Raw genomic sequence first — 140443 nt, 5'->3', positions numbered from 1 at the left:
CGGCCGACCCAGGTTTGATTCCCAGCATCCCATATGGTCTCCCGAGCACTGCCAGGAGTAATTCCTGAGTACACAAGCCAGGAGTAACCCCTGTGCATCACCAGGTGTGACCCAAAAAGCAAATAAAAATTTTTAAAAATTAAAATAAAAAATAAAGAAAACATTAAATATATACAGGACCATTTTATATTATGCTTTTGAATAGAAAAGCAACATTAGTCAAATGTTAGTGCTCAATTAATCTGTGAATCCTAGGTGGGCTTTTTTTTTTGCTTTTTGGGTTACACCCGGCAATGCTCAGGGCTTACTCCTGACTCTGCACTCAAGAATTACTCCTGGCAGTGCTTGGGGGACTATATGGGATGCTAGGAGTCAAATCTGAGTCGGTCACGTGCAAGGCAAACGCCCTATCCACTGTGCTATCACTCCAGCCCCCAAGGTGGGCTTTTTTCAATTTTTTTGTTTTTGGTTTTTGGTTTCATGAACCATATCCTGAGTTGCTCAGAAGTTATGCCTGGCTCTTTACTCAGGAGGGACCCCTGATGGTGCTCAGAGGACCATATGGGGTGTCAGGGATTCGAACTGGGGTCAGGTGAGATACAAGGCAAGCTCTCCAACCTCTGTGCTGTCTCTCCACTCTGAAGCCAGTGTGATTTTAATGAAAGTACTCTGGTTTGACTTCTGTTTGTCAGAAGGGGAACTTGTCAAAAAGAAAAAAATCAAATGAGGAAATAAGTGAGTCAGAAAAACCCTGAAAAAGGAAAAAGGAAAGTAAAAGGTTGGAACTAGACTGATTGGGCGTTTAGAAAAGATTACAAATTTGTCATCTGTGAAGGAGTTTGGTACTTAAAGATAAAACAAACAGCTCCGTGGACCAGAATATAGACAATCAGAAACATACTTCAGTACATATGAGCATGAAATTTCTGTGTAAAGGGGACACAAAATTAGTAGAGAAAGAGATACAGGGAAATTAGCTAATCATTGAATGTGTGTGTGTGTGTATTGGGGGTGGGGGGATGACAAACAAGGAATCCTGTTTTAGTCCTTAACTGAAAATAAATTCCAAATGGATATAGGATGCAATAATTAAAAATAAAACAAGAGCTGGGGCTGGAATAATAGCACAGCGGGTAGGGCATTTGCCTTGCATGCGGCTGACCCGGGTTCAGTTCCCAGCATCGCATCCCATATGGTCCCCTGAGCATTGCCAGGAATAATTCCTGAGTGCAGAGCCAAGAGTAACCCCTGTGCTTCGCCAGGTGTGACCCAAAGAGCAATAAATAAATAAATGAATAAATAAAAATAAACAAGAGCAATAGTACAATGGGTAGGGTGCTTGCCTTGAATGTGGTCAACTCCGATATCCCATACGATCCCCTGAGCCCCACCAGGGGTAAAACAAATCTTAAAACTAATGAAAATAATATATGGGGCCAGGGAGAAGGATCTGTGGTAAAGGACGTCCTTGCATGCATAAGGAGCTGGGTTTGAGACCAGCTCTGAGAAACAAAAAAGCTTAAAAACTATGCGAATTTCCCATTCTTCTCTCCTCTCTGCCTTGGTAACCACCATCAACAAAAATAATTGGTGAATTTGTTTTTATTCTGGTAGGGAATTCTGGCAGCACACAAAACTCAGGTTCCTGATGGTAAATTGTTTTTATTTGGGAACCACACCCAGGAGTACTCAAGAACACTGCTGGTGCCAGAGACTGGACCCATATGCAAAATGTTCCAGTCCTCTGAGCTATCCCCCGGGTCCCCAAAAGCAACTATTTAAGGAATTTCTCCACAGAGGCTATTTAAACTTCGGCAGGGAAAAACAAGGAATAAACTGAGGTAAAACCAAACTGGGAATGGGGGGTCTGGAGAAATAGTAGCCCAGGCAGGGTGTTTGCCTTGCATATGGCCGAGCCTGATTTAATCCCCAGTATTCCAAGCGGTTCCCTGAGGCTACCAGGAGTAATTTGTGACTTCAGAGCTTGAAGTAAACCCTGAGCACAGCTGGGTGTGGCCCCCAAACAAAAACAAAACAGGGAATAAATGTAACATGTGTCATAGAGAAGTCACTTTTTTTTCCGTTCTACTGGAGTGATAGCACAGCAGGTAGGGCGTTTGCCTTGCACGAGGCCAACCCGGATTCGGTTTCTCCGTCCCTCACGGAGAGCCCGGCAAGCTACCGAGAATATCCCACCCGCATGGCAGAGCCTGGCAAGCTACCCATGGCATGTTCGATATGCAAAAACAGTAACAAGTCTCATAATAGAGACGTTACTGGTGCCCACTTGAGCAAATCAATGAACAATAGGACGACAGTGCTACAGTGCAATCCTCAGAGAACTAGAGTAACTTAAAATAAGTAAAGAATATTGGGACTGTAAAGACACTCCAGTGGGTAGGGTACTTGTCTTGCATGCAGCTGACCCAGGTTTAATCCCTGGCATTCCATATGGTCCCCCGAGCCCTTCAGGAGTAATCCCTGAGCACAGAGCCAGGAGTAAGCCCTGAGTACAGCCACGTGTGTCCCCCCTCCACACCCCCAAATGAAGAATATAAGCCAAGGCACATTTCATTTTGTAATTGCTAGCATCTCAACTTGTAGTTTATCTTTTCTTTCTTTTACTTTGTGGGGTTCTCTGCTCTCTCTCTCGCTCTCTCTCTCTCTCTCTCTCTCTCTCTCTCTCTCTTTCTCTCTATTTCCTAAATAAAACTATTTCACTTCACAAAGAAAAATTTGTGCATATATGTATATATAATTTTGCTACATATAAGCACATTTATATAAACCTATAAATTTAGAGACATAGAAATAACTTAGGAAAGTCTCAACTTCACTCATAATTAGACAACTGCCAAATAAAACAGCAAGATGATTTCTTTGTCTTATCAGATTGGCCAAAATGAACACAGTTGATGACGCCCAACACCCAGGAAAATATTGGGAAACAGGAACGCTCATACACTATTGGCTGAATGAAATTTTGGTGCAACTTTGGGGGAGGCTATTTGGCAACATCTGTCAAAATCCTTTGACCCAGAATTCAACTGTGCGGATCATTAGTTCGTGGAGTTATACTCCACTTTTCTCATTTAGAAAAACAGGCACATGCATAAAATGGACTTTGAGGCAGCCCCTGGTCCTGCTTTTCTTTTTCTAAGGCCTGAATTGGGCGGGTCTCAAACATTTGTGTGCACCCAGTCAACTCAGGGGCCGGTTATAGCCCAAGTTGCTGGGTCCTGCTCCCAGAGTTTGGGGACTCCATGGGTTTGGGGAAGACCCCAGAATCTACCTTGCTGATAAGTTCTCCCTCAGTGCTGTCGCATGGAAAGCCCCGTCTTTAGCCTGCTGTGGGGCCTGGGGTGGGGTGCAGGCGGGGCGCCTGCAGCAAGGAGTTCCTTTGAAGCAAAGGAGAGACAGGTGTGCTAAAGAAAAGGAGAGAGAGAGGGAGAGAGAGGAGAGGAGAGAGAAAGGAGAGTAAGAGGAGAGAGATTGGGGGAAGAGAGAGAAGAGGGAGAGACTGAGAGACAGAGAGAGACAGAGAGAGGAGAGGAGAGAGAAAGGAGAGTAAGAGGAGAGAGGGGGAAAGAGAGAGAAGAGAGAGGAGAGAAAGAGAGAGGAGAGGAGAGAGATTGGGGAAGAGAGAGAAGAGAGACTGAGAGAGAGACAGAGAGAGGAGAGGAGAGAGAAAGGAGAGTAAGAGGAGAGAGGGGGAAAGAGAGAGAAGAGAGAGGAAAGAAAGAGAGAGAGGACAGGAGAGAGAAAGGGGGAAGAGAGGAGAGAGGGGAGAGAGAGAGAGGTGGTCTCATGACTGTCAGATGCACAGAGACATTTGAGCCTCTTCAGGAAGTAGCACCACGATTCCTCTTCCCCTGTAGGAGGGGCTTTACCTCTGTTTATTGTTAACGTTAATGTTCAACCATACCTATGTGTACCCCCACCCTTCATGATTTCTATACAACTACTCTGTATGAGAAAAAGGGGGGAGAAAGGAGAAATAACTACGCTGTAAGAGAGGAGGAGGAGAGGAAAGAGAAATAAATGGTGACTGACTACCAACCAGCCTGTGGCCCCTGTTCCTCCGTTTCCCCTCCCCCCACTCAATTTCTCTGTCCTCCGTTGTTTGGCTGTCACTTTCATGCTGGGTTTCTCACTGTTGGTCCGCCTGGGGAGGTGACTCGGACACTGAACACATGCATTGCGTGCGTCCATGCTTTTTGAACTCACACCTATTCAACTTCTGCCCAGATTAACATACTGAACATCTCCAGCACCCGAGAACTCTCTCGCGGTCCCTTGTAGTCCAAAGTGATCTGTCCATCCAGTTTCCATTCTACCTGCTTGTAAACGTCTCAACTGGAATCATAATCACTCCACCTTATTGCTTGACTTCTTTTATTCAGGATGGTTTTTAAGATTCAGGTCTGCCATTCTAGGAAGCCATTATTCCCTTTTTTCATTGCCACGTAATATTTCATTGTAGGGCAAAGCATTTATTTCTACTCACCAATTGGCAAAACTGAGTTGTTCCCAGTTTTAGACTGCCATGGATAAAGCTACTGTAGCAATTTTATTCTTGTCTCTTCCTGAACGCAAGCTCCTGGTTTCTCTCCGGTAGAAGCTGAGGAGTAAAATTACAAGATCATAGCGCTTACCTATGTCTGGTCTTTTGTAGTTTCGGCCAAGTTACTTTCCAAGTCCTATAAATTTGCTCTCTCACCAGCGATGTATGAGCTTTGGCTATTTCGCAAGTTTGTTACTTTTGGCAGTCCTTTTAATTCTAGTCTTTCTGATGGGAATGGATTATTGATTTGTTTGTTTTGGGGCCATACCCAGCTGTACTCGGGGCTGACTGATGGCTCTACACTCAGAGGGCCATCTGGGATGCCCGGGACCAGACCCAAGTCTGCTGCGGGCAAAGCAAGCGCCTTACCCCTGTACTAATTCTCCAGTCCCAGGTCATTGATTTTGAATTGAAAAATATTTTTAAACTCACATTTAACAAATATTTGCCTTAAATGGGTGGTTCATGGCTGCTGGGACTTTGAAGACTCGTCGGACTCTTATAAGTACTCGAATTCTCGGAGGGGGTGAGGGGGTGTTTCTGCCTATGCATGGGCCCGAGTCCCCCCAGATGGCTGCTGCTCCATACCCCACCCACCTTGCCGTGGAACATGCCCTTTATTTCCCCAGGAACAGGAAGAGCTCTGCTGGGATCCCACAGGGAGATGTTTCCCATCACCGACAACATCTGGGGAACATCTGGTAAGCCCATCCCAGGACAGTGAGAAGGTTTACTGGGGAAAACATTGACTTGACTCTTTTTCCAATTCCCCTCTCTTTTCCCTTATTCTTCCACCGTCCTGCTCCCCTCCCAACCCATCACCCGTTCAGCTCTCTGTTCCCAGCTTACATTTCGGACCTTGCTGACTCCCTGTCCTGGTCTCAGAGCTGTAAAGCTGTCAAGCTTCCCCAGCAGGACACAAACCAAGGTTGCCTGGGAGACCCTCCATCCTGAGCCACAGAAGTGCAGCACATTTTTTTTTTTTTAGTGAATTAAAAAAAATTTTATTAGTGAATCACTGTGAGGTACAGTTATAAACTTATGAACGTTTGTGTTTGCATTTCAGTCATACGGTGATTGTTTACCCATCCCTCCACCATTGCCCATTCACCTCCACCAATGATCCCAGTATCCCTCCCACCACCCCCCACCCCATCCCCCACCACCACACCCTGCCTCTGCGGCAGGGCATTCCCTTTTGTTCTGTCTCCTTTTGGGTGCTGTAGTTTGCAATGGAGGTATTGAGTGGCCTTCGTGTTCGGTCTATGGTCTACTTTCAGCACGCATCTTTCAACCTAAATGGGTCCTCCCAACATCCTCTACTTGGTGTTCTCTTCTCTATCCCAGCTGCCTTTTCCCCCAGCACGTGAGGCCAGTTTCTAAGCTATGGGGCAGACCATCTGGTCCTTATCTCTACTACTCTTGGGTGTTAGTCTCCCATTCTGTTACTTTATATTCCACAGATTAGTGCGATCTTTCTATGTCTGTCTCTCTCTTTCTGACTCATTTCACTTAATATGATATTTTCCATGTTAATCACATATATGCAAATTTCATGACTTCATCTTTTCTAATAGCTGCATAGTATTCCATTGTGCAAATGTACCAAAGTCATCTGTTTTTGGGCACTTCAGTTTTTTCCATATTTTGCTATTGTAAATAGTGCTGCAATGAACATATAAGTGCAGATGTCACTTCTACTATACCTTTTTTGCCTCTCCGGGATATATTCCCAGGTGTGGTATTGCTGGGTCAAATGGGAGCTCAATTTCTAATTTTTTGAGAATCGTCCATATTGTTTTCCAAAAGGGCTGAACCAGTTGGCATTCCCACCAACAGTGAAGGAGAGTCCCTTTCTCCCCACATCCACGCCAACACCGGTTGCTTTTGTTCTTTTGGATGTGGGGTGCAGCACATTCTTGCAAACTGACACAAGAATGGTAAAAGTGATCAACTTTTCTGGTCTGGCCTATCTTCTGCAAACTGGAAGCTTGAATTTGAGAGACTCCATTGGAGAAGACAAGGACAGAGAACTTGAACTCCACTGAAAGTCATAGGCATCCCATGTTTCCTGAGGACCTGGCCGGGGCATTCGAGGCAGCCAGGAAGAAGTGGGCAATGAAAGGATTTCCTAGGGTCCAGCCAGCAGTCTGGACCCAGCAGCTAGAGGGAGAGTGGGGGGGAGGGGTCCCTGAGGAGGTGGGGGTGGGGCACGTAGAGGCAGAGTCAGTTCTGCAGCCTTTAATCTCCCTCCTGAGCTCAGCCACGCCATGGCCTCCATGGCCTGGCTGTAGGTACTGACCCTTCCAGTTCCTGCTCCCCCATCTCTTCAACTCCAGCTCTCTGTATCTACATGCGTGTTCTGGTATGCCTATTCCATAGGTATAGCATCCACAGGCACACAGCCCCTCTGCCTTGCCACTGCTCACAGTGGCTGGAGGCCAGCATCCTGGGAAGTCAGATGCACAGGCCCCACCGGACCATGGCTGACAGCCCAGGGAGAGCACACACACACACACACACACACACACACACACACACACACACACACACACAGCACCCAGTGGAGACAGAGGTGCAGGAGAGTTGGAGCTGGGGCTGGGTGAGAGCTTGGTCAGACATGGAAGGGAAGACAGAGGCCCCCAGCTCTGAAGGTCCCCTGAGTTGAGACTCCATCCTGAGGGACCCCCCAGCTGGCCCTCCTCCTACACACCCGGCTGCCTCTGAGGCCTCCTGGAAGGAGCTGCTGGGGCTCCCCACAACCTTCTCTTCCTGCCCGAGCCCCTCTACACACACCTGGGACCCAAGGGGGCCCTTTTCACCAGCTGCTCCAGCCCAAGGCCATCTGAGGCAAGAGTCTCCCAATCCGCACCTGGAAGAAGGAAGGGCCAAGAAGCCTGTGCGGGCCAGGCCAGTCCTATGGCCTCCAACTAGGACCTGCAAGGAAGGACCCAGAATGTAGCCAGAGCTGGGGGGAGGGTCAGCGCTCTGCTGGAGGCGGTGCATGCAGTCCCTGCAGCCCTAGGACTGCGCTAGGGAGGGGCAGAAAGGCATTTCAGGCGGGGAGCTGCAGGGCCAGGTGTGGGGGTAGTGGAGGCTGGGGAGAGGGGGAAGGTGGGTGGGTTACTACAGAGCACGGAGACACTGAGGCCTTGACCCCAAGTCCCGTAAGGTCTGGTGGGCGCGAAGGCAGTAGTGGGCTTTTCCTGTCTTTGTTTGTTTGGTTTTGGGTCACACCTAGTGATGCTCAGGGGTCACTTCTGGCTCATGCACTCAGGAATTACTCCTGGCGGTGCTTGGGGGAACATATGGGATGCTGGGAATCAAACCGGGTGGGCCGCGTGCAAGGCAAACGCCCTACCCGCTGTGCTATTGCTGCAGCCCCTTTCCTGAGAACTTTTACATTGCTTATACTCTTTATTTTTGGGTTTGGGGGCCACACCCAGCAGCGCTCAGGGCTTACTCCTGGCTGGGCACTCCTGGCAGGCTCGGGGAATCCAACCGGGGCGGTCTCGCGCGCAAGGCAAGCTCCCTGTCCGCCGAACTATCGCTTACATTCCCAATATTTCAAACGTAATTTTCATAATTTTTTTTTTTTTTTTTTTTTTTGCTTTTTGGGTCTCACCCGGCGATGCACAGGGTTTACTCCTGGCTTTGCACTCAGGAGTTACTCCTGGCGGTGCTCAGGGGACCATATGGGATGCTGGGGATCGAACCCGGGTCGGCCGCGTGCAAGGCAAACGCCCTACCCGCTGTGCTATCGCTCCAGCCCCAATTTTCATAATTTTATATTTAAGGAAGGGGCGTGTGGGAGGCAGGCTGGGGCTAGCTGAGGTCTCAGACCCGTGGTCGTGGGCTTCTGCCGTCTCTGGCCCATGGGCAAGAGATGCGGGCTGGGCCCCCTAGGACCTCTTTGCCCTCTCCCAACGCGACCACCCCCAACCCCAGGCTCGTCTCGGTCTTCAGTAGATTTTGCGATGGGGAGGGGAGGGCTCAGGGAGGGGGTCAGGGCGGGCAGGTTCAGATCCGATTACGGTAGAGTGCAGCGGGTGGGGCAGTGGGGGCGAGCGAGGCGTGTCCCCCGCCCCGCTCCGCCACTTTCTCGGCCGCCCGCTGGCCTTCGGGGAGGCTGCGCGCCATTCCGGGCCTCAGTTTGCCCATCCGTAAGCCGGGGCTGCCGGGTGTCTGTGGGGGTGTGTGCGTAGGCAGCGACTTTGGGACCCCGCGTCCGGAGCGCGAGAGGGCGCCGGACAGCCGGGCGCGGAGGGCGGAGTGCGACCGCGGGGGTCAGAGTCCAGCAAGAGGCGCCGCCGCCGCCGCCGCCGCCGCCGCGCCAGCTCCCGGCTGCCGCGGGGGAGCGCGCCAGAGACGGGGCGGGACCTCCTCCCGGGGGCGTGGCCTGTGAGCGGCCCGGCCTACGTCAGCGCCGCGAGTCCCGGAGTTTTCCACTGCCGGGGGGCGGGGCGCGGCCGCAGGAGGGGCGGGGCCTCCGCACCGGGGCGTGGCCGGAGTGGGCGTGGCCGGAGGGGGCCCGGCCGACGTCAGCGCCGCGAGTCCCGGAGTTTTCTGCTGCCGGGGGCGGGGCGGGGAGGGCCGGGGCTGAGGGGCGGGGCCTCAGTGCCGGGGGCGGGGCCGGCGAGGGCCCGGCCGACGTCGGCGCCGCGAGTCCCGGAGTTTTCCACTGCCGGGGGGCGGGGCGGTGGGCGGGGCCGCGCGCAGCCAGTCTCCCGCCGCCGCCGCTGCCGGACGCGCAGAGCGTGGGGTGGCAGGGCCCGCGGCGGCCGGCCGAGTGAGCGCAGGGTCGCGGTGCGGGGGCCCGTGCCCCGCCACGACGCGGCTCGTGTTTGCTGCCCTTTCTGAGCGCCCGGATCGCAGGTGAGCGCCGTGGGCCGCCGGGCCCCGCCGGACAGTCGCGACTTTGGGGAGGGGGCGTGCGGCGCGGGCGGTGGTCCTTGCCCCCTGCGGACCCTACCGTTTGGCCCCCGCTCTGCCAAGCCCGAGCGGACGCCGTGTGGGTGCGCAGCGCCTCGGGAGCCCGGACTCTGCGTCTCCACGGTGGGACGAAGGGGTTGGGGGCGACGACGGGTCCAGGAGCCGCTCCGGTTTCGCGCTCTGGTGCCCGCGACCCCCCTCCCCGAAGTTCCCCCGGGAAGTGGCGGCGACCCCCACTCCGAGCCCCGTGGCGGGCGGCAGCCGAGCCCCGTGTGCGTGCTCGGGCTGGGGGGCGACGCGGGCACGGGCGCGCATCCGCGGGGCGAGTTTCCTTTTGACCCAGTTGCCGGAGAACTTTTGAGAAGTTCCTCGCGTGGCCGGGGCAGGTGACATTTGTCGCCTTCCTCGCCGGGCGCCCTGCCGGCGAGCGGGGAGCGGGCCCGCGGCGCGTGCCGGGCGCCCCCACTGGGCGGGGGTCGGGGCGGCAGGGGAGGCCCGGCCGGGAGTCGCCGACCCCGGGAGCGGGGTGGGTGGGGGGAGGGAGGGATTGTGTCGTGCGCTCGCTCACCTGTTTGTCAGACACCGTCACACGCGGAGGCCACCGCCGTGAGTCACGGGGGCCAGCGGCGCGGGCCACCCGCGGGCACTCGTAGGCCCTGTGTCCCACGCGCGCGCTTCCTCCGGGTCCTCAGTTTCCCCTCCCCGGGGGCCTCTCCGCCGGCCCACGTCGCGGCAGCAGTCACACACTTAGTCACTCCTCTGCGCTGGCACAGTCACAGCCAGAGCCCACATTCCTGACACACAGGGTCCCCACCCCTCCCCGGCTCCGCTGCCCACCCACCCACACCTCCACCGCCGGGCCTCGCAGCTCATCACCTCGCCCCCGAAGCCGTGACCTCACGGCCCTCCCGGGGAGGTCACCGAGGCCGGCCCCCTTCCTCCGGGGGCCCTGCTGCTGTCACTGTCAGCTCTCACCTAGCCCGTCACACCCCCTCCACTCCCGGTGCTGAGCCATCTTTTTAAAATGCAAATCTGGCCCTGCCCCTCCCTCCTTACACCCGCGGCGGCTTCCTGTGCCCTCCGGCTAGCGCCTGCCTCCCCGCCCGGCCCCGGCCGCCCCGGTCCGGCCGCCCCTCCCCCCTCCGCTCCGGCTCTGCCGGCTCCCGGGAACTCCTCCTCCTCCTCCATCCCTTCCTGGGAGAGACCTGCCCGCTGCCCGCGCCTCCCCGCCTCTAACTGTACTCTCCTCCTCCCCGCCCCGGTCCCCAGCTGCCTGGCTCGCGCCCTGCACTCTCCCGGGCAGGGCGCAGCGCTGGGCCTGTCATCGACCTAATAAGCGCTCGTTGAAGGAATGAATGAATGACCCCGAAGGGGAGGCCTCTCAGGTGGAGGAAGCTGTTGCCGTCAGGTGCGATTTCCCTTCTGCTGGAACAAATGCTCCCTGGACCAGCGGGCCTTTGGCACCCACCCAGGCCCTGGCCCCTGGGGGCCAAGTCAGGGGAGCCGGCCCCCTCCCCCGAGATCCCTGGTGGCGTCAGCGCAGGGCGTTGGGTGTTCCGCGGCTTTCTGTGTGCCCTCTCTGGCCTGTCCAGGCTCTCTCGGCAGCCAGTCCCATTTGAGGATGGTGGGAGAACTTAGGGCTCGCCTCTCCTGGGGGGTCACGTGACCCCAAGTATTGGGGAGAGCTGACCTCCGCCTGGCCACAGCCTGGGGCTCTGAGGCTAAAGGACACATTCTCCAGATTCCAGGAGGAGGGTGGAGGCAGCTGAGGGTGCCCCCTCCCCAGTACCAGCTTGGGCTGGGGGCTGGGGGCACTGAGAATGGGGGGGGGGGCTTGCATAGGGGGTGGGAAAGAGCCCGCTGCTGCCCAGCAAGTCTGTGTGTGTCCGGTGTCAGAGTGAGGTGGTCCTCCCCATGTCCAATTGGTGGTGGGGAGCGGCCCCCTGGCCCTGAGCTGTCCTGGCTGGAGTGTGGCCCGATTCTCCAGGGCCCAGGCAGATCCCGGAAGAAGCCCGGTGCTCTGACTCAGGGCCTGTCTCCAGGGCTCCTTGGGGGTGTGGTATTTCTGTCTGAGCCAGCTCCTGGGAATTGCTTTTCCTTCCTCCAGGACCCCGGGAGGGGGGCTGTGCTCACCCTGGGAACGGAGCCACGGCCCGGATCCTGATTCCTGGGGAGCTGCTGAGGGCCCCTCCCCCACCCTCTGACTCACTGTCTGACGCTTTTCTTGGCCGCTTTCGCGATCTTTCATTCCCTTTTTCTGACTTGGCCTCTTCTGGCTGCATCTTTTGGTCTCATCTTCTGCCTCAGCCTCTGGATTCCTAGGTGGGACGGATGGACGGTCAGTCGGTCAGTGGGATATGAGGTCTTGAGGTTCTTTCTCCTGCCCCCCCCCCCCACGCCTTGGAATGGAGTTTCTCATTTCATTCCAGATCTGCACACCCCTCGTGGGTCCGTGCAGCCTGGCAGGCCTCCAGGGGTCCCTATCTGCCCCCCACCCCCTCAGCTCTCGTTCTGCAGGCCTGTCCGAGGCACAGCGGGGGTGGGGGGAGAAGGGGGTCTGGCATGCCACTGCTTCTCTGCAGCGGTGCACTCTGGGGCAACAGGGAGCCTTCCGAGGTGCCACCTGCCCACTGCCTCAGCTTCCCCCTCCTGCCGCAGACACCCTCTTCTGGGTCCCCTTCCTTTCCCAACTTCTGGTGCAAGGGCAGAAATAGAGCTTGGTGGGTCGGGTGCTGGCCTTGCACCAGTCCCATCCTCTGTATCACATGTGGCCCTCCTTGCCCCTCCTGGAGTAGTCCCTGAGCATCCCCAGGTGTGAATCCCAAACCAAAACCAGTTTGGGATTCAGCCCTCTGGTGCGGAATGGGGGTGGGGGTGGGGTGCAGTGGTCACACCCCTACTTTCTCAGTAACTGGCAGAGACCCTCAGCTGGACTTGAGGGAGCTGCTCCCAGGAAGCCCAGGCAGGACCAGGATTTGTTTGTTTGTTTATTGGCTCTGGGGCTCACTCTTGGCTCTTCATTCAGGGATCACTCCGGGGAGTATACTGGCAAGGCAACCGCGTCCCCACTGTACTGTCGCTTCAGTCCCAAGATCAGGATTTTTTCTTTTCTTTTTTTTTTTTTTTAAGATCAAGAATTGTGATGGGGAAGTCAAGGTGAGGGGTTGCGGGTGGGGCGGGCATCCATAGGGAAGGTGGGCTGGGTTCCAGCTTGTTCAAAGGTGAGCAGGTCAGGGCCGGCGAGGGAACTGCAAGTTCAGCTGGAGGATAGGCAGAGGGCGGGTGGGGAGAGAGTGGAGGGGAGACAGTGAGTGGCCAGGCCTGCTTTAGCCGCTCCTGGAATTCTGGACTTGATCCTAAGGGCAAGCTTCCCTGTGCTGTGCTCGGCTGGGGAGTGATTCTGAGCCTGGGTGTGGCAGGTGACTTGGTTTAATAAGATCACACCTGCTGCCCAGTAAAGATTGGGTGTGGGGAAGGGCAGAGCAGATGGGCCGGGCCAGGGGTCCTCGCAGGTGAAAGGTAATGAGCTTGAGCCTGAAGCCACACTGAGGGCCTAGAGCATTCGAACCTCACACCTATCCCGTGGCGAATTTGTGCAGTTGGAGACACCCAAGGCTCAGCTTAAAGGATTTCCAGATCCTGCATCTTGGGCCCCCCACCCCCACCCCACCAGACTTTCCGGTCCCTCCCCCTTCCATAGCCGCTCCTCCGACTAGTCCATGGTTGATAGGGGCCTGCCTCGCCCCAGCTGCAGTCAAGACAAGAGTGTGTGGGGGCTGGAGCGATAGCACAGCCGGTAGGTAGGGTGTTGGCCTTGCACGTGGCCAACACGGGTTCAAATCCCAGCATCCCATATGGTCCCCTGAGCACCGCCAGGAGTAATTCCTCAGTGCAGAGCCAGGAATGACCCCTGTGCATCACCGGGTGTGACCCAAAAAGAAAAAAAAAATAAAAAAGACGAGTGTGTGTCTTTGCATGCCGGTTGGGAGCATGTGCCCCTGAGTGTGTCCTTTCCACAAGGCAAATAACGCTCACTCACTAAGTGCTTATCACCATTCTAAGAATGGGACCAGCCAGTATCAACTCCTGTGAGCTTCCGCAGAGGTTTTTCAGACAGATCTCTGGAGAAACAGAGAGGGGAAGGAACTTTCTGAGGGTCACTCAGCACCCCCCCCACCCCCCCCCCACCCGCCAGTGGCCAATCTAGGTTTCACATGTGGTGGGCCATCTGGGTCCGCAGTGGAGTCTCTGAGTTCTGCTGGGGCACCCCCTCACCGTCCCCCAAGACTCTGCCTGGCCTTGTGTGCATGGCCTGAGTCAGGGTGAATTCCCGGGGCCAGGACAGGGCGCCAGGCTGTGGCTGGAGGGCGCGGGAGGGAGGAGTGGACCCGCCTGCAGATTTTCTGGCCAGTGGAGCTGGGTGGGTGGCATGCTGTTACTAAGATAGGGAACACAGGAAGGGGAACAGATGGCATGGGGTGGGGGTGGGGGACAGGCAGGGGTTCAGTTTGGGGGCCTGTGGAATTTGGTTTCTAGGGGACAGCTTGGGAGCACCTCCCAGCAGGCACGAGAGTGGGGGGGGGGCTGTATCACAGACTCACGGGCAGGCAAGTAGGGGAGCATCCTGTAAGTTGTGTCTCGAATTTGGGAAAGGATGGGGCTCTCCCAGCAGGCCTGCGCTGGTGACGAGATTCGGGGCTTGGGACTGTACGGGTGTGTCTGGGAGTCTCCATGTATGCACCCCACTTGCTGGGTCATGAGCCCCCCATCTCTGGAGACAGCCTGCAGGTCAGCTGGAAGCTGGCTTGTTTTTGTTTGTGGTTTGACCCTGGGAAGGGGGTGCTAAGCCTAGAAACTACCCGCTCAGAAGCCCCCGGAAACACCTGTGCCTGCTCTTCCCCACACCCCTCCCCCCTCCACCGGACCTGCCTGCAGCCTGTGCGCAAGGAGGGGGTGACAGGGAAGGAGGGGTTCTCCCCCCCCTCCCCCTCCCTCCCCCCGCCCAGTGGCCACCCGAGAGGGGCTGTGCTGGGCCCCCTTTCACCCTGCTAGTCTCTCAGGGACCTGGGGGTCCCAGCGCACCCTGGAGGACTCCAGCTTGCATGAGGGGCCTGGGGGGGTTGGAAAGGACACCTGAGCAGAGGAGACCCAGAGCCTTCTGGTTCGTTTTTCCTGTTCTCTCTCGTTTCCTGTGATGGCCTGAGGTGGGGGAGGGGCTCCCTGCACCGGGCCTCTGCACCGGTTCCCCTTCCTTCTGGGGGCCCGGCCGCAGGACAGGGCAGAGACCAGAGGAGGCAGAGGTAGTGCACTCAGCCTTTAGGATGGGGGCCAGAGCAGTGGGGGGGCTGTTCTTTTTTTTTTCCCAAAGCATTTACCGGAAGGGGCCCGAGTCCCCTAACTTGGATGTGCCCCCCCAGCCTGTAGGGATCTGGTTGCATCTTTGGGGTTGTGGGAGGTGGGAGCTTAGCCCCTCCAGGGGGGAGACTGTGGCATATCCCGGGCACTCTGCCGCCCACGTGTCGGTGGGGCTGTTTCACTGGAAACCATTTATTTCCATTTGAAGTTCTTTTGGACAGACAGGGTCAGCCGAGGCTGGGATTTTTAAGATCAGGCAACTGAGAGCCTGGATGGCCTTGGTTTCCCCCTTTCACCCCGCCCCCCTCCCTCGCCCCGGGGATTTCTGCGGGTGGGGGGTTTCTGAGGGAAAGTCTGATGCTCCCTCGCAGGGAGGGGCTGGGACTCTGGAATGAGGGTGGGGGCCAAGTCAAGGCCAGGCCCTTCCCCCACCCGCCGAGAGGGGCCCCGTGTGGGGGTGTGCAGGGAGGGGGTGGTGGTGGCGGTGTGGTGTGGTGTGGTGCGGGGCTGTGCGGTCGACTCTGCACAGGCAGACGCACAGATGCGAGCAGTGTGAATCATCCAGCCTGTGAGTCAGCCCAGGATTCCTGCCGGGGAGTGACATGGGCCGGGAGGTCTGGCAGCCCATCTGGCAGTCTGGGGCGTGCGGGTGTGGAGGTGGCTTGGAGGAGTCGCCGGGAAGGTGCCCTGCTCTGTCTTGGGAAGGAGTTGGGGGCCAGGGGAGGGGGTGGTTTCTGCACGTGCTAAGAGGTCGGGCCTGGGTAGAAGCCTGGGGAGAAGCCTGGGGAGAAGGGGGGGGGTAGGGGGGTGGGGGTTCGGAGGTGGGGTGGGCGAGGCCTGGGAGGCCCAGGCCTGGGAGGCCCAGGCCTGGGAGGCCCAGGCCTGGGAGGCCCTGGAGGCCCGGGAGGCCGTGCCTGCAAGCCCACCTTGGTGCGGGCGGGGGGGCGGGGCTGCCTGGGAGGGCGGGTGGAGGAAGATGGGAGCTCGATGCTGAGCACCCCTCTCCCTGCTGCAGGTACAGGCCCAAGGTCGTCTGCGGCCCCCACTGCGTCCCCGCGCCATGGCCGGGCTCCTGAAGAGGAAGTTTGACCAGCTGGACGAGGATTCCTCTTCACTGTGCTCGTCGTCCTCCTCACTGTGCTCCTCTGGTGGACACTCTCGCTCCTGCTCCCCGACCTCCTCCGTCCCCCTGGCCTGGGACTCGGACCAGGAGAGCCCCTGGGATCAAGTGCCCCTGCCTGTCCGTGACTTCTGCAGCTCCCCAAGTTTTACCCGTGAGTAGCCCTCTCGCCCAGGGACCCCCCACCCACCCCTCCTTTCTTCCTGAAGGTGACTTGAGGAGGTCCCCGGAGGTCGAGTCCCCGTAGCTTTAGCACTCGCACTGGTTCCCTCCTTGGCCACTTCCCCTAATACAGCGGTCACCAAGCAATGGCAACCTGCACTTGCCCGTGACCCAGGGATGCCCCGGCATACAGGACCTATGTCCAAGACGGCCCTGGGAGAGGTCTTTCCATCCTGGCCACGATGTTCCACTCCACGTTCCTTTCTCAGCTGGCTCTGGACTCCTGGGGGCCTGGCCCGCCGGCCAGTTTGGCTTGGCTGTGTCGGGATGGCCTGAACAGGTCTTTGCCCAGTGCGCCAGACCGTGTGACCCCAGACTGGCCGGAGGTGGAGCACACTGCTTCTCAGCCTCGTTTTATCAGCACGCCCTTCCCGCCAGCCCCAACCAACTTTGTGAGCTGTTTCTCTCCCTGATCTTCCCCTCACAACATACTAGTGTCCCAGATAGTGTTTGTGTATGTATGTATATTTCCATGTAGCACTGTCATCCCATTGTTCATCAGTTTGCTCGAGCGGGCACCAGTAACCTCTCCATTGTGAGACTTGTTACTATTTTTTGGCATATCGAATGCGCCACAGGTAGCTTGCCAGGCTCTGCCGTGCGGGCAGGATACTCTCGGTAGCTTGCCGGGCTCTCCGGGAGGGATGGAGGAATCGAACCCGAGTTGGCTGCATGCAAGTACTGTGCATAGAAAAAAAAAGCGATATTGGATTTCATTATCGAGGTTTTACTCTGCAAATACAAGAATGGCTTAATATAACATCCAATCAGGGTAATTTATCAAATCCTATGTCAGAAGGGGGGGGTATGTCTGCCCACTGTAGATGCTGAAAGAATATTTGATCAAATGTAACTTTCTAGATAAGCCCCTAGATAAAGAGAGGAATAAGTGAATTCTACCTTGAAGTGGTTTAAAAAAAAAAAATAAGTCCCCACCTCAAGCCAAGTGAGCGTTCTGTTTCATGAGAAAAATGCTAGAATCTTGACCACCAAGTCAAGCGCGGGATGGGGATGCCGTGTGTCCCCACAGCTGGTTAACATCACTCAAGGAGCACGAGCCACATGAGTTGGCAAAGAGGACAAACTGTTCCGTGCGGGAGACTGTGATCGGCAAATGGCCATTATTTACAGAGGGGCTGCCCCAGTCGGGTGTGAGTGGGAAACCCGCTGGAAGGGAATTCCTCCCGGGAGAGCGGCGGACCGGATGAGCACGCTAAGTGGAAATAGCTGGAATTGTCAGTATCCCACTGTTTTTCTGCTGGTTTCTTATGGTTCAGTCGTAAGCAAAGGCCGTCGAGGGAGGCCTGTTGCATGGTGCGGAAGCTCTCGAGTGGGAAGATGGGTATATCTTCGATTACATAAACCTGAGAAGCTGTTTAGTAAAATGCCATGAGCAAGAACAAAAGGCTGACATGTTTGCACAGAGAGGTGAGACAGACAGTCTGTGGCTCTCCAACAGAGAGCACGCCTACCCATCAATTGTGAAAAGGCTAGAAAACTATCCAGAGGCCCTGCAGTGCCTAATAAAGATGAGCAAGATGTTTAATCTTACCAGTGTGCTCCTTTCCGCGGGTAAATAACAATTAGCCCGTGTTGACATAGGTGTGGTGTTGGGTTTTACCAGCCCCTGATCCGGAGCTAGTCTGGCTCCTGAAAGGAACAGCCAGAGTTTCTTTCTGGCGAGGGGGGCGGGGGTGGAGGGGGCCGGGAAGAAGTGGAGTGAGGAGAGAGGCATTGGCTCCTTGCGCATTCCGCTGTGTCCCCAGAGAAGTGACGCGCTGTGTCCCCTCGCCCCCTCCAGCTCCGTCCATCCTGAGGCGGGCTTCTCGCAAGCGCCCCGGCCGAGTCGCCTTCGACGGCATCACCGTCTTCTACTTCGCCCGCTGCCAGGGCTTCACCAGTGTGCCCAGCCGCGGGGGCTGCACCCTGGGTATGGCCCCTCGCCACAGTGCCTGCCGCCACTTCTCCATGGCCGAGTTCACGCAGGAGCAAGCCCAGGCCCGGCAGGAGAAGCTCCGCCTCCGCTTGAAGGAGGAGAAGCTGGAGGTGCTGAGGTGGCAGGTAGGGACCCTGGTCTGCGCCTGCCAGCAGCTGCTCCGCCCTGGGGGGTGGGAGGGGTGGTGCACGGGCAGCGACGGCGGGCACAGCTTTGCCCCTTCTGTCGGGGGAGAAAGAGGCCCAAGGGGACGTGGGTGTGGGGTCGGGGGGCTGCCTTCTTGGTTACCCGCAGGGCAGGGCTGCTTGGGGGCGCTGTGGAAGGGCAGCCTCACAGGGGAGGGGGAGGGGCTCCAGAACTGGGAGGGACAGGGTTAGGAAATCCCTTTGCAAATGCCCCGAGGACAATGTCCTTGGCCGTGGCCGGGACTGTGGTATGCGCGGGGCCCAGCCCAGCGCCCGCTCACCGGGGGCGGTCCAGCTACAAGCTGACTGGGCACTCAGATCCTCACACCTGCTCTCGTCCCCTGCCCACCTGCCCCGCAGCAGCCCGACGCCGGGACGCCTCTGACGGTGGAGGCCATTGACGACGCCTCCGTGGAGGAGGACTTGGCCGTGGCCATGGCCGGTGGCCGGCTGGAGGAGATGACCTGCCTGAAGCCCTACCCGGCCCGGAAGCGGCGGGCCCTGCTGCGGGCCGCCGGGGTGCGGTGGATCGACCGGGAGGAGAAGCACGAGCTGCAGGCGCTGCGCCAGTCCCGGGAGGACTGCGGCTGCCGCTGCGACCGGGTCTGTGACCCCCAGACCTGCAGCTGCAGCCTGGCCGGCATCAAGTGCCAGGTGGGGGGCCCGCCCGGGCCGGCGGGGTGCGGGGCGGGGAGTCTGGGCTGGTGAACGCGGGGCGGCATTGCAGGTTGGGACTGCTGGCGACCCTCACGCCCGCCTCCCTCTCTCCCCCTGCAGATGGACCACACGGCCTTCCCCTGCGGCTGCTGCAAGGAGGGCTGCGAGAACCCCGAGGGCCGGGTGGAGTTCAACCAGGCGCGGGTGCAGACCCACTTCATCCACACCCTCACCCGCCTGCAGCTGGAGCAGGGGGCCGAGGGCGCCCAGGAGCAGGACGCCCCCGCCCAGGGCGCCCCGGCCAGCCCCGGGGAGCAGGCGCTGGCTCCCCCCACGTTCTCGCTGGCCAAGCCGCCGGGGGGCGGCGAGCTGGGCGACAGCAGCTGCAGCAGTGACATGACGGCCTCGTCCGCAGCGTCCGGCTCGAGCGAGGCCCTCGGCGGCCCCGGGCACCCGGCCCTGCCCGGCCCTGGCCTCCAGCCCGGCATGGATGATGACAGCCTGGCGCGCATCCTGAGCTTCAGTGACTCGGACCTGGGTGGGGAGGAGGATGACGAGGAGGACGACGGGGGAGTGGGGAACCTCGACAACCTCAGCTGCTTCCACCCCGCCGATTTCTTCGGCACTGGCGACCCCGGGGGCCTGGCCAGCTGGACCCACAGCTACTCGGGCCTTCCCGCGGGCCTCCTGGACGAAAACGCCAACCTCGATGCCAGCAGTTTCCTCAACAGTGGCCTGGCGTGCTCGGGAGGAGGCGGCCTCCCCGGCCCCTTGGGGCCGCCGGGCACGGACGCCGGCCACAGTAGCTCCGTGGACCTCAGCTTGTCCTCCTGCGACTCCTTGGAGCTGCTGCAGGCCCTGCCGGACTACAGCCTGGGCCCCCACCCCACCGCGCGGAAGGTGACCGACAGCCCTGACCACCTGGAGGCCCACCTCTTCCCCTTGCCCGCCTTCTCCCCGCCCAGCGACACCAGCACCTGCTTCCTGGAGTCCATCCTGGGCCTGTCGGAGCCGCCGGCCGACACCCTGGCCCCCCTCACGGACAGCCCGCTGCTGGAGGACCCCACCCTTGCACCACTGGTGGAGCCCGTGCCCGTGTGAGATCAGGGCCCTGTTGCTGTTTTGTTACTTGGGGGGGGGGGGGGCGGTTATCCCCTCTCTGAAGCCCTTGTGTAAAATTGGCTTCCCTCTCCTGGCTGATACGTTTTCATGCAACACTCGGGATTGATAGGATTTTTTTTTTTTTGTAACTGTACTGCCAGAGGGCGGGGGACTTCCCCTGGTAGCCCCTTACTCCCTCCATCCCCCCAGCCCGATCTCTTCCACGCCTATGGCACCTGCTCCCCTTGCTTCCCTGTGCCCTCCCCCGCCTCCCCCAGCCCCAGACCCCTGGGCGGTGGAATCCTCTGGACTGTGAAGACTATAATTTATTTCCATAATTTATTTGGAGACTAGGCAGATTAGCCTCCTCCCCTCCAGCTGGTGGGTAGTGTTGGGGTCAGGGTGGGGCAGAGGTCTCAGAGGCACCTCTCCCTGCAGCCCCTGTGGCTCCTGGCGGGGGGCTTCGGGGATATCCGTCATAGGACGGCTGAGCAGGGCTGAGCCGGCAGGTGGGGCCCCATGGTGGCAGGGCAGGGACTGGGCCATCGGGGCCCCTCCTATGGAGGGCTGCAGGCCCCCCAACCCTGCCCTGTCTGCTCCTGCGGCTCTGGAGCACTGAGCCCCGCCAGGACCCCACCCGGGTCCTTCCTTTGCTGAGACAGGCGTTCTGTGCCCCGACTCCAACCCCGCCCGCTCCCCGGTGCTGGATGGCTAATTTATTTGTGTTTCTGTGTCTGTGCCAAGAAGCCCAGCTCCGGGTCTGCCCCGCCCAGGAGGCTGACCAGGGCCCGGCTGCCTGTGGGCCCACCTGTACCCGAGCTTCCAGGTACCAATAAAGAGGCTCTTGTGAATGGTGTGGTCTGCTGTGGGGGCATCCGGCGGGCGACAGGGAGTCCACGAGGAGGGGTGGCCCTTCGCCCTCTGCAGGAAACGCCCCGGGTGAAGTGGGGTCAGGCATTGGGGGTCTTCTAAGACAAGGTGGTCAGCGGGGGTGGGACTCAGGTTCCCACTCCCCAGACTGATGTGGGTGGGCCCAGAGGCCACCTTAGGGGCGGTGGTGGGAGGCGGCAGGGGGTGCCCAGTGTGGGGCCCAGCCCGAGTCCCTGGGACCTCAGCACCTCAGCCACCTGCACCCCGCCAGACCTGTCTAACCCGTCCCTGCATCCTGGGCCACTGGCCAGAGGAGCCCAGAGGCTGTACCCTGCCCTAGGGGCCCCAGTTTGGGGGCCAAGGGAGGATGGTTGACCTAACCTTGAGGAATAATGAATCACACGTGTCCTGGGAGGAGGGACCCAAACAGAGACTTGATTTGGGTCTCCTTGCTCTGGTATTCCTGCGTGGGGGCCCCCTGACCTCGTCTAGATGGCAGCAATGCCACTGTCACCTCAGAATCTGGCTCATGGGGCCAGAGAGAGAGTACTAGGGGTAAGTGTTTGTCTTGCATGCGGCCGACCCATGTTCGATATCCGGCATCCCATTTGGTCCTCCGAGCACTGCCAGGAGTAACCCCTGAGCATTGCGAGGTTATCACCCCCCGACCGAAAAAAATCTGATTCTCGTGTCTGTACCACCTTCAGAAGACCTGTTCCTCAGTGTTGCAACTTCTGCTCTGTCCTGAAGTGGCTGTCACCCTTTACCTCTGGGTTTCTTAGCCAGTGACAGCCTGGCGCCGTAGGGTGGGTTTCTAGGGTCCTTCGCTATTGGGAAGTCCCCTCTCATTGGGACTTTGTAGAAATGCTTCAGCAGGGCTGGAGCGATAGCACAGCTGGTAGGGCGTTTGCCTTACACGGACTGACCCGGGTTCGATTCCCAGCATCCCATATGGTCCCCTGAGCACTGCCAGGGGTAATTCCTGAGTGCAGAGCCAGGAGTGACCCAAAAAGCAAAAAAAAAAAAGAAAAGAAAAGAAAAGAAATGCTTCAGCAAACACTGTTCCCAGTCCGAGTCTCACTGGACCCGGTCCGCCTGCCCTGGCAGGGCCACAGGCTCGTTTGACCTTTTAGGTGGGTTTTTTCTTTTCTTTGTGTTTTTCATCATTTTTAAATTAATGAAGACAAGTTAGGCAACAGATGTGTGACTAAGGCCCTGTCCTTGACAGCGTTGGTCTCCAGATAGCGAACTGTCCCTTGAAACAAACTTTGCCAGCACACACTGTCAGGGAGGTCCCAGAGAGGGGCAGTAACCTGGACACAGTGCCAGACCCTTGACTCATCCCTAGAAGCCCCCTCCCCACCCCACGACTGGCAGCAGGTCACACAAACCAGACTCCAGCAAGGAGGCAGCTCTCGAGGGCAGCCGGGGCCCTCGTCTGAGGTTGCCCACGGCGTCTCCGAACGTGCCATCATCTTGGCCTTCTGCTCGTGCTGTTTTTTCACTTGATACCCGTGTGCCTCACAGCGAGAGCCAGTCTGTGCCACGGGGCCCACACATTCGTGAGATTTTGATGTGCTCTCTTGCCTCCACGCTTAAAAATACTCAACTTCCGGGGCTGGATCGATAGCACAGCGGGTAGGGCGTTTGCCTTGCACGCTGCCAACCTGAGTTCGATTCCCAGCATCCCACATGGTCCCCTGAGCACCGCCAGGAGTAATTCTTGAGTGCAGAGCCAGGAGTAACCCCTGTGCATTGCTAGGTATGACCCAAAAATGAAAAAAAAACAAACCTCCACTTCCAAGCGTTTGTCTGGGTATCACTAGTAAGGATCGTACTGAGATGTGGGGGGAGGGCGTAGACCCTGCCTGATTTCCTGCGGCGATTGAGAGGACCAGCTGGGAGGGGCGAGGGTCTTGGGGAAGGTCACTCAGATTTGAAACCTCCTGACTCCCCGAGTTCCTCCCTCTGGGCCTCCACAGGCCCATTCCTGCCATCCTGAAAAACAGGAAGAGAGGTGCTGGGAGAGCGGCAAAGGTGACCTCCGCCCCCCTCCCGCCAGTCAGACCATTATTCATCTAAGTAGGGAGGAACTCATCAGTCAGCATTTTTCACAAAGGCTGAGGTAGTAACTCTTTCTCCTGTCCTGTGGAAGGGTGACCAGTTGTCCCAAACCTTCAGAGCCGCTGGTGACCTGGAGGGGTGAGGCGGGTGGGAGGTTGCTGGGGGGGGAGGGGGCAGAGGGTGAGGGGGCTGCCTGCGGGATGCTGGTCTCACATGACACTTCAGACAAAGATGCTTCCACACGGCGCCTGTCTGGACGCCAGATGGCCCAGAGGCGGGCAGTGGGCACCACGGCAGGGAGCAGTCGTGCTGCTTTAGCTCCAGGGTTCAGGAGCCGAGGACAGGCCTGAGAGCGAAGGCCTTTGTGAGCCAAAAAACTCTCAGGTGTGTTTGTTTTCAATTTCTTTGGGGCTGGAGCAATAGCACAGCAGGTAGGGCGTTTGCCTTGCATGCAGCCACCCAGGTTCGATTCCCAGCATCCCATATGGTCCCCTGAGCACCGCCAGGGGTAATTCCTGAGTGCAAAGCCAGGAGTAACCCCTGTGCATTGCCAGGTGTGACCGAAAAAGGAAAAAAAAAACTATAACCTTTCAATTTCTTTATTCTCCCTCTGGCCTCCCCTGGGCCCCCGAAATACAAAGTCAAAGGCTGCCACTCTGGTCCCTGACCTCACTCCCACGTGCCATCCCAGCACTGCCATGTGGGGATGCTGGTGTCCCAGAAGGGGTGTGAGCACAGCCAAAGTGCCGGGGCCCCGAGTGCGAGTGAGCACAGCCACCCAGTGTGGCCCCTCTACCCCTTTGCACGGCACGGTGCCCACTCCTTTTGTTGTGGGTCTCTTGGGGGCCGCACCCTCTAGGAGCCGTGCTCCTGTGGAGTGCCCATGGCGGCTCACGCACGCTTTCGGGGGCCACACGCTGGGACTTGGTGCTCGCACACGTCCGGGCTGGGTGTGCCCAGAACTGTGTTGTGCTAGCGGGCATCGGTGGAGCTGCCAGGATTACACGTGGCACGTGCAGTGCTGGAACTCGGTCTCCGGCACGAAAGGCAGGTGCTTCGGTCACGAGCCACCCCCAGCCCCCGGAACACACACACATAGAAGCAGCACAGATGCGGTGAGGGGAGGAGAATGTCATGTGCTTTAAATAATTTTTTTTATTTGCGTTGCTTTGGGAGCCACATCTGGCATGCTCAGGGCTTACTCCTGGCTCTGTGCTCAGGGATCACTCTTGGTGGGCCCACGTCGGCTGTGTGTAAGGCACTACTGTTTCGCTGGGCCCCCCGATGTCATTCTGAATCTCCTCCACCGACCCTCTTCCCAGCCTCTGGGTGGAAGCTTCCGCCCCATGGCTTCTCCCAACAGCACTAGGGCTTCAGAGCGCTTTGGGCCTTGTGCAAGATTTCTTCTCTGATTTTCGGGTAGTTGGGGTATTCCTTGAGGACCTGGGACAAAGAGGAGGGGGTGTAGCATCTGGGGGGGCCACGGCCCCGGGGCCCTCGAGCCCCACCCTCTGTCCCCGGCCGGGCTTACGCTGTGGCAGACTTCGACGGCCTCCACGAATCGCTTGTCCTTCAAGTAGTTGAAAGCGAGTTTAAAGCCTGCCCAGGGGGAGGGGGAAGAGCCTGTATCACCGCCAGGAACCCAGGCCTGGAGCTGGAGGGGGCAGTGGGCCTCGCCCCCCCCCCCGCCCCCCAGGCCCCCCTCCCTCACCAATGGCGGGGCTGGCACAGCAGCTGTACTTCCAGGCCAGCTCGTAGTTGGCGGCCGCGTCCTTGTAGGACTGCTCCTTCTCCATGATCAGGCCCATGTACTCGTAGGCCTTCCAGCAGGACTGCGGCGGGGCGGGGGTTGGGGGGGCGCAGCTGGTCAGAGGCCCAAGGGAGGAGACCAAACCCATCCCATCTCCTCTCCCTCCCTCCCCCTCTCGCTCCCTCTCCCTTTCTCCTCTCTCTCCTCTTCTCTTCTCTGTCTCTGTCTCTGTCTCTCTGTCTCTGTCTCTCTCTCACACACATACCCTACTTTTTTGTTTACATACCCTATTTTTTGTTTGTTTGTTTTGGTTTTGGGGCCCCACCCAGCAATGCTCAGTGCTTATTCCTGGCTCCGTGCTTAGGAACGAATGACTCCTGGTGGTGCCCAAGGGACCGTGGGGGATGCCAGGGATCCAACCCCGGGTGGGCCGCGTGCCAGGCAAAACACCCTGCCCGCTCTGCTATGGCTCCAGCCCCATGGAACCTGAGAAGTGAACTGTGACCCCTCCTTAGCTGCCTGGGCTCTGGCTAGCCCTGCTTTATGCTGGCCGCCACCACCTTCCTCTCCTGCGTGCCCTTCCGTCCTGGGACCCCTTTCTAATGTCCCCCCACTCCTGGCCGTCAGACCCTGTGTGCCTCCCCGTAACTTACCCTACCCCACAACCCCCACCAGGCTGCACACTCCCATCCAATTCACTGACCCTGTGTCCCTCCTCTTATCCCACCCAGCATCTGCCTGGCCTCCATTTCCTGTCCCCCCCCCCCCCCCGCCTCCGTCCCATCTTCCAGCAGGAGCCCCGCACACCCGCTTGCCTTGTTGTACTGCACGCAGCGCCGGAGCAGCTCCGAGGAGAGGTCGTACTTGCCGCTCTGGCAGTAGATGTCCGCCAGCAGGAGCCAGCTCTTCTCCAGGTCGTCGGCCTCGGCCGGCGTCCACGGGGCCTTGGCCAGACGCTTCAGCTGCGTGCGCGCCTTGGGGACCTGCTTCAGCAGCATGTACGCCTGGGACATGGCCAGCAGGACGGAGACGCTGTCCCTCTGGGCAAGGGGTGGGAGACAGGTTTGGGTGTGGGCGCTCCCCACTGGCGGACCCTCCCGCCTGCCGAGCCCTCCCCCCGCCCCCAATGCCCCCACCGCCGGCGCACCTCAGACTGCGCCATCTCGATGAAGGTGCTCAGGGCTATCTCCACGTTCGTCTTGTCCTTGGTGGCCAGCAGCCAGAGGCCTTTGAGCAGCAGCAGCTGGCTCTGGGCCCCGGCTGCGTGCCGGTAGAGTTCACGCAGCAGCTTCTCGGCTGTGCACAAGCCCTGCTCCTCTGCCTGCTTCCGGTCCGAGGGGCTGCGGCGGCACCCGGGATAGCTGGAGGCCGCCGCTCCAGCCAGGACCCCACCAGGCTCCCCCCATTCCCCCCCCGCCGGTGAATAATGCTCCTGGGCCCGCCGGGGCAGCCCTTACTTGCTCTCGACGGCAATGTTCTGGAAGGACTCCCCGCCCACGATCTCGTTGTCGGGGTTCAGGCAGATCTGGACCATGTAGGAGACGGCGCTCTGCCCCCACGTGCTGTCCTTGCGCGCTTTGTTGAGGAACTTCAGGGCTTCGTTGGGCTGCCCCAGGTACCTGCAGTACGGAGGAGCAGCACCAAGAAATCAGACAGGGAAACTGAGGCCCAGAGCACAGGGACTCCAGCCACCCTGAGGCTGCACAAGCAGCAGCGTGTGGCCACCCCCTGGCTGTGTCCCCAGCGGGCCGCGTCCCCAGCGGGCCCGGGGCCCTGCCCCTCTCACCAACAGTAGATGCCTCTGCAGTAGTTGAACCCCGGCTCCAAAGGCACGCGGCTGGACTTCTTCTTGGCCAGCTCAAAGAAGGCGGGGGCGTCCTCCAGCTGCCCACACCTCCGCAGCAGACCCATCATCTTATTCAGGAGTGAGAAGTTGTCTGGAAGAGAGAGTGTGGGCACGGGCCGGGGGAGAAACCAGTGTCTGGGTCAGGTGGGGTGGGGGGCTGGCAGGGCAGAGCCCGGAGGCAGCTGGGCACTGCCCAGCAGGGGCTCAAGGGCCGGCCTTCCGGGCCCACTGGGTGCACGACCCTCAGAGCAGAGGGGCAGACGACGACGAGGCTGAAGGGAAGGCATGAGGACCAGACCTGAGCCAGGGAGTCCCTTGTCCCCATTTCCAGAGGAGGAGACTGAGGCACACAGCTACTAGCTGGGTGCTGGCCCGAGGTTATAAGCTGGTGGGGGAGGGGCGGATTTGCAACTGTGGCTGGTTCGAGGGTCAGGGTGTATCCCCTCAGAACTGACCCTCAGTACTGTCCCGCTCCTCCCCCTCCCTGGCCAGCACAGAGGGGTGCGTGGGCAGGAGCCCCATCCCCCCGGAGACCGTGTCGCCATCGACAGGGGGGGCGACACCCCCTAAGGGCACTCTGCCGCTGTGGTGGCCCTGAGGTGGGGAACCACGGGCCGTCCCGGGCCCGGGCCCAGCACTGTCCTTCCTGCCCCCAGGAACGGGCTGGGCCCAAGGGCCAGCACGTCCCGCCGGGCTGTCCGCTTCCTGCCTGTGTGGGAACAATCAAAGAGGAAGGGGCTTCCGCCGCCCGGGCAGGAAGGAGGGGAGAGGCCTGGGCTGGGGGGGCACAGCCCGTGCCGGGGGAAAGGGGTGCGGGAGGCCCACGGGGGCCACGGGCGGGCTCGTACCTGGGGCCCTCTGCAGGACCTGGTGGTAGAGGTCCACGGCGGCTTGGTACTTCTGCTTCCGAAACAGCAAGTCGGCCATCATCTGTGAGGGGACAAGCCAGCTCCAGCCCAGAGGCGGGGCAGACTCTGGGCCCGGCGAGTCGCCCAGTGGAGGGGTGCCCTTGGGGACCCTTTGCTCTGGGATGGCCCCGGGAGCCACCTGGGCAGGATGCCCCTTGCCCCCCCACCCCCCTGCCCACGCCGGCCCTGGCAGTGTGTGCCCCCAGGAAGCAGCACTGGGGGGTCTTCACTGTCCTAGCTGCCAGCACCCCCCTTCCCGGGAGGCCGGTTCCCCTCACCTCCAGGGCGGCCTCGTGGTCCTTGTCGGTCTGCAGCAGGACAGCGCAGTGCTGCTCGCACAGGTCCAGGTGTCCCTGCAGCAGGTAGAGCTGCGCCAGCGCCAGCACCACCTGGCGGGGCAGACAGGACGCTGGGGCTACGGGGGCGAGGGGCCTCCTGGGGTCTGACCCTGGGGGTGGGGGGCAGCACATCCTCCACGGTCCACGCCCAGCCTGTCCCTCTCTCCCCCGCAACACTTCCTGCCCGCACGCCCCGCACCCTTCTTTCTTTCACCCCTCACCCCACCTCCAGGGGCCCCCAGCAAACCAAGGTCTAAATCGAAGCTGGGATTTCAGCTCTGCTTCCTGGCCCCCCACCCCAATACTGGTCCCCCCGCACCGATTCCAGGACTGGCCCAGGGTGGTCCCGGGGAGCCAGAGCAGGGGCCCACATTGGGGGCCTCTCCCCCACCCCGGGGGTAGCTGGGGCGGGCGCCGAGGCCCACCTTGTTGTCTGTGGGCACATAGGACAGGGCGTCCTTGTACGCCCGCTCGGCCTTGGCGTAGTCCCTCTCTGCCATGTGGTGGTCTCCGCACTGGACGCAGATGGCCCCCGCCAGCTGCTTCTGGGACGGGATCATTTCCGGTTGCTCCAGGGGGACACGTTTCAGGATGCGACACTGGAGGTCCAAGGCCTGGGGACCCAGCCCTGGCCTCAGAACCCAGAGCGGGGCACCCCAGAGCGGGGCACCCCAGAGCACCCGGCCGCCAGGTCCTGCCTTGGAGCCAAGCAGGTGGCCTGGTCAAGCCTGGCCCCGCCACCCCCACCCCCACCCCCAGCAGGAGCCCCGTGGACAAGCTGGAGATGAGCCCAGGCTGGGGCACCACAGGTGGCATCGTCCCCGGGCACCGCCTTGTGTGCCGCCCCTCCCCCCCCACCCGCCCGCCGTGCGCCAGGCTGGAGCCGCCCTGTGTTGCTCTGGGTGAGCTCGACACTTCTGTTGTGAATGCGGCCCTGCTGGCCTCTGGGCCCCCCAGCACTGGCCGCTGGAAAACACTGGGAACCAGCCACTCCCAATTATTAGAGAAGGCCCCCCGCTGCCAGCTCAGACCATGGGGAACAGGGCCCAGGCGGCCGGCCCTTGGAGAGGACAGCAGGGGTAGGAAGGGCCAGGTCAGAGGGACACACAGGCTCAGATCCGAGTGCCACAGAGGGCCTGGGTCTTAATTTCTCTGAACCGAATCAGGGCTGTTTGTGCAGTGCTGACGGGGGAAGGCAGGGCTCTCACGCCAAAGCCTGGGGTCTAGCCCTGGACCCCCGATTCAGCATCTCTTAGATGACAAGGGCCCAGTGCTGCTCGCAGGGGGCTCCCGGGAGAATCTGCCCAGAAAGCAGGAAGGGGCGCCGAGCGGGGGCTCGGGGGGTGAGCACGTGCTGCCTCCCATCGCCCGCACCGCAGAGATGGGGCACGCCCAGTGTCCAGCCCGGCAGGCTCCTGGCAGGGCCCCGATCCGGCTGCCACTGCCAGCAGCCTCCCCAGGACACTGGCCCTGCCCAGCCCAGAGCCCCGGGAGCTGCGCCAAGGAGAGAGAAGTCTGGAGGGGACAAGTAAGCGGAGGCCAGGGCTGACACTATGAGGCCCAGGGCCTGGAGCCTTCCCGACGTGCTGTCCCCTCCTTTCTTCTCCAGCTCCCCCACCCCCAACCCAGCCCCAAAAACAGGCACGAGAGCGTCGGCCCATCACCTTGTTCAGAGTCTCAATCACGTCCTCTTTCCTATGGCTGCTGTAAACCTTGGCCAGCAAGAGCCAGCACTTGACATCGTTCATCAGGGAGGGGACATCTTTATCTGCAAGCAGAGGTGGACATGGGCCTTCCCCGGCCTCCGAGAAGTCAGGGGGCTTGGAGGGTGGGGTGGTGGTGGGGGGGGACCGGGGCAGGACGCGAGGGGGCCGCCTCACCCGAGTCCCGTTCCAGCGCAAGCTTCAGCACTTTTTCCGCTTTGCTGAACTTCTTCAACTTGAGCAGCAGCTCCGCCAGGTCACAGCACAGAGAGTCGGACCCGCTCATCTTCTGGGCCGCCTCGTAGTAGCTGATGGCCTGAGGGAGAGCAGGAGGGGCAGGCGCCAGGTGACGGCCACGGGCCGCACGGGGCCACGCCGGTGGTGTTCCTCCCCAGCACAGAGACCACTCCCCTCCCCCCCAGCCTCACGAGGTTTCCTCCCTGCTGGCACAGGGCTCGGGCCGAGCTGGAGGGCGGGGGAGGTTCCCTTGGTGCCCCTTCCCCGCCCACAGAGCCCCCTTCCATCTCCCCTCTCCCTCACCCCCCAAGCCTCGCCTTGTTGTACTCATGGGCCTTCACGCACGCCTTCCCGATTCTGCTGACCAGGGAGGCATCGTGTGGGTTCTTCCTGTAGGCTTCGTCATAGACCTCCAGGGCCTTCTCAGGCTGTGGGGAAGAGTCCAGAATCTCTCTCTCCTCGCCCACTGGGGAAGTGAGATGGGAGTGGGGGGGGGAACCCCTCGGAAAGGCCATTTCTCACCTCCAGAATATTCATGAAAGCATCACCCAGCAGCAGGCTGGTATGGGGGCCAGGCAGATGTTCGCAGAGCTCCCTGCAAGAGTCACCACAAACTTCTGATTCCATTTCCTTCTCTTACTGATTCTTGTAGCCCTGCACTCTACATCCTTGCAGTCTCTGATGCATCCACGCATGCATCCATGCATCCATCCATGAACCCATCCATCCATCCATGCACCCATCCATCCATGCATCCATCCATGCATCCATGCATGCATGCATGCATCCATCCATCCATGAACCCAATCATGAACCCATCCATCCATCCATCCATCCATCCATCCATCCATCCATCCATCCATCCATCCATCCATCCATCCATCCATCCATCCATCCATCCATCCATCCATCCAACCAACCCACCCATCCATCCATCCATCCATGCACCCATCCATGCACCCATCCATCCATCCGTCCATCCATCCATCCATCCATCCATCCATGCACCCATCCAGGCTCTGTCCATGCACCCATGTGTCCATCCCTCCACCCTTCCTTTCCTTGTGGGTGAGACTTGATGCGGGTCTCACAAGACAGGGGCTCCAGCTGCCCACTGGGGCCTCTCACTATTGGGTGGGCCATCCTGCTTTCTCATACTCCGCCATGACTGTGTCATTCCAGTTCGCTGGCTTTCTGCTCTCTCAGAACAGAGTGCCCTAGCCCTGGCCAGCGCTCCTTTGACCCATATTGCTGACAAGGGGCTTCTGTCCCTCCCTCACCTATCAGATGGCGACGGCCCCTCTCTGGGCCTCAGCCACCCACTCCATCTCCACCTCACACCAGTTCCCTTGGGTGCTGCGGGCAGGCCGTTTCACTTCCTCAGCCCAGCCTAAGTAGTAACCCATTCTCCGTTGCTCCGCTCAGCGTGGGAGCCCCAAGGGGGCCTGGGGGTGCGGGAGGCCAGCAAAGCAGGGCTTGGGCCGGGTCTGGTGCTGTAACCGCAGAACTTGGCAACGAGCTAGTCTGGCTGCCCCCACCAGGCTCCTAGTCGAACCCACTAGGGTTAAGTGCAAACGCTGGTCACACATCCGGGAACTGGCTTGGGGGAAGAGCTGGCTTGGGGGAAGGCTGCGGGCCGAGGCGCCCGGGCTCACCGGTAGCAGCCGATGTAGAGCCGGACGTCTTTGCGGCTCCGCAGGTAGATGTCGGCCATCTTCTCCTTGGCCTCCGTGTAGCAGGGCTGCTTGGGCGAGACGTCCCTCAGCATGCTCAGCGCCAGGTCCACGCTGCCTTTGCTCAGCATCAGGTCCACGTTGGCGATGGTGATGCGGCTCTCCTCGGGCGTGCCACTGAACTCCTTGATGGCGTCCTGCATGACCCTGGTGGCCTCATGCTAGACGAGGGGGGAGCCCAGCAGACTCGCCTCAGGGGGGGCCTGCCCAGGCTGAGGGCCCACCCGAGCGCCAGCGCCCCTTGCCCTGGGCTGGGGGAGGAGGAGTACCAGGGCTATCTGCTTGGAGTGAAAAAAGTCTCCCGGCAGTGAGAACTTCAAAAGCGGAATACTTGTTATTTCCAAGGATTTAAATGCCCAACACGGATGCCCTCCTAAATGCCAGCTGTTTTCACATAATAGCTCCAGCAGATTGAGTGCTTTTGAGGGAGAGGCCTCATGGAACTAGAGAAAGATCTTTAAGCTAAGAATAGTCATAAAATTGGGTTTGTGATTCCACTTCAGATGTGTCCAAATTGTCTCCCCTTTGTGCCTCCACCAGATTTCCAGGGGCACTCACAGAAAATGGTCCCAATTATTCTATATATAAAATGTATCAAGCAAACATTAAATTTCGGGGATTTGTTTTTGGCTTTTTTGGGGAGAGGGGGGTCACATCCGGCGATGCACAGGGATTACTCCTGGCTCTGCACTCAGGAATCACTCCTGGCAGTGCTGACGGACCATATGGGATGCTGGGAATCCAACTTGGGTTAACAGCATGCGAGGCATATGCCCTACCCACTGTGCTATTGCTTCGGCCCCTCTGGGATATAAGAAAAGAAAGAGAAAGAAAGAAAAAGAAAGAAAGAAAGATAGAAAGGAGGAAGAAAAAAGAAAGAAAGAAGGAAGGAAGGAAGGAAGGAAGAAAGGAAGAAAGGAAGAAAGAAAGAAAGAAAGAAAGGAAAGAAAGAAAGAAAGAAAGAAAGAAAGAAAGAAAGAAAGAAAGAAAGAAAGAAAGAAAGAAAGAAAGAAAGAAAGAAAGAAAGAGAGAAAGAAAGAAAGAAAGAAAGAGGGGCTGGAGCAATAGCACAGCGGGTAGGGCGTTTGCCTTGCACGTGGCCAACCCGGGTTAGAATCCCAGCATCCCATATGGTCCCCCGAGCACAGCCAGGAGTAATTCCTGAGTGCAGAGCCAGGAGTAACCCCTGTGCATTGCCGGGTGTGACCCCCCAAAAAAACCAAAAAAAAAAAAAGAAAGAAAGGAAGGAAGGAAGGAAGGAAGGAAGGAAGGAAGGAAGGAAGGAAGGAAGGAAGGAAGGAAGGAAGGAAGGAAGGAAGGAAGGAAGGAAGGAAGGAGACTTGAGCCTATGGGGAGCATCTCCCAGCAGAGTGGCCCGCGTGGCAGGTAGAGAGCCCAGCCCTCCCGGTCCCTGTCCTGCATCATCAACACGGTGCCTGGGGCCGGGTCGAGGTACCCTGCAGCAGGGATTGCAGAAACCACCTGGCCCCAAGTTGGCGAGTCTTTGGGGGAGGGGGGTGTGCAGGGATGCAGCTCTCCAGCTGGTACTCAGAGGCATAAGACCTAGTCACTGGAGTTGCACCCTGGGTGATTTTGACCCTAACTCTACACCCTGATGCTTCGGACCCTGCATCAGGCCTTCCCGGGCATCCCTCGCCATGCCCTGCCTCCATGCACCCTTCCTGGCTTTTTCTGTGCCTGGCCATGGCTTTTGCATCCTCTCCCTTTACTTTCTGGGCCCTTTGCAGTAGAGAAGTTTCATTGTTGTTTGCTTGAACCACTATCATTTAAGAAAAAATAATTTAGGTACGTTCACTTAAAAAAAAAACAACAAACCACCACCATTTTTATGGTCACAGATCTGTGTTCTTTGACTATTTGGGCGGGGGTGGGGAGGGGGTGGCGTTGCACACCCAGCTATGCTCAGGAATTACTCCTGCTGGACCACATGGGATGCCTGGGGTCCAACTTGGGTCTGCAGCATGCAAGGCAAGTGCCCTACCTGCTGTCCTGGCTCTCTGGCCCCTCTCTCAGTGATTCTCTTTCTCGCCTTGCAGCCGTGCAGCCATGCATCTGCATGCACCCCTCGGGTCCTTCCTGCTCTCCCCTCGGCTGCACCACCCCCGCCTGACCCTTCCCGCAGACCCAGGAACCCCAGCACCCACCCGCTGCACTTCTCCTCCCGCTCTCCTCCCAGGGGAACTGCAGGCGGGACAAGGCCTCCATCTGGCCTGCAGCTCTGTGTCCCGCATGGAGGCGGAGGAAATACCAGCTAGTGGGCTACTCTGTGGATCAGCTACGCTTCGAGGCAGCTGCTCCTTCCTCTTGTTGCGGATGAAGACTCTTTCTCTGCTTTTAGTTCTTTTTTTGTTCCTTGTTTGGCAAATTTAAGGGAAGTACAAAGGTTTTTGTTTGGTTTTGACCTGGCAGTGCGCAGTGCTTACTCCTGGCTCTGTGCTCAGGGATCACTCCTGGCAGTGCTGGGAGACCATACGAGGGTGCCGGAGATCGGACCTGGGTTGGCCACTGTGCAAGGTAAGAGCCTTGCCTGCTTATTCTACCTCTCCAGCCCCTACTCTGAAGCAACTTTTTTTTTTTTTGGTTGGTTTACTTTGCGGGGGCCACCCTCTTCAGTGCTCAGGGCTTACTCCGGGCTTTGTGGCTCAGAGCTCACTCCTGGTGGGGCTCAAGGGGCCATAGGGGGTGCGAGAGATCAAACCTGGGCCAGCTGCTTGCAAGGCAAGCGCCCTAGCCCACCGTACTGTCTCTCCAGCCCCTCCGAAGCTATTTTTATCTTTAAGAAGAAAAGGTCTCACAGGCTGGCACCTTGTCTGCTGGGATTGTCACAGAGAAGGCTGGGGCCCCCCGGAGACAGGGCCCCGGAGCTCTGCTGAAAAAAAAAAAAACCATCGGAGGAACAGGTGTGAGCAGAGTCCCCACCACCGCCCGCCAGGACTTCCTTCCTGCCTCCGCATTCCCGGTGCTCACAGGATGCCCAGCTGCTCCCCGCCCCTGCCAGCCAGACCTTCCCCAGCCACTACAGACAGTTGAGCAGGTTGCACACTGCAGAGCCCTAAAGAGACATCATTCACGGAGCTCACAGGGACGCTGGCACCCCCACGTTGGGCGCTGCCAGACCCGCACACCCGCCTCAAGAGGCCCTCATGGGCCTTGGGCGCCAGGTCCCCGGAGGCCTCCTGGGCAGTGAGGTCACCTGGGCCCCCAACGGGGTTTGGACCTGGCATTCCTGGGCATGGGGTGCTGATAGCCCCGAGACAGGGAGAGACCTGGGCCCTGAGTGACGAGGACAAGGGGCACCTGAAACGGGAGGCTGGGGCTGAGAGGGTGCCTGGCCAGCCCGGCGGGAGGGAGGGGAGCGGCCTTTCCCTTACCAGCTCCCCGTTCAACCTGAGGGCGTCCACCAGCTCCAGGAGGATGCAGATGCGCTCGCTGGGGCCCACGGACGGCCCACGAGGCCGCCTGCCTGCCTCCTTCAGGGCCGGCAACTTCATGATCATTTTCAGCGTCTTGATGGCCTCTGGGTGGTCCCCAGACTTGTTGAGGGCCCTGGCCTTGATGAAGTGGTAAAGAGGGTGGTCCCGGACCTAGAGAGGCACAAAGAGTGTGTGTGTGTGTGTGTGTGTGTGTGTGTGTGTGTGTGTGTGTGTGTGTGTGTGTGTGTGTGTGTGTGTGTGTGTCTGGGGTGCGGGGTGGAGGGCTCGGGTTCCTGACGGGCTCATGGCAGGCAGAGAAGAGGAGGGGGCCACGGAGGGGCCGAGGGCACTAGGGCCTGGGGTCACTCTTGCAGTGCAAGAGGGGGCTGTGGCCAGCTGCAGGGGGTGTGGTGGGGCTCCGCAGGCTGCCAAGGGGGAGCCCCGACCTGGAAGTTGTGGCTGACGCCCGTCTCCAGAGAGTGGGAGCACAGGGCGAAGTTTCCCTGAGCCAGGTAGATCTGGGCCAGGAGCAGGTGGGCGTCCACGGAGGTGGGGTCCAGCTCCAGGCAGCGCTGCAGGGTGCTCTGGGCGTTCTCGAACTCTCCTAGGAAGCGAGAAACAGGCCTCTCCAGGTGGGGCCCCCGGGGGCTCAGGGAGCTCCGAGAAGGGGCCTCGGGTGGGGGGCTGCCACCTCCCCCGTAGCCAGCTCCCTCCGCAAGGTGCAGACTGCGCGGCTGGTGCCCCCGCCGTGACGAGACGGACGCCAGGAACTCACACTTGTCCCAGCAGCCTCGGGACGTGCTCAGGCCATCCGCCACTCTCTCTGGGAGCTCGGGGGACACTGAGGCCCGCAGCCCAGGAGCAAACCTAGTGACCACCGCCATGAGGGACGCAGCTTGTGCTCAGAGCCTTAGACAGGCTGCCGCCCAGCCCTGCCTGCATGGTGGGAGCTGGGATCCTGCTCCTCTCCACAGGAGCCCGGCGGGGCCCGGGAAGGACCCCCTCAGCCTGGTGCTCCAGGCCAGGCTCTGCGAGTGGGCACGTCCTGGTGGGGCAGAGGCAGCCTCGGGGGCTGCTCCTGCCTGGGCTCCATCACCTGAAGGGCGGGAAGTGCTGGCCCTGCGTTCCCAGTGCCTGCCCCTCCTGGCTGCCACAGGGATGTGGACATGTCCAGCGGAGACCTTGCTTTGGCCCTAAGCCCGCTGGCACCTGCCAGTGCCTCACCTTGGACCCAGTGGGTGGCACCCAGGTAAACAGCCCTCAGCTGAGCGCACCCCGTGGGATACAGGGCCAAGAGACAGAGACCACCCTGGGCGCTGGAGCCACTGGGAGCAGGAGGTTCGGGTGGAAGGCCCCTCTGCTGGAGACCTGGGTTGGCGAGAAACCCGAAGTGCAGATAGTCCTGCCAGGCACTGTGTGCATGAGCATGTATGTGAGTACATGCACAAGCATGTGTGTACACGTGTGAACATGTATGAGAGCGTATGAGAGCATGTGTGTATATGAGAGCATAACTAAGTGCATGTGTGAGCCTGTGTGAGGGTATGTGTGAGCATGGATGTGTGTGAATGCACGTGTGAGCAGGTGTAAGCACATGTGTGAGAGTGTATGTGAGAGCATGTATGTGTATGAAAGCATGTCTAAGTGCATGTGTGAGCCTGTGCGAAGGTATAAGTGAGCATGGATGTGCGTGAATGCACGTGTGAACAGATGTAAGCATGTGTGAGCGTATGTACGAGAGGGTAGGTGAAAGCAGGTGACAGTGTGAGAGCATGTGTGAGAGTGCATGGTCATATGAGCGTGGATGAGTGTGTGAGAACATGTATGTAAGCGTGTGAGCATGTGAGCACGTGTATGAGGGTACTGGGAGTATGTGACACTGTGTGTGTGAGGGTATGTGGGCACAGGTAAGCATGTGGACACTACCAGCTGGGCCCCCTGGCAGGAGGATCCGGCTCACCTGAGAGATACTTGACCTGAGCCATCACGTACAGGGGGTCGATCAGAGCAGGGGCTGCTTTGACCACAGGACTCAAGATCATGGCTACTTGTTTCAGCAGTGGAGACACGATCTGGCCTGGCGAGCGGGGCTGTGGGAACACAGGGTCCCGGCTGTGTGGTCGGCCCGTTCCAGGGGGCGTTCTCAGCCAACGCCATCCCCCTCGGGGTGCCCGTGCCTGGCCGCCTGTCTGGCTCCCGGCCGAGCTTCCTAACTGCCTGTGGGATGACTCACTGCCAGGCACCACGGGGGGACAGAGCACACGGATGATCCTGCCTCTCAGGAATCCCGCCCGGCTGGGAGAGCAGGCCGGGCCAGTGGAGCCAACGTGCTCCGTGAAGGCTCCAGGGAGAGAGGCCGGGCCAGTTCTCCTCCAGAAGGGCAGGGCCAGGCCAGGGGCCTGCTCCTCCCTCCCAGGGAGCATCGGGCACCAGCAGCCATAGGCATCACCTGGGAGCTTCTTCCAGATGCTTCAAGTCCTGGGCCCTGAGCCAGGCCAGATGGGCACCGGGACATGGTCCAGGCGGCTTCTGCACAGTGCACACAAGTTTTGTTTCTGGGTGATTCTTTGCGGCCACACCCAGGGGTGCTCAGGGCTCACGCCTGGCGGTGTTCTGGGGGCCCCTGGGGGATGCCGGGGATTGAACCCGGGTCGGCCATGTAAGGCACACAAGCGCCCTACCCGTTGCGCTATCTCTGCAGCCCCACGTTAGGAGAGCCGAGGGCTGGTTCCCCGGGGCCAGGGTTGAGGCCAGCCTGGCACTGTCCAGAGCGGCCCTCGAAGCCCCACGGGGAAGGCACGCACTGTCATCTCACCTGGTTGGGGCAGAAGAACAGATATTCCTTGGCGATGCAGACCAGGAAGAGGGGGTTCAGCTTCTCCAGGTAGTCGGGGCCCAGCGGGAGGCCCTGCATGTTGGAGAAGTGCAGCTCCACGGCCTCCTTCAGCAGCATCCGGGCCTCCTGCGCCCCCTTCTGCTGCTTGCACCTCAGGAGGGCCTGCAGGAAGACCAGCACCTGCGCGGCGGCGGCGGGGCAGGGGGGTGAGGGAGAGGCGCTGGAGGCTGCGGCAAGGCAAGGAGGACACAGTCCTGGCGGACCCCCGCCCCCCTAGAGGGTGCTGACCTCAGACTTGCCCAGAGACTGCTGCACCTCCTTTAGGAACTCCAGCTGGTGCTCTGCCTCCTCCAGGTGGCCCTCCAAGATCTGACACCAGATGATCCCTGTGGGAGGCAAGGGACCCGCTAGGCTGAGCAGCCGAGGATGATGGGCTTGGGCCCTGCATCTAATCTGTCTCTTGAGATAACCACCGAGAATAATGGGACCAATTCCTTCAGATCTCCTCAGTACTTTGTTTTGTTTTGCTTTTTCCTTTTGGGCTCTTGGTCCACACCCGAGTGGGATCAGGTGGTCACACAGGGTGAACAAGATGGTTTTCTTTCTTTCTTTTCTTATTTTTTTGCTTTTTGATCCACACCCAGCAATGCACCGTGGGTTACTCCTGGCTCTGCACTCAGGAAGGCGGGGGGGGACCATGTGGGATGCTGGGAATCGAACCCGGGTCAGTGCGAGAGCAAGGCAAACGCTCTCCCCGCTGTGCTATCGCCCCAGCCCTGTGGTGAGCAGGATGGAAGCCAGCATACAATTCTCGTTCTCCAGCCCTGTGCGTCTCTGATCCCGAAACATTTTTTTCTTCCTCTCGTTCTGCCATGCCAGGCAGGGCACCCGGCCCAGGGTGCATATAATGAGAAATGCACTTAGCCCCCGAGCCACACTCCGGACCCTGCTTCTGAGCATTCCTGTGCGATTCTCCACACAGTTCTCTCCCACTCTCTTCAGTGACGCGGCATTCCACTGCCCTGTCCTCTCAGCTCACTTCACACTCTGCACTCAGAGCGGAAATACTATGCCACGGGGAGCAGGTTCTAATTCCTGAAGAAGAGCTGAGGGGTCGGAGGGCGTGCACACCTCAGGTGTGATGGAACCACTGTCCACCCAGCGGCCTCTGAGACACCCCTGCAAGAGGTGGAACAGGGCCCCGTCCCCACAGCCATGGAGGGGCTCTGCCGGGATGAAATGGGAATTGCCACATATTTTCAAGTTACAGGGTTTTTTGCTTTTGTTTGTTGGGCCACACCCAGGGGTGCTCAGGGCCGACTCCTGGCTCTGCACCCAGGGATCACTCCTGGCGGTGCTCGGGGAAACCACAGCAAGTGCCAGAGATGGAACCCGGGTCAGCCGCGTGCAGGGCAAGCGCCCTACCTGCTGTCCTTTCTCTCTGGCCCCTCAATTCATGCTTTTAAAAATTAGGAAACAGGTGCTCCTTCTAATACTTTTGATGACCTTCTGTGGATTTCCTATTCATGACTGCTGGAGTATAGCGCTAAACATTTTAGGGTAACGTTGGTTTGTCCTTCCTTCCTTCCACAGGGAGCTTACGTTTAAGCACTCTGGAGACACTCCCATTCCTCTGTTTACCTGTAAACTAATCTCTGTGCCCTCCTCCTCCCCAATCAGTTAATCACCTTTTCCCTAATCAGATCCTGTTAGCTTGTAAGATCAGATCTTTCTAGGACATTGAACTTGTAAGTTAAACATTGCTTTCCTCTGTCTTTTGCATAGTTTACGTTAAAGCAATGTCCTTTCTGTATGGACACAGGAAGACAGTTAATGTTATGCTTTGTAACTTGCGGATTGACTCCGAATAATATTTACTCCTGGGCATCTGCTTTCTCGACTCAGTTTCCCTTAGTTCCTAGCACCCCAAAAGCAGTGTCCCGATGAGGGACTGAATGTACCCAGAGCAAAATGTGAGCTATCCTGGCAACGAAATGGGCCAGGCCAAAGCACCACAATACTCAACTATAAGTTGAGAGCATGGTCATAGAGAAATGCTGTCATGATCCAAAAGTAATGACAAGACTAGGACCCTGATGATGTTAGGAAGACTAACCTAGCCTGAGGACTGTGGTCTGGAATATATAGTGAATATCCTCAGGAAGAACCTAACTTTAAGTCTGATATATCTCTTACTGTGCTCATACAGAATGACATTGCTAGAAATATTTGAAGTAGATTTACTACAACTACTTAAGTGGATTACTAGATGAGGAAAGAAGAAAGCAACACACCCTTGTTTGGATCCCACCCTTGAGCGGATCTCCTAGTAATTCGGAGTAATCTCCTTAGATGAGATTTTGTTAATCTCCTGGAGGAGTGGTCTTACCCCTCTTTGTTGATTTGTTAATGTTCAACCCACCTTTGTGTCACCACCCTATGTGATTGCTATATAACCTAAGACTATAAGAGAAGCAGGGGGAGAAGACACAGAAGCAGAGCACAAGGCGAAAGAGAACCAGGGAGTCATCAGAGCCAGAAGCAGGGGAAAGAAAGAGCACAAAGTGAGTCAGAGTCAGAAGTAAGAGACAGAGTCAGAAGTGAGAGCGAGAGGGGCTCGGGAGAGAGAGAAGCAGAAGGGCGGGAGAGAGAGAAGCAGGAGGGGAATGGAGATTGGAATAAACTGCAATTGATACCGACCAGCCTGGCACTCGTTCTTTCCTTCGCTTACCTATGGCCATCGGCCTCCCCGGGGTGGGGGAAGTGGTGTGAGAGAGAGAGAGAGAGAGAAAGAGAGAGAGAGAGAGAGAGAGAGAGAGAGAGAGAGAGAGAGAGAGAGAGAGCGCCTCTGCCCCTCTATGAATACACAGGGATAACTTAGATTCATATGAACCCTTTCTTGCAGACCTTCCGTTAATCTGCCATTTATCGTTTAACTATCTTCACATTGTCTTACTCAACGATTACATCTTTGGTCTTCAATTCCTAGCATGACATGATCCCCTGAACACTGTGAATTAAAGCCAAGACCAGTGCATTTCACACAGAAGCATGAGAAGATACCTGTGACTGTCCTGGGCACTCGGCAGATATTTTTTAGGGCTTGATCCCCAGGTGTGACCCCAAATTAAAAAAATTTAAAAGAAGTTCACATAGTCTGATTGGTAAAATATTTGACTTTGCAGTGTCTGAATTTGGAGTCAACAGTTAAGAGTCCCCAGATTTAGTTTTGCCTTAAATACTTAATCTGGAATTCTTTTTTAAAATTTTGCTTTTTGAGTCGCACCCAACTATTCAAAGGGCTTATTTGTGGCTCTGAGCTCAGGGATCGCTCCTGGCAGGGTTCAGAAAACCATTTTTGGTGCTGGGGATCTAACTTGGGTCAGTTACAGGCAAGGCAAGCACCCTACACGCTGTACTAGACTATCGCTCCGGCCCTTATCTGAAATTTATTTAGAGTGCAGTATGACATAGGGATTTGTCTTTATTTCTTGTCAGTTGACAGGTTTCAATCATGAGTTAGAAAAATCTATTTTGTGAAATGCCATCTTTATCGTAAGAACTATTTCTGTCCCATTTATCTACCTCAGCTTTAATCTCAACTGACCCAGCTTCGATCCCCAGGTTCGATCCCCGGCATCCCAAATGGTCCCCCAAGCAACGCCAGGAGTAATTCCTGAGTAGAGAGCCAGGAGAAACCCCTGAGCATCGCTGACCTTCCATTAATTTGCCATTTATTGTTTAACTATCTTCACAATGTCTTACTCAGTTATTACTGAGAAAAAAAAGAAAAAACAAAAATTAAAAAAAAAAACAAATTTATTATCTCTTTTTTTAAAAAAATTTTTGCTTGTTTGGGGGTTACTCAGGACAAGGCTCAGGGGCTACTCCTGACTCTGCACTCCGGAATTACTCCTGGCAGAGCTCAGGGGACCTTAAGGGATGCCGGGGATCCTATCTGTGTTGGTTTTGTGCAAGGCAAACACACCCTACCCGCGGTACTGTGGCTGCGGCCAGGTCTGCCCTGTCTTTTGGATCTCCTATCACGGCCATGTTGGGATCCAGAACACTTGGCACACCTGTCCGTGGATTGGCTGCCATCTACTTCATCTTTTTGTTTTGGGGCCACACCCCGCAGGGCTCAGGGACTACTCTTGGCGGCCAGGAGGCTTGGGGGTGGGGGGAGGTTGTAGCAGAGGCTTCAGCCCCTTGAGCTGCTTCCTGCCCCTCTGTCTTTGAGAATTGTAAAGCTCTTCCCTTCGGGGTCCACTGCAGGCACCTTTCCTGTCTCTAGGCCAGTGGCTTCACCCCTGCTCACTCAAACACCTTCCCGTCCTTTGGTGGGATCTGGGGACAGAGGACGCAGAAAGGGCTGGGAGTCAGCGTGGTTTCCAGATCGCCCCGACAGGTGGCTCTGCATTGGCGGGGACCCGAGAGCGCAGGACCGCGAGAGCTTCTCTCTGCAGGCACCCACCAAGGGGGCTTGCGGGCAGCTCCGGGATCCAAGCACATGCTTTGCGTGCAGGAGGCCCAGGTTTGATCCCCAGAGTCCCATGGTGGTCCCCTGAGTGGTCCCTGAGCAACGAACGAGCTGGCAGTGACCCACGAGTGTGGTTAAGTGTGGCCCTGAAACAAAGAACAGAAGCATCCCTCCGAGCCAGGGCCAGAGGCCCGCTAGCCTTGAGCACCGGTCCAGATCAGGCTCCTCAACCCAAACTCAATGTGGCTGTTTCAGCATTCAGCAGCGACCGCAGATTTCAGGGGGTGGGGTGGGGGCGTGGTTTGGTTGCTTTGTTTTGTGTTGAACATACACGGAGAATAAAAATTGAGAAGGTAGGTAGTGGGGCTGGAGCGATAGCACAGCGGGGAGGGAGGGCGTTTGCCTTGCACGGGGCTGCCCTGGATTTGGTTCCCAGCATCCCATATGGCCCCCCGAGCACCGCCAGGGGTAATTCCTGAGTGCAGAGCCGGGAGTAACTCCTGTGCATTCCCGGGTGTGACCCCAAAAAGAAAAAGGAAAGAAAAAAATTGGGGAGCTAGAGAGAGGGCCCAGAGCTGGAGCACATACTCCACCGACAGGGGCCCCAGCTCAATATTATAGCCACATGGTCTCCCAAGCTCCAGGAGAAGCCCCCCACCCCAAAACCAAACAAACATAAAAAAACAGGCTCTAGAAAGTTCCCACTGTGGTGTGGGGTTAGGGGCATCTGGGGCCACTGAGTCGCAGGCGGGGTCCCGGGCGGGGGACCCCCAACCAGGGCTCCCAGGCGGGGCACCAGGCAGGCTGCTTGCCCACTAGGGCTGGAGAGGGGGACTATTGGGAATCCCTGTGCCCCTGACCTCTGTCCCCATGACTCCATGGAAGGTCACCCCCAAATGCCCACCCCCCTGGGGCCCACGGGGACCTGTCATCACTGTCACATTGCTCTCCTCCAGCTTCATGGCCTCCTTGTACCACAGCCGCGCCTCCTTCACCTGGCCGTGCAGGATGTAGAGGTAGCCCAGCTCCGTGGCCGCCTGGGCGAAGGACGACGTGGTCATGAAGGTGCGCTCCAGGAAGCTGCACACCTGCTGCAGGACCGCCTGCTGCCGCCCACACTGCAGAGGACAGCCAGGGCAGGCCGTCAGCCGGGCCTGCCCGCCCAGGGGCCGGGACATCAGGAGTGGGCATGGGTGGGCTGGGTCCGGGGCCCAGCAGGGAGCTCCTGTCCTGGTCATCCACAGGGAGCATGATCCCGCAGCCCTGCGAATGCACTCCAGCTGCATCCTTGCAACCCCCTCCAGCTGCATCCCTGCAACCCCCTCCAGCTACATCCCTGCAACCCCCTCCAGCTACATCCCAGCAAACCCCTCCAGCTACATTCCTGCAAACCCCCAACACCTACATCCCTGCACCCTCCCTCCACCTACATCCCTGCACCCCCCTCCACCTATATCCCTGCAAACCCCTCCACCTACATCCCTGCAAATCCCCTCCATCTACATCACTGCAACCCCCTCCAGCTACATCCCTGCAAACCCCCTCCACCTACATCCCTGCAACCCCCTCCAGCTACATCCCTGCAAACTCCTCTCCATCTACATCCCTGCAACCCCCTCCATCTACATCCCTGCAAACCACCTCTAGCTACATCCCTGCAAACCCCCTCCACCTACATCCCTGCAAACTCCTTTCCAGCTACATCCCTGCAACCCGCCTCCAGCTACATCCTTGCAAACCCCCTCCAGCCACATCCCTGCAAACCCTCCAGTCACATCCCTGCAACCCTCTCCAGTCACATCCCTGCAAACCACCTTCAGCTACATCCTTGCAAACTGCCTCCCAGGGTTAAAGGTGCCCCACCCCCACCCCCAGGTCTGTCAACTGTGGAAGGAGCTGGGAGGCGGGTGGGTCCTTGTGTCTAGGAAGGAGCAGTGGCCCAGAAGGCCAAGCTGTTATGTCCCCTACTGTGGGGCGGAGAAGAGGGAGGGGAGTTCTGACACAGACTTGTGGGGGGGAAGAGCGTCCTGCTGCTGGGTCTAGTCAGAACCTGCGTGGGGGCTGAGAGGGGCAGGCAGCCCGCAGGGTCAGTACCTTCTGCAGGCCTGAGGGGAAGCCAGCAGCCTTGGGCAGGGAGTGGGGTGCAGGTGGGGTGGGGCGGGCTGCGTAGTGCAGCTGGGCCCAGAGATACTGTGGGGTGGGGGGCCCTGCACACAGCTGTGCTACTCCCCTCCTGCCAGCAAGGCGGCTCTCCCCCTCAGAGCCGTCACAGGCCCCTCCTTCCCCCAGCTCTTCTGGGGATGCGGTGCGGGGGCGGGAAGGGGGGAGATGGGGGGCACCGGTCAGAAGCAGGGAGAGGCCTAGCAGGGCTGGGCCACCAGCTGGGGTGCTGGGCACAGGCCTCAGAGAGCTGGGGGGAGGGTGGAGGGGGGGGCAATGCTCACCCAGGAACCATGAGAGAAGCCAGGACAGAAACTCACCAGTCGGCTGACCACAAGGATCTTTCTGAGATAGAGGTGCGGGTTTTGGGGCTCTCTGGTCTCCAAGGCCTTGATCAGATTTTTGATGAGCCGAGCAGCCTGCAGGAGACAGAGACAGAAAGGAGAGGAGAGGGGAGGGGAGGGGAGGGGAGGGGAGGGGAAAGGAAAGGAGGGGAGGGAGAGGAGAGGAGAGGAGAGAAGAGGAGGGGAAGGAGAGGAAAGGAGAGGAGGGGAAGGGGAGAGGAAAGGAGGGGAGGGGAGCAAAAATGAGGGGAGAGGAGGGAAGAGGAGGGGAGGGGAGGGGAGGGGAAAGGAGGGGAGGGGAGCAGAGATGAGGGGAGGGGAGAGGAGGGGAGAGGGGACGGGAGCAGATGAGGGGAGAGGAGGGAGAGGAGGGGAGGGAGGGGAGGGGAAAGGAGGGGAGGGGAGCAGAGATAAGGGGAGGGGAGAGGAGGGGAGAGGGGAGGGGGGCAGATGAGGGGAGAGGAGGGAGAGGAGGACAGGGGAGGGGAGGGGAGAGGAGGAGGAGGAGGAGGAGGAGGAGGAGGTACTAAGGTACTAAGGCAAGGAGCAAGGAGTTGCGGGGTCCCCAGCCTGGCTGCCCTGCACAGAATATCCTTCTTTCCTTCTGCTTTGGGGGCCATGCCTGGTGGTGCCTGGTGATGCTCAGGGGATCATCCAGCGGGGGTGGGGTGAGGTGGGGGTGCTGGGGCATAAAACTGGGCCTCCGGCATGCAAAACGTGTGCTCAGTCCCCTGTGCTGCTGTCTCCAGCTGTCGCGGCCAGAGCGTAGGCGAACCCGTGCAGCCCACAGTTCAGGGGGGCAAGACTTCACAGGACCTGGCTGGACCCAGGAAAACTTCCCAAGCGTTTTCTGGAGTGTTGCCCACCCGCAGCTGGCCCCGCCCCAGCCGTTCCCGGAATTGTGAGCCGGGAGGCCCGGGGTCGCTGTGCACACATGGGCCCACCAGGGGGCAGCCAGGAGCTCGGCTCCGCCTGAGCGCCCAGGTCACCGCCACCCTTTTGGCGCCTCCCCATCTCTCCGCAGGCGAGTCCGGTCACTCCCCAAGTCACTGCAACCCCAGAGTCCTCCCGAGCAGCCGGTGGCGGAAGGCTGGGTGATTCGCCCACAGCCACCCAGCCAACAGAGGGGTGCTGGCTGCCGAGGCTCGGCGCTTGCTCGAGGCCCCGCCCAGCAGAGAGGGGTGTCCCGAGGGACCCCGGGGGTGGGGTGGGGTCACCTGCTTGGAAAGTGCTGGGGGGCGGGGCTGGAGAGACTGTACAGGGGGCTCGCCCGCTTCCCTGGCACGCCATGGTCCGTGTCGCGTGATCCCCGCTGGCAGGTCCCCTGGGCGCTACTGGAGTGACACCCACAGAGCTGGCAGTAGCACCGCCAAGTACTCGGCCTTCTCCCTCCCCAGTCCATCAGGGCAACCGCCCTGGGGAGGGTGGCACCAAGGAGGTGACACAGGACACTGACTGTGTCGGGGTCCCCCGAGGCCAGGGCCCAGGAGGGCCTCCTCGAGACTCTGGGCTCTGGCATGGAGCTGGGGCCCCTATCAGGGGGTCCCCCCAGAAGCGCGCAGCTCCCTCTGTTTGACACACGCCCCACACCCCCAGTCTCTCAGAGCCTCCGCGTCCCGCTTGGAACCCTTCAGAGACGCTGTTTAGCCGCACGCCGCAGGCACAGTCCTCGATCCCAGGCCCCATGGGGGCCGGACTCGAGAACAGTGTGTCTGGGGGGATCACACTGGAGGCAGGGGCTGGTCCCCGGGGCAGCACGGGCCGGACGCAGGCTGGGAGTGGTCTCCCCCCTTCCTCCCTGCCCCAGTGTGACGCCAAACGAACAAAGAGAAAGACTCTGCCCAGGCACAGGGGGGGTGGGGGGTCCACTGAGTTTTCCCAGTGCTTCCTGCTGCACCGGGGCTGGCTTGGTCTCTGGCAGGACCAAGTTGGGGCCCCCAGGGGCCACCTGGCAGCATGGATCAGCGCAGCTATTCCCGCCATCACAGGGCCGCTGCGACGGGAGAGGGCAGGCGGCCTGCCACGGGGGCACAGGGGCGCGGGGCCTGGCACTGTCCCCAGGGCAGCCCCCTCCATCCCTGTAGTCGCTGGGCCCCCTGGGAAGGGGGTGGGACCCCGGCAGGACACGAGGAAGGGGCCCGGGCTGACCCCTGGCACACGGAAGCGTTGGGGATCAGACTCCTGCTTGCTGCGGGCCTCGGAACTGCAGGCTCAGAGCACCCCCACAGGGGCCATGCCAGCCTGGACCCGCCAGGCCCTCACGGGCGCCCAGGAACTCACCGAAGCGGTGTCGCCCTCTCTGGCCAGCGCGTGCAGCACCAGGGCCTGGCAGGCGTCGATGTTGTTCTCGTCCTTCTCCAGGATTCTGGGCAGGGGGAGGAGGAGCCCCGTGAGTACAGAGGGCCCCCCCGCCCCGAGGCTGGGAGGGTGGGCTGGCCACTCCTTGCTTCTCTGGGGGGGCATGTCTGGGGAGGGGGTTGCTGCTCCCAGATCGAAGCCCACCTTCCCAGCAGCCTGAGTGTGGCCAGGCCTTGGAAGGGTCCCCGAGGAGAGTGGGTCACGTGTGACCCCCGGGAGCCTTCCGTGTCACTCAGCCCCAGCCTGCTGTCTGCCCCCTCCCAGTCCCCGGAAGCAGCCTTCTCTGCTGTCACCTCTCGGGGTGCCTGTGACAGATGTTGTGGAGGGTCCAGCTCCCACAAATGTCCACGGCGCAAATGGAGGGGTAGGTCTGGGTGTCTGGGTGGGCAGAGAGGAGCTTGGGGGGGGTCTGAGGTTGCACATGGAGTGGGGGCGGGGGAGCCACGGCTGCTGTTCCGTGCTGCGGGGAAGCAGTCAGCTCCTGCGCGGGCTGGAGGGCTTCAACATTCCGCGTCTCAGCCTCTCAGCCTGCGGGGGCAGTGCCCATCGACAGAGAAGGGGGTCCCTCTGCCCACAAGTAACTCCTGCACGTCATGGAGGTGCCCACGGAGCTCCGACCACGACCGAGGTCTGGGTCTGGAGGCTCTGAACCCCGGTCCGTTTGGGGGCTCTTGGAAAATCACGCTGAGCGTCAGGCAATGGCTTGTACCCAAGGATATGGGAAACACCCGTCCGACGTGGAGCTGCGTGGAGAGGCGCGCCCGGCTGTTCCCTCCCAGCTGGACGGACAAGCCGCCAAGCTGAAGGCCCCGCGGGTGAAGCAGGCTTCCAGCTGGGAGCTCTGAGCCCGTGCCCACAGCAGCCGGCCGGCAGGGCAGCGGTAGGTCGGGAGGGCGAGCAGGAAGGTGAGAGGGAGTGGCAGACAGTGGGGAGCGTGCAGCGCGGGCGGGGACAGAGAGAAGGCTCAAGTGTGGAGCCCCGGCCGGGCGCAACTGAGGCCGAGAGGCCCCTTCCTGACCCCTTGGGAGCTCTGATGAGAAGCTGGAGGGACCCCTATGAATACATCTTTTTTTTTTCTTTTTTGGGTCACGCCCAGCAATGCTCAGGGGTTACTCCTGGCTCTGCACTCAGGAATTACTCCTGGCAGTGCTCGGGGGACCATATGGGATGCCGGGGATTGAACCCGGGTTGGCTGTGTGCCAAGGCAAATGCCCTACCCCTGGACTATCGCTCCGGCTCCGGCTCAGGCGTTTAAGAGGCTCAGTGATGCAAGAGTCCCCCCCTCCTGCGCCCACCCTCCCTTATCAGGCTAACTCCCGGGCACTTCCTGTCACTGTCTGGACACCGTTCCCGCCCTTCTCTCACAGCCGGCTCCACAGGCTCCTGCAGCGACACTGGTGATTTCCCCTCGACCCTCCTGCCACCCCGTCCCCACTAGGGACCCATGACCGGTCCTCAGCCCTCTGGGGAACGGCTTTCTCCCTCCACCTGGTCCCAGTACAGCCTTGGTATCTCCCAGCCGGCTGGCGCCCCCCGCCCCCGCCCCCGCCTGTCACCTGGGCTCCGGGAGCGTTGGGGGCCCTGCCCTCACCTGTTGGCGATCTCCACGGCCTGCTCCCAGTCCTGCTGTGCCAGGAACAGCCTCATCTTCAGGACCAGGGCAGGCAGGAAGGCCCCCGAGGCCACGGTGATCTGGTTCACCACCTCCAGGGCCCCCGTGTAGTTCTGCTGCTGCAGGAAGTAGGTCGCCTGCCCGGAGCCAGAGAAGAGGCCGTCGGTGGACAGGAGTTGACGGGAGTTGGGACCGAACCTTGCCTGTGTGTGGGCACTGCGGGTCCCTCAGCTGGGCCAGGGGGCCTCCTGGGCCCAGGGGCAGGGGCCCTTCAGAGGCTCCCGGGTCCCGGCTGGGTGAGTGATGGAGAGAGTTCTGAGGGCCCGGTGGGGAGAGCGGGGAAGCTGGGCACTGCCCAGGGCCGCCCCCTCTCCTGCCCACTCCTCCCTCTGCACTGCGCGGGCTAGGGTAGTGCTTGGAAGGGCCTGCAGGAGCCGGAGGGGCCGTCTGTGCCCCTGTGGCCATGGGCATCTGTGAGTCGGGCACAGAGGCGGGCTGGGGGCTCTGCTCCTCGGTGTGCCCCTGCTCCCCCAGCTCAGGACCTTGTCCTCCAGGCCACGGTCTCGGGAGACCCATACAGTGGGGGACCCTGTGGGCCAGCCGGGAACCCTCGGGGCCCCTGCTCGGGGCGCAGGGCTGAAGGGCACTACACTGCCAGCCAGACCCCTGGGGGTGGCCACTCAGCACCTACAGTGCAGGCTCCAGGGGGGACACTAGCCCCAGAGTTCCCTGGGGCTGGGCTTGGGTCCCCTCCTCCCCATCCTCCCCATCCTTGCTGTCTCCCCTTCTCTCTGGGGCACCCCTCCTCTAGCCCATGGCCTGCCAACTTGCGTGGGGCCTACCTGGAACCCCGTAAGCAGGCTGGGGGCCTGGCTGGCCGAGCTGGGGTGTGCGGAGTGTGGGTGTGCACTTGTCTCGGGGCTCCCACTGCTCTGGGCAGCTGGGAACTCTCGGGGTTCTCTCCCAGCACCTCCCGTTATCCCGCAGCCCCCCATGGAGAGGGCCAGGAGCCTCCTGAATAACAGGGGCATATACTGGCTGCAAATTCATCTTGGCAGACTTTCAGACTTTTTCTTTTTTAAACATGAGCACAAACTCCTAAAGAGATTTTTTTTTTCTTTTTTTGGGTCACACCTGGCGATGCACAGGGGTTACTCCTGGCTATGCACTCAGGAATCACCCCTGGCCGTGCTCAGGGGACCATATGGGATGCTGGGATTTGAACCCGGGTCGGCCGCGTGCAAGGCAAACGCCCTACCCGCTGTGCTATCTCTCCAGCCGCTCCTAAAGAGATTTTTAGTAACACAAACCTGAAAGAATTTTATTCTCTCATAGATTTTTCTCTCATAGCTTGAGAGCACAGTGGGGAGGGCATTTACCTTGCACGTGGCTGACCCGAGTTCGATTCCTCTGTCCTATTTTTTTGCTTTTTGGATCACACCCAGCGATGCACAGGGGTTACTCCTGGCTCTGCACTCAGGAATCACTCCTGGCGGTGCTCAGGGGACCATATGGGATGCTGGGAATCAAACCCAGGTCAGCCGCGTGCAAGGCAAACAAACGCCCTACCCGCTGTGCTATTGCTCCAGCCCCTCCTCTGTCCCTCTCAGAGAGCCCGGCAAGCTACCAAGAGTATCCCGCCTGCACAGCAGAGCCTGGCAAGCTCCGCGTGGCGTATATGATATGCCAAAAACAGTAACAAGTCTCACAATGGAGACGTTACTGGTGCCCGCTCGAGCAAATCGATGAACAACGGGACGACAGTGCTACAGTGCAGCATGATCATAGAACCCTAAAGTCATGTAATGGGGTGTGAGGGGGTGCCTTAGCCAGAGGGTGGGACATGAAGCCCGAGTGAGTCAGGTGGGGGACCTCCTCTAGGGGTGGGCCAGGGCCAGCCCCAGTTCCCCTCTGCTGCCCACCTTGCCCATCATCCCCAGGACGTCTCTGCCGTCCTGGATCCCCTGCTCCAGGTACTTGATGGATTTCTTCACCATGTGGGGCTCACCGCACGTGAGGTCCACCCAGCCTCTGAGCACATAGCCCTGGGGAGAGAGCCAGAGAGAGGTGAAGTCCTGGGACCACCCCCTGCCCACCCAAGAGGCACAGGGAGGCCCTGCCTCGTCCAGCCTTTCCCTGCCCCAAGGCCCCGGGACTTGAGACTAGGCCAGGCACAAATCTTAGCGAGCTCAGAGCAGGCCCGTGCTCCCACTGCCTTCTGCCCACCCTCCCCTTCAGGGGGCGCCCTTCGAAGCACAGGCCCCAAAGGAATCCCCCTTCAGCAACGACAGGGAGCCTTGAAAACTCCAGCCATTGGCTGGAGCAACAGCACAGCGGGTAGGGCGTTTGCCTTGCATGAGGTCAACCTGGGTTCAATTCCCAGCATCCCATATGGTCCACCAAGCACCGCCAGGAGTAATTCCTGAGTGCAAAGCCAGGAGTAACCCCTGTGCATCGCTGGGTATGACCCAAACAGCAAAAAATAGAGAAAGCAACAAAACTCCAGCCATGAGTGAATAAAGAAGTTGTGGTATGCGATGGAAGACTGTGCAGCCATGTGAAAAATAGTCATGTTCTTCAGGGGCTGGGGAGTGGGAGTCGGAGGGGACGGTCTGAGCAGAAGGGCCAGTACAGGATGGTGTCACTCCTCTGTCGCATGGGCAGATAAAGGGGATGAAGGCTCTGGACAGTCTCCATCACAGTCGACCCTGGATATCGGCACATAGCCATGGGCCTGAGGTGCAGGGGGCGTTAGGGGAACCAAGAGGTTGACGGGAGTCACAGGCACACAGGGGCTAAGGGGGATCAAAGGATGCACCAGATAATGGGGGTGGGGGTCAGAGGGCAGCAAGGCCAGACGGGAGGTGACATAGGGACCTGTGTGTGTGTGTGTGTGTGTGTATGTGTGTGTGTGTGTTGGAGGGTCACGGCACTTTGGTGGGGGTGGGGTGCAATAACTTGATACATCAACACTATAAACTTGAGTACTAGTGTAACCCTGTCACCTGAACCATAATCACATTTTATTTTATTTATTTATTTTTTTCTTTTTGGGTCACACCCAAAAATGCACAGGGGTCACTCCTGGCTCTGGACTCAGGAATCACCCCTGGGGGTGCTCAGGAGACCATATGGGATGCTGGGAATCGAACCCGGGTTGGCCGCAAGCAAGGCAAACGCCTTACCCACTGTGCTATCAGTCCAGCCCCCAATAATCACATTTTAATTAAAAAAAAAACCAAACAAACCTTTATCGCAAAGACTTCCCTCCCCTCTGCAGGCACCTTCGCTGACCTTCCACACCGCCAGCCCCCCTGCCCCGCCCCCAATCTGTCCCAAGTTCTCTTCCCCCTTTGGAGGCTCTCGTGTGCGCCCAGGTGGGAGGTGGGCGCCCAGCTCCTGTCCCGTGAGTCCCTGGTACCTCTCTGAAGGAACCTGAGGCCATCTTCAGCGCGCGGTCGATGTACTCCTTGGCCTTGTCGTGGCGGCCCATGAGCCAGAGGAAGAGGCCGGCGTAGTACAGGGCGTTCCCGCTGGCGGTCTTGCGCTTCTCCTTCAGGCTGCTCTCCAGCTCCTGAACCGCTTCCCTGTCTGCAAGCACGACGACCCGCTTGGCTTCCAGTGCTAACGTTATATGCTGTACTATTACAGACTTTCCAGCCATGGGCCAATCCTCCCCGCCCTTGTTTCACTGTCCATGGATGTTAGCCTCATACCATGTCTTTCTGTTCGTTTGTTTTTGTGTTTTTATATCCCACAAGTGAGTGTGATTGTTCGATGTCTGTCCCTCTCCTTGGCCCATGGTTTGGAAGCCTGCCTCAATTGCCTGGGGGAGGGGCTGGAGCCATAGCACAGCGGGTAGGGCGTTTGCCTTGCACATGGCCAACCCAGGTTCAATTCCCAGCATCCCATAATGGTCCCCTGAGCACCGCCAGGAGTAATTACTGAATGCAGAGCCAAGAATAACCCCTGTGCATCACCAGGTGTGATCTCCCTCGAAAAAATAAATTGCAATATCATTGTCGAGTGGTCTTGACAATGATAGTTGGAAATGATCACTCTGGATAAAAACTGTGTCCTGAAAGTAGGCAAAGAAACATACATGATAACCTACCTGTTATCATGCTCTGTCCCTAGTAGTAAAATGCCAAAAGGGTGGGGGGAGGGAGAGAAAGACAGACAGACAGATAGACAGACAGACAGACTGGTGGAGGGATGACTGAATCCTGATCATGAACAGCTTTGTAACTGTGTAATATATATATATATATATATATATATATATATGTACACACACACACACATATATACATTACGGAGTTTAAGAAGACATCATCCACATACTGTTCGATGAAGGAAGGGCTAAGAGGTTTTTAGGAGTCAGACCCCCAAAATTGAAAAACATTCATCTGTGCTGGCCGTATAGAGCCCTAAGAGATCCCGGGCTGAATCCCTAACAGACCCCCGGATTCACAACCTCCAGTGCTGATACGGGATGGCAAAGAGCATGTCCTGACCCTGAACTGTGCAGAGAGACAATCTGCTCCTGTGAGAGGTACAGCCGGGACGGAAGTTAAACCTACTGACTGCAGATAAGCCTATTGACCTATGTCTGTAAACTGTATTGTTTTAAACTTAAGTGGAGACTGTAATCTTGTATGATCTTAATTGACACTTTGGAGTGTAGTTTTATGTTTTTGTTTTTGTTTTAGGGTCAGACCTGGCAATGCTCAGGGGCTACTACTGGCTCTACACTCAGGAATCAATCCTGGTGGTCCTCGGGGTCCGTATGGGATGCCGGGGATTGAACCTGGGTCGGCTGAGTGAGTGCAGGACAAGTGCCCTGCTTGCTGTATCATCTCTCTGGCCTCTGGAATATCTTTTTAGAGTATGAATGCAGCCTCAACTTTTGAGTCATTTGTCGGATGGGTTAGAGTCCCCAACCGTCGTGATTCCTCAGCCCAAGACAATGAAACAAACTTATGTCCTTCTCCCCTTTTGGGTCTGGACTATGACAAGTCACGACAAACTCAGGCATGACGCAAGTTTCAGAAGCAGTGGGAGATAAAGAGCTGGGGGAGGAGGGAAGCCTGTCCTAGATGGGGCACTAAAGGCCCAAGGAGCCATCCCTGAGCACCCCAGGGCATTCTCCACACTGTGGCCGACTCCCCCCTCACCTGGGTCCCAGCATAGAGCCCCTCCCCCCTGCCCCCCTGCCCTGCTCCTCCTGCAGCCCATCCCTGGGCACAGCACGGGAGCCGCCCAGCCCAGGAGGCAGATCCTGGCTTTGAGCTCAGATCACACTTCTCTCTGCGCCCAGCAGTACTGAGCAGAGCCGACCCGGAGGCCCAAGGCCCTGTTGCATTCTGGGTGAGTGACATGAAAGAAGCGCACAGGCCTGGGCTCTGTCCCTTCTGTCCCTAGAGTAGATGGTGGACTGGGGCAGGGTGGGGGGTCGGAACATGCGGGCAGGGGTGAGGGTTGAAGAGCAGATGTCTGTTGGGCTGATGCTTCCTAGCCAGATGCTGGCAAAGGAGAGGGTTCCCCACTCTCGGAGTCTGAAGGAGGACCCCCCTCCTGGCATGCTCTCTGTCTGTGTCTTCCCCCGCCACCCCCCTACCCACCCGACCTCCAGAGGGCCCAGCCACAGAGTGCTCTGAGGGCCCGGGGTGAAGGGAACAGAGCAGGCCCCGCGCTCACCGATGTTCTCCCAGTGCTTGTGTGCGTAGATGAGGGCCATGGTGCAGCACAGCGTCACGTCGGGGTGATTCCGGATGCTCTCCAGGCTGGTGATGGCCTCTTGGATGTGGTCTGCAGAGAGAGCCCCCCTGGGGTGAGTGAGGCTCTGCGCGCCGGCCTGGGGTGTGGCGGGGGAGGGTGCCCTGGCAGGCACAGAGAGTGGGGGGGTCTTCAGGCCCATGGGCAGACTTCTCTCTGCCTCCTCATTTTACAGAGGGGACACAGAGGCACAGGGGAGGCCTCCGACCCACAGGCTGGGGCATCACAGGTTGCATGCGCACCCTCTAATATTATTATTGGTTTTTAGTTTTTTGGGTCACACCTGGTGATGCAGAAGGCTTACTCCTGGCTCTGTACTCAAGAATTACTCCTGGCGGTGCTCGGGGGACCCTATGGGATGGTGGGGATTGAACCCGGGTGTGCAAGGCAAACGTCCTACCCGCTGTGCTATCGCTCCAGCCCTGTATGGACACCTTCTAGCAGCATTCTGGGTGCCCTGTCCCGCCGGAGGCGTCCTCACCCTCTCTGAGCACTCCGTAGGCTTTGAAGAACTGTAGCACAGGGTCATTGCTGAATCTCTCCAGGCCCGCGGCCGCTGCCTGCTGCACGTGGTGGAAGTACTTCTCCTGGCTGTAGTAGATGACGCCGGCCTGCAGGGAGGAAGGCAGAGTTCAGAGTCCCTGGCCCTTTCTGCTCTCCCTGCCTCCTCCCTCTCAGCATCCCTCTCGCTTCTGCGACATCGAGAACAGTGAACCTGGGGTCTCATCCTGTGCTCAGAGATTAGTGGGCAATTCTTGCAGTGTTCCTGGGAAGGAATCTGGAGATTTCCCCCAGATTATCTTCCTAGTATGAGATGGAACAGCGAAGGCCTGACTTAGGCTGGGAAGGGGAGAAGAGGGGCCCAGGAAGGAAAATCCCACCATAGTTTAGAGCTACAAGTTACATGGGCTGCCTCTGGGGAGTGGATCAAGGGCGTTAGCCATTATCATTTTTTATCTATACATCTCTCAATTTATTGTATCTATTACCTATTAATAGTCCATCTATCAATCTATCTATTATATTTATTTATTATCTTATCTTTCTACCTGACCATTCATACCTCATGGTACTCTGGCCTGAACCACCAGGTACATAGCCCGCAGTGCTGGCAGGGATGTGGAGGGGCATGGATGGAGAGACATAAGGTTCCTGGAATGGATCTCAGGGCTGTATGCCTGCCACGTGAGCCACATCCTGGCCCCTTTTATCCTATCATCCCATGCACTATCATCTGCACCTCGACATTCAAGGGAGTCGAAGTCTAGAGAAACAAGGACTGGATAATGGTCTCTCAGTGTGTGTAAGGGCTGAAATTTCAAAAGGAAGGTCCACTCCCTGTAAGGTTGATGTCTGCTGCTGGGGTGACAATTGGTGTGGTCCGAGAGTACACAGCCTGCAGCCTCTAGGTAAAGATGCAGATACCAAACTCTTAAGTCATAAGGAGTTGGGACGTTTAACTGTACAGATAAGTCTCTCAAAATCTACTCGGGCTGTGTGTGTGAGTTTCTGTGTGTCTGTGTATCTCTGTGTGTGTGTGTGTGTGTGTGTGTGTGTGTGTGGCCCTGAGGGGGAGGACTATTGGTGGTATTTGTGATGGGGATGATGGTCGTGTTAAGAGGTGGGGAGTGGTGGGGATCTGGTGATGGTGAGTAGTAAGTGGTGGGTGGTGTTTGTAGTGGTGGATGGTGTGGGTGGTAGTTGTGATGGTGGTTCTACTGGTCGGTGGAGGGTGGTATTTGTAGTAGCGATGATGGTAGTGTTATGTAGTGCTCCTGGCGGGGAGGAGTGGTGGGTGGTGGGTGGTACTGGAAGTGGAGGTGGAGGGCGGGGTGAATAGCGGTGGTGGAGGATGTGTAGCGGACAGATCTGAAGTCAGGAAGCAGTGGGGGGTAAGATTGTAGCAGGTGTCCAGGAGAGATGGCATTCCTGGGTGGGATAAAAAGAAGTGGGAGACTCAGGCAGGACACAGGAGCTGACACTCTGGCTGGGATGTGGGCAGAAGGGGCAAGACCCTACCCGCCAACATCAGAGTAAGGCGGATAAAGTGGGGGGAGGAAGTGGAGACATCGGACTGGGGTGACAGGGTTTGCCTTTCAGGCAGCAGACCCAGTTTGATCCCTGAGCACAAAGCTGGAAGTAACCCCTGAGCACGGCAGGCTGTGGGCTTTCCCAGCCCTAAAAGAAGGCGCCAGAAAGACAGATCCCTGGGCACGTGATTCCCGGCACCGCAAATGCTCCTCAGCAAGACTCCTGAGCACAGAGCCAGCAGTAGCACCCGAGAATCGCCTGATGTGGCCCCAACCTACGCCAGTCAGCTAAAGAGGGGTAGCAGTGGACAGCGGGAGCGGCCAGAGCAGAAGCGCGGGCCAGTGGGGGTGGGGGGAGGAGCCAGAGGCCAGTCGGGGGATTGGGGTGGCGACGGGGGGGGGGCACGCACCATAAGGGAGGAGGAGTCATCGCTGGCCATATCGGGGATGTGTGTGTGTGTGTGTGTGTGGAGCTGAGGCGCCAGGCACAGGATGCCCCCGTCAGGAACCGGACACGCCTCCGGCGGCCGGCAGCAGTTGGCTGCGCGCGCGTCCTTGGCAACGGGGCGGCCGGCCGGTTGCCAAGCGCGTCACAGCCGGGGGCGGGGCGGGGGCGCACGTGACCAGGCGCGGCTAATCTAGCGCCGAGTCGGAGCTGGGGGCGCGGGGAGGAGGGTCTGCGCCGGGCTCCGGGGGGCGCGGGCAGGTGCCATGGGGCTGGGTGCCAGCGCCGAGCTGCCCGCGGGCGGCGACGAGGGCTTCCACCTGCACGGGGTGAGTGCCCGAGACTGGGGCGGGAGCCCGCGGCTCGGCGTGGTGTGGCGCGGCGCGGCGCGGGGGCTTCTGGTCTGGGGGGGTGGTGCGGAGGCCTTGGGTGGTCGCCCGGGCTGGGTGCTGTCCCCTGCCCTCCCCTCTGCCCCCGGCTGCGGGGCGCGAGAGGCGACGGCCCTTGCGTGGCCGTGGTGCCAGCTGTGCCAACTGTGCCGGAAGCCGGAGCCCGTCCCGGGCGGGCGGGCCCGGGGCGTCTGCGAAGCCCCCGAGAATGTGGCCCGCCCCCCCCGCCCCGGTGCGACCCCGCGCGCCCAGGGCCCGTCCACGGTCGCCCGCTGTGTTCCGAAGCCCCAGTTAGAGCCCGCGGGACCCAGACCCCCGGCCCCGGCCCGCGCCCTCGGGCCCAGCTGGAGGCGACCGGGGGCCCTGCTGTCCCGGGGAGGGGGGTGGTGGGGTGGACGCAGAAACGCGGTGGGCTCGGAGAGGGGGGGACCAGCCAGGCCAAGTGGGAGACGGCAGGGCTGGAGAAGGGGCCAGTGCGCGCCTGGAGACCCCTGGGTCGGGGGCGCTGCCGAAGGGGCTGCGGGTGGAAGGTGGGAGAGGGGAGGCCGGTCCCTCCAAGAGGGTGGGTGCGCAGCCTGGGCAGGTCGCGGGGCCCGGCCCTGAGTCTTAGGCGAGGGCCCCTCAGCCTGGGGGATTTTGTTGCTGGCGCCTGTTGCCGGTGCAGGGCGGAGGGGCTGGACATGTGGGGGGCGGGGTGGGTGCTCTGAGCATCCCTGCCTCGGGTGGATGCGGGGAGGAGGGGGGCCGTCCTGGCCGTTGGTGTCGGCAGTGGGACAGTGCTAAGGAAGGGGCCCCAGGGAAGGAAGAGCAGGTGGCCCGGGCCCAGCTGCGGGGAGGGCTGGCCCTGGGGAAGGTTTCCCGAGGCCCGAAGCAGGCGCCGGGATCGCCCCGTGCAGTCCCACAGCCCACCAGCAGGGGGCTGGGCCTGCGGGCCCCGGACAGAGGCCCTCCAGCCGGCCACAGTGAGGGGACCCAGGGACAGCCACAGGATGCCCTCCCGCCTCCCTCCCCGGCCTCGTCATTTCACAGACCAGGAGCTTTGGGCACATGCCCAGCCGTCTGTGTTCTAGGCCCAGAGACCCAGGCCGCTGCAGAGAGCCACGGGCTGCGTTCTCCGGCTGCGTGTTTGCAGGGGGGTGGGGGGAGGGTTGAGGGGATGAGGCCGCGGGGCGGGGGAGGGGGCGGGGGGGGGGGGGAAACAGGAAGCATTAACAGGTGTGCGGCCGTGCTGGCCAGGACTGACCAAGCAGGGTCAGGGGACAGGGTGATGATGGGTAGGTGCTTGGGTGGATAGAGCTCGGCCAAGGCCATGGGCTGCTTGGAACAGCTTGTGGGAAGGGACGAAGGCAAGGACCTGGAAGGGGGGTGCAGGGCAGAGGAGGCCCTGGAGGGCAGAGCAGGAAGGTGAGGCTGACGTGCCTGCAAGGGATGATGGGCCAGGACACGGAGGTGGAAAGGTGGGTGTTGACGATGCCCGGATCGAAGGGTTCCAGAGGGTATTCAGACAGGTGGCGCCTGGGGGAGCTTTTGAGTTGGAGCTGGTCTGTGCCCACCTCATCCTCTGGAAAAAGGGAAAGTAGGGACCCCCGCCCCGGGCATGGACAGTGAGTAGCTCTGCTCTGGGCCGGGAGAAGACCCTGCCCCAGGGGCTTGGTCCAGAGAGGCTCAGGGTGGGGCTGACTTTCAGGGGCAGGGAGGGGGACCCATGCCTGACCCAGCCACTGGGCTCTCCTCTCCCCTGTCTGCTGGGGGAAGCCAGCACCAGAGCTGAGAGTGGGTGCAGGTCCCCCGGCCCCTGTGCGTGTCAGCTCCTGCCCCTGGCACTGCAGATCGTGAGCGTGGGGTGTGCTAAGAAGCCGCTGATGCAGGCCCAGGCCGTGGACCCCTAAGAGGGTGGGACAGAGGGAGCTGCAGCTTGTGGGTTTGGGGATGCAGCCGTGTATCACTTGGTGGGATTCTGCCAGCCCGGCCTGGGCTCAGGGTGGCATGGCATCGGGGCTCGCCCCCCCACTCTCCGAGGTGGAGCGGCTGGAAGTGCCCCTGGCAGGAGCAGCACCTCCTCCGCACCAGGGCTCCAGCACCCAGTGGGGGTTGCTTGTGTTGGCCCCTGGGCTGACTCACGGGGCCTAATTGGAGACGCTGCCAGGAGGGAGCCCCTCGTGGGGGGCACCTGGCCTGGAGCCAGAGGCCTCCCTGGGGAATGCAGCACTGGAGGGCGGGCAGCAGTACGGGGCTCCCCTGCAGAGGCACCCAGAGCCCCAGGAACAGCCCCCCCGCCCCCCCCCGCACAGCCAGGCTATGTCCATGGAGCCCTGAGAGGCAGCTCCTGCAGCCCCCCAGGCCCAGGGACTGCTGTGAGTCTGCGGGGAATTGCGGGGGAGGGACATGGCTCCCCCAGCTCAGGGTCCGCATGCCCGGCCCCGCTGCTCTCTCACTGCCTCTGCTGGGGCACAGCCCGGGCCCGGCCCTCCTGGCTGGCTGACCTTCCTTCCTGGGGTCCCCCAGCACCGCCCTGGGCCTGTGAGCAGCTCTTGGCTGCCCTGCCCTCTCCCGGGAAGCACCGGGGCGTGTGGGCTGTTGCCTTAAACGGGGCGAGTGCCCATGTGTCGGGTGATGACGGGGAGTGAGGAGGTTCTGGGCCGCCAAGGCTGCTCCAGCTGGCGGTGGGGCGGGGAGAGGGCCGGGCCGAGCAGTGCTGACTGCTTGTCTGGGATTCCCTGCGATTTCCGAAATGGGGTGTGGTGACCGGGGCCTCTGCGGGGGACAGGTGCAGGAGAACTCCCCTGCCCAGCAGGCCGGCCTGGAGCCGTACTTTGACTTCATCATCACCATTGGGCACTCGAGGCTGGTGAGCTTCCCTTCTGCCCCTCGGGGTGGGGGGTGGGGGTGGTGGTGGTGGGGTGTGTGTGTGTGTGGACACACAGCTGGTGCACTCCCTCCTGCTTCTGCATATGTGTGAATGTGTATATATGTGTGGTGTTTATGTGTGTGTATGCATGTGCACACACAGCTGGTGAGCTCCCTCCTGCTTCTGCATGTGTGTGAATGTGTGTATATGTATGGTGTTTATGTGTGCGTGTGCATGTGCACACACAGCTGGTGAGCTCCCTCCTGCCTCTGCGTGTGTGTGTGTCTGTGTGTGTGTGTCTGTGTGTGTGTGCATATGCACACACAGCTGGTGACCTCCCTCCTGCCTCTGCGTGTGTGTGTGTGTGTGTGTGTCTGTGTGTGTGTCTGTGTGTGTGTGCATATGCACACACAGCTGGTGACCTCCCTCCTGCCTCTGCGTGTGTTTCTCTCCCATGAGAGACCCAGCCCTGCCCTGTCCTCCTGGAGGGACACCCACCCTCCTGTTCCCCCAGGGCTGCCCTCCCAGCCCAGCTCGTGTGTTCACTGCGATGGCACCTCAGGGGTCGGCCTCCAGGGCCGGGACAGGCTTCGGGCTCTGCCCACTCGGGACCGGTTCTGACCCAGAGTGGTGCTGGCAGCTTGCAGAGGGAGGCAAGTTGTGCCTGACCGCAGGGGCTGCAGGCCACGGGCCGGCATCCAGCCACGGCTCCAGCCCATCCCTGGTCTGGACTCTGCTGGCGCGTGTGTGTGTGTGTGTGGGGGTGCCCCCCACCAAGCCTGGCACTGTGGGTGTGTTGGGCGTGTCAGCCGTGCCGCCCTGCCCCGTAGAACAAGGAGAATGACACGCTGAAGGCCCTGCTGAAGGCCAACGTGGAGAAGCCCGTGAAGCTGGAGGTGTTCAACATGAAGACCATGCGGGTGCGCGAGGTGGAGGTGGTGCCCAGCAACATGTGGGGCGGCCAGGGCCTGCTGGGCGCCAGCGTCCGCTTCTGCAGCTTCCGAGGGGCCAGTGAGCACGTGTGGCACGTGCTGGTGAGTGGATGGGGGCGGGGGCATGGGGAGGGGGGCTCCCGAGGGGGCCAGGTCCCCAGAACAGGGTTGCCCGGCTGTTGGTCTTCACCCCGAGGGCCTCGGGGTGCTCTGGAGCGGCCAGCATGGTTTTCCAGGCAGCCCCCCTGCTGGCACCTTTGGGCTCTGGGCTGGCCCTGGGATCTGCCGGTGCTGCAGTGGCCGAGGGATCTGACCCACGGGGACACAGGCAGAGGGCCCCGAGCTTGCGGGGTTGCTGGCTTGGTTGAGGGCCCCTGCCCCTTGCTCTCACTTCCTGGAGGGTCTCTCAACCTTGTCAGCCTGCCTCAGTTGGCCCACAGGTGAAATGGGAGCTGAGAAATGTGCTTTTCTGGGGGGAGGGAGCTCCCTGCAGCCTGAACGCCTGTGGCGGGCAGAGCGGCTGGGCGGAAAGCTGGTTTTATTCTGTTCTGGCCTGCACCTGACTGCCTAGAGTGTCCTCCCCGTGGTGCTGGCGGACCTTGGCCGGGGCCAGGGCTGCCCCGTGCAGCACACCAGCTCTCCTGCAGTCCTCAGAGCCGTCTCCCCAGCCCCAGCAGTAGGAGAACTGTTTATTCAGCCACTGATTGAGCTGATTGAATTGGGCATGAACTCCACAGTACTTTAAAAAAAATTCTTTTTAATTGGATATCTGTGAGGTAGACCATTACAAAGCTGGTCATAATTGGGTTTCAGCCATACAATGATCCAGCACCCACCCCTCCACCAGTGCACGTTTCCCACCACCAACATTCCCCATTTCCCCTCCACCCTCCCCCCACCCCCCGTCCCCCACCCCAGCCTCCCTCTTTGGGACACACTTGCTTTCTTGTTCTCTCCTTTTCCTTTTGTGCATTACGGTTTGCGATACAGGTGCCAAGAGGTCATGGTGTTTGTTCAGGGCATTCGGTATTTTTATCGGGGTGGTACGGCTGGAGTAGCTTTTCAAAGCAGCTCTGGGGGGTGGATATGACTGCCAAGTTCTTCTGGAAGGACAGGGAGGGTGGGGGTAGGTAGCCCATCTCGACCCCGAGAAAGCCTGGAGATTTCAGTCACACAACCCGCATACCAGAATTTTCAGCAGATTATATCTAGGTCCGTCCTGAGACGGTGGAGTCAGGCCTGGGGTATGGAGGCCATTTTGGATTGTGGAAGCAAGTGACCACTAGGGGCTCTGCTTGGGTGGGCACAGGCCAACCCACCCGCCTCTGATTTGCCTTGGTCTGTTCAGCCTTGCATGGGTCCAAGATTAACTGGCTTTTGATCTCTTCTGAGATTATCTATGGGCCTCTGAAATAAGGCCAATAAGTGAGCTTGTATAGCTGAGCCGGAGGTGATTTATGGGCACGGCTCCCACAATACCTGACTTTTTTTTATTTTTTGCTTTTTGGGTCTCACCCGGCGATGCACAGGGGTTACTCCTGGCTTTGCACTCAGGAGTTCTTCCTGGCGGTGCTCAGGGAACCATATGGGATGCCGGGGATCGAACCCGGATCGGCTGCGTGCAAGGCAAACGCCCTACCCGCTGTGCTATCGCTCCAGCCCGACAATACCTGACTTTTGGCCATTTAATTTCATGGTAAACTTGGTCCCAAGATGTTGGGGTCCGGCCAAAGGCACAGCAACAATTTTGGGGTATCAGGAAGCCTGAAGGCACCAACAGGCTGCTCATGCACTCTCCCTGCAGGTACAGGAGGACCCGCCGGTGGCACTGCGCCCCCACGCCCCATGGTTTTAATCCTTTCCCTGTGCTACTTCAAAACTGCAGCAGCCCAGTAACCCAGTAACAACTACATAGCCTGCTGGGTAGGGGAAACCGAGGCTGCAGGGTGAAGCCACCTGTCCTGGGTCACAGCCATGGTGGTGGCTGGGGGCCCCTGGGGAAGACCAGCTAGGAGTTGAATCGGAGGGACAGTTCCAGGCCACTGCTGCCCTCTGCTGGGCGGGCGGGCGGGGTGGAGGGGACGGAGCAGAGTGGTAGCTCTCCGGTTCCCCTGCTCCCAGTGAGGAGAGGGGGGTCTGTGGTTCTCCCTGCAGGACGTGGAGCCCTCTTCACCTGCCTCCCTCGCGGGCCTGCGCCCCTACACGGACTATGTGGTGGGCTCGGATCAGATCCTGCAGGAGGTGAAGCGAGCGGGCGGGCGGGCGGGTGGGCCGGGTGCGGGGCAGGCGCTGCTCGCGGGTCTGGCTGAGGGGCGCAGGGCTCAGGCACCGCGTGTCTGCCACAGTCCGAGGACTTCTTTACGCTCATCGAGACCCACGAGGGCAAGCCGCTGAAGCTGCTGGTCTACAACTCCGAGTCCGACTCGTGCCGGGAGGTGACTGTGACTCCCAACGCAGCCTGGGGAGGAGAGGGCAGGTACCTCCTGGGTCCCCGGGCCCGGGGCGGCGGGAGAGGAAGGGCTGTGTTTGGGGCGGGGGCAGCACTCTGGAATGACACGTTCTCGGCCTCCGGCAGTCTGGGCTGTGGCATCGGCTATGGGTACCTGCACCGGATCCCCACGCAGCCTCCCAGCTACCACAGGAAGCCGCCCGGGACCCGGCCGCCGGCTGCCTCACCACCTGGTGTCCCACCACCGGGACCCGCCCCTCAGGCTGTTCCCGACCCTCTGAGCCCAGAGTTGGGCTCACGGCAGGGCGACTACACAGAGGTATGTGGGGGGCGGGGGGCCGTCTGGGCAGAAGGGGCACTCGGGGGTGCAGCTGTGCAGTGCTCCGGAAGCCCCTGAGCTTTTCAAAACAGCAGGAGCAGCAGGTGCTGCCTCTGCCCCCGCCACTGGGGTCTGGACCTGAGGCTGGTGCTCCTGAGGGTGGACAGTGAGCTGGCCCCGTCTGCCAGTCTGCAGGGGAGCCTGGCCGCGACTCCCGGGCGGCCGGGCGGGTCCCCGAGTGCCTCTGGGAGTCCCGTGCCGCAGCTCTGCGGGGGAGGCCAGGCCCCAGGGCCGGCCGCCCGGGGCATGGAAGCTGGGCCTGGGCTGCCCTCTCCGCCCACTTTCTTGGCTCCCGCAGGCCCTGCTGCAGGTCCCGGGTTCCTCCACCGAGGAGCCACTCACTGAGGCCTGGAGTCCCGTCCACGGCGCTCCAGACCCAGACCCCGCGGCGCTGGCACGTTCCGGGGAGATTCCTCTTCAGCCCCCGCCGCCACTGCAGCGAGTCATGGATCCAGGTAGCGGCCGGCCCAGGGCAAGGAAGTGGAGGCAGAGGGTGTGTGGGTGGGGTAGAAGCAGGCTGTGGGCAGGGCGGGACACGCCCGAGACCTCCCAGACCCGCTTGGATGTCGCCTCTTATGTGGGCCCCATCGGCCTGATTCCCCCAGTCCGGGGCGTGGGTGGGGAGTGTGGTACAGTGGGTGGTGGGCCCTTGGCCACCATGCTCCTCCCAGATGCTCATTCCCCCGCCCCAGGCTTCCTGGATGTGTCGGGCATCGCCCTCCTGGACAGCAGCGAAGCCGGGGTTTGGTCCGGCCCGCCGCCCCCTGCCTCGCTCACCTCCACCGCGGGCCCCGAGGAGGTGGGCTCCAGCAGCTCTCACGAGCGAGGAGGTGAGTGGCCGGTGCTTTGGGGTGGTCCCATCGAGGGGCTTGTATGCTGACCTGCTCTCCCTGGGTGGGACACGGGGGGCTCGGAGGCCACCCTGGCCTGAAGCCTACGAGCCGCCTCAGCCTCCCCCGCCCCCCGCCCTCTGTTCCAGGTGAGGCCACATGGTCAGGGTCGGAGTTTGAGGTCTCCTTCCTGGACAGCCCCGGGGCCCAGGCCCAGCCAGACCACCTGCCTCAGCTGACACTTCCCGACAGCCTCACCTCTGCGGCCTCCCCAGAGGACGGGCTGTCGGCAGAGCTGCTCGAGGCGCAGGCAGAGGAGGAGCCGGCAAGCACAGACAACCCCGATGCGGAGGTGGCCAGCCCGGCCCAGCTCCCCAGCCCCGAGTAACACGCTGGGCGGGGGCAAAGCCCCGGACGTTTCCCGCGGCCCCGAGTTCCACGCAGCCTTCCGAGCCTTTACTCTGCCTGGCGGTCCTGGGTGGGGGAGCTGGGCTCCAGCCAGCCCGCGTGGGGTGGGAGGAGAGGAAAGGCTTGGGAGAGGAGCGGTCTCTGCCGAGGGGGTCTCAGGGAAGGAAGGACACCTCCTTAAGCAGCTGGCGGGACTGTGAGGGGGGCTGGGCGGGAGGGAGGAAGGGGTGTTGTGGAATGCTGGGGGTCTGTCGCTTGCTGCCCCCTGCACACATGCATCCTACGCTGGCAGGAAGCCCACCAGTTCCACCAGCTCCCCAGGGGCAGGGGTCCCAGAAGTGCTAGGCCCTTTGTGCTCCGCCCCTTCCCCTCGAATCCTCACACCCCACAGCCCCAGAGTGACTGCTCTCGGCATCTAAGCTTGTACAGCTTGCTCTGAACATCCGAGGCAGCCAGGCAGCCTTGGTGGTGACCGGAAATTGCCATTTTCCGTTTCCTTCCCTGAGTGGACTCCCCAGAGCAGACTGCCCAGCCGAGGGCTGCACAAGCAGGCCTGACCCGCCTGGGCCAGGGTGGGGAAGGAGAAGGCGCCCTCTGTTTGCCCACAGTATGGGGGGTGTTTCTCTCGCCCTCAGTGCCTTTGGCAGGAAGGGGAGGCTTTGTCCTGGGTGGGGCCCCTCCCCCAGAGCACCCACCACAGCAGAGTCCCCACCTTCCCTCACCCCTCGCCCACTACACTCAGCGCCTGCTGCAAAGACCCACTCTGCGTCCTGATGTGTGAAGTTTGCACTTACAAGGAATTCTGAACCCATAGAACTATAGCCTCTCATGGGACAGCAGGCCCCAGGTCAAGGGCACCTCCTACCTCTAGCCCCGTGAGTACCAAGCGCTCGTGTGCAGCTACGAGCATGCTAAGCTTGTCCTGCAGGGGGCAGGGTCACTGCCCACGACAGACTGGTCACTCCCCGCACTGCTGTGCCCACAGTGCCATCTAGCACCCCACCCAGGTCTGCTACCACCCACGGGGCCCAGCTCTCCCCTCCTCTCTCCCCAGCCCCCTGCCCCTCTACCCTGATGGGGCAGAAAATAGATATTAATGTCATTTCCAGGTTGGACATGAAGCCACAAGTTTCTCTTTGCCTCTGTAACCATGAAGGAATGTGATAAGTGGGAAAAAAATAAAAATAAACGTGCATTACACTTTGAAATATTTTAACTAAAGCCTTTATTCTATACAACTGTGAAATAACAGGTTTTTACTCTTTTGGCATAGCAGACGGTCAAACTCTCAAAGTGATTACTGGTTTGACTGGGGGGAGAAAAATGTACAACCATGCTTGGGCAGGGGGTGGAGGGAGGGCTGGGTCGGCTGAGACCCTCGGACGGAGGGAGCTCGGCAGTGGGGCGGAGGGCTCGAGGCCCCTACGAGCACACCCATGGCTGCTCCACAAGGGTGGGGGGCTGCTGCTGCCACTGATTCACGACTATTGCTAAAAAAATGCGCACCCGACGTGCACTGCTGTATCTGACAGATAGAAAGGATTTTCGACAAAAGAAACCAGCTGCTCTTTGCGTAAGGGAGAGACTCGCTGGAAATGTGGCGCGTCTTCACTGCCGCCTGCCCAGTGCCACAGGTGGCCGGTCCCTTTCCAAAGGCAGCTGGCAGCAGGGAGGGGCCCGTCTGCAGCCAACAGTGAGATCTGGCCCCTGCCCGTCCCAGACCTGCTGGACAGGTCACACACAAGCCGGGGGAGGGAGGCAATCGGACCGGAAGCAACTGCCCTCTGAAGGCACTTGTGCTCTGGCTCACACAGGAGGGTGTCGGCATCCTTCTGAGAGCTCAGGCCACTGAGCTGCTCAGAATGCAAATGACCTTAGGGAGAACCCAAAGTTTTTTTTGTTTTTGTTTTTTCCTGCCCAAAGCTAAAGTGTTTATCCCCAATAAGTTATATACTGTACAAGATCCAAATGGTTCTATGAAAGCTTTAGAGTGTTAGAAAGAACAGTGAAAAGAAATCTGAATACAACAACAAAAACCCTGCATATAAAACTGGGAAAACAAATATGTATACGCCCAGGGTAGGCCTCTCCAGCCAGCTCACGGACACCCTGTCAAGTGTTCCGTCCTGTTTAAGTGAAGTCAGAACTTCATCCTGGCCTCAGGCCTCAGTGGAGTCAGGCTGCCACTCCCCGTGGGGGGAAACCCTGAAGCCAGTGGCCTGCAGAACGGACACCACTGAGCCCCCCATGGCCGCCGCTCCGGCCGGGCACCGCGGGCAGGAGCCGGGCATGCTCTGGGAGCAGCACCTGGCATCTCACCGGATCTTCCTGACAGAACACAGCTGAGGGCCAGTCTTAGAAACAAGCCCAGCAATAAACATTTATTGTGAGATGGGCTGGCTCTTGTGCAACAGCAAATTCCTGAAAAAATAACTGCCTTAAACGGTGGAAACACATTTTTTTTTTTTTAATGACAAACTTGGAAAAAAAGCCTTCATAGGTCCCGCACGAATGGAATGTACTCTTCAGAAAAGCTGGAGCGTGTGGGCGTGGGGGGACACAGTGACAGAGAGGGCCCTACGGGGAGTCTCTAACAAGTGCTAACAGACAGAGCGCGGGGCCCCTGGCACAGGAGGAGGGAGCAGAGTCTGCACTGGCCTGTCGTCGCGTCTCTGCACAGCTCACGGGGCCACACCAGCTCGGGGCTCTTCACGCACACGCGCGCGCGGCCTCCCTGGGGACAGCTTAATCTACACATGGAGACTGGATTCTATATTACATCTCGATTAGTCACTTGGATGGAGAGAATCTCGGTCCATACCAAACCGGCCGTTAGAAGTCTTGCTCCCGTGGGGGCTCAGTGGGCTTCCTCGGGCTACTCTCGGGGGGGCCCCGAGGAAGGTCAGTCAGTGAATACCCAGGAGCGCTAACACACCCTTCACGTGGATTTCTGACGGTAATGGAGGGTGAGGTCCCCACCGCTCTTCCATATGAAGTGTTTCACTGTTCGGAGGTCCATATTAGGGTCCAGAACCTGGAGTAAAAAAAAAAAAACAGTAAGAAACACCTGCCTGTATGGGGGTCTGCCACCTCTGCCCCCCTGGTGTAGACGGGTGGGAAACTGGTGGTCTGGGACCGGGCGCAGGACAGGAGCACGCTCCAGGCGTCCAATGGTTGAGGGACACGGCTCTCCTAAGACCCTAATTACGGGCAGTCTGGCTGGGGACCGGCCTGTCTGTGTGTACACACACGCAGATGTGACCTGGTGCCTGACCACACACACTCCCGCCCGGCCCTTCTCGGGAAATGAAGTGAGCAAGCCTGCTTCTCCCCACATGCACCTCCACTCCAGCGGGGCAGGCGCACAGCCTGAGCTCATGTCTCTTCCCTGGTCAGAAAGATGCCTTTGCCTGGGCACTGAGAATGGTTTCCTGACCATCTCCCCGGCAATGCACAGCAGCTCCAGGGTGGACTCCAGGGCCCTGGAAGGAGGCGCCCAGCCCGAGGGAGAGACCCAGTGCCCCGAGAGGCACATTCCCCGTGGGGGCGCCTACAGTGGGGAACCGGGGCCTGCTCCTCAAACCCACATACCTGGTCCTGGCACAGAAGTTCAATTTTCTCCTCCGCTAACAAGGCAATATCCTCCTCTTTTTCCTGTTCTCCTGGTTTTTCGTTATTAGAAGAGCTAGTGGTTTGAGACTCATTATCCAAGTTGATTATTTTCTCATAAACATGTTCCATTACTTTCCGGACCTGGAGCATGTCACTGGCAGAGAGTCTATCTCTGTGAAATGCAAGGGCATATTTTGACATCTGCAAAATCACTGGATGTTATCTTTGAAAAAAAAATATTTTTTCCCTTTGCAGCATCATAATTTAGAATACTGTTCTTGAGAGTGTTTCACACATATGTCACTGCAACACCCCCCACCAGTGTCCACTTTCGCCTGCCCACTATCTCAGGGTTCCCTCAACCCCTGGCCCCATTTACGCCCTGCCCTGCTGCCAGAGTAAGCACAGTTCTCATATGCATATGACCTCTCCCAGATATGTAGATGTTACATCTGATAGAGACGAAACATGACCAGAGAAGCATAACCCAATGGTTCCGCTCATTGTCTTCATCGGTTTTCAGAATCACCAACTGATTTTCCACAGTATCCTCCTACAGCTACAATCAACTAAATGATATTTAAAGCCAAGTTCCTTGGTATTAGGCCAGGTGTAAATTAAGCCAGGAGTAGGAATTAGGTATATACACAACAGTGTAAGTGGAATACGGTGTTCCAGAGCATCCTGCATTCAGAGCGTCACGGCAGAGAAACAGCCAACAGACTCACTTGTACTCCCTACCTCACCTGCTTCCTTTCAGATCCCAGTAAAAATAGTTTCATGCACGTCTTACAATTAGAAAAGGTCATGAAACCACACAAATAGTTCCAAAGATTGGTGTTTTTACTTTCTAAATATATAACTATATAAATAAAATAAACACTTGGCCATTAAAACAATGTTCAAATCATCTGCAGCACGAAGAGAACTCTTAGGCTGCAGAGGGCCTGATCGTTCTCAGCACTGCACTGACCCAGAAACAGTCCATATGGGTAAAACGGCAAAGCTGAGAAGCTGGGCCATCACGGAAGAGACTCTTCCTTCTCTGAGGGAGGGAGACAGAAGAGAGTGAAAGAGGAGAGAGACGGGGAGAGAGAAGAGACAGGAGAGGGAGAGGGAAAGAGGGAGAGGTAAGAAGAGAGAGGGGAGGGGGGGGGAGAGAGGGAGAGAGAGAGAGAGAGAGAGAGAGAGAGAGAGAGAGAGAGAGAGAGAGCAGCTGGCGTGGCTCGCAGAGCACAGGCGGGCAGACCCCACATGCTCCCCACACTCCAGGGCTCTTGGTGCTCCTCCTCCCTCCCTCCCCACAGCCAGGCCTTCTGCCGATGCCTGCAAGCAGACAATACCCAGCTGAGGCCGAGTTTCAGCCTCCTGCCAACCCAGACCCCTGAAGCCAAGAGCTGCAGTCTTCAACAGGCGTGTTTTATTATTTTTTTTATTTTATTTTATTTTTTTTATAATTTATTTATTTTTAATTAGAGAATCACCGTGAGGGTGCAGTTACAGATTTATACACTTTTGTGCTTATACTTCCCTCATACAAAGTTCGGGAACCCATCCCTTCACCAGTGCCCATTCTCCACCACCCGTAAACCCGGCGTCCCTCCCACCCTCCCCAATCCCATCTCCCCCCCACCCCACCCTGCCACTGTGGCAGGGCATTCCCTTCTGTTCTCTCTCTCTAATTAGCTGTTGTGGTTTGCAATAAAGGTGTTCAGTGGCCGCTCAACAGGCGTGTTTTAAACTGCATGTCCAAATCCGGGCTCATCGACTCCCTCACCTCCTCTAATGCCCATTACTGGCCAAATCAAGCAGTGCAGGCCTGCACTTCTGAGAGCCACATGAACTGCAGTCATTAAATCTTAAGAGCTATTTTAAAAATCTTTTCGTATGCTTGGAGGCAGATGGGTGGGAGGGTAGGCAGGAATGTATATGAAACAAGAATGCTTAGCCCTGTGCTGATAACTACTGAAGTTGCTGGATGGAGTAATTGAGCCTCAATGTCCTATTTTCTCTTAAATGTCCTGTTACTGGGTCAGAGAAAGTACCACTGGGTATGACCTGCAAACAAAACACTGACATGTTCTAGCATTATTTCTTGCCTGACATTCATCAATCCGACAACGATGCAATACTACTGTCTGCCATGGAGGCAGGGGGAGGGGGGGAAGGGGGGGCATACCAGGAATATTGATGGTGGGGAATGTGCACTGGTGGAGGGATGGGTGTTTGATCACTGTGTGATTGTAACCCAAACATGAAAGCTTGTAACTATCTCAAGTGATTCAATAAAATTAAAAAAAAAGCAACAATGAAACCTCATTCCCCTTCCAGTATCTTCTCATAACCAGCTACAGAGGTCCTCACTAATTTGCAAATCTCATGCTTGCTCCTACTTCAGTCTTTCTCTCTCTGATCAAGCTACTTCCTGGACCAGGAACTTCTCTTTTGAAGTTCTAGCCATCCCTTACATGTCCAGTTCAAATATTTCCTTCAAGAAGCCTTTCTGGCAAGTTCCAGCCCAAACTCCATTCCATTCTACTCTTCTCATAATCCCCAAAGTATCCATAAAGCAATCATAGGAGCCAGAGACAGCTCACAGGGCCGGAGTGCAAGCTTTGCATGTGGGTGGTCCAGGTTCGACTCCTGCACACGGCTGGGACTGGCTCCCGAGCAGAGAGGCAAAAGCAGCCCCTGAGAAGCGCCAATTCTGAGTGTCCCACCAAAAAAAATTTCTTTCTTTTTTTTTTTTTTTTGCTTTTTGGGTCACACTTGGCGATGCTCAGGGGTTACTCCTGGCTTTGCACTCAGGAATTACTCCTGGCGGTGCTTGGGGGACCATATGGGATGCCGGGGATCGAACCCGGGTCGGCCGCATGCAAGGCAAACGCCCTACCCGCTATGCTATCACTCCGGCCCCCAAAATTTGTTTCTTAAAAGGAGATTATACATAGATGTGTCCTGAACTATGAAATTATTGAGTGAGGTAAAAAATCTGTTTTGGGGGCTGGAGCAATAGCACAGCGGGTAGGGTGTTTGCCTTGCACGCGGCCGACCCAGGTTCGATTCCCAGCATCCCATATGGTCCCCGAGCACTGCCAGGAGTGATTCCTGAGTGCCACGAGCCAGGAGTAACCCCTGTGCATCGCCAAGTGTGACCCAAAAAGTGAAAAAAAAAATCTCTTGTTTTGGACTGGGATGATGGCTCAGAGGCCTGGAACACACGTTCTGAATACTGGAGCCTCAAGTGGTTCCCAATACGAATGGTCCCTCTAGCACCCCAAGAATAACCCCCCAGCATCACTGGCATGGCCCAAAAATGAACAAAATAAGTTAAAAAAAAAATCCCAAATCCCATTTTTGAGCATCTGCAGCCTATCACAGCAGGTAGATGGTAAAACGGTTTGATAAATGCTAAACTGTATACACTTTCAATATTATAAAACGAGTCTTAGATGTATACTTATTCCTCTGCTATAAAAACAACCATAAGGAACACAAATTCTCTCTGATAATTAATCAAAGTTTCACATGATACTACATTCACTTACTTTTTTAAGGTCTTTGCTCCTGAAGATGCATGAGGTTGGAGGTAGAAAGGAATTTTGTTGAATTTGGGCATATTTTTCTGAAACATTAAAAGTGAAAAAAAAGGTATGATAGTTTCTATTAGCTAACAAATGTAAATGACATCAACAGGAAAATATGCTTTACAAGTTATCTTACAAGCAAAAAAGTAACTTTCTATGAAATTAAGAGGAAGCCTTAGAAATTATGTCAACCTTAGATAAAATACAGCTGCAAAGCGTTAACATTTAGTCTTATAATAAAAGATATGTAAAGACAAATTTTAGATACACTGCAACAAGTTTTATTTTTAACACTTTAAGCCATACAAACCGAAATCTTAACTCTATACTAAAATATTGGGGCTGACACCTAAATGCTCCCATGAGAAAACGCCAAGTCTCTTAGAAGAAACCCAACACATTTGCCTCGGAGGACACCCCCAGATGCTGGCTGAGCCACGAGGGGGCTTCAGTCAACCGGCTCACAGAGCAGTTGGGCCCTCCCACTCTCCCCGATGCCTGAGTGGGGTGACGCTAGCGTGGGAATGGCAGCCAACCACCACAGAGACGTTGACCAGGAAGGAAAACACATATTAAGTAGAGGATAAATGAACTGATTGTCTCCTCTCTGGATACTAGGCCCCTCCGAGCCTCCCTGTCACATCCTGTCTGGATGTCTCCTCACAGGGATAAGTCATAGCAAAGGCAGCAGAGGTTTGCAGAGAGCTCGAACGTGGGAGAGAGGAGACCATGGAAGATCCACCAGGTGTCACACTGGCTTTAAATCCTGCATGGTGGATCTGGGAGAGACAGCAAATTTCCAGAAGGTTCTAGAGATTAAATCTCTTTCATACGGCTTTAAGGAATATACAAAATATACAAAACACAGTACAGTCTAGAAAAAAATCTATGTATACACAGAAATTTAGTATACAATAAAGATAGCATTTCAATTAGTAGGAAAAAAGATTATTTAATAAATTGTGTTGGCACATAAGTCTATCCACTTGGAGGACGTTAGCATCCTAATTCACACCAAACAGAATACATTCTAATTAAGATGCAGACATATCAGGAATATATAAAGGAGAACATAGGAGAACATTTTTTTTTGCAACTTTGGAATTAGAAATAATCAAGACATGAAATTCAGAACCATAAAGGATAAATCTGATTATATACAAATGAAACATTTTTGCCTGGCTATAGACACATGAACAAAATAATTCAATGGAGAGGCACAGGTAGTAGTTAAAGGTAATTCACATTCAATATGAAGAACACCTACAAACCAGTAAGACAGACAAATAACCCAAAAGAAAAAACGAGTTAATACAAACAGGCGATTCACAGAAGAAAAAATATAAATGGCCAATATGAAAAGATGCTTAACCTCCTTACAAATTAAAAACGCCACCACATCAAGACAATGAGAGATTTGACTATACTGAAGCTAAGATTGAAGAACCCAGCATTGGTGAGAGTGTGGGGAAACGGGGCCTCAGAGACTGTTGGTGAGAGTGTAAATTGGCACAGCCTTTGTGGATGGCAATTTGGCAGTATCTATCAAAATTTAAAATGTGCATACCCTTTGGTCCAGCAATTCCACTTCTAGGAATTTATCCTAAAAAGTACACAAAGATATATATACAAGGATATTCACTGAAGCATTGTTTGTAATAGAAAACATTGGACACAACCTAAATGTCTATTAATAGGGGACTGGTGAAATTAAGGCACATTTATACAATGGAATACTAAAGCGAGTCAGAACAAGGAATGATCCAAATGCAGACATGAAAAGATGCCAAGTTTTATTTTTAAGTGACACAAACAAGTTGCAGAACAGTATTATAACAGATCTTGCACAAAATAAAATGAGCTATACATATGTATGCACATATATACAAATAATATATGCTTGTGTACACAAAGAAATGGAGGTTTTGCATTCTTAAACTATTCTTTATCACCTCTGGGAAGAGGATAGGAAGAGAAAGAGAAGAACTGAGGAAGAAATGGGAGTTTTACTTTATCCTTCTATTATTTCCATTAAGCATATATTATTTTTAGAATTAAAAATGAACAAAGACATAAACATAAATAATCATCAATACTTCTGCAACTTTGGGACTACAGGGAAGGAGAAGATTCCCTCAGGCAGTCTAGTTTTTATTAATGTTGAAGATGATCTAGAGTAGCTTAATGATTTAGAAAATATAAAAGGGCAAAGTGGGGGTGCAGGACACTTACATCCACAGTGATGTCAATTACCCATTGTGGCACCGTCTCATTAAGAAGCATCGACTCCGTCTCGCCCCCAGAATCTCGGCAGAGCAGCCTAAACATAACCCAGCGGGTAGTAAGTGACAGCAGCACCGACGACAAGGTCACTGTCCACAGCAGCAGCAGGGAGGACCCTCCCCGAGGCCCTGTCACACCATCCCCACTGGACCACGGAGGAGAGCAAGTGCACTGGGCACGGCTCGCTCAGCTCAGAGGGAGAAGAGCCGGCAACTCGGACCCTGCCAGTGGCAGCAGGCACGCGCGGCCTCCACACACAGTGGACATGGGTTTGTGCCCAGACTCGCAGGCAAAGAAGTCTGCATCTGAGGGCAAAAAAGAAGTCTGCATCTGCCTTCTTCTCACCAGGCTCAACAGAACTCTGTCCCCTCTGGCTTCCCCTGGGCTCTGCTGGCCACCTGGAAGTCAGGGAGGTCCAGCTCTCCCAAGGTGGCCTAGTCCTTAGGGAGGGCCCAATAGTTCCCAGGAGCAGCCCGGTCCAAGGTGGCGCCAGGGGTCTGTGGGGAGCCTGGCAGCAACCCCAGGCGGGGAGAGGGAGTGAGTCTCCTGCAGATGCCGTGAGAGGAACTGCTGGCAACCAGGTTGTGGCCACACCTGACCAGGAGGCTCAGCTCGCCGTGAGAATGGGGCCTAGTGGCCTCAGACCCTTCACTATGTCAAAGAGGAGGAGAGTGTGTCAGCCCCGGCACTCCTGCAAGGAGCACAGGAATCAGTGTTTCCGGGGGCCGGGGCCCAGCCTCCCTCGCCCGTACCTGAACAGGGTGCGGCCTCCAGCCTCACCGAAGATCACCGGCGTGTGGGGGGGCACTTGGAAGTATCCATTTCCCTTCTGCACTCGGTTCTCCTGCTCCCCGTTCACTAGGCGAAGATTCAGATGGGGTCAGTACCCAGAGTTAGTGCTAAACACAAGACTCTACACACTCTGACTTCACAAGCTTTAAGCACCGTGAGATTATTAGAATAGAAAATCCTGCAAGTCAGCCAGAATTCGAAATAAAGGTACACGAAAGAGAATTAAATTCTGGAGAATAAGAAATATGGCAGCTTGCAATATACCTCATGAAGAACAACCTTTTTGAGGATTTTTGATAAAAAGACACTGATGTTTGAGATATGAAAAGGACAACGTGCCCTGTCATTTGGCCAGAGGCAAGTCTAGGACAGCCAGTTATAAATGGTTGTCTACTTTTGAGTGGAAAAACCAAAGGCAGGAGAATTTGAGTGCATTTTTGTTTTAATGTTTTTTTTTTTGCTTTTTGGGTCACACCTGGCAATGCACAGGGGTTACTCCTGGCTCTGCACTCAGGAATCACCCCTAGCGGTGCTCAGAGGACCATGTGGGATGCTGGGAATCGAACCCCGGTTGGCCTCGTCCAAGGCAAACACCCTACCCGCTATGCTATCACTCCAGCCCCATTTTGTTTTAATGTTTAAGGACAGTACTAGTGAAGAATAAAATACTCAGAGAAGCCCTGATCTCATCTTTTTTTTTTTTTTTTTGCCTTTTGGGGTCACACCTGGCAATGCACAGGGGTTACTCCTGGCTCTGCACTCAGGAATTACCCCTGGCAGTGCTCAGGGGACCATATGGGATACTGGGAATCAAACCCGGGTCGGCCGCTTGCAAGGCAAACGCTCTACTCGCTGTGCTATTGCTCCAGCCCCTCTCCAATTAATTTTTATCAGCTAGCTGAGTCTCTGTGGGTCTTGTCATGTTTCAGACACAAAACAAGGAGTCACGAACAAGGTATGACATGTTTTTAACTACAATGCCGATGACAAGCAGAATCTATGTCACTATTCAGCTTTCCCAACCCTCTATGGGGAGATCTTCCCACTGAGTTTCTCTGGCTCACAGTCCACCGAATAACAGTGGGGGGGAGGGGGCAAGAAAAGTCCTTGTGGGTGGGGTCAGGCCACCTGCATCCCTCCAGGCACACCAGAAGAGTTGACCTTTAGGGAAGCATGCTATCCTTGCCAACGAGATTCAAATTCCAAAGATCATCATGGTCAAAGAGGCAGAGCGAGTCTCTGGCAGGAGGTCATGACCTCAGATTATGGGAAGCTGAGTCTTCATCAGATGTCTGACAGAAGTCCTTAGTAGGTTGGACTCAAGGACTCTTCAGCCAGTTGCAGGTTACACATGGACTTTGAAATGGCAAGTTTGTGGGGCTGGAGGAGCGACAGTACAATTGGTAGGGCACTTGCCTTGCACTCGGCCCTCCTGGGTTGGATCCCTGGCACCCCATATAGTTCCCCAAGCACCACAGCAGTGATCCCTGAGTGCTGAGCCAGGGGTACGCCCTGAGTACCACCAGGTGCTTCCCAGAACCAATAAAATAGGAAAAGAAAAATTTAAGTTCCCTCTACTTTCATTAAATACACCAAGTCTAACACCTACATTCAGAACATGTTCTCTGATCCCAAGTAAGTCTCTGATCACTGCTTGTTGCAGTTTTTGATTGGCTTCTTTTTAAAATGGATTCTTTTAATAAACTTATCACTGTTTCAAATAGCATATTTCAGGGTTATTACTTTATAACTAATATATACATATACTAATATATATAATATATGTAACTATACACACACACACACACACACACACACACACACACACACACACGGGCTGGAGCGACAGAGCAGAGGGTAGGGCATTTGCCTTGCACGTGGCTGACCCAGGTTCAATTCCTCCGCCCCTCTCGGAGAGCCCGGCAAGCTACCGAGAGTATCCCGCCCGCACGGCACGGCAGAGCCTGGCAAGCTACCTGTGGCGTATTCGATACGCCAAAGACAGTAACAAGTCTCACAATGAAGACGTTACTGATGCCCGCTCGAGCAAATCGATGAGCAATGGATGACAGTGACAGTGATATATACATACAACTAATATAATATATATATGTATATATATATATATATATATATATATATATATATATATACACACACACTCACCACCTAACTTATGGGCACATGGAGTCCCCATTCCCACTCCCCTTGGGGGTGGGGAAGATTGGGGGCACACCCAGCAGTGGCTGGGATTTACTGCTGGCTTTGTGCTTAGAGCTCACTCCTGATGGGGCTCAGGGGACTGTCTGCTCTGCTGGGAGTAAACCCAAGATGGTCACATGCAAGGCAAGCACCGTAACTCCTGTACAATTTCTCCGGTTCCAGAGTTTATGAGTGTCCTCAGATGACATTCCCTCTTTATACGTAACTATTCACTTACCTAACATTTCGGAGGTAAGTTTGCTTTTGTAGGTATTCAGAGCCAAGAATAAGCCATTCAAAGGCCAGGTAGAAACATTTCAGGCCCCTTATGGAGTCTAAGAAAAATCATGGCTTTCGTTTTTCCATTTGTTTCTTTTTTGAGCCATGCCTGTGGTACACAGGGGCTGCACCTGGCAGAGCTTGGGTGGCCATATGCAGTGCGGGGGCTCTAACCAGGGCTGAGGCTGCAGCTGGGTACTAATAAGCAAGAGCCTTAACCCTGTACTATCTCTCTGGCCCAAACACAGCTATCTCATTCAGCTCTGAAAATTCCCGTGGGTCCATTTTCATGAATCTGAGGAGCATTTCTGGAAGAAACCTGCTAGGCTGCCCGCTTCTAAGGACTTAGGTCACCCGATTAAGGTAAGGTTGATCTCCTCTGTCTTCAGCAGGTTCAGCAACCAAAAACATCCCTATACTTTACTACCAACTGGAATGGATGTTCTTACTTTGAAATATAGAGGAAAAAAACAACACAAATATCTAGTATGAAACAATTTAGCAAATGTGTAAAATATTTCTTAACATAATAGAGTAAAAAAATACAGCATTTTAAATTTCTGAATGTTTTCCTTTTTTCCTGAATGATTTTTAACTACATATCCAGAATAAAAGCACAAACCATGGTTTACTTCATTTTCTTCTTCATCCATGGGAGTCACATGTGTTCTGGGCCAATATTCTAAGAGTGCTTGCAGCAAAAGTCCTCCTAAATTTACTGTAAAAGAATTCAAAGAAAGGAATACAAAATAGTCACTAGTTTTACCTAAAGTAGAGAGCAAAACATTTAAAGTTTCTACTTATTCTGCTGGATTCTTTTTGTTTTGTTTTCTTTGGGCCACACCTGGCAATGCTCAAGGGTTACTCTCAGTTCTGCACTCAGGAAACACTCCTGGCAGTACTCGAGGGGCCACATGGGATGCCAGGGATCAAGCCTGGGCCAGCTACATGCAAGGCGGGAACTCTACCTGCTGTGCTCTCTGGTTCCTCTAGTGCTAAGTTCTTAACCCTATGCCAAAAAAGGTTGAAAAGGCAGATTTTTGAGGTCTTGCCAAATCTGTTTTAAAAAATTGAGGTGGTGGGAAGGCTTGGGCTATATCTGGTGATGCTTGGGGCTACTCCTGGCAGTGCTGGAATCATACTCTTTTAAATTTACTGAAAAATACTGATTCAGTTCTTTTTTGGAGGGGGAGGGAGTGTGGGGACGGGGAGGGGACACGTTTGCATCTGGTGGTACGTGGGCCATTCCTTTGGAGACCATGTGGTGCTGGGGCTCCTGCATGCACAGTGGCACTCCAGCCCATGGAGCCACCTCCCCGGCACTGTCTTAGAATGAATGCTTAAACAGTGACACCACGGAGCAAAGAGATATTCCATTTGGTTGTCTGCAGACATACCTTCTTCCAAAAACAAAAACAAATAAAACCAGGAGCTATCTGCTTAAAAAAGGCTACTTCCATAAAAATCACTGTACTGTCCTTACATATGTACCTGACATCTGTCTGCTACATTCTTAGAACACTGACTGGAGATGTGACCAGTGAAACATAACGGTCTCTATAAAGATGAATTTATAAAGCAGCGCAGATAACTTCTGGAAGGGGGAAAGGAAGAAGGGGCACAGAAACTCACATTTTGGATCTGAGCCGTCAGGGCTGCTGAAGCCAGCATCTTTTGCAGAAACCCAAGCAGCAAAGCAATCACTCTCGTCCAAAGTAATAGTCAACATCTGTCAAGGAGAAACAGCAGTGAAGTCTGCCGCGTGAGTAATTCCCCACAGATCTCTTCAGTTCCTCTTTACACGGGCTCTCTGGCTAATGCACCAAGGACTCTGCCACATGTGTTCTGTATGATTTGATGCAACTCAACTTGATTAATGAGTGACCAAGGGGCATTAAAACTGCATTTTACAATGATCAAAGTGAAATGGTTATTTTCTTTCACAGCTTTGAAACACCAGCCTCTCTGACACTGATCATTCACTCTGAAAGGACCGAAAGGAGGACACTTCAAATATCCCAAACTACATAAACAACTTCTAACTTACCCCCGTTTTTAAGTCTACTGAGAACCAATTTGGCACATACACCATCTTAAATCTTTTCTTAATTTCATCTTCAAAATCCACTTTGCCCAGATCTTCAACTTTACAGGCCTATATGTAAGAGAGATATTGAAATAGTTATTCATATTAAATACTGAATTAATTTTATTCTGACTCAGCTATTTAAAATTTTATATATGTTCACATTTGCCTTATAAAATGGAATCAATTGTATTTTTTTAAAAATGTGGTCAAATAATTTTACCTCAAAGCATTTACCTTTACATAATTATTTGTTATTGAACTTTTAAATTAGAAAACCTCAAATAAGCCTTTTACTGAAGTCAGTAATTTAATTTTGCTGTAGCACTGTCGTTGCACTGTCGTCCCGTTGTTCATCAATTTGCTTGAGCAGGCACCAGTAACGTCTCCATTGTGAGACTTGTTACTGTTTTTGGCATATCAAATACGCCACGGGTACCTTGCCAGGCTCTGCCGTGCAGGCAGAATACTCTTGATAGCTTGCCGGGCTCTCCCAGAGGGACAGAGGAATTGAACCTGGGTCGGCCACATGCAAGGCAAACATCCTACCCACTGTACTATCACTCCAGTCCTTAATTTTGCTGATATACTTAATGTGGCACCACACTTTAGCTAAAAGAATGTTACAATTTTCCAGGAACAAGTAATAGTTACTAATCACCTTAGGAGAATTTTAAGCTACTGTCTGATAACAGCTATATTCTGGGTTGCAATTTTATCTTTCTTGGCCATTACAACTCTTTCCTTTTTTTTTTTTCTTTTTCCTTAAACAAGCATACTCCTCAAACTGTATCCTGAGTTCCTAGGATGGCATGGAGTCCTTCCAGACAGAGTTTAGCTTAATCCCAACCATTTCCTCCCAGCCCGATCACCCCCACCTCCTCCTCTAACAGCCTGGCCCCTTCTTGATATCCCTACATCACAGAATCCTCCTCTCAAAGGGCGATTCTGCTTTTCTCCCACCCCAGGCGCCTAAAAGCACACAGAAGCCTACCATCTCCATACAAACAAACAAACAAAAAGCTCTACCATCTCCATACAAAAAGTATTTCTGGGTCAGGGAACAGTTCCTAGGGCCAGAGCACATCTTGTATGCGTGAGGCCCCAAGTTCAATTCCCAGCACTGCAGAGTCCCCTGAGCACCCCTGGGAACAGCCCAAGTGAGGCCCTGTGGTCCTCGATGCTGGGTCTGAGGAGCACTGCATCCCCAGGCCCGAGCATGAACAATCCAGTCCAGCTGGCTGAGTGTCACTAGGAGTGGTCTTAGGGCCCCACCTGACCCACTCCCAAATGTCTTCGGGCACCTGTCATTAGCAGCAGTAAACCATATCCCTTCCTCTCAGTGACACTTAGCGAATTCTGCGGTCACTTTTTCACTCTTTGGAAACCCGAGCCCCGGATTCAGTGCTTTACAGTCCCATCACCATGTCCCTTTTTGGGGGAGGGGCACAACTGGCTGTGCTCGGGGCTTACTCCTGGCTCTGTGCTCAGGGATCACTACTGGTGGGCTCAGAGGACCACAAGGGGTTCTGGGGACTCTGGGCCCCATCTTGATTTTTTGCTTCCATCCCGAACATCATCAACAGAAATAACACACAGGGCATACTGATCCTGCAAATCGTTGGTAATCCTCCTACAACTGTTCTGTCTCCAACTTCACCCGAGTTAAGTTTCTTCTGTTTCCAAAGTCAGGTCCCCACAAACATCTTGTTGAATCTTTACTCTCCTCCTATCTCTGACCACACTCCCTCCCTCCCTCCCTCACTACATCCAGTCTGATTGCAATTCATAAAAAAGAGAAGCTGAAACTAAATCTGATTACTTGTCTGCAACTATTCCTTCTGGTACAAAGCAAAAGGCACCCTTCTTGCTGTACACTTTATCCCTTCACCTCTTCTTTCTTGGAGACCTGTCACCATCATCTGCCATCTTGTGTTTCTACGGCTTCTCTCTCAGAGCAGTGAACAAGATTTCAAACTCCAAAATAAAACCTTCCCTGGATCTCCTTATTCCTGAAGCTTCTACAGCTACTGCCTCTTCCTGTCCACGTCACTCAAGTTCATCAAAGACCATCTTGCTGAAATTCTGTTTCTTTATCTTTTAGTCACTAGCCTGCTCACTCAACCTGGCTTTTAGCCCTAAGACTCTCTAGAGCCCACTGTCCCCAGACACCATTCATTTTACTGGTTAAATGCATGGGCACGTGACACTTATCTTACATCAACTCCCAGGAAGTCAACGATGCTAACTGTAAACTTCTTTCTAAAATGCTCAATTCATTTTGGAGCTGCCACTGGCTTTTGGTTTTCCACACTTCCATAGCTTCCCCTTGGTCAAACAACCCAAAAAGGGTGATGCCTTGGTTCTCGGTTTCTTTTCTTTGCAGCATACACGTACACCCTGAAAACTCTGCCATTCTCCAGGGCTTCAGTGGTAATCCATGATCTGATGGCTTCTGAATCTATTACTCCTGGCTATTCTTTCATTTGTGCTTAGAATACACAGTTACCTGCTCAGTAGACAGCTCTCCCCAGAAAGCCTGCATAAACTCAAATTCATTGCCTCTCTCAGCGAGTCCCTTTTTCTCAACAACCCCCTCGTATCCACTCACCAAACTGTCATTCAGAAACCTATAACTCATCTCTGTCCCTTTCTCTCCCTTTTATTCCAACAGATGTCAAAGGAATACTGTTAACCATTCCCTATGCTTTCTGCAGCCTCTAATTTTATTCACAGGCCTGTCTTTTCTATCAGTTTATTTTTTCCCCACTCCCCATCTTAGTCCTGATGAATATCTGATGTTGCATGTGTATTCATAATACAATAGCCTATCATATGCTGACCACTATGATAAAAAACTACTTGAGTATCACCTCAACAACAACAGTTGAGATAGGCACCAACTGCTTTTTAGGAATCTAGACATCCAGTGAAGTTCAGTGTGTTCCTGCCATGACTTGGCTAATTATGGGAGGACCAGAATGCAGCTCTGGCCTACACTAACCCTTTGCTCCTAAATGCTCCTCACAACCCTACTTCTGTTAACCTGTAATGTCTATTGCACCTGATCTCAATCTCACGTCATGGTATAGTGTTTGGCTGGAAATGGGAATCTGCCAAGGATACAAAAATGGGGATGACAATGCATGCCAGCTCCGAGCCTGTCTAAATGGAACTGCCTCTGATCCTGACACTTTGCTCCACTATACTCCAGCTAATTAGACCAAGAGCAAGCACTAGGTGTATGGGCAGAGAGTCAGCAACCCTGAGAAAGTAGCTAGCTTGCTCAGATCTGGTGGCTATTCTGCAGTGCATCAGGTGTCAGGCCGCATGCAGGGAAGACAAGCCACAGGGACAGGAAAGGGCCTACCAGGCGCCACAGGACCCTTCTGAGAAATAATTCGAGTTCCCAGAGGAGCTCCGAGTCCACTGCAGAGAGAAACCAATTGTCTTTCATACTTTGGTTTTGAAATCAGGTGACCCCTGCACAGCTGCCCCACAGGAGAGCAGTATTATAAGGTCAAGGCTCCTGCTGCCAAGAGAGATCGATTCACCTCATTCCTTAGACCCAGAAGTACACTTCAGTGGGTCTCTTTTCCTTACAGCTAAGTGTTTCATTTCTAACCAATGCACCAGATCTTCTCAATTCATCTTTATTCATGGTATGCCCAACATTTGCCTCCTCCTTCAGACCCCTGATTCATTATGTTTAAGACCATGAAGTTCATGCCCAATTCAATCAGCTTAATCAACGGCTGAATAAACAGCAGTACTCCTACATTAAGGGAAAAAAAGACAAGCATCTTTCAGTTCCTCTCTGTAATAGTTGAGACTACTCCTTTGAACACAGGCATCCCTTGCTCTACAATCACCTTAGGCTATACCAGAGAGATGCCAACTCTGGGGGCTGTGATTCAAGACTGTTTCCCAGAATCTCGTCTTTTGTCCTCAATCCCTGCACCTCTTCCTTCGACTCCCCTGGGTCTCCCATTAAACAAAACTGTCTACTTTGCCCTGAATAAAGCACGTTAGCTTTTCTTTTCTGTGCCTCTGTCATTCATCTTTTCTTCCTAAAATTCTCTGCATTCATCTATTAGAATCCTTTTGAAATGATTTTTCCACCACAAAGCTCTCCTGATTTCTTGAGCTGTGAGCAAGAACACTTGCCCATAAGCTACCCCACGATTTCTTACTCTCTAGCTATATAACTTTTGTTTTCCTTTGTTCTGGGGCCACACCTGGCAGTGCTCCGGCCTTACTCCTGGCTCTGCACTCAGGGATCATACCTGGCAGGCTGGGGAGATCATTTGGGGTGGTGGGGAGTGAACCCAGGTTAGCTGTGTGCAAGGCAAATTACCTATTTGCTGGACTATCTCTCTGACCCCTAGTTCATACATGCCATTAATGCTTAACCACTAAGACATACATACCCTCAGACCCTTCATTTATGTATTTTTTATCTTGGTTATCAAATGTAATAAAATTTAATAAAAATCAAGGGGCATTTATAATATAATGACTTATAACTTATCATAAAAAAGGTACTCACCTTTAATACATCCCAAAATGCCACATTATTGTTGGTATCTTTGGTTAATATATGTCTCTTATCATTAAGAATGTGGCACTGAATAATACTAGCACCCCCTAAGGAAAAAAAATCCACATAATTAGAAAAATTAATTATACATCGAAACTGAAGGTATAGCAGTAACTGTTAGCTGGCAAGTAGCAGCATAAACTGTATCTGTTATAAGAAAACAGCAAACAAATCAACGATACATAATTCTATCTGCAGTACCTTAAGACCAAACAAAGGAAAACGACTTGATTTTTTTTTTGTTTTGTTTTGTTTTTGGGTCACACCCGGCGATGCACAGGGGTTACTTCTGGCTCTTCATTCAGGAATTACTCCTGGTGGTGCTCAGGGGACCATATGGAATGCTGGGATTAGAACCTGGGTCGGCCACGTGCAAGGCAAACGCCCTACCCACTGTGCTATCGCTCCAGCCCCGAAAACTACTTGATTTTACTAGCAGATTATAGATGAAAAGATCCCACAATTCAATGGGATGCTAGTGGAAAAGTGTGGAGGGCAACAATATTATCCAGTGGGTAAAGGCACAATGATAAAGGAAAATAGTCTCATCTCTCAGTGATGCTTCCTTCCTATCCTTCCTCTGTGTTATACCACCTGAACGGGTATTCTAGTCTAAAGGTAATAGCAATAGAGACCTCTACAAACTACAGATAAATGCAACATTCACTACTGGCATTCCAAACTCTGACACTAAAATTAAAGTTGTCATTTCCAGTTGTTAGAATGGAGAAGCACTTGAGGTTAAGCTCTGACCTTTAAATATTAAATAGAAGTATTTTACAGTGGCTGTAGCTTTACCCTGACCGTGGCTATTGTGATGCTGGGGTAACAGATTAACTGAAGGAAGTCTACTTTAAAGTAACTAGATATTATTATTATTAATGATAATAATTGTGGGTATCAGACTTAGGGCCTCACACATGCAAATTTGGCAAGTGTTTTATCAGAGCTACATCCTCAGCAAAATAGCACATTTCACTCTGATGCTGAGGCTTTCCAATAAAGTTTTTAAAATAATTTTACCTGCTATTCTCTTCAGTCCTACCAATCCTGATTAGTTTTTTCATTTCTGCTCTCATACTTTCTTGTGTATTTTTGTTTTATTTTGCTTTGAGGTCATACTTAGTAGTGCTCAGGGGTTACTCCTGGCTCTGGGCTCAGGAGTCGTATGCTTGGAAAACTGTATGTGGTGCTGGGGATCAAATCTGGGTCAGCCTCAGGCAAGACAAGTACTCTGCCCACTGGACTATCTTTCTGGCCCCACTTACTTATTTCTTTTTCTTTTGTTTGTTTCGGTTGGACGATACCAGGTGGTGCTCAGGGACTACTCTTGGCTGTGAGCTCAGGGATCATACCTGATGGTGCTCAGGGGATCAATATGTGAAGCTGGGAATCAAAGCTGGGCCGGCCACATGTAAGGTGAGCACCCTACCCTCTGTATGCTTGCTCTGTCCACTCCAACCCCTTTCTCATGGTTTACTGGCTGTCTGTACTATTGCTTCTATGAGCTCATTAAACATCCTCATCATGGTATCTCCATGAAATCATTATCTGAGTGGTTACAAAGCAGAGCCTTGGTACCAGCAGAGCCTTCTGAGCTACCTTGAAAATATAAACAGCGTCATAAATTTATGTGTCATACTTCTAGAGGGGCATGCCAATCTTCTCTTATTGTTCCCATTTTAGCAAACATACTGCTGAAGCAAGTATTAAATAGCACTTTTAAAATAAGGTTTTCTTTTATTAAAAAAAACCCACCATATTATTAGAGCTAAAGAGACAGTAACCAAAGGGTTACTCTCTTGCCTTGCATGCAGCCAACCCCTGGCATCACATGTGTCCCCTGAGGACTGTTAGAAGTGACTCATGAGTACAGAACCAGTAAGCCCTGAATATGTGAGATGTGGCCCTCCCCCCCAAAACTAACAAAAGTAAATCAGTATAGGGGCAAAGTGAGAGAGCAGGAGCGAGAGCGGGAGTGCCAGCTCAGCAGGATGTGTCCAGGCAAAGCATGCAGGAGGCCCAGACTTGATCCCCGGCACTGCACAGTCCACCAAGCTCTGCCCAGAGCAACCCTAAGCACACAGCCGGGAACTGCCCCTGAGCTCTGTCAGGTGTGGCCCTCCTAAACCCAAACAAAACCCCTAATACCAATATATTACTGATTATGCTAATATCAAAATTATATTTAAAGGAAGGTCATTTCCTTGTCAGTTTCTCACTCTCTTTCTTTCCTGGGCCACGTGGCGGTGCTCAGGGCTCACTCCTTGCCATGCTCCGGGGACCGTGTGGGATGCCGGGGATTGAACCCAGGTAAGTCATGTTGTAGGAGGAAGCGGTTTGCCCCCTGTACTATCTCTCCAGCCCCCAAGTCTCTTAGAAACTATTATTAGTACAGTAGAAAGTACAATACCTCCAAATTCCATACTCACCTTTAATAACCTGGTCAGGCTGGGTACAAAGGGGTGTTATAGGATTTGTACAGTCATTGTCATAATCTCCAGAGGCTCTAAAATTATGAATTCCTTTCAGTGTCTAAAGGGACAAAATCATTTAATAATTTTATGGTTTATAAGCTTTGCCAATCTGTTTAAAGTGGCAAGAAAAAAACCAGAACAAATGAGAAAAACCAAACAATAACATTAACCAAAAATATTTGTCATACAATGGTCAAAGGTACTTTGAAAAGGTGAGGCAACTGTGTGCATTAAAACCATAAACGCCAGCACTAGTGTAAGCATGTGACTCATACGATAATAATTAAGTAAAAACAAAAGAGTTGCTAAGAAGGCAGAGAACGGGGATGGGAGGGACCCTGGGATTTGTGCTGGAGGGATACTACACTAGTGTAGGTATGTAGGGCTGGAACAGTACATGTTAAAAGTGTACTATTAACAATATTGTAAATTATGGAGCCTAAATAAAAATTAAAAATGCTAGTTACAATGTATGGTTATCTACCATGAATTGAAAAATTAAACAAGGGGAATCTTGTCCATTTGGAAATTCTTCCAGGTAGTTATGCTGATCTCAAACCGACACCCAAAAATGTACACAAGCCATATAGCATTTTGTACAAGGCAGAGAACACCTGCATTTAAACAGGGTAAATGCAAACAATTCTGTCTTGTTTTCTACAAATACACCACTGAGAAAGAACCTCTGAATCATTACTTAAGACTTCAGAACCACAAGTAATTCTGCACGTTTGTTTTTCCCCTGCTCTCGTATGTGAGGCGCGCTCCACTGCAGAGCAGCTCGCACGCCCGCCTGAGAACCACAGGGCCTTTGCATGACTGCTCTCTGCTTACCCTTTACTTCTTTTCTCTTGGGCCACACCCGGCTGTGCTCAGGGCCAACTGGCTCTGTGCTCAGGAATCACTCCCAGTAGTGCTTGGGGGACCACATGGGGTGTTGGGGACAGAACCTGGATCGATCACATGCAAGGCAAGTGCCCTGCTGCTGTACTGTCTCTTGGCTCCGACCCTCTACTTCCAGCCCTCAACTTTCCCCTATGAGGAAAAGGGACATAATCTGAAAGCAAAACAGACTACTTTGGGTTTAAACAAACAGGATCCTAATTGATTTTTCCTGCTGCGTAGATAGGTGGGTTGCCAATTTCCACTTCACAAGGTCAGAAACTGTAGTTATATTTACATCAGGCAACAATGCCATTCGACTCTGAAGCACCTTAAATGTGTTTTTTGGTTCCTGGAAAAAAAAAAGGGTCAGAGCCTCGTTTTGACTATTAGCCTAATTTTAATACAGTACTTAGGGTCACAGCTGCACTCATAGGGATCTCAGCTATCAGCCTGTCCAAAAGCACGGGAGTCACGTTCACACCGAGGCTCTAGCAGTGCACTGTGGTAACAAACGGCACGTTCATGAGACTTTCCTGGGGAACAGTGGCTCACTTACCCATTTATTTACTGTCGACTTAGTTGTTGCAACCCAGATTGCAGGAGGTGGGTCAGCTGATCTATCAAGTTCCATCTGAAAACAAAGCACAGACATCCGTTTGTGGAGGCTTACTCCTTCGAAGGGCCAGGACTGGCTAGCTATACACGAAGCATCAAGTCCTTCATTCGGTATCTGTGTGTGGATCCTATCAGGCAAGTGCTGCGAGCACTCAGGTGTGGGGCCCTGGGGACAGGGCTGGAGCCCTAGTACTGCAGGATCTCAGTTCAGCAAGGACCCTCAGAGCATGTGGCGATGCCTGTGCTAAGTTCCTGTAGTCTTTTTCTCCACAGCCAGAGAGCTCTGGCAGGGGCAGGACTTAGATCTCCTTGTGCCTGTGCCTGCCGTCTCCCATCTGCCTTAAGAACCCGGCGTCACTGCTCTGCTCCTCTAAAGGACTGATGGTGGTGCTCCACCATCTCAACCCTTTGCTGGAGCCCTTGGGCGCCAGGAGTGCTCTCAATGGTCCCTCTGAATTCCTTCCCTTTGGAAGCCCTTCCTTCTCCTGTGATCTGGGTTTGAGATGTCCCTTAAGTATTATGGACGATGGATATGTACAGTTGTTCCTTGTTTTTTTTTTTTTTTGGTTTTGTTTTGCTTTTTTATCAGATGATTTCTGAGAAAAGAGCTGAGCTGGTGTTTATGATTCTATTTTAAAATCTGAAAATTTCCTCACTATAGCTTTAATATGCAACTCCATGGTTCCCACTGGATATCTTGTCATATGTGACTGACCAAATTTCAGTTGAGGTTTTTCTTATATTCTCATTAAAATTTTTTTTTTCTTATATTCTCATTAAAAATTTTTTTTTTTACTTGAATGGGGGGGAGGGGGAGCGGCACACCCAGCAATGTTTGGCAGCTGGCTACTCCTGACAGTGCCTGGGGGACCAGACTGGTGCTAGAGACCAAACGAGGGTCAGCTGCTTGCCATACAAGAGTCTAGCTATCTCTCGGTGCTGCCTCTCTGGTGCCCGGGTTTCTCCGTTAACAGCATGGAGCAGCCCTTCCCCCACACCCCTGCTGCCGAGGACCAGGATGGCTTTCAGCAGGAAGGGCTTGCAGAAGGTCCTGTCCTCCCTCGTGAGGCAGTGGACATACCTACGCCTTGCTGTCTGCTCACAGACACCTACGGGAAAGCTGGCAAGCTCAACAACGATGTGAGTAACTCAACTGGGATCTGTCCACCAGAGGGCCACACACCCCTGAGAAAGTCACGCTTCCTTCCACAGACAACGTGCAACAATGGCAAACATCCTTTGTGTGACGCCATGGTTAATTCATGTATAATGTAGACTTTGCTGCTAACACATAATGGAAACTTAACTGTAAAACTGAAACATGAGACACACCTTGAGAACAGGCGCTTTTTCTTCACAAATGAGCACCCGAATGTCAGGGTTCCTTAGGTCTGTACAGTAGATCTTCCTGTCCCTTCCTCCGGAGTACACGTGCGTGAAGGCATCGTTGACCTGCAGAGCCCAGACGCCTTCATCATGGACTCTGTAAGTTGCAATACATCGTTGCTGGCCCAGGGACCACAGGCGAATCGTCCCGTCAGAGCTGCCAGAAAGGCACTGGAACAGAAGACCGAAGGTTAGAATCCTGGCCCCAAATTCATGCGTGTGCTTTGAACTTGGCCTCTCTCCTGACGCCGTACACATGATCTCTCCAAAATCTGTATTTTTGCCCCTGATAAGGGCGTCTGGTGGCATGTACCGCAGGCCGAACAGTCCAAGCCACAGTACCTGCTCAAGGAGGGGACACCTCCAAGCAAGACTGCCTGCGGCTGGTCTCCCCGACCACCTGTGGGTCCTTAGAAAATCCTGAAGGCGAGTCCTGCCCAGGTTATCCAGAGAGAACTGAGGATTTAAGGAACAGTGAATTAAGCCAAAGCAACAGACCACTCAGCCTCACTCAGCTCTCAGTGGCCGTCCCAGCAGCAGCAACGCACGAGGCAGCACCAATCCTGGCCAGTAAGCCGTAATGACCCTGATAACAGGCTCTTCCACATGATAAGAGCCCAAGAATCACAAAGTAGAAGTTTGGTCGTTTCTTTTTCTCTCTTCTCTCTGCCTCCCCTCAGTTAGCAGTGATTACAGCTGCTGTGTGGCTCAATTCCCTAATATAAATATGCTGAGTAATCAGTGGTTAAATTTACATTTAGTCTCTATCTGCCAATGAGGAAAATGGATGGAGGAGAAAAGATGGCTGCTTAATTATATATTCGAAGGCTAACAGGCGGCTTGTAAAGTAGTGCCACATCATTGCCTTTGTTTATGGTAAGTACTGCTGACTTCAAGTGTAGTGCATTTATAAGCATACATGCGGTGTTTATTTAAAAACTATTATTTATTTCCCCCCTTTCCTTCCCTTTGTTGCTACTCCAACGACAGGGTCATACACAATACATCACCACAGCTCACAATACACTATATGAGGGAGACAAGGCATGGAGGACACTGAACAGGAGATATTCTTGGACGGGGTTTCTCAACCAGGGGCCATAACCCTTCTGTGGGCCTGTGGCATATTCCAAGGGGGCCACAGTATATTCTGCCAACTGAGGAGTCGGTAGGCATAGGGAAAAAACAAGGTTGGAAAGGTAGGGAAACTCTGCTTTAAGTAGTGTGTGACCCACAGGGCTCCCCCAGTTCTTCCCCTAGGAAGAAGTAGCAGGAGGGCATCTGGTGGCATGTACCGCAGGCCGAACAGTCCAAGCCACAGTACCTGCTCAAGGAGGGGAAACCTCCAAGCAAGACTGCCTGCGGCTGGTCTCCCTGGCCACCTGTGGGTCCTTAGAAAATCCTGAAGGCGAGTCCTGCCCAGGTTGGCAGGACTCCTATTTAAGGGTCACTGCAACGCAGACCACGTGAGCCAGTCCAAACCTGGAGGAAGCTAACAGAAGAACAAGGCCTGGGAGACCCTCGTAAGGGTCGCCTAGCAGCGTCACCGCAAGACAGCGGGGAGCTGAATGCACTGCACATCTTACACTCATTCCCGTGAAAATGCAGCTGCAACGAGATCGATCGAGAGTTCCAGAAAATGCTATAGAGTACAGAGTAGAATACGTTTATTACTTCTAATCTTGCCCTTGGCACAAATGCAACATAGGAGTCCCACTGCAGAGATGAGTAATGGAAGACCAGTATGGAGACGGTCCTGCTCTCAAGGTCCTCTGACACCGAGACCCTCCCACAGCCCAAACAGCTGCAGGGGCAGGTATTTCCAAGACTCTTATGTGTGTCTGGTTCTGAAAAATTACTTTCTTCCTTTAGTTAATTTTTCAAAACGTCCTATGACTCTGAACAAAGGTTTCTCTAACACAAACACATACACACGCACACCACTTCTGGATATGATGTCCAAGCGGCAGAGGAGTGGTGTCTCTAAGATCATCATCTTCTGACCCCCATCCTGTCTCCATCAGTTCTAATCAGCTCTATTCTCTGAGACAGTGGCCAAGGGAGTCACAGCACAAGTGTGTCATAACGTAAGATGGCACTTGTTTATTTTTTTTAAATTTTTATTATCCATATTGATGATTATTTCCCCACTGCTACAGAGTAGAACTACAATTTGTAATTCACCAACTATTATGTAATTGCGTAGGTGCCAATTAAAATTATCCTAACCCTACATATTATACAGGTCATCTTCCTTAGAATTATTCTGAGAAAATTCTTTTACTCTGCCTTTATTTAAAAGTGATACAAACAAAATAATTCTAAAATATGCAACTGAGTAGTTCTGCTGTTGCTGTTGTTGTTGATACTTTTGGGCCACACCTGGCAATACTCAGGAATTCCTCCTGGCGATGCCTGGACATGCCAGGGATCGAACTCACGTTGGCTGCATGTGAGGTAAGCATGCTACCAGCAGTACTATCTAACTGGGTAGTTAATTAGTGTGAATCAACACATGTACAGAACACAAAGTGATGACCAGTGACATTCCCGCACGAGGCCCAGGCCCCAGGAAGACTGCATACCTGGGTGCCGTCTCTGTTCAGCAGCAAGGCCTTCACATTATCCGTGTGGCCTTTAAGCTTCATTAGTTTTGCACAAGTTCTTGGATCCCAAACCCTTAAAACCTGTGATTTAACAAAATAACAACAACAAAAAGTGAACAGATTATATCTGACCAAATGTAAATGACATGATAAATATGAAATTCTGTGAAGCAGAGATTGCTTCTGCCAATGGGCAATATCTATGGCTTCCAAGCTTCTCAAGGAGACATTTTTAATGTCAAAAAGTCCACAAACCTTCGACACCTACTACCTGTAACCTCCAAAGTTCTCTTCTGTCCCCCAACAGTTATTACGTGATGATACTTTTATTTGTTCGAAGTAAAACCTTTCTTTAAGTATCCACCATGCAAAATAGTCTATGTTTTCAAATTATTTTGATTTTGTTTGCTCGATTTTGGGGGGTGATACCCAGTAGTGCCCAGGGATTACTTCTGTAATTACTTCTGTAAACTCAGGATCACTCCTGGCTGGCCTGGGAGACCATACAGGGGGTGCTGGGGAGCGAACCTTTGTTGGCCGCATACAAAGCAAAAGCCCTACCCACTATACTATCACTCCAGTCCCTTGGTTTCTTTTCTAGTGTTAAAATAAATCCTTTAAGCTTCCCCTTACCTTCTCAGTGGATCCTGATACAATAATTGTTCCCAGTTGATTCATTGCCAGGCTATAAATGGAATCTTTGTTTCCACTTAAAGAAGAAGCTATTAAGGACAAATGGAGCAAAATGTTAACACAACCAACAACTGTTTAGTGTACAGTCAGCAAAACCATACTTTTAATCACTTGATTTATAAGACTCTTATCTTTTTAAGTGTTTTAAAAAGAAGTCGACCTCTCATGGAGATAACTCTGAAGAAAAATACTATTACCAAAGTTTACATCATTCTGAATTTGAGCAAATTAATTAGTCAATAAACATACTTGAAAAACGGAATTGCACTGTTATTACAGTAATGTATATTCAAAGATGTACATTTGCTAATAAAAATGAAAAGTATATCCAAACTCACCGTTACTCAAGGAAACAAATATACTATTTTCACCCCCAGATCAGATGCAGCAAAAGGCAATACTAGAGAATGATACTATTATACACTGGAGAGGAATCTGTCACAACTAAGAATCACGCTCACGACCTTTGACTCAGGATAGTGTGAGTGCAGTGAAAATGCCACACGAAAAGCTACCTCTTAAGCCTGCCCTTCATTTTACAATGCCAACATAAAGACACGTGGGAAAGCTATAAACACAGATGCTACTCCATGAAGACTATTTAGAAAAGCAACTGTTTGCAGGAAGTGCTCAGCAAAGGCTACCTTTGTTGAATACTTTAATATTCTTTACTATTCCTCTGTACTCTTAAAGGCATGAGATATCTTCTCTAAGCAAGTCTAAGCTTAGGCATAGTTGTCACAGATTCTGTACCACTAAAACCCCATTTCTGAGTTTGAGATAATTCTTGACTTTTTTGTTTTGGTTTTTGACTCACCCAACACTCCTGGGGGCTACCCCTGGCTTTATGCTTTGGGGCGGCTCCAGACACAGAGGACCATGTGGTGTGGAGGGGTAATACCCAGACCCTTACACATGCTAGGCAAGTACTCTACTGTTGAGTCACAAACTCGGTCCAACCTACCTTTTGTATTGTTTGCACTAGTATTTTTTTTAATTAATTTATTCTTTTATTGAATCACCATGTGGAAAGTTACAAAGCTTTCAGGTTTAAGTCTCAGTTATACAATGCTCGAACACCCATCCCTTCACCAAGCACTAGTATTTTTTTTTTTAAGAAAGGCCTTACATCTATAAAAAGCTAACAACTCTTCACAACAGTCCCAGTAGGGCCAGCTGCTGAATCACTGATAAAATGTAGGAGAAAAAAAAAAAATCAAGGAAAATCAAAATGAACTGTGTTAGACCATACCACCACATATTTCCTGGGGGAAAGGGCAAAATATAACTCAAGTAGTTACAAATACCAGTCTCCTAACTTTCCTTTCTTCTCACATACCAAGTCATACAAAAAGTTTCACAAGTCAATGTGAGTATTCTAGTCATTATGAATTGAAACTACAATGTAGAGACAAAGGTAGTTCCAGCCCATGTCCTGAACAAAGTTTGGGGCAGAGTTCAGCCTAAACAGTCCCTCTGATGCCTAGCTGAGAGGACTATAATAGATGAGGCCACTCCTGAGGCTCAACTTCAAGTCCAGGATGTGTCCTGGCAATCTGGCCTCTCTTAGCTGATGAGGCATCCATGCTATAAATCATCTGTGAGTGTCCCAGATAATCACTTGAAGCACCTGAGACGGACTGGCTTCCATAGAGCTGCTCTGAAGGGGTTCCACAAAATAGGTACTGAGAATGTTTGATTATTTTTTTCCCCTTTAGTATTTTCCATCTTGGCCATTAACTCCCAGGGTCCTAACATGCGTTTAAAAGTCAACAACTGCCAACCTGACAAAGGCAATCACCACCTCTGTCAGTACCTGCAGAGTGTATGGCTCTGGGCCAGGTGATGCTGTGGGAGACACAAAGACACAAAGGAGCAACAAGATCCATTTCCCTGCTCTGCAGGAGCATCCTTTAGTGAGGGAGCTGGGACACGCACATGTTCACGAACAACCAGGTCGCCCTGGGGGAAGTTACCAGTTTCAGACTGCAGTGAGGAGCCAGAGCCAACCAGTTCAACCACCCGCTGGGATGCTACAGGGAGAAGCACTTTCGAAACAGGAGCCACTGCCCTGATGTGAACCAAGCAAAGCTGTTTTCAAGACCATTCAACTTGCATCCTTTTCAAAGACAATTTTCTCAAACACCTTACTTGTGACAGTGTTGTTTGAGGCAGTCAGTGCTGTGAGAGTATTCACATCCCAAAGGAATATCTGTCTGTCCAGCCCAGCAGACGCGACCAGCTCTTTATCCTTGGCATATGCTAAGGCCTTTACATAATCCTGAAACAGAATACACATACTACTACTTACTGTGTATAGCAGTAACAAAAATGAGCCATATAAACCACTGAGGTCCTAACAGCACACCAAAGACGGAGAACAAAGTTGGTTGCTTTACCTTATGTGTCCTTAATGTTGACATGCAAAATCCCTTATGTGCATTCCATACTTTCACAGTTGTGTCAGAAGAAGCAGATATTACTAGAAGAGAAAGAGAATTGCCAAACTCCTTAATAGGATGACTTATCCTTTTAAAAATTTATCTCAAAAAAAGCAACAGTTTCAAACTGATGTTCACATATACACTATATCTAAATATTTACAGCAGTTGTAACATTATTTCAAACATTTACTATTCATTCATAAAACACACTGTGCCCCTAAAAGTTGAGAACTCACATTTTGTCTCATATACTTTTTAAGTAGGTATGACACAACTTTTTTAAAAAAAAGTGTTTCGGCTGAAGAGGTGACTAAAGTGATTAAGAATAATTTCTCTAATAAGGAATGTAAAACCAGTGCCAGAAAGATAACATAGCTGCCTTGCACTTGGCCAACCTGGGTTTAATCGCTGGTGTCCAATATGGACCCCGGAATCCCATCAGGAGTGATTCCTGTACAAAGAGGCAGGAGTACACTCTGACCACTGCTGGGGGTGCCCCAAACAACAACAGCAAAGAATGCAAAACCAACAAACAGATTTTACCATAGTAAGAAAAAAATGTTATTAATAAGGGTGAAACTACATTTTTTGTATGAGTTTATTTGTAACTATTGAAATGTGGACAAAACTAGTCAACAGTATTTAGACGAGCAGAGAGCAATCCACTGAGGCAAGGGGCTGTGATTTAAAGCCCTGTACCGGGGTACTCCGATAACCCATGTATTTTATAATAACATCCTTTCTCTTTCCTTTGTTGTTGTGGGTGTCATGTTTCTGCAGTGTCAGGGGGTCACACCCTTAGGTGCACCAAGAGGCACTCACGCTTGGATGCACTATACAGGGATATGTGGAGAACTGGTAATTATGATGGCACCAGGGATCTCACCAGCAATGCTCCCTAGCACTTGGCGATATGGGTCAGTGCCAGGGAAGAACTCAAGACCTCATACGTGGAAGGCGGTGTTCTACCACTGGGACTCAATCCTTGGGTCCCAGCTGTTTCTTTTTTTGCTTTTTGGGTCACGCCTGGTGATGCACAGGGGTTAATCCTGCTCTACACTCAGGATTACTCCTGGCAGTGCTCAGGGGACCATATGGGATGCTGGAAGTTGAACCTGGATTGGCCAAGTGCAAGGCAAATGCCCTACCCGCTGTGCTATTGCTCTAGCCTCCCCACCCCCGCTGTTTGTTTTTTTTTTGATTTTTGGGTCACACCTGGCGATGCACAGGGGTTACTCCTGGCTCATGCACTCAGGAATCACTCCTGGCAGTGCTCAGGGGACCATATGGGATGCTGGGAATTGAATCCGGGTCGACCGCGTGCAAGGCAAACGCCCTACCCGATGTGCTATCGCTCCAGCCCCATGTTTCTTGATCTAAGTTTTTCTCCTGCAAAATTTTAACAAGCTGAGCTCTCCCAGTGGGCTTGCTTTTCTGCATGTAAGGAAAAAATTTACAATAAAAATGTATCATACTGAAAAAAAAACTTTCAGAAGTCAAATAATCCAAAGAAATACTTACATGTTTTCCCATTACAACAGAGTACAATGTCATTTACCCAATCGGTATGGTGTTCCATAGAAGCTATATAGGGATCTTGCTGAAAAGAAAATGAAAAACCACAAGATTTCAACAGTTTATATCAGAGGAAGAACTGTAACAAGTCACAAATTATTAGAGAATGAAACGTAGTAAGTTACAGATGTTTGGGTCTTTAATTAAAGTGACTTACTGCTTTAAGGTCTTAAAATTGACAACTGAATTCAGAACAAAATTTCATCCAACAGATTATGCTTTCAGATAACAAATGTAAATAGAGGCTTTGTTTGGGGAAAGTTTTCTTACTAATCAAAGTCTAGTTTTCCAGGGAAAATGCTTAATTTGTCCTTGTGGTAGGAAAATACCAGGATCTGGGTTAGTACTGTATGAGACATAAAGTGCCATAGGAAGGGGTTCACTGAAAGGCCAGGACCTGAACAAGCCTACAGGCAAGGGAAATGAGCCACAGGTGACGGCTCATAGCAGACAGCAGGGATCCAAAGGAGGTGACTGAATCCGTAGCCAACTGCAGAGAGAGCTGAAAACATTTCCTTTCAGCTTCTTAGAGCTGTCTTTATATTCTGACTTAACTGTTTTCCTCATGGCATCTACAGTTTTTCAGAGAAAAAAATGGAAGCTAGCAGTATTACCCATTTCACCATTTTAACTCAGTAACTTGAGATTCCTCTATTCTTCTGACCTGGCTTCATTACCAGGAGAGGCCAGGTAATTAAGAGGCCAGTATTTAATTATAGCCTACATCTAAGACGGACAAGTACAAGACACAGCATGGGTAAAGAGAAAAGCTCTCTTCAAGACACTACTCAATTTTGTTATAAAATAATGAATGAAAAAAAAACTGAAGGCAGGACAGGAGGCTTTCTAGATTGTTACAGGTTAATCCTTCATTTGTGTGAAACAATGTAAATTGACAGAAAGTTCAAAATTCACATTCCAGTTCATATGGAAGTTCCAAAAAAGTGCTTTAAAACCTATTTGTTTACTTTCCACGTTTTGGACATGGTAGCCCCACTGCTTCCGCTGGACCAAAAGTCCATTTAAAGAAACATTAAGCAGCAACTGTGGAACTTCAAAAAAAAAAAATGTTTAAAAGACATAGACTTTAAAAGGCACAGGGTCTACAGCAGGGCTCTGACACTGGGTGGGTTCTGACAGTGCAGTCTACACCTGCACTCTGACACTGGATGGTCCCCACAAGGACCGATTTCCTGTTTTTTTTTTTTTTTTTCCTTAAGTTATTTCACTGCAGACCTCTTGGTGCCTTACCGCCTCTGTGAATTTGATCCTGGAGAGATGGCAGAGGGGTTAAGGCTCCTGCCCTAAGGTGGGCTCAATCTCTAGCACTGCAGATGCTTCCCAGCACACTAGGAGTGATCCCTGAGCACAGAGTCCAGAGTAAGCCCCGAGCACAGCCGGGTGTGGAAAGGAGGGAGGAGCTGAACAGCTGGCTTGGAGGATTATTGTAAGAATAAAGTAGTATTGGGTAAGAAAGTGCCAAGAGTGTCTGGTATACATTAAGAACCCAATCAATACTCCTTTTCTTTTCTATGTCATTCACATGACAGCATTCGAACAAAAATACAAAGGGTCCAGAGAGATAATACAGTGGATAGGGCATGTGCAGTGCTGACCTGGACTTGGTGTCCAGTACCAATATGGTCTCCCAGCACTGCCAGGAGTGATACCTTAGTGGGAGGCCAGGAATAAACCCTAGGCACTGCCAGGTGTGGCTCCGAAATAAAACACACAAAACCAAAACCGAGTTTTTCTTCATTTGACTGGGGATTTATCTTTACACCTACCTAAATCCTGCTCCTGGCTCAAGAAAAAAACTTTCTACTAAAAAAAGGGAGCATGAGCATGTGGCCTTCTTCCCCCCTGCCCCCCCAAATGTAGGAGTACTGCTATTTATTCAGCCACTGATTAAACTGACTGGAAGTGGGCATGTGCTCCACTTTTTTGGGGAGGTGAGGTGGGGAACATGCAGCCTTTCTATTTTTACAAATATTACTTGATCTAGTAAGTCTGACAGATAAGCACGCTAATTGCTTTTGAATGAACAATCAAATATTTATTCAAGATCAATTACAATGTCAAAGCACAGTCAACCTTTTGAAGGTATAACTGAAAAAGGTTGCCAATCTTTGGGGGGCACTTTTACCTTTTCGGTGAAACTCAGGGTCTTACACAGGCAAGGAACATGTTCTATCACTAAGCTCCATTTCCTCTTCCCAGGTTCCTCTGGCTGTTGTGAGGGCAACAAAAGTCAGGGAGACAAGTGGCCATGGACAGGGGCCACGGCAGTCCTCCTGAGAGCGAGACAGTGTGTGGGCCTGAGTGGATTATGTGGAAGTGGAAATAGGCCCAAGACAAGAATTCAGAACATAAGTAGAAAATAAACTGTTGAACATAACCCCCTCAACAGACAAATTTCTTTGTCCCTCAGTAGCAGAGAACATTTTTTAGTTTGTGGGTCAAACCTGGCAGTGCTAAGGGCTTGCTCCTGGCTCTGGGATCAGGGGTCATTCCTGGTGGGGCTCAAGGGATGACAAGGGGTATTGGGGACTGAACCCAATTGCACTCAGGTTGGCCTGGTGCAAGGCAAGCACCCTATCTGCTGTACTATCTCCCCAGCCTCAATATTCTTATCCCAAACCAGGTTTGGGGAGGCCCCACCATAGCTAAAACCCTTCTGAAACTCCCCAGGGCGTTGCTGTTTAGAAGATGCCAGAATTCTGGCTGCAATGTCCATGTAGAAAAAAGTAAACAAAATAACTCAGGGCTCAAAAAGATAAAATCTGAAACTGTTAAAAAAAAAAAAACCTTTTAAAGATCAAATTGTACCAAGTAAGGGCTGAAACTGTAAATTCAGCCCTGTTTTACCTTGTGCTGATTGACACTCCATATCCTTATGATCGAGTCCCGCCCGGCGGTGAAAAGTCTATTGAGAGCTGGATCCAGCTGGAGGGCATTGACCCCGTTCCGATTGTACTTCTCTACTTCATCTCGAATCACATAGGAAACCTGGCAGAAACAATCAAGATTTGCTTCTAAGGACGTTATAAAACTTACACTAACAGAGTGTAACTTATGAGCAGGAAACTGGAAATTCAAAATTCCTGTTTTCCGAATAAAATTCATTTCTGATTCCATCAAGTCTGTTGTATTTTAAAAAACTGAAAAGGTAAGAGGAGAATAGCAGTAATCACCTCGTACAAGATGAGCCCATCTGACGCTGACCTACTCCTGCTGCGTCCCAACAGGGCCCTTCCCCACTGCTCTATTTCCTTGTGTGTGCACTGATGTATCTATTCGGCTCCTGCCTCCCTTCTCTCTGCTGCTGCAATGAGCAGAGATTACAGCAACTTGGTAGTGTGCTCACATGATACACGGGGCTTGCACATTGCGCAGTGGCATTTGCACATGCAGGTTGCAGTGTGCTTGAGCTGGTGCTTTGTTGTGCCACTGGACTTGCCCGGAGCATGTGGGGAGGTGATGGGACCAAAGCTGAGGCCTCATGCCTTTAAGGCAGGTGGCGCCATCATGAAGCCAATTCCTGGGCTCCCTCCTGCTGGCCTTTTGGTCAACTTTCCATTCCACATGCAGAATTTCCTGTCTGGAAGCTCTTTCTTCCACTCTGTCTGGCTAACTCCTACTGCAACCTTTAGTGTGTATGTGTGGTAGGGATTAAACCCAGGGCCTCACGTGTGTGATATATGTATTCTACCACTGAGCTGTACCTCTGACCTCAGTCCCCCATTAATTCCCCCCACAAAATTCTGCCCTAAAGAAGGCACAACTGAGGGGAGAAAACATCACACAGCACACAAGTGGAAAGGGCTATATCCAAGACTGATAAAGCGCTCATGAAACCCCACAGCAGAAAAACAAACTCCTGAGCAGACACTGCCTCCAAGACATACAGAGTCAACAGGGTTATAAAATATGTTCTTCATCCCGTATTAACAGGGAAATGCAAATCAAAACAACAACGAGAAATCATCTCACTCGAGTGAGACCAGCACATATCAGAAAAACCCCAAACAACCAGTGCTTGTGAGGATGCGGTAGAAAAGGAACTCTCATGCACTGTTGGTAGGGATGTTGTTCTGTTCAGCTTCTACGGAAAACAGCAAGCAGATTTTTCAAAATATTAACAACAGGGCTTCCAAATGACCCAGCAACTCCACTTCTTGGCTTCTACCCCAGGAACACAAAAACATTAATTTGAAAACATATTTGCACTCCTATTCATTGCAGTGCTATTCATAATCGCCAAGATCTGGAAACATCCCAACTGCATAAAAGCAGCTGAGCAGATAAAGACACTGTTATATACGAATGAAATACTACAAGTCTTGCAGTTTGCTTCAACTTGGACGGAACTGGAGGGTATCGTGCTGAGCAAAGTGAGTCAAAGGAAGAAAAGACAAATACTGAATGATCTCATTTATGTGTGGAGCATAAAGAAACATAATAAAGGAAAAACAATGGTTAATCATAACAGATTCTGAGTGCCTACAGAACTGAGTTTTCTAAGAGGTGGTGGGTGGGGGGCAGGGTCGAGGAGAGACTGAGCGGCATTGGTAGATGGTACTGATACTCTGGCTGCAGGCAGTGGGTGTGGGGAAGCAACCCTGTATTCCTGAAACGTTAATATTAACAATATTGCAAATTATAGGGCCCTACATTGTGTATATATACACACATATATATGTGTGTGTATATATATATATATTTTTTTTCTTTTTTAAAGAAAAAGGTGACAAGTTGGTTGGCAATCAAAGAAAAACTTTTCTAACCAAACTTAAAAATATGCTTGTCCACTGCCAGGAGTAATTCCTGAGTGCAAAGCCAGAAGTAACCCCTGAGCATCGCTGAGTGTGACCCACAAAGAAAAAAAAAAAATGCTTGTCAAGGAGGCAAGGCTGGCAGGATGGGAGGGAACCTCGAAATACTGGTGGAGAAAAGCTGACACTGCCTAAAATTCAACTATGAATAACTGTAAATCATGGTGCTTTAATATAATAAATTTTAAAAAAATTAAAAAAAAAACCTTTCTAATACAATGAAGTAAACAGATAAGCATACAATGGGGAATGGGGCACCCACTCACAGTAGCAGCGAAACATCTAGAAATAAGGAACTAGGTAATTGACAGGACAAGGTAATGAAACACCCTTTAAAAAGATAGGTACATATTTACATAGCTTCAACCTAGAGAAGGCTCTACTAACACAGAAAGACCAATATTTACAAAGGAAAAAAGCTACATTGATAACCAAAATCTCTTGTATACGCAGCTGCATCATTAGCCAAAAATATGAAAACATCTGTGTCTGTCAAATGAAAGAACTGTGGAGTATTACAATGGAGTATTACCATTCACCCACAAAAAAGTGGAAAGGGCTGGGGGAACAGTACAGCAATTAGGATGTATGCCTAGCATGTGCCCGCCCCAGCTTGATCCCTGGCACCACAAGGTCCCCTCCAAGTACTGCTGGTTGTAGCCTGGGGGCTCCTGAGACCCCCGGGTGTGGTTCTGAGCGTCCCAGCACACAAGGCCCTGAGTGGCATGCCATCCTCAGGCCCCTGTGAACCCCCATCTGTCAGTTGGCTGAGAAATGCTGATGGGAACCCCAGGCCTCCTGAACACTGCTTGGGAACCTCTCCCTAAAGGAGTGAAGTACTGACACAAACAAAACACTATGCTAGGGGCAGGCCTAAAAAAGGTTTTACCTTTTTTTTTTCTCTTTGTTAAGCTTTTTGGGTCACACCCAGCAATGCTCAGGGATTACTTCTGGCTCTACACTCAGGAATTCCTCCTGGTGGTGCTCAGGGGACCATATGAGATGCTGGAAATCGAACCCAGGTCGGCCGTGTGCAAGGCAAACCTACTGTGCTATCTCTCCAGCCCCAAGTTTTACCTTTTTAAAGTCACATGTATTTTTTAATTTTACTTTTATGAAATGTTCAGAATATGTAGATCCACAGATACCACAGGAGTTTGGAGAAGACTGAGGAATGACCACTAAGGACATTCAATTTCTTTTTAGGATGATGAAAATGTTCTGGAATTAGAAATGTTCTAGAGTTAGAGAAACACATAATTTTGAGAGTTCAGTAAATATCACTGAACTGTACTCTATTAGAGTGGATAGATGCAGATGATTTGGGGGGCGGGCCACACCCAGCAGTGCTCATGGCTTACTCCTGGCTCAGTCTCAGGGATCATTCCTGGTGGGCCTTGAGAGGGCCATCTGGAGATTGAATTTGGGTCCAAGTGTGTGGCGCAGGCACCCTACCCACTGTCCTATCTTCCCAGCCCCAGAATGTACGTGAACGTGAACTCAATAAAGCTGCTAGTGAAAAGGACCTGGAGGGACAACTAGCACCCAAAGAGCATGCTGCTGCTGAACCACCCCAGGCGGACAGGCCAAGAACTGTGGGGGCCCTCTTGGAATGAGGGTGGGCAGATGCCTCTTTCTGCCGGAAGGCCCAGCAGCCTACAGCCAGGCCTGATGCTCTAGAAGAGAAGTGGCCCGCCTTCTTAGCTTCTGGAGCAGGCGCGCGAGGCTGCGTATGTGGTCACATGACACCTGCACACTTCAAAGCACTGAGAGCCCAGGAGGAGTACAGCATATTTGAGGGGGAAGTTGTAGAGAAGGCTCAACTAGCACCAACCAGCTCAGTAAATCCTCAAAGACTCTGGTGGGGGGAAGGTCACACTGCGGGCTAGGACTGGTGTTGGAACACTGAATGCCTGAAACAACTTTGTAAATTGTGGTTTTATAATAATTTCTGGGTGTCACCAAGGCCCCACACTACTGAACAGTACGGCCCATAAAGCTGGGCCCCTGAGCACTGGTGTTGAACTAAACAAAAATAAAACCAAAATCACCCTACCTCCTGAGTGTCAAAGACAATGAGCAAGGAGCCGAGTGATAGCACCGTTGGCAGGGCATTTGCCTTACATGCAGTCAACCTGGGTTCAATTTCCAGCACCCCACAGGATCCCCACCCCCCTCCCTCAAAGCACTGCCAGGACTGATCCCTGAGTGCAGAGCCTAGAACAAATCCTGAGCATCTCTGGGTGTGGCCCAAAAGTCAACAAAAATAAATGAATAAAAAAAATAAGGTTAAAAGGTGAATGCCTGGGCCCAGAGGAATAAACAGTGCAGTGGCTAAGAGTGCCTGACCTGCAAGCAGACAGTCATGAGTTCAAATCCCTGGTAGAGTGGGCTAGGAATATGGTTCAGTTGTTGAACACTTGTCTCGCATGTGTGAAGGCCTGAGTTCCACCCCCAATAACGCAAAACAAAACAAAACAAAATACAACAAACAACAAAACTTTTCTTAAAAGAAAGGGGGAGAAAAAACCCCTGGTGTCCCACATGTGTGTGCGCTGCAGGCATGACTCAGAAAGCTCACCGTGCAAACAAGGATGCAAACACCGTGACTAAAGGAGCGTGAATCTTGGCGAGCAGCGCGCTGAAGTATTTGCGACCACCAACCGCTACAGCAGCAGCAGCAGCAGCACAACACCATCAACAAAGGGAAGGGGATGGGGGAAAAAACAGGCGAACAAAGAAAAAGACCAACAAACAAAATAACCAGACGTGAGAAGGGCCAGGCTGCATGTATAGAGGTGACAAAGAGGGCTGGAGAGAGGCAGCACAGTGCTTGCCTTGCACTGAGCTGGCCTGGTTCAATCACTGGCATCCTATGTGGTCCCCACGCCCTGTCAGGAATCATACCTGAGCACTGAGCCTTCAGCACGACTGGGTGTAGCCTAATGCCTCCCCCAAAGGGACAAAAATGAGGAGGCTGTCTAAACCCACTCTTTAGGAAGCAATGGAAATCTACTCAAACCAGTCAAAAAATCTATTATTGGGGCCAGAGTGATAGTACAGTGGGCAGGGCGTTAGCCTTGTACACAGTCGATATGGCCTCCCCAGCATCCCATATGGTCTCCCCAGCACCTCCAGCAGTAATTCCTGAGTGCAGAGTCAAGAGTAACCCCTGATCACCGCTGGATGTGACCCAGAAAGAAAAAAAATATCATTATTTTTTAATTTTGAGCCATATTCAGTGGTGCTTAGGGGACCATAAGGAGTTGCTGGAGGATCAAACACTGTACTATCATCTCTTTAGTCCCTTAAAAAAAAAACATATCTTTTTAAAAAGAATTTAACACAAGAATATCTAACAGAGCCCAAGGGCAAGAAATCCAGTCATGACTCATATGAGACATTTTAAAAATAAAACCATGGTACATCTGTGGGGAAAAAAAAAAGCCTTTTCACTGCACTTCAAGTCAAGCCCAAACTCCACTCATGCTTTGGTTCCACCCCTACCCTCATACTCACTTTCCCCAGCTTCTGTCATGAGTCACCCGACTCCTTTCTGGCCCTCACTGCCTCACACTCTTCCTATCTTGGAGCGTTGGCATTCATGGTTCCCTGTGCCAAGACGATTCTCCAACTCTCCAAGCCCAAAGGAAAACTCCCCGAGTTTACCTGGGGGGCTATCCCTTACCAGAAGGTCTCAGTGGAAAAGCCGCCTCCTCTGGGAGGTTCGCTGGGCGTCTTCCCTGTCACTCACAGTACTTACGGCCATCACTGTTTTTAACATTCCTTGTCTCTTTTTAATTTAAACTTTATTTTAGGCACCGTGGTTTACAGTGTGCTGTTAATGGTATGGTCTCAAGCAACCCCCCAGCACACCCTTCCCCCACCACTGTCCCACTGCCCCTTGCCAGCTTAATCCCCACCCCTCCCCCATGGTAAGCTTCCTACTACAGACCAGTTCTCAGTTTCTACACTTTAGGGCATCTATTATCTTCCCACTATATTTCTTTACATCACACATATGGGAGAGTCATTCTGTGTCACTCTCCTTCTGACTAACTTCACTCAGCATATATTCTCCAAATTCATCCACATAGAAGCAAATTACATAATTTCCTTTCATCTTTTCTTATAGCTGAGTAGTAGTCAATTGTGTATATTTACCATAGTTTCTATACCCAGTCATCTATTCTTGGACACTTCGGGCTGTTTCTAGATTTTGGCTATTGTGAATAGTGCTGTGATGAATATACAAGAGCAAATGTCTTTTCTGAATGGATTTTTCTGGCTCTTGGGATATCTGAATCCATACATTATAATGCATAAATTTATAATTATATTATAAATATAAACATTATAAATATAAATGCATAAATTTATAATTATATTATAAAACATAGGTAGAATACTCTATGACGTTGAAGAGGTCTTCAATGACTCAATGCCACTGGTCAAGAAATAATAAGCAAATGGGAAGCAAAGATAGACAAATGGGACTACATCCAACCAAGAAGTCCCTACATTGCAAAAGAAATGAGAACCAAAATAAAAAGATCACACACTGGGAGAGAATATTTACCAACTACTCATTTAACAAAGGGCTGATATCCATGATACATAAAGTACTGGGAGCACTTTATAAGAAGAGATAAATCCTTACTTATTTTTTAGTTTTGTTAGATTTTTATTTCGTCTTGCTATTATTTTTTTTTAAAGTTCTACCTCCTCCATTAAAATCTTTTGCTGTAGGGACCAGGAAGAAAGCTCAACAGGTGTAAGTGCAGGCTTTGTATTCAGGAGTCTCATTCCTGGCACCACATGGTTCTCTGAGAACTATGGGGAGCAATTTACCCCACCCAGCACAGAGATGGCATGCTCCCCAAAATGAAATAAATAAAATCAGCAAAACTCTAGGAGGGGAAGCCACTTCGTTGCCTTATTCCTCCCACCACACTATCTTCCAGTATCCATTTTAGTAGCAAAGACATTTAATAAATATTTGTTACAGGTATCATGGGCTGGAGTGATAGTACAGCGAGTAGGACGTTTGCCTTACACTCGGCCCACCCGGGTTCGATTCCTCCATCCCTCTCTGAGAGCCCAGTAAGCTACCGAGAGTATCCCGCCCGCATGGCAGAGCCTGGCAAGCTACCCATGGTGTATTCGATATGCCAAAAACAGTAACAACAAGTCTCACAATGGAGACGTTACTGGTGCCTGCTTGAGCAAATTGATGAACAACGGGAGGACAGTGCTACAGTGCTACGGCATCATATACTGGAAAGTCATCAGGAAGTAAATTGGCTTCAATATCAACTTTTGTCTCAATCTCACTCTGGGGCTTCCCAAGATCTTATGTCTTTAATTTAATAGATTTAAACTAATATGATTTAATTCCCAAACTCCTGGAGGGTATATGACTGTCCAATGGGAAAGGATGTGGGAACAAGATCACTCCTGCCCTCATTCTCAGTGGAAAGTAATACCGAGCAAAATGAGCCTGAACTGAACACTTCAAGGATATCTACAACAGATATCTGACTAAAAATGACAAAAAGGGTCCCAACAGTGAGCTCAACAGGCTTAGCACATGCTCTGCATGCGGGGGGCCTGGCTCAATCCCCTGACACTGCAAGGAGCCATCCCCTATGCACCTTAAAGCGTCAACCCCTCCCCCCACCAAAAAAAAAGTTTTCACTTCAGCAGCACATATACTAAAATTGGAATGATACAGAGAAGATTAGCATGGCCCCTGTGCAAGGATGACATGCAAATTCATGACACATTCCTTATTTTTTTTAATATTGCAATTCATAACGCTCCAAAGTAGAGAGAGAGTACAGGAGAAAATGTCTGCCATAGAGGCAGGGGGAGGGGGGAGTACTTGGACACTGGTGGTGGAAAGTGTGCACTGGTGGAGGAATCGATCATTGTATGACTGAAACCCAAACATGAAAACTTTATAACTGTATGTCACAGTGATTCAATTAAAAATAAATTAATTAAAAAGAAATAAAAATCAAATAAATGCTGTAGATCTAGAGGACCAACACAGAAAGTGATGCATTTTTTAAAAGTAAAACATGCCTAGGTAGAACCATAAAAATACTTTGGGTCGGGGAAGTAGGGCTGAGATAGTACAGCAGGTCAGGTGCTTTGCCTTGCCACGTCTGACACAGGTTCTATTCCCGCCATTCCACATGGTCCACAACCACTACCAGGAGTGATCCTTGAGATCCCAGAGCCTTAAAAAACAGTACAAAGGCAAACTCTTACTGTTCTCTAAGAGTAAGCTCTGAGCACCTCTGGATGGGGTCCCAACCCCCCGCCCCAATGCTTCAGGGGAGAAAGTATAGTATTTTGGGAGCACTCTAGGGGCATCTTTGGCCCACATGATCCCCCGAGCATCACATGTGTAGCCCTTGTGGCCCCCAGCACTGCCTGCCACCCTTGAATGAAACCAGTAGCTGACCCAAAATCACCAGTAGGGCCTCTGGGCCTCCTGAGTACCACTCTGGAGGCAGCCCCCAGTGCTTCAGAACATCAAACAGGTTTTTAAATGAACACACATATGAAACCACCAGTTCTATACTGGAAAGACCATTATGGTGATACTAACTCAGGTGGGATTCCCCCCACTGGTTTCTGCTGGGGAAGGCGGGATGCAGGGAGGTCTGGGCTATACCCACAGCACGGGGACTACTCCCAGCTTGGTGCTCAGAAGACCATGCTGTGCCAGGGAATGAACCTGGGCCTCTTACACACAAAGCATGCACTCCAACCCCATGAGGTATCTTTCAACTCATCAGGTGTTTTAAATGTTTCCCAATGAGCACACATTATCCAGCTTCTGAAATTACCATTTAATCCTTACCCAAGCATTTTATTTTTTTTATTTTTTTTGCCTATTTTCAGTAAATCAACTGGTATTGAAAGACTGTAATGGAAAACAATCTCCCTGCTGTCTGAGCAGACTTCCCACACTAGGGCTCAATCCCTAGAAATAACCACGTTAGAAAAAAAAAAGAAAGAAAAAATTATTTATTTTCGGCTATACCCGGTTGTGCTTAGGGTTATTCCTCGCTCTGCGCTCAGGAATCACTCCTGGCAGTGCTTGGGGGAGAATATGCGGTGTCGAGGACAGAGCCTGGGTCAGCTGCACAGGGCAAATGCCCTGTCCATGTACTATCACTCCAGCCCTAGAACAAATTACTTCCAACTCTTGTTTCTTTGGGGTTCTTGCTGCTGTTCTAGAAATACTGTGGGTACCCTGCAACCTTCTAGCTCACCTGTTCTGACACTGCCTTTTTACCTGGGCTGTGGTAGATGTGGCTGTGGCTCTGAAACTACCCTCAGAATCACCTGCTACTCTCCTGATTAGACAGACCTATCACTGCTTTGGGCTGTATGAAGAAATCAGTGCTACATTGCTGTAACTCGCCATTCCTTCCATAATGGTTTCCTCTATCTAACTTCAATTTTATTCATTTATGGCCCCATATTAAATATATTAGCAGTTGGGGTGGGAGAGGCAGTCAGGGGTGAGAGGACTGCCTTACATGCAGCCGACCCTGACTCCATCTGTTGCACAACACAATCCCCTCAGCACCATCAGGAGTGACTGTCAAGCACAGAACACCACTGGGTGTGGCCCCCAAGCCCCAAATCTCTTAGCAGGAACCTCTTCTCTCCTTTCCCCCAGAGATCTCCCCTTCAGAACTTTCTTCTCACTCCAACTCAGACTGGCCAACCTTTAGGTCAGCTGCCAGAGGCGTCTGGTCACTGATGTTCTTTCACATCCATTGTTTCCTGAATCCCAGAGTCTCCTCTACTCTCCCCAGGGGTGCTGGAGCGAGTGTCCGGGGCTGGTGTACTGGAGTGACAGCCCTTGCGTGCCCATAAAGGTGCCTCAGATGGAAATTCATGTAGAGGAAAACTCCCTCACATGGAAAGCTTGCTCTAACTTCTAACATCTGGGTTACTGTCACTGGATCTAAGGCCATCTGCTTTGTTCTGTTTCGGGATGATCCCATTTTCTTTTTGTTTTCTTTTTTTTTTGGCACACCTGGCTCTGCACAGGGGTTACTCCTGGCTCTGCACTCAGGAATTACTCCTGGCAGTGCTCAGGGGGCCATATGGGATGCTGAGAATCGAACCTGGGTTGGCCGCGTGCAAGGCAAATGCCCTACCCACTGTGCTATCTCTCAAGCCCCATGATCCCGTTTTCATTCTCTTCTACACCATCACGAGTTCTCTTTTTCCCATGCCTCTCAGCAGGACTGAAAAGACCTTCATAGTTTTCTTCTTGTTCTGATTTTGGGGGGGGGGTGTGGTCAGGCCTCATGGTGCTCCGGCGTACCCCTAAGTACTGTTCAGGAAACTATGAAGCTCTAGGAATCATGCCTGGGCCTCTGGCATGCAAAGCACACAATCCAGCCTACTGAGCAAATCTCTGAAGCCTGTCTTTGATTTGACCCTTTATTATAAATTTTGCTATGCGTTTGGAAAGCCCTTTTAATCTAGACACCTGTGCACTCTGGCTGTGGGAACTTTTTCATCAATTCATTAATAACCATCCACTTTGTTTGCTCCTTCTTATACTCTCATTAGATGTCAGAGCTTTCAAACTAGTCAGCACCACAACCAGGAGGGTGCCCACCATACTCATGTACCACAGCCGGCCTCTGCAGACACTACAGCCAGAACGTCTGCAGCACCACAACCAGCTAGGCACGCCCTCTGGTCTAGAGGCTGAATGTGAGCACGAGTGTGTGTGCCCTCTGGTCTCGGCCGAAAACCTCTCTGACATCTGCCTCCAGTGTGTGTACAAGGCTCTGCTGTACCGGGGCACGGGCGTTTGGGTGGTGGGGTGGGGACATCTGACTTGTCACATTAACTGTTGTTGTTGTTTTTTTTAGTTCAGGGGATCATATCCATGTCTCCCACATACAAGGCTTTTGTGCTTTACCACTGTGCCACATGTCAGGACCCCCATTTTTTAAACGTGAAAACAAACATTGATATAGAATTACTACAAACACCTCTATTGTTGTGGTGGGATGGTATTGGGAAATCTACTTATTGCAAAAACTTCACAATATTTTAAAGAAAAGACTACAGTCGTTTTAGGCTTACCACAGGGACATTGAAAGGAAATCCAGCAGCTGCACTAACAGCCCACAGCTGCGGCCATGCCAATGGCCAGCACAACTGCCTCATGACTAAGTTCTGCAGTCAAAGAGTCTAGGTATACCGGTCTTCAGGCTGAGAACTCTGGGGTCTTCTTAGAGTGGGGACAGGCAGCCTCACTCCACCCCACACTCTGTACTTCCCGAAGTCCTGGCAGACACACCCACAACTGCTGCCATGTAACCTCATGGCCCAGGTAATACTCTAGAGTTTCTGGTGTGAGAGACCAACACCTCCAAATTCTACAATGCTGACGTCCCAGTAGGAGCACACCAAATTAGACGGGAAAGTAGCATCGAAGCCAACCAAGTTCTATAATCAAAAACATTAACATGGAAGGCTCAACTAGCAACAGCAGCCCAGTAAACCCTCAGACAGGACTTAACAGTCCTTAGACCCCATGATGAGATATAATGATACTCGCAAGTATTTGATAATTCTATTAGTATTTAGTAGTAACAAGCAATATAAAATAAATCATTTTGTGTTGCTAAGCGGGTAGGCTTGGGGTGACTGGGAAAATGGAGGCGATGGTGGAGGGAAGATCACACGGGTGGTGAGACTGGTGTTGGAATAATGAATACCTGCACAGAATGCACCACGAGGAACTTTGTAAACCATGATGTTTAAGTAAAGGGGGAAATTATCTGTATGTAAATAAGAATGATCCACACCCCCAAAAATGACTATACTTGTGTAATACAATCTACTGCACCAAGATATAATGAACATTACCATCATCCTAGAGTTTCCTTAGTCTCTTCCCAAACCTCATAGCTACCCACAGGCAATCTAGATTCTTGTATTTTATCTGGAATTTTTGTTTTGTTTGCAAATTTTGTTTATATTTATCATATATAATATCTTTCTGTTTCAGTAAAAACCGCATTTATATACAATAAAAATACATATATACTATATGCATATATAATTTTAATATATTTTAATATGAATTTTTTTTTTTTTTGGTTTTTGGGTCACACCCAGCGATGCACAGGGGTTACTCCTGGCTCTTCATTCAGGAATCACCCCTGGCGGTGCTCAGGGGACCATATGGGATGCTGGGATTAGAACCCGGGTCGGCCGCGTGCAAGGCAAACGCCCTACCCGCTGTGCTATCGCTCCAGCCCCTTAATATGAATTTTTAAAAAGCAAGACAGTTTTATTCAAACTTAACTTAGAAAGATGTGAGGGGAAAGAAAGGATGTACATGTTCAAGAGAGAGCCCAGACTTCTCCAGAGTGAAAAAAGTCAAGAGACATAGAGACAAGCAAGTGAGATACATATTTAAGGGAAACATGGGCTTGAAGATCAAGCCTATTTTTGTTTCCTTTTTTTAAACCCAGAGATTAAGTTTGCCTGCTTTTAGCATCCTATATATGGAATCACAAAGCTCTCTTATATAAGGCTACTTCCACGTATTAGGCTACATCAAGTTAAATTTCGCCAAGAAAAAAGATGGCCAAATATCAATAATTCTAACACCCCCCCCCCCCCCCGCCCCAGTTCTATCTCATGGATTTTCTGCTCACACTTAGAGATCTGGTATTGGGGCAAAGAGTGGAGGGTTTGGGCCACGTCCAGCAGTGTTTAGGGTTTACTCCTGGCTCTGCACTCTGTGTTCAGGGAGAACTCCTGGCAGTGCTTAGGGGACCATATGCAGTGCTGGTATCAAATCAGGGTTGGCAACAGGCAAGACAAACATTTGAACCTTTATACTATTTCTCTGACTCCACAAATTGACTAAAAAAAAAAGAAAAACAAAAACAAATCCAAGCTAGGAGAAACATGACTCAGTGACAAAGCACATGCCTTGCATGCATGAGACCTGGGTTTGATTCTCAGGATGGCAAAAACAAATTAATATTTTTTAAAATTAGCATTGCTAGTAGAAACAGGACATCTTTGAGTCTGATTTCTAAACCAAGGGGTAATAAAAATTTCCTCTGGTCCAAACCCAATTCAAAGGCCTCTATTTGCTTCCAGAGTTTCATTGAAACATGACCACATCTGATCCTTTCCATATTGTCTATAGTTGACTTCATGTCATAATGACAGGGCTGAGCAGTAATGACACAGTATCGGGCCACAGAGCCTAAAATGCTATCTAATCTGTTAGACCATGACCAAACAGATGTTACTCTGGCACACTCTCTTTATTACTAATCCTACATAAAAAAGCTCGATTTTGGCAAATGTGGTAAGGCAGGATCTGTCTTTGAGAAACCAGGACTTAGCATCATTTCATTTCCTTAAGTTTTGAAAACTAAACTCCCCACTGGGACTTAGAATCAAGACTAACACCACACCATGAGCCAGAGAGATAGTATGCGGGATGATAGTATGGGGGGAAGATAGTATGGGGGGAAGAAGTGCTTGACCTGAGTGCAACTGACCAGGTTCAATCCCTGGAACCACATCTCCAGGAGAGATTCCTGATTGCAGAGATAAAAGTCAGTTCTGAACAAAGATGCATGTCACCCCAAAAGGAAAAAAAAGAAAGAAAGGAAAAAGAGGGGCCAGAGAGATAAATACTATAGCTGGTAGGGCACTTGCTCTGCATGCAGCTGACGCAGGTTTGATTCCTGGCATCCCACATGGTCCCCCAAGTACCTCTGGAGTAATCCCTGAGCACAGAGTCAGGCAGGAGAAAGTCCGGAGCACCATTGGCTAAGATGCACCATTCCCCCCAAAAACGTAAGAAAAAAGACTACATTGAGCTTTGAACAGCTTTAGAATGACCAGTTGGTAGGGAAAGGGGTAAGTACTGGTATAACAGACATTTGTTAGTTGCCTCTCTAGTTCCCACCTCTGTTCTCAGTATTCTTCTCACGATAAAACCTAGAATTGTGGATAGGTGTGGTCACCCTGCCAAGAAGGGGAGAGTCAGGATTTGTGTAGTAGGGACAGGGCAATTTGTAGGCGCCCCAATGGTAAAGCTGACATTACATCACTTCTGAGGGTGGAAAGACTACTGTTAAGCCTGCTGGTTCAGGATTTGCAAGAAATTAGCATTTCTTGATAATAAAAATACATAATTTTTTTATTTTATGAGCCAATATATACATATACCTTTTTTTTTTTTCCTGCTTTTTGGGTCTCACCCGGCGATGCACAGGGGTTACTCCTGGCTTTGCACTCAGGAGTTACTCCTGGCGGTGCTCAGGGGAGCATATGGGATGCTGGGGATCGAACCTGGGTCGGCCGCGTGCAAGGCAAATGCCCTACCCACTGTGCTATCGCCCCAGCCCCATATACGCTTTATTATGTGAGCGTGGTTAAATTAGATGTTGGGTCACTTTCAATCAAAAGATATTTTCCTGTTTTGGAAAGCCGAGTATTTATTTCCTATTTTTGCTTAAGCCCCTTTTCCCTTTGGGTTGTCAAACACATACTGACTCAGGTGCTGAAATGTGTTTCTAGTTGTGCTGCCTGTCAAAGAGTTGCACTTCGGTTGTACAATTACACGCGCAACCACGGGGCTGCCAAGCACCACACTCCTGTAGCTCTGGTGCTCTCACACACACGGATGCTGGGGCTGTGTTCTGTTTTGTTGGCTTGTTTGGGGGCCACATCCAGCTGTAACTGGCCGTACTTGGAAATCACTCCTGGCAGTACTTGGGGGACCAGAAGTGATGCCAGGGATTGAACTCTGGTCGCCAACATGCAAGGCAAGTGGCCCACCTGCTCTACTATCTCTCTGGCTCGGGCCTGCGCTCTTTAGATGAAGTGCTCAGACACATTCTGCTGCAGTGCTCGTCAGGGTCTGCTGGGGTGCACGCGCCTCTGCTTGTCAGGGATTGCGCTTCCGGGCTACAGAGCAGCTTGCATTTGTTTTGTTTTTTGTTGCTTGCCTGGGGTTGTGATCTGTGGCTGTGGTCACATCACTGGAAATCACTTGCAAAGCTGGGGATCGAAGACAACAAAATACCAGGCCCAAACTGCAGTTGCTGGGGTCACACAGGGCCCACGGGAAGCATCAGGGATCGAGCTCTTGACTGTAAGCTTGCAAGGCAGATGCTTTACAACACTGACTTCTTCCTCCAGAAGGGACAAGTTTTTATACCTGTTAGCCATAATTAAGTGCTAGGGCATGGTTACAGTTCCTAACCAGGAATACTAGAGACTTTTGTCCAACCTCTCACCAAGAATTCTGGAGCAAGTGAGGGAAGAACTCATAACTGAAGGGAAGATGGAGAGTGAAGCAGCCAACAGACTTAGGCTACTAAAAAAAATCATCCCATTAAATGACCACTAGGGAGTAAAAGGACTTGATCCCACACTGTTTATGGTAGGCAGGGGGAAAAGGTGTATCATACATTTGATTGTATTTTACAACATTGACAAAGTATAAATAAGAACAATAAGAAAACAAACTGGAACTTTTAAAGAGAGTTTATTATTCATACCTCAGGAGGCATGTGGGTCCCTCAATTGGTGGTTCTAAATTGAGGGACTTTGGAGGATGCCCTGTGTAGAGCCTTCTGGTACCAGAGATTACCTGCTCCCAGACCCCCATCAATACTCAGGGGCCTCCAGGGCTGCACCCAGTGATGCCCTGGACCACGAGGTGTCAAGGATGAATAGGGAGAACCTCAAAGCAAGACAAGTAACCTAAGTCCTGTATGGTCTATCTGACGCTCACATTTATGGAAGCTCCCTACTGTGAGCTTCCATCATTCTGGCATTTATTATACTGTTACAACACTTCCACATACCCTCTGTGAATTCACTGAGGTAGGTCAGAGCAATGAGACTGCATTGGTTTAAAAACACCATTATTGAGTCAGAAATGTAGCTCAACAGGTTAAACACAGGTTTTTGCATGCAATAGGTTCAGACTGGAGTCCCAGCACCAAATAGTCCCCCAGCACAGAACTGGGAGTAGCCTCTAATATGGCTGCTGCTAGGTACGGCCTCCAAACTGAAAAAATTATACTAAATATAAATCCCTGAATCTCTAATGGGCTAGAGCGATAGCACAGCAGTAGGGTGTTCACCTTTCACGCAGCCGACCTGTGTTCGATTCCTCCGTCCCTCTCGGAAAGCCTGTCAAGCTACTACGAGCATTGCGCCTGCACGGCAGAGCCTGGTAAGCTACCTGTGGCGTATCTGATATGCCATAAACAGTAACAGTAAGTCTCACAATGAAGATATTACTGGTGCCCGCTCAAACAGATCAATGAGCAACAGGATGACAGTGACAGTGAATCTCTAATAAGCCGGTGAATCTTAAGACAGTTCTGAATTATCTTCATAGAAAATACTTGGTCATGTCACCATCAGAGTATTAAACCCACTAAGAAAAGGGGCTAAGGGCTAAATCCCAAATTCTAAGCTTTGTGCTCTGATGGGCAGAAGAGGAACAGCATTTCCCTCATTTTATGGGAAATGACTCACAGCTCATCAAGGCCCGCATGTCTCCACTGTGGTTTACACTTTCCCCATTCAAGTGCTTTTATAACAGCCCTTTAAATACAAACTCACGGCAATGAGAGACCTGTGGGATTATCCTTACTACCCTAAAGAGTACGAGACTAGTGTCAAGAATACAATTAAGTTACAATTTTGAATTAGTTTAGTTAGGAGCAGCACCATCTGGCTTAGATATTGAGCTCGCTTAAATTCTGTCATGGATGCTCATAAAAATAATCTAACCGAGAAAGCCCTTTAAAGTCCTATTAATTTCACGCGATTCAACAAGTATCCAGACAGCGCTCGGGACGCTCTAGTCCTTAAGCGAGAAATCAAACAACGGGAACTGTTTCCAAGACTTTACGACTTGGAACCCTTCCGTGGGATTACCCTACCCTTTGTCCTGACGACCTATTAAACACACATTTCAACCCGTTAAGACTGTAAATTATGCTACGTCTCATAAAGGGGGCTGGAGTATTACTTACTCCTCTACTCTCTGCGTTCCTCGTGGAACTAGTTCGGACCACTAGTTCGGGGTCCACACTAGCGCTCAGTAAGCGTTTAATGAGCAAGTGCTCCAGGCCGACGACGCTAATTTATGCGTGCGGTACCTGCAGCTGTGAGCACCTGTCATCAAGCATCACCGGAAATAACAGGAAGCAATAAACGAAACGTACCCCAAACCCAAAAGGGGGCTCGGGAGGGCCTAAGTAAGCCTATCCGGGGAGGTTGGGTAACTTTCAACTCTTGGATGAATGAAACCAGGCAAGAAGCAGGGCGGAAAACCAAGACAGGGTGAACACGAGGCTGAATTCCCAAACAGGCGAGAGAAACAAACAAACAAACAAACAAACAACCCCAACAGCCCCCACCAACACCAACTCACTCCCCTGGCGTTTCACCGGCATCAAAGGCAGGGGACCCCCTTCCCCCGCCCAAGGGCAGCATCCGGCCCGGGAGCCCCTCGCCGCCACGCCCCCGCGCGGGTCCCGCCCGGCCGCCGCAGCCCGCGGGGGGATGCCCCGGGGGTGGGGGCGGGGGGCGTCGTTCCCGAGGCCGCGGCGCCCACCGGGCCCGGCCCTGCGCGCTCCGGGCGGGGCGGGGGGAGGGTGGAGGAAGGCGAGGGAAGCGCGAGGCAGGTGGGCGGGGAGCGGCTGGCTCCGATCCGCAGGACTCCAACCTCCCGGCGGGACCGGAGCCCCGCAAGGCCGCCCTCGCGAGCCCCGCGAGCCCAGGGGTCTCGGGACGCGACCCCGGAGGGCCCGGCCGGCCGCCCCCCCCGCCCGCCCCTTCCTCCCTGGAGCCGTTAAGCGCCGCGGCCCCACCCCTCGCCGCCGCTGCCCCCCGTTCCCCGTCGCCCGAGCCCGCTCCCCCCGCCGCTCGCCGCCCGGCACGGCCGCTCGCCGGGGGTGGGCGCCGGGCTGCCCGCCGCGCCCAGAGGTCGAGAAGCCGGGCCCCCTTACCTGCACTTTCCTCCGCCCGGCCGTGTTCTGCCGGTGATGGGCCGCCATTTTGCATGTTGACACTCCTACGTCACTTCCGGAAGTGCCGCGGCCCGGGCGGATGTCCCGCCTCTTCCCCTCTGTCCAAGGGCAGGTGTGGAGGCTCAGGCTAGGTTGGTTGGCCAAGTGCACTTCCCCCTCCACCCCCACCTCCTTGAACGTTTCTCTCGGCGACCCCTGCTTCCCCGCAGGTGAAGGAGAAGTAGCCCCCCCTTACCCCCAACGAAACCTGGTGTGCATCTAATGCCGGCGAGAGATAGGCACGGTTTTGACTGTTCTCTCGTGTGACGCCTCGCGAGGTCCGGGCAGGTATTAGGAAAATCGTGAATGAATTGATAAGACTGAGGTGCAAGCTGCAAGGGCGCTTGGAAGCACCCCCACCCCCACCCCAGCTCGGTTCCTGGCCCCGCCTCCCCTCCTGGTGGCCCTCAGCCCTGTTCCTCGCCTGCGAGAAGCGAGAAGCGTGGAAAGTTCCATCCCTTACAGGTTCCAACCCCACCCCTGAGCCCTGCTTGGGGAGTCCCCGCCCCTCCGAATAATGTTGCATAGGAGCGACTGAATATTAGACCTTCAGCTCCCCTGCATTGCTAGGTAGCCAAGGGAGATGGGGCTACCATTGGCTACCAAGTACCTAGACATGCTGTTAATAAACTGACCTGGAAAAAAAACTAGTAACACTTGACAAGGGACCTGGCTCGGGTCTGCAAGAGGAGCAAAGTATCGGTTTCAGCTAGGGACAGAAGGCTAAAGTACTATTTAGGACTGTGTCCAGAGACAAGGTTCCAGATCCCAAACGCTGTATCTGTTTTAAATCATCTCTATGGAAAAAAAAGAAAAAACTGTTAAACCGGCTGAGAGTTTGGCGCTGACTATAATAGGGTTGTGTTGAAATGATGTTTTGAATATACTGGGTTAGACAATATATTTTTGCTTGCATCTTACAGTGTAACTATTAGTGACTCAAAGTTACTGTGTGAGTCATATTCCTAGTGCACAGTAGCACTGTATCACTGTCATCCAGTTGTCCATCTACTTGCTCGAACGGGCACCAGTAACGTCTCTATTGTGAGACTTGTTACTGTTTTTGGCATATCCAATATGCCACAGGTAGCTTGCCAGGCTCTGCCGTGTGGGCGGGATACTCTCTGAAACTTACCGGGCTCTCAGAGAGGGACGGAGGAATCGAACCCAGGTCGGCTTGTGCAAAGTAAACGCCTACCTGCTGTGCTAGCTGCAGCCCTAATGCCAGTAGTAGTATATAATTAATCTTTAGGAAAGTTCTTACCTATCCAATTCTTTTTAAAAATGAATAAATATAGTGGTTGGGAAGATTTAAAAATCTTTAAAATCTTAAAAGGCGCGTGTCCAGAATGTGGCCCACCTCAGTTGGATCTCAGGCACTACATAGTACCCCTGGGAGTGACCCAGGGTACAAAATGGAGTAGCCCTCTAGTATGGGTGGTGTGGCACAACACTCCCTGTCAAAAACCAAATTAATTGATAAATAATAATTAGGGGAGTAGGATCGGGTAGCAGAATTCTTACACAAAACTGGCTCTGACACTTTCTAAATAATAAGCTGCATTTACAGACATTTTCTTTTTCTAAAATTTTTTTATTTTTAATTTTTTTAAAATAAGCTTGTGCTGGAACAATAGCACAGCGGTAGGGTGTTTGCCTTTCACTCGGCCTACGCGTGTTCGATTCCTCTGCCACTTTCAGAGAGCCCGGCAAGCTACCGAGAGTATTGTGCCTGTATGGCAGAGCCTGGCAAGCTACCCGTGGCATATTCAATATGCCAAAAACAGTAATAACAAGTCTCACAATGAGAGAGGTTACTGTTGCCCACTCGAACAAATCGATGAGCAATGGGATGACAGTGACAGTGTTCACATTAATTGATTATATTCAATATATCAACACCAATCCCACTACCATTACACCTTCCCACCACCACCATTACATCTTACCCCTACCATTATTTTGAATTTTCCCACCACCGTTCAAGCCTGCCTGCCACAGGGCAGATTCTAGATCATTTATTTTCAATTGCTTATTATGAATATCATGAGAGGTCGCTCCTGGAATTCTAAATATGTAAATGACTGGGGTCCAGAGACATCTCTGTAGGGAACTAATCCATTTTTGAGATTCATTTGTGAGTCTCTGGATCAAGGCCGGTGGCACGCTTAAATATAGTCCAGGGGCATTTCATGGACATGAGAGCCAGGACCCTGAAGGGGCGGGCAGTGAGTTGGGAAGAGACAAACTGTTCTGCCACCATGTGGCCTGGTGTCTTCAGAGCTTGTTCCCATGTACCTGGGTTTTTCTTCTAAAATTTTGTGGCCACTGGGGGTTCATCTGGAGTGGGTGAAGAGGGGCACCCACTCCATCTGAGGAGCCCCGGTGAAATTGGCTCGGCATAGGATCTGGAGAGATCTCTGGCAATCTGCTGACAGACATTATTTTCTTCATACATTCACTCGCTAAAATATTATTTAACACCATTTAAGTGCCAGGCACAGTATTAGATGTCAGGATTCTGGTTGTGAGTTCACATAATCATAAAGTGAACTTTATAATTTTAGTCCTAAGATAATTTTTTTGTTTTGTTTTGTTTTTTCTTTTTGGGTCACACCCAGCGCTGCTCAGGGGGTACTCCTGGATCTGTGCTCAGGAATTTCTCCTGTTGGTGCTTGGGGGACCATATGGGATGCCGGGGATCGAACCCCGGTTGGCTGCGTGCAAGGAAAACACCCTACCAGCTGCACTATAGCTCCGGCCCCAATAAATCAGGAAATAACTAAACATATAGATAAGTATGGGGATAAATGCTCTGAGAAAATACAATGATATTTCAAGGAAGGGGCTCCTGAGTCAATATTTGAAAGATGGACTTACCTAGACGAGGAAGGAAAACAGTTGAGACATAGGAAAACCATTGTGGCAGGAAGAAAGATGGGGTCTAGGAATTAATAACTGAGTGGTGAAGTACAGAGAGTAAGGGGGAGGATTGTGTAGAAGCCAATCTAATAAGAACCTCAAGGTAAATGGGTAACTTTTGAAGCTTTTAAATTAATGGGGGCATTATTGGAAGGATTTAATTTGGGTAAAGACATCAGCATTTAAAAAAGTAGACAAATATCTGTTGAATTCCCGTGGTATGCCACCATGCTATTCTGGCACCGTGCCCTTTGAAATATGCAGTACCTGTCAGAAATGGGTCTCTGTACTGTTGTCCTACTTTGAATCTGTGGAATTTTGAGTTTGTAAACTTCTTTTTAATGATCAGAATATTCAGGTCTCTAGAATACAAAGACTATCTGCAGAATGGGAAAGGATATTTACACAATACCCATCAGATAAGAGTTGATATCAATGGTATATAAAGCACTGGTTAAACTCTACAAGAAAAAAAATCCAACCCCATCAGAAAATGGGGTGAAGAAATGAACAGAAACTTTCCCAAGGAAGAGATACGAATGGCCAAAAGGCACATGAAAAAGTGCTCTACATCACTAATCATCAGGGAGATGCAGATCAAAACAACCATGAGATACCACCTCACACCACAGAGACTAGCACACATCCAAAAGAACAAAAGCAACCGCTGTTGGAGAGGATGTGGGGAGAAAGGGACCCTTCTACACTGCTGGTGGGAATGCCAACTGGTTCAGCCCTTTTGGAAAACAATATGGACAATTCTCAAAAAATTAGATATTGAGCTCCCATTTGACCCAGCAATACCACTGCTGGGAATACATCCCAGAGAAGCAAAAAAGTATAGTCGAAATGACATCTGCATTTATATGTTCATTGCAGCACTGTTTACAATAGCCAGAATCTGGAAAAAACCTGAGTGCCCTAGAACAGATGACTGGTTGAAGAAACTTTGGTACATCTATACAATAGAATACTATGCAGCTGTTAGAAAAAAGGAGGTCATGAATTTTGCGTATAAGTGGATCGGCATGGAAAGTATCATGCTAAGTGAAATGAGTCAGAAAGAGAAAGACAGACATAGAAAGATTGCACTCATCTGTGGAATATAGAATAACAGAGTAGGAGACTAACACCCAAGAATAGAAGAATAGTAGAAATAAGTACCAGGAGGTTGACTCCATGGCTTGGAAGCTGGCCTCACATCCTGGGGAGAGGGCAACTCAGAGAAGGGATCACCAAGTATAATGCAGTCAGAGGCCATGCGGGGGAAGGGTGATGCGGGCTGAATGTAGACTAGAGACTGAACACTGTGGCCACTCAACACCTCTATTGCAAACCACAACACCTAATTAGAGAGAGAGAACAGAAGGGGATGCCCTGCCACAGTGGCAGGGTGGGGTGGGGGGAGATGGGATTGGGGAGGGTAGGAGGGATGCTGGGTTTACCAGTGGTGGAGAATGGGCACTGGTGAAGGGAAGGGTCCTCAAACTTTGTATGGGAGAAACATGAGCACAAAAATGTATAAATCTGTAACTGTACCCTCACGGTGATTCACTAATTAAAAATAAATAAATTAAAAAAAAAGAATATTTAGGTCTCCATCTTGTTCATTGCCTGGAAGGAGAGATGGTCCTGGGTTCATGGATGGAGGCTTATTGTCTGACCACATGGTCAGGCAGGGAGAGACAAGGATTAGAGAATTGGTAACAAAGAAGACATGGGAAGAGAGATGGTGATGGGCCTTGCAGAATGAATTCTAAGAACCATATGGGGGGTCTGGAGCAATAATACAGTGTGGGGGGCGCGCATTTGCCTTGCATGTGGCTGACCTCAGTTCGATTGCTGGCATCCCATATGGCTCCCAAAGCACTGCCAGGAGTATCTCCTCAGTGCAGGGCCAGGAGTGAGCCCTGAGTACAGCCAGTTTGGCCCAAGAAAACAAAAGTAAGAAAGACTCATATAGATTGAGCGAGCTTCTCTGTATGTGAAGCTCACTATCCCTATCTTCCTTTTGTGTTTTCGTTTTTGGAGTATGGCCAGCAGTACACAGGAGCAACTTTCACGCAATGGTCAGAGGTCACTCCTGATGGTGCTGGGAACTGAACTCAGGGTTCCTGTATGCATGTGCTCAGCCCTTGAGCTCTCTCTCTGGATCTCACTCTCCTTTTCCTGGTTTTGCTTGTTCATTGGAATCATAAATAATTGACAGTGATACCAGGATTAAGCTATGCGTGGGACTACCAGCTCTCTGCTGTGTTCAGTGTACCAGCAGTAGGCACGCATCCAGGAAGAAGGTAAACTGGCCACTAGGGAGAAGTTTTATTCCATTGGCCTTCCCGGAGTATTTTGGGAGGGGAGAAGTTACTTTTCCTTTCTGAAACACCCTTCCTCTAGTTTTAGATGTGCTTTTCCTACTGGCTGTGCTGCTGTCACCACCACCGACAGGGGACTTACCTGTCAGATAAAAGGGACTTAAATCATTTACACCCTGTCGTTGTATCTGATCCTCTATTGCATTTCATCAAGAAACTCATTCTTGGATCAGGGAGATGAATCAAAAGGCTGGAGCACACACTTTGCATCCCAGAGTTTCTTGTTGAATCCTGAGCACTGTGTGGTCCCCTGAGCACTGCTACAAGTGACTCCTGACCCCCTCTACCCCCCCCCCCCGCCCCACTCCACCACCATAGCAACATGCCAGGAAATAGCAACTAATCTCTCTGGGTATGATTCCAAAACAAAAATTAGACTTACTCTGAAATGAAATAACTAATGCAGAGGGCTACTTCCCACTTTATTGATGTCATTCTATCTCATACCACCCAGAAGCACCTGGTCTTTTTGGAGACTTTGCCTCTTGGGAGGAAGCCTTTTTTGATGCTACCCCATAGGATGCAGTATATACTTTGAACTAACATCCAATATTTGACACACTATCTATGCTCCTATTATCTATTGCTGTATAACCAGTCCCAAACTTAGTGACTTAATTCTATACTATCCACTTTGCTTACAAATCTGAAATTTGTCAGCTTTAGTGGGCTCAGCTTATCTTTGTTCCACTTTTTCCTTGATCCCAGATGGCGTAGCTGACAGACTGGGGGTTGGAATAATTGAAAGGCCCACTTCTTCCCATGTCTGGTGACTGATGCTAGTGTTGGCTGAGTCCTTAGCTGAATCTGAGACAAGGAAACCTATTCAAGGCCTTTTCACGGCCGTGTTTGATTCCTTACAGCCTGGTGGCTAGTTCCGAGGACAATCATCCAGAGAGAGAAATCTCAGTCGAAACCGTCATTCCTGTTCTAAACTAGCAGAGAAAGTCAGATAGTGTCTATTTATTTGCCTATTTTCTGTAGAGAGATTTGGGACATACCTAGATATGCTCAGGGGGCTGGAGCAATAGTATAGCGGGTAGGGCGTTTGCCTTGCACGCGGCCGACCTGCGTTCGATTCCCAGCATCCCATATGGTCCTCTGAGCACCGCCAGGGGTGATTCCTGAGTGCAAAGCCAGGAGTAACCCCTCTGCATTGCCAGGTGTGACCCATAAAGCAGAAAAAAAAAGAAAGAAAAAAAACCTAGACATGCTCAGGATTTACTCTGGGCTCTGTATTCAGGGATCACTCTTGGCTGTACTTGGGGGTCTGTATGTGGTGCTGGGGATCAAACCAAAGTTGACTATAGCATGGGAGGCTTCTAAACCCCTGTACTGTCTCCCTGGTCCGTGCAATGTCACTCTGATCCACATTCAGTTAATTCAGTTACTAAGACTGTCCAAATCTAAGGAGATTTCTTTTCCTTATTTCTTTTTAAGAGAAGCATCAAGAAATTTGTGGCTATGTTTTAAAACTACGAGTTTATACTATTGATACCCTCAAACTCCCCACATCCCCGATTAAATTTGTTGTTGTTGTTATTACACACACCTGTCTGTCCTCAAGGTTCCCTCCTGGCATGGCTTGGAGGTTATGATTTGGGGTACCAGGGATTGAACCTGTGTTTGCTATGTGCAAGACAGACACACTACCTGCTGTTCTATCTCTCCTGGTCTACCCCTCCACCAACACCTCCCACCCCCTAACACACTTTATTTTTTTTTAAAAATTTCATTCTCTGAGATTCTGGGCTTTGCAGTTTATAGTCTTGTTACAAAAGCTGAACAATGGCTCCATTGATTTGGGACTGAGCCCTAGGATCATGTTGCATATCTTGTGTCAGTGGACAGACCAGGGAAGAAAAAGAAGATTACGGTATTACCTGGACTGAATAACAAGCAGAAACAGCTTTGCTGGTATACCTTCAAACACCTAGTTGAATCTAGCATTCAGATCCCTTAGAAGTGGAGCATTGGTGGAAGGTAAATAGGATCCGAGATGACTGTTGAGAAAGGAAGTCACAAAGGTGAGAGCCCAATGATCAGGAAAGAAATGAGACTTGCCATCATTACTTTCATTACTTTTTCTTTTTCTTTTTTTTTGCATTTTGGGTCACACCTGACAATGCAAAGGAGTTACTCCTGGCTCTGCACTCAGGAATTACTCCTGGTGGTGCTTAGGGGACCATATGGGATGCTGGGAATCGAACCCGGGCTGGCAGCGTGCAAGGCAAATGTCCTTCCTACCCGTTGTGCTATCTCTCCAGCCCCTTATTTTTCTTTTTTAAAATTATTTTTTAATTGAATCATTGTGAGAAATATCGTTACAAAGTTGTTCACGACTGAGTTTCAGTTATACAATGTTCTAACACCCATCTTTATTTCTTTTCTTGATGTATCATGTATATTTTCACAGGCTCTTTCATTTTTATTCTTGACCCTTGATTTTGCTATTAGATGTGAGATTTTCTGTTATTGTTTAACTTCACTATGAAATTCGTAAGTGACAGAGAAATGGATAGTTTGGAGGTGGGTGTCTAGATATGATAACTATAAAGACATTGGGTTGACTTTCGTGGAGAAAGACTAAGTGAATACATCTTTGATTTTATGAAAGAGAATTGCAGTATTTCAAATTGCAATGTTTGAGAAAAGGATATATTGGTGTTGGGCAGCCAAAGAAATGACTTTGTGCTTGCAATTTTAGTGGTTTTATTTTCTGCTGTCCGTTGGGCACACATAAAATTTTCATGTCTGGGGAATTCCCACCATGTGTCTTGGGGGTGGTAAGTACTGGTTATACACTACAGAAACTGAGAAAGATGGTTATGTACTTTTTCTAGCCTTGTTACAGCAGGTGGGTGTGCATAAGACTCCAACTTAATTTTTTTAAAATTATTTTTTATTGCATCACTGTAGGATATACAGTTACAAAGTTGTCCACGATTGAGTTTCAGTCATACAACGTTCCAACACCTCTTCCCTTATGTTAAAAAGAAGCCCCCCTTTCCTCCTTACCTTCTCATTGTTGCTGTTGTTGATGATATTGCATGCATCCCTGGCTTTGGTGCTTGAATACTTTCAGCTATGGTGTTTGCAGAGGGTCACACATCAGATCGTGGGGCTTCCATGGACTTGCCAGGAATTACATTCTCCCTGGAGGCCACAGGTTATGATGAGGGTGCTCGTTAGATCGCTGTGGTACACTTATACTCGCCAGAGTCATACTTATGTCCATGTTGCTCACACATCTTCCTGGTCTCTGTGTTCACTCCCTTTATGGTGCTTACACACACACATGACTGTCTTTGGCTGACAACTGCTTCTGTCTCCAGTGATCCCAGCCAGCCAGGTGGCCGGGATTGTGTGAGGTATGTATGGGACACTGGGAATTTAAAGTCATGATTTTATACTGACAAAGCAGGTGCTCCACGTACCATAAACTGGGTTCCAGATGATGAGCGCTGGTGTAGAACCCTCTAGCTAAACTGTTTCCAAATGCTCCACAGAAACTGAGATAATAAATGTTTACTACCTTAGATGCCTTGGATGTAGAATTAACTTGTGATGCAGCAGGAGAGAATACAGCCCCTTCCCTCTTCTGCAGGGAAAAGGTAAGATATCACAGCTCCTTCACAACTCTTGAAAGATATGAATAGTGAAAGATATTCATCAGTCCCTTCCACTGCTATTTCAGTCTTTTTGTCCTCTTGTGTAACTGCCAGGCAGCTTCTTCTGGCAAAATTCCTTCAACAGTGTCTTAGCATTTCCTGCACTAGAAGATTGGCACTTATATTCAAAATGTATGCATCCTTGAGGATCAGAGTTATAACTCAGTGGTAGAGCACTTGCCTGTTAAGTGTGAGGTCCTGCATTCAAACCCCAGAATGGGGTGGGGAAAAAAAGTATGCGTTCTTATTATCTGTTGTGTTGTCCTCAGATTTTGACATCTGCCTAAATTACTTAACAACAAGAAGAGTTTCAACATTCTGAAAAAAAAATCTGTACTTACATAAAATAAAAATACAGTAATCTTAAAAGTAGATAAAAGTTATAGAAGGCTAGTATGTCCAAGTAGCTCTCACTTTGTTCATGTTAAATTTTACTCTGGAGATTATGTCCTTTAATTTTACCAGTTATTGGAATGGCTAACTGCCAGTTTATGTCCCTGGTCCTCAGATTCTCTGTAAAATAGAATAGTATGAGTGTCTATCTTCTGTGGGTCTTGAGAAGGTAAATGAAATAAGTTTAGTTCAGTTTGTAGAAAATAGTTCAACCTTGGGCAATTTTTGGTTTGTTTTTGTTTCAGGGTATACACCTGATAGTACTTAGGGTTTACTCCTGGCTGTGCACTCCGGAATCACTCCCAACGGTGTTCAGAGGACCCTATGGGGTCCCAGGGATTGAACCCAGGCTGGCTGTAGCACTGTAGCACCTTTATCCTGTTGTTCATCGATTTGCTCAAGTGGGCACCAGTAACGCCTCCATTGTTGAGACTTGTTGTTACTGTTTCTGGCATATCTAATATGTCACAGGTAGCTTTCCAGGCTCTGCTTTGCGGGCGGGATACTCTTGGTAGCTTGTTGGGCTCTCTGAGAGGAACGGAGGAATCGAACCCTGGTCGGCCACGTGCAAGGCAAATGCCCTACCCACTGTGCTATCGCTCCAGTCCAGGTTGGCTGTATGCAAGACAAATGCCCTACCAGTTGTACTGTCATTTTGGCCGTGTGACTGAACCTTTTCTATATCATTCCCTTTCTTTTGTTGATGAGATGACCTTGAGTTGCCACATTTGGTTGTGGAGCTCATACACGTGTCATATCCCCCCACTGGTGCACCAGGGATCACACACTTGGTTGTGGCGCTGGGAATCTGGAGCAGCAGAACCTCTGGGATCCTACAAGGCGTGTGGGGACAGTGCCAGGGAGCAAAACCAAGACCTCCCCAGCCTCACACCAGCAAGTGCTTTTGCCATCATGGAGCTCTCCCTGGCTCTACATAAACTTAAAATTAAAAAATAAATGATAAGGGCAGTACCCCTTGGTGCTGGAGAGCTGGCTCTATCAACAGTGTTCTGCCAGCAGTATGAGCCTGATGGTTCAGTGCTCTGGCTTGATGGGGTGGTGCTCTCGGCCCTGTGGTGCTTGGGGGCCCACCAGGGATGTACCCAGTCATGCTGTGAAGGAGGTTAGACTAAGAGGCGAATGGGATGCTGCTGAGGGAACTCAGAGCCAGGCCCATGTTAGGCCTTTCCTTTACTGTTCAGGATGCCTCCCCGACCCCCTAAACCTACTTGTTTTGTTTTGGGGCCACACCCAGTGATATTTTGAAGTTACTCCTGGTGCATTATTCCGGGATCACTTCCAGAGGTTCTCAGAGAATCATGAAGTGCTGGAGATCAAACCTAGACCTCCTAAAGCATGTGCATAAGATCTTTGAACTATGTCCCTAGTTCCTAATTATAGTTTTTGTTTTATTTTTATTTTGGCGCCACACCCTAGGTGCTCAGGGATTACTCCTGGCTCTGTGCTAAAGGATCATTCCTGTGCGTGGATAAACCATATGTGGTGCTGGGGATTGAACCCCAGGTCAGCTGCGTGCAAGGCAAGTGCCCTATCCATTGTATTATCACTCAAGCCTTTCCTGAGTAAGTTCTAGAAATGAAGGTATGTCATGATACCAATCAGATTTGTGGAGAAATTGAGAAATGATATGGCTTGCTATTCTTTTTTGATCCTCCATGAAATAAAGGTGTTGTGATGTATAATATACTTTGTAAATGGAATAACAGTGGTATATATTTCATAATTAAGTATGTATACACTAGACTCAGGTTTTTTAAGATGTTAGTGGCAAAAGTCATGTTACTGATGTCTTGTCAGCAAATACCCAGATCTTAAGCCTAGACTTAAAAGCATAGTACTGAATGACTCAGTGTTCAACAATTTGCTTATTTTTTAGTGCTCTGGCCCTTTGTTCTTTGATGTCTTTCTGATGATATGTTTTATATTAGAAATGTAAATCATGTAAATGTAAAATTTGGAAAAAAATCATTTCTTTCCAAAGTGTTGGACCTTAACACTAGAGGGCAGTAGAAAACCATTTAGAATTTTGGAACGCACTGGTTCCAAAAGGACAAGCTAGACCTCAAAATTTTTCCTTCCTTCCTTCCTTCCTTCCTTCCTTCCTTCCTTCCTTCCTTCCTTCCTTCCTTCCTTCCTTCCTTCCTTCCTTCCTTCCTTCCTTCCTTCCTTCCTTCCTCCCTTCCTTCCTCCCTCCCTCCCTCCCTCCTCCCTCCCTCCCCCCTCCCTCCTCCCTCCCTCCCCCCCCTCCCTCCCTCCCTCCCTCCCTTCCTTCCTTCCTTCCTTCCTTCCTTCCTTCCTTCCTTCCTTCCTTCCTTCCTTCCTTCCTTCCTTCCTTCCTTCCTTTTCTCCCTCCCTCCCTCCCTCCCTCCCCCTCCCTCCCTCCCTCCCTCCCTCCCTCCCTCCCTCCCTTCCTTCCTTCCTTCCTTCCTTCCTTCCTTCCTTCCTTCCTTCCTTCCTTCCTTCCTTCCTTCCTTCCTTCCTTCCTTTCTTCCTCCTTTCCTCCCTTCCTTCCTTCCTCCCTCACTCTCTCTAACTCTCTGGGGTAATTCCTGGCTCTGCACTCAGGAATCACCCCTGGCAGAGCTCAGAGGATCATATAGGATTCTCTGGATCAAACCTGAGTCAGCCTTCTGCCAGGCAAGAACCTTATCTACTACGCGACTGCTCTGATCTCTAGACCAAAAAATTCTTACAAAATTATTTAAAGTTTCATAATTTTAATTATCAATTTAAAAATTATCTTAAAATGGGGCCGGAGCGATAGCACAGCGGGTAGGGCGTTTGCCTTGCACGCGGCCGACCCGGGTTCGATCCCCGGCATCCCATATAGTTCCCCCAAGCACCGCCAGGAGTAATTCCTGAGTGCAAAGCCAGGAGTAACCCCTGAGCATCGCTGGGTGTGACCCAAAAAAAAGCAAAAAAAAAAAATTATCTTAAAATTATTTCCTGGGGGCCGGAGCGATAGCATAGCGGGTAGGGCGTTTGCCTTGCACGCGGCCGACCCGGGTTCGATCCCTGACATCCCATATGGTCCTCCAAGCACTGCCAGGAGCAATTCCTGAGTGCAAAGCCAGGAGTAACCCCTGAGCATCGCTGGGTGCGACCCCAAAAGCAAAAAAAAATTATTTCCTATTAATAAAATGTCATAATTCAAGTAAATGTTTTTTTAGGAAAACTATTTGCTCCCACAAGATGACAGCTAAAACGAACTACGGAGAAGTTAGTTTCAGCCATAGTTAGGACTCCCATTAATCCACTTGTAGATCCCAGGCTATATTCTCGGAGGCACCAACAATCTTCAGGCTATCGTAGACAAGGCTGAGATGCCTAGTGTCCTTTGAAATTGGCACCAGACCTCTGCTCTTTGCCCCCCTTTGATTTGGAAACTTTGTTGCATCAGAAAATCCCATTGCCTTAGGACCAATCTCCGAAAGGAACAGCTGTACTCATTAGCCCAAATCTGTACCAACCTGGATGCTTTCAAAGTGATCACATTAAGGGTCTGGTGTATGGCTATAAAGTACCAATCAGGTGAGAGGAGGAGGAAAATATTGGTAATATTATTGGTAATAAGCTGGCAGATGGACAGAGGCAAACTGTGTCTTCTAGCCTCGGCTTCACAAAAAGCATTTTCTTTGTTTTTTAGTAGACAAAGAAAAAGCCACTTTTAGAAAGGTTGGGTTGCAGGCATCAACCTTTAAATCTCCCCAAGGTCAGCTCCCCTGAGGCACAGCAAAAAAAGATTTCTGAGGAAATTTTTCTGCCCTTATCTTAAGTTTGGGAGGACACTGCAGATAACTACCTCCACCCAGAAGAGCTCGATATTTTTCCCATTCTGAATCCACTTCAGTTTCTTTTAGGGCAGTTTCAATACAAAGCCCACCAGTGGAAGGGGGTGGGTGGGGTGAGGCTATGCATTTAAGGTGTATTTCAGAAAGTCAAACAGAAACGAGATCTGGAAAGGAGTTTCTGCCCTTAGCACCCAGCTCCCAGCTATCACCTAAGCCCAGGACCTACCTAGGACCTGTCAAGGGAGAGTCTTCAGCCCTTCTCCCTAGCAACAGACCCAAGCCAGGGCAGCTTGGAACGCTGTAAAACCAGCTTTGAAGAGATGGTGGGGAAGGTGCACTGGTGGAGGGATGGGTGTTTGATCACTGTGTGATTGTGACCCAAACGTGGAAGCTTGTAACTATCTCACAGTGATTCAATAAAATTTAAAAAGAAAAAAAAATGGCAGGCAGCCCGTGCTCTATCCCAGGAGTCATCCACCTCCTCTCGTCTGTCTGTGTAGTTTCTTTCCTTTCCTTTACGGTTGCACTCCACTTAGGGATCAGAGCCTGATCACATCTCCATTTGGGGTGTGTCATTTCTTTTCTTTCTTTAAAATAATTTTCATCGATTGATTGACTTACTGTGATTTACAGTACTGGTAATCGTGGTTTCACAGGTACATGATTCCAATGTAATTCATTTTCTTTACAGGCTTTTCTCTCTCGAGAAGTCCAGGTTCTCTCTGGAATGTGTTTCCTTTTCCTATCTCCCGTCGTGTTTTCTAAAACAAAAACAAAAACAAAAAACCGTTTCACTTCACCTCTTTAGTGAGCTTGGGCTTTTATTAACGACAAGGATCAAAAGTAATCTTGAGGCAGTTTCTGCGTAAGGCCCAGTAATTAGAAACCACTCCTGAGATCAGCGAGCACGAACTGGCCCCACCAGCAGAAGGTGGGGAAGGGAGGAAAATTGCAGCAAAAACAAAACACACTCTAACATCCCAACAAATTATGCTCCTCAGAAGCTGGTACTAAAGATAATTCTTTTCCTAGTAAGCGCCCTATAGAAACCACAGCATTCTTTGTGGCAATAAGCACCTTCAAAACGGGATTCAAAATTAGTTGTGAGTCTGGAAATATATATATATATTTTTTTTTGCTAATTGGTTGTGCATGTGTGCCAGTAGAAACCTTTGAATGGTAAATGCTGTGGGAGGGACAGTTTCCATGGTGACTCTACAGTGTCTCCTTTTCCTTGCACTTCAATTAGAGCTCCATTGCTGAGTTACTATGAATGAGAAGGCAGCAACAATTCAGCCATGTCTTGAGCACAGGATGAGAGATGTAGGCTTCTTAAATGCAGCTGCCTTCCTAACCCACTGAAGTGTACTATGCTTACCTGGCACCATTTCTTTTTTTTGCTTTTTGGGTCACACCCGGCAATGCACAGGGGTTACTCCTGGCTCTTCACTCAGGAATTACTCCTGGAGGTGCTCAGGGGACCATATGGGATGCTGGGATTCAAACCCGGGCTGGCCGAGTGCAAGGCAAACGCCCTACCCGTTGTGCTATGGCTCTAGCCCCACCATTTCTTCATAGTTGCTCCAGCCCTACTAAGGAAGACTATTTTTATAACACACATGTGACAAGGGGCCAACTCTGTTGCAAAGAGAGCTCACAAGTTAATGTTAAAACTAACAGATCAACTGTACAGTGGGTAGAGCACTTGCCTTGCACAAGGCCAACCTGGGTTTGATTCCCGGCTTCGCACCTGGCCCCCCAAGCCCACCAGGAATGATCCATGAGTTTAGGCCCAAAAGTAAGCCCTGTGTACTGTTGGGTGTGTTTCCTTCCCACCTCCAAAAAAAAAAAATTCCAGAACACAATAGGAAAAATTAGATTAAGGACATAAATAGGAAAGCTCACGGTAAAAGGCAATTAATGGTTTGCATTGGATGAAAATATGTTTAATTAATAATAAAGGAAATGCAAATTTAGATGTGTATTATTTTGCCCTTTTTTTACTTGCCAAGTTGGAAATTATTTAAATGTTTGATCATGTACTTACTATGTTCAAATGTGGCACAGACATCATTTTACACTGTGGGAGGATAAGTTGATATCTCTTTAGAGACTGACTTAGCAGTTCCTCTTTTACATATTCATTCTACAAGTATAATTTACATTTGACTTAAAAACACAGGTAAAGGAGTATTTGTTGAAGCAGTGAGCATGACAGATTAAAAGATTTATTGATACATCCAGGTGCTCACAGAGCAATGAGAGACAAAAACAATGTCAGGTTTTCATTTCAGGCCATGAATTACATGTTCAGCCAATTTTTGGAACACTGATCAAAAAGTAATTCTCGGGGCTGGCTTGATAGCACAGCGGGTAGGCCGTTTGCCTTGCACGAGGCCGACCTGGGTTCAGTTTCCAGCATCCCATATGGTTTCCTGAGCACCACCAGGGGTAATTCCTGAGTGCAGGGCCAGGAGTGACCCCTGTGCATCACCGGGTGTGACCCCCCCAAAAAAAAGCCAAATAAAAAAAGTAATTCTCAAGCAAAAAAAGGTAAAGTAATAATTCATGCAAATGCAAAATAAACGTGTTTGTTTCTTTCATAATGAAGGAACCAGGCAGATGTCATAACTGGTTTATAGAATTAAAGAAGCATTAATTTATGTAGACTAAAGGAATGTTGCATGTGTTGCCAGTGGGGCGAGTGAGGAGGTAGCTACAGAAGAGTCCTCTTGCTTGGCTCACCAAGATCTTTCAGGTGAAGTGCCTGGGAGGAAAGGACTGGTAAAAGTCTGCATGAGCTCCCACACACTCTATGTACTCTGGAGCTGCCAGTCCCACAAATTCTGTCATGACGGTTGCGCCCAGGACCTGCTTGATCTGCATGGCATGGAAAACTATCGCTATTGCCAAATGTTCAGGGAGCTGTGACTCTAGGGCTGAGGTGAGGTTAAATTCTCACCTTAACAGCATCATCTCCTCAGAACCTTGCGTTGAACCACCAGCTAGGTTAACTGAGTATTGCTGGCAATGCCTCCTGGCTCTCTGAGCACTGTTTGGGAGGCACCCCTGAAATAAAGAAATAAACTGGAAGAGAAAATTAATTGTCCAAGTCAGTTGGGTTATATCAGCGGCCAGACAACATCATCTGTGAACATTGTCCATAACCAAATCCAACTAGACCTTAGTCTATAACAGTATCAAAGCACTGATGAATCCCAAATGTGTTATCATCCAAGTCCTCACAACTCAGAGCTACAGACACTAGTTCTATGTCACAAGAGTTTAAGATGTCCTCACAAGGCAACAGTGCGTGCAGAAATCAGTAGAATCAAAGGCACCAGCCTGGTATTACATGGTGCACTGGATCACTGCTCAGGCCATCTGATAACTGGCACTCCACTCTTAGCTCTCACAAAGCACCAGGAATAATGAAAAAACAAAGCAAATCAGCTGCATTAGTGGGTGGGGACAGAAGTGCAGAAAAGTCCTTAGAACTTTCTAAATTGGTCAAGGATGACTTTTAAGCAATAATACTTTTTTTTCCCACTTTTTGGGTCACACCCAGCAATGCACAGGGGTTACTCCTGGCTCTGCACTCAGGAATCACCCCTGGCGGTGCTCAGGGGACCATATGGGATGCTGGGAATCGAACCCGGGTCGGCCACGTGCAAGGCAAACGCCCTACCCGCTGTGCTATTGCTCCAGCCCCTAAGCAATAATACTTTTAAGATTCATTGGACTGAGTCAATCACCAGAACAATCAACAAACTCAACTAAAGATTGATGGAAAAAAGAAAGAACTTGTCCAAGTGTAAATAAAGAAGCTAAAGAATGCAGGACTTGACAGCAGAATGGTTGAAGCTAAATTTAGAATCAGTAACCTAGAAAAACAAAGCAGATGAAGTCATCAGTAAAAATATTTTTTTAAAAGACATTTTTAGAGACTCACTGACAATATCAAAAGGAAAAATGTATGTACCACAGGAATTCTGGAAGAGAAAATTGAGATAGGGAAGTATCACTGGTTGAAGAAATAAAATTTGAGAATTTTCTCAGTTGGAGCAGGAAGACTTGTATATTGATTAAGGAGAACCAAAGAATGGACATAAGCCCAAACAGCACCATAAAAAAACACAATGATATCAAAATGGCAAGAACCAAAGTGAGAGGCAGATTACTTAAAGTGACAAGAGAGAAGCAATAACTCACATATAAGGGAATCAATATAAGATTCATACTATATTTTTAAAATGAAACTCTATAAGCAACTAGAGACTGGAATGATATTTCAAAGTACTGAATAAAAAGAACATCAAACCAAGAGTCATCTGTTCTGCTAGATTACCACTCAGATTTGAGGGAGTAATAAGATCATTCTTGGACAGGCAGAGGGTCTTCAAAATTTTGAATGACTTTATATAAAAATCAAAAGTGAAATGGACAAACAACCAAAGTCTTCACAGGAAAAGGATAACAAATTCCTTCATATGAATAATTCCTTTAAATTTTAATGGACTGAATTATATTAAAAGGTACAGAGTAGCTGGTTGGATCAGGAAACAAAACCCAACATTATATTGCTGGTGAGAAACACACTTGAAATTTCAAGACAAGTTCAGAGTGAAGGGCTGCAAGACAATCATACTGGCTAATAGTATACTATAAAAAGGTACACATGTTCATTGTTGAATCAGATAAAATGGCATTCAAGCTAAAAAAAGAGACATGGACACTGCATACTGAATGATGTATCAATAGATCAAGATAACTTTATTATTATTATTATTATTATTTTGACTTTTTGTATCACCTGGTAATGCTCGGGGGTTACTCCTGGATCTGCTCTCAGAAATTACTCCTAGTGGTGCTCTGGAGACCATATGGGATGCCGAGGATTGAACTTGGGTCAGCCAAGTGCAAGGCAATGCCCTACCTGCTGTATTATTATTACTCTTACACCAAGATTACTTAATTACTATAAATATATACATATTCACAAAATGAGGGGACAGCAAAGCTAGTAAAACAAATGCCAATAGACCCAAGAAGAATATCGACAGCAACACAACAGTTGTAGGAGACTTTAACATCCCATTCTCATTATTGGACAGTTCAACCAGAAAGAACATTGATAGGAAACAAGAGCTCTGAATGAGGAATTGAAAGAATAAGGATTAATAATTATGTATGCAATCTTCTCCAGTGCATGTCAAATGTTCTCCAAGATAGACCACATTTTGAATGTTCATAAAGTAATGAAAATAGAAATCCTAATAAATATCTCTACCAACAATTCCTTGAGGATGAAAGTTTACCATAATAAGAAAGTTGGAAAAATTCCTACATTTGGGAACTAAACAACATACTGCCAAATAGCCACTGGGCCACTGGAGCGATAGCACAGCGGGTAGGGCACTTGTCTTGTATGTGGCTGACCCAGGTTTGATTCCTCTGTCACTCTCGGAGAGCCCAGCATGCTACCGAGAGTATCCCATCCACTCGGCAGAGCCTGGCAAGCTCCCTGTGGCGTATTCGATATGCCAAAAACAGTAACAAGTCTCGCAATGGAGATGTTACTGTGTTCGCTCGAGCAAATCGATGAGCAACGGGACGACAGCGCTACAGTGCTACTTTTCAAAATATTCCAGAGTATTGAAAGAACAGGAATCCTTTCTGACAGCTTCTATGAAGTCAAACTCCAAAACCAAAACCAGAGGTTTTATTTAAAAAATTTGCAGACCAAGATCTCTGATGAACATTGACATGAAGATTCTCAATAAAACCTCAACAATATATCTAAAGAATCATACACCATCATCAGTGGGATTCATTCATGACTGCAAGAATGGTTCAATGAATGCAAATCAATATCATATACCATGTCAGTAAAAGGAAAGAAAAAATCCCATGATCATAAAATAGATGTAGAGAAAGTATTTGACAAGATTCAACATCCATTAATGATCAATAAAATAGGGATGGAAGGAAAATATCTTAAGATAGCAATGGCTATATATAACAAAGTCACAGCCAATATAATATTCAATGGTAAAAATCTAAAATCCTCCTCTCTGAGATCAAGCACAAAGCAATGATGTTCACTTTCCTCATTGCTATTCAGTTTAGCTTGGGAAGTTCTTGCCAAAGCAGTAAGACAAAAATGAAAAATGAGAAGAAAAGGGATCCAAGTAGGAAAAGAAGTAAAACTATCACTAGTTATAGATGACATAATGGTGTACATCGACGATCCTAAGGACTTCATTTAAAAAAAATCTTTTAGAAACAGCAAAGTAATAACCATGCCGCCGGACTGACACCAGGTTGTTTCACTTGGGGCACCCTGGATGGGGATGGGTGAGACCCCTCCCTGCCCCAAGGGACCCAGCCCAGGCAGTCAAAAACCTCCAGAACTCAACCACCGCCATGCTTCCGGCCACTCTCCACACACTCGGGCTGAGTCTCAGCCATGAGTGAACCTATACCTGGACTGCATGGTCGCAAACTTCATAGGACACACCCTACTCCTGCAAGAATAGTGCACCACATTTGATGGGGTTCAGAGTTGGAGCCAACCAATATTAGAGGGAAATATATATTTTTTACAGATAAACATATGTATATACATATATAAAAGCACACAAGTCTCAACCTTTAATAACATGTTAGTGATCTATTATAGAAGGGCTTAATGGCCCTTGAATGAAATACAAAATCTTCACATTCTTTCCTCTAAAGATACTTCTTGTGGCATTTTCAGTGTTTTTTCATAACAAACAATACAAAATATATTATTTTGGTTCTGCTTTGGGGCAGGGATTGGGGTTCGGAATGGAAACATCTGAAATATGGTGGTGGGAAGGTGTAATGGTGGAGGGATTGGTGTTTGAATATTAAATGTAATCAAATATTGTGAATTACTTTATAAAAAGAAAGAAACAGCAAAGTATCAGGCTACAAGATGAAAACACAAACATCTGTTACTTTTTCCTCTTTTTCGTTTTGGGCCACAGCCAGTGGTGCCTAGTGCTGACTCCTGCTCGGCCCTCAGGGATCACTCCTGGCATGGCTCAGGGGACGGGATTTCAGGTGATAGAATCTGGAGTGGTCACATGTAAAATACCCTGCCTGCTGCACTATTTCTTCAGGTCCCTCTCTTAAATATTTCTATGCAGAAAAATAAAAAGCTAGAAGAGAAAGAAATAGGAGACAACTCAACTTAAAATAGTGTTCCTAAACCTCAAATATCTAGGAACCAACAAAGGATCAGAAAGACTTACACATATAAAACTATAAATTACTACTGAAAGAAGTAGCGGAAAATACCAGGAAATGGAAAAATACTCCAGGTTTATGGGTTGAAAGAATCGCCATTATCAAGATGACCATCCTATTCAAAGCACTGCACATTTAATTCATTCTTTACCTACATTCAGATGACATTCTTCAAGAATTTAAACAAACACTATCAAAATTTGGGACTATTTTTTGCTGGTGTCTCTTTTGGGCTAGCATCACTAAGAATCTTGGCTCCTGTGAAATCATCTCAGAGACTGCAGGTGGAGATATCCAACCTGTGAGACTTTGGGGCTAGCAATAGAGTTAACTGCTTTTCAGATCACATCAGTTTTATTACCTTCCTAAACTCATTGCCAAGATCCCCCTACTTGACTACTTTACACTGAATTTTGTGCAAATATGGGCATAACTATTTCTTTCTTAAGTGGGAGAGGTCTCCCTACACCTTTTCAAACTGATTTCTATGTCAATAGCGGGAATTATTTTGCACTGTCAGTTATCTATAATTTACTGAGTGGTAATTAAAACACTTCCATAGAAACAGAATCAGTAATGCTGTGGGGTGTTTTACAGAGTATAGCTTTCCATTGAAGCAATTTTCTGTACAAGGTTTAAGTGGTAAATGCAATGATTCTAACTGTGTACAGTACCAAATCCCAATTATGTATAGATGAAGGGCTTTCAGGGCCCTACATATTATAGATGTTAAGGTACATGCCTTGAATACTATTGAAGGCTTGTCCTTAGTTCCACCTGGTCTCCTGAGCACCTCCAGCTCTAGGTCTGGAGACCCCCTGAGTAAGGCTGGGTTGAGCCTGGGAAATCTCAGGTACTGCAGGCTCTGAGCATCACTTCATCACATGCAGTGAATAAGAAGAAGTTGGTTGAGAATAATTAGGAGGGACTCTTGGGCCCCCCCCAAAACTTCTTAAAACAGAAGAAAAAGGATGTTCTGGGGCCAAGGACATAGTATATAGGAGTTAAGACTCTTGTCTTTCATGTGGCTGATTCCAGTTCAATCCCTGGCACTGCATATGGCTGCCTGAGCACTTTCAGGAGTGATCCCTGAGCATAGAGCTAGGAGTAAGCTCTGGGCACTGCCAGGTGTTCCCCCAAAATTCCTCCCCCAAAGCAAAAAATGAAAAAAAAACCCACTCAAATATATGTATGTATGTGTATTCACTTGCACACTGACTATTGCTCCACCGAACTAAAGTTGTTCGTTGCGACGGAGAGTAGGCAATCGGAAGCAAAAAGTAAATTTGTTTTTCACAATATGCCTTTATATAATACTTGACTTTTCTTTACTTTTGTCACAATCATATATTATTTTTTCAAATAAAAGAGAGAGAATGCTTTCCTAAACCTTACCGTGACAAATAATAAGGCAATGGAGAGGAAGTCTTAACAAACCTCTTATAGGTTTTGACAGTTAAGAAGACAAAAACTAAGTAAGGTTATGAAAAGTAACATACAATTCAAACCGCATGTTATGAACAATTTGGGAACTTCTTTAGAAAAGCTTTTCTATTTTCAGACTTATGCAGAAGGAAACAAACCAAACTAACAAGCTCATGTGACCCTGCTCTCAACCTTCAGCGTTACCAACTCTTAGCCAATTAATTCCTTGCCACCTTTCCCCTTTCCATATTGT

The 140443-nt window shown here is 51.8% G+C and overlaps 4 protein-coding genes and 2 non-coding genes across 8 annotated transcripts; 3 read left to right on the top strand and 3 right to left on the bottom strand.

Moving 5' to 3' along the window:
* Positions 1 to 9277: 9277 nt before the first annotated feature.
* CSRNP1 (cysteine and serine rich nuclear protein 1) lies at positions 9278 to 20923 on the top strand. Its single transcript, XM_055135126.1, has 5 exons — positions 9278 to 9439; positions 15867 to 16125; positions 17995 to 18254; positions 18675 to 18968; positions 19092 to 20923. Exons 2-5 carry the CDS (start codon positions 15912 to 15914, stop codon positions 20070 to 20072), a joined length of 1749 nt encoding a protein of 582 aa, XP_054991101.1. The 5' UTR covers positions 9278 to 9439; positions 15867 to 15911; the 3' UTR covers positions 20073 to 20923.
* Positions 20924 to 24137: 3214 nt separating this feature from the next.
* TTC21A (tetratricopeptide repeat domain 21A) lies at positions 24138 to 57070 on the bottom strand. Its single transcript, XM_055134381.1, has 29 exons — positions 56964 to 57070; positions 55005 to 55134; positions 54446 to 54556; positions 52167 to 52336; positions 50668 to 50790; positions 48725 to 48882; positions 47056 to 47140; positions 44752 to 44850; positions 43197 to 43389; positions 38080 to 38177; positions 37771 to 37971; positions 36916 to 37045; positions 35402 to 35559; positions 34914 to 35126; positions 31444 to 31682; positions 30311 to 30383; positions 30106 to 30216; positions 29729 to 29867; positions 29513 to 29616; positions 28274 to 28462; positions 27789 to 27899; positions 27451 to 27532; positions 26543 to 26693; positions 26214 to 26375; positions 25904 to 26096; positions 25572 to 25796; positions 24718 to 24838; positions 24538 to 24605; positions 24138 to 24449 (listed from the first exon to the last, which is right to left on the bottom strand). The coding sequence occupies exons 1-29, from the start codon at positions 56991 to 56993 to the stop codon at positions 24372 to 24374; spliced, it is 3945 nt and encodes a 1314-aa protein (XP_054990356.1). The 5' UTR covers positions 56994 to 57070; the 3' UTR covers positions 24138 to 24371.
* Positions 57071 to 57175: 105 nt separating this feature from the next.
* GORASP1 (golgi reassembly stacking protein 1) lies at positions 57176 to 67270 on the top strand. 3 transcript variants are annotated; one of them, XM_055134377.1, is made up of 9 exons: positions 57176 to 57327; positions 60155 to 60235; positions 61066 to 61269; positions 63322 to 63408; positions 63513 to 63643; positions 63743 to 63935; positions 64294 to 64450; positions 64688 to 64825; positions 64975 to 67270. In XM_055134377.1, exons 1-9 carry the CDS (start codon positions 57265 to 57267, stop codon positions 65211 to 65213), a joined length of 1293 nt encoding a protein of 430 aa, XP_054990352.1. In that variant the 5' UTR covers positions 57176 to 57264; the 3' UTR covers positions 65214 to 67270. The 3 variants fall into 3 exon arrangements, with proteins under 3 accessions (XP_054990352.1, XP_054990353.1, XP_054990354.1); XM_055134378.1 differs by lacking the exon at positions 57176 to 57327 and adding an exon at positions 58641 to 58844; XM_055134379.1 differs by lacking the exon at positions 57176 to 57327 and having other exon boundaries at positions 61045 to 61269.
* On the bottom strand, positions 66442 to 118363 carry WDR48 (WD repeat domain 48). Its single transcript, XM_004614560.3, has 19 exons — positions 118261 to 118363; positions 100224 to 100364; positions 97302 to 97380; positions 95736 to 95818; positions 95488 to 95617; positions 93277 to 93365; positions 92623 to 92724; positions 89984 to 90208; positions 88593 to 88667; positions 87107 to 87209; positions 84624 to 84721; positions 80036 to 80143; positions 79621 to 79717; positions 78611 to 78706; positions 75468 to 75573; positions 74665 to 74752; positions 72394 to 72470; positions 68825 to 69017; positions 66442 to 68267 (listed from the first exon to the last, which is right to left on the bottom strand). The coding sequence occupies exons 1-19, from the start codon at positions 118306 to 118308 to the stop codon at positions 68172 to 68174; spliced, it is 2034 nt and encodes a 677-aa protein (XP_004614617.1). The 5' UTR covers positions 118309 to 118363; the 3' UTR covers positions 66442 to 68171.
* Positions 86280 to 86384, bottom strand: LOC129404586 (U6 spliceosomal RNA). The gene has a single exon (XR_008629977.1). It is a non-coding gene; the product is annotated as a U6 spliceosomal RNA (small nuclear RNA).
* On the top strand, positions 107881 to 107987 carry LOC129404524 (U6 spliceosomal RNA). Its single transcript, XR_008629922.1, has one exon. It is a non-coding gene; the product is annotated as a U6 spliceosomal RNA (small nuclear RNA).
* Positions 118364 to 140443: the final 22080 nt, after the last annotated feature.

Source organism: Sorex araneus, chromosome 4 (assembly GCF_027595985.1).
Source record: "Sorex araneus isolate mSorAra2 chromosome 4, mSorAra2.pri, whole genome shotgun sequence".
Lineage (NCBI taxonomy): Eukaryota > Metazoa > Chordata > Mammalia > Eulipotyphla > Soricidae > Sorex > Sorex araneus.
The sequence above is the reverse complement of the archived record's forward strand: the minus strand, read 5'-3'. Positions and strand labels throughout refer to the sequence as shown.

Bases quoted from the DNA above. Each gene is read 5' to 3' on its own strand.
- CSRNP1 (XM_055135126.1), top strand. From the start codon at position 15,912: ATGGCCGGGCTCCTGAAGAGGAAGTTTGACCAGCTGGACGAGGATTCC. The intron at 16,126-17,994 runs GTGAGTAGCCCT...CGCCCCCTCCAG, and splicing joins CAGCTCCCCAAGTTTTACCC to CTCCGTCCATCCTGAGGCGG. The intron at 18,255-18,674 runs GTAGGGACCCTG...CCTGCCCCGCAG, and splicing joins TGGAGGTGCTGAGGTGGCAG to CAGCCCGACGCCGGGACGCC.
- TTC21A (XM_055134381.1), bottom strand. From the start codon at position 56,993: ATGGCCAGCGATGACTCCTCCTCCCTTATG. The intron at 24,606-24,717 runs GTGAGGGAGGGG...CCCCCTGGGCAG, and splicing joins CTGTGCCAGCCCCGCCATTG to GCTTTAAACTCGCTTTCAAC. The intron at 24,450-24,537 runs GTAAGCCCGGCC...TCTTTGTCCCAG, and splicing joins CCGTCGAAGTCTGCCACAGC to GTCCTCAAGGAATACCCCAA.
- GORASP1 (XM_055134377.1), top strand. From the start codon at position 57,265: ATGGGGCTGGGTGCCAGCGCCGAGCTGCCCGCGGGCGGCGACGAGGGC. The intron at 60,236-61,065 runs GTGAGCTTCCCT...CCTGCCCCGTAG, and splicing joins CCATTGGGCACTCGAGGCTG to AACAAGGAGAATGACACGCT. The intron at 63,936-64,293 runs GTATGTGGGGGG...TGGCTCCCGCAG, and splicing joins GGCAGGGCGACTACACAGAG to GCCCTGCTGCAGGTCCCGGG.
- WDR48 (XM_004614560.3), bottom strand. From the start codon at position 118,308: ATGGCGGCCCATCACCGGCAGAACACGGCCGGGCGGAGGAAAGTGCAG. The intron at 87,210-88,592 runs GTAAGTGAGCCA...TTGTCCCTTTAG, and splicing joins AGTCGACAGTAAATAAATGG to ACACTGAAAGGAATTCATAA. The intron at 75,574-78,610 runs GTTTGTGCTTTT...ATCTTCGCCTAG, and splicing joins AGAAAATGAAGTAAACCATG to TGAACGGGGAGCAGGAGAAC.